General features: G+C 34.2%; 11 protein-coding genes, 1 long non-coding RNA gene and 4 pseudogenes across 16 annotated transcripts; 1 reads left to right on the forward strand and 15 right to left on the reverse strand.

The window, feature by feature from the left end:
* Window positions 1–892: 892 nt before the first annotated feature.
* LOC106399852 lies at window positions 893–2,513 on the reverse strand (annotated as a pseudogene).
* Window positions 2,514–11,126: 8,613 nt separating this feature from the next.
* LOC106399451 (putative F-box protein At2g19630) lies at window positions 11,127–12,419 on the reverse strand (the record flags this gene model as incomplete). The annotated part of the gene is given in 2 exon segments (XM_048756035.1): window positions 11,127–12,014; window positions 12,016–12,419. Coding segments are annotated over 2 exon segments (1,122 nt in total), but the record flags the coding sequence as incomplete, so codon positions are not given.
* Window positions 12,420–23,462: 11,043 nt separating this feature from the next.
* LOC106397945 lies at window positions 23,463–25,819 on the reverse strand (annotated as a pseudogene).
* A 189-nt stretch (window positions 25,820–26,008) lies between these two features.
* Window positions 26,009–27,668, reverse strand: LOC106450103 (uclacyanin 1-like). The gene is made up of 3 exons (XM_013891763.3): window positions 27,251–27,668; window positions 26,777–26,912; window positions 26,009–26,650 (listed from the first exon to the last, which is right to left on the reverse strand). Exons 1-3 carry the CDS (start codon window positions 27,414–27,416, stop codon window positions 26,173–26,175), a joined length of 780 nt encoding a protein of 259 aa, XP_013747217.2. The 5' UTR covers window positions 27,417–27,668; the 3' UTR covers window positions 26,009–26,172.
* A 12,047-nt stretch (window positions 27,669–39,715) lies between these two features.
* Window positions 39,716–42,986, reverse strand: BNAC04G42820D. The gene has a single exon (XM_048756532.1). It carries the CDS (start codon window positions 40,900–40,902, stop codon window positions 40,474–40,476), a length of 429 nt encoding a protein of 142 aa, XP_048612489.1. The 5' UTR covers window positions 40,903–42,986; the 3' UTR covers window positions 39,716–40,473.
* A 7,059-nt stretch (window positions 42,987–50,045) lies between these two features.
* On the forward strand, window positions 50,046–58,617 carry LOC106427665 (homeobox-leucine zipper protein HDG2-like). 2 transcript variants are annotated; one of them, XM_048756535.1, is made up of 12 exons: window positions 50,046–50,975; window positions 51,243–51,301; window positions 53,541–53,846; window positions 53,936–54,053; window positions 54,451–54,639; window positions 54,973–55,392; window positions 55,483–55,584; window positions 55,697–55,897; window positions 57,088–57,271; window positions 57,385–57,653; window positions 57,740–57,832; window positions 57,915–58,617. In XM_048756535.1, the coding sequence occupies exons 3-12, from the start codon at window positions 53,575–53,577 to the stop codon at window positions 58,260–58,262; spliced, it is 2,196 nt and encodes a 731-aa protein (XP_048612492.1). In that variant the 5' UTR covers window positions 50,046–50,975; window positions 51,243–51,301; window positions 53,541–53,574; the 3' UTR covers window positions 58,263–58,617. The 2 variants fall into 2 exon arrangements, with proteins under 2 accessions (XP_048612492.1, XP_022557106.2); XM_022701385.2 differs by lacking the exons at window positions 50,046–50,975; window positions 51,243–51,301 and having other exon boundaries at window positions 52,347–53,846.
* On the reverse strand, window positions 58,231–64,772 carry LOC106427615 (glutamate receptor 3.7-like). 2 transcript variants are annotated; one of them, XM_048756533.1, is made up of 6 exons: window positions 64,223–64,772; window positions 60,732–61,987; window positions 60,390–60,661; window positions 60,269–60,300; window positions 59,285–59,694; window positions 58,231–59,204 (listed from the first exon to the last, which is right to left on the reverse strand). In XM_048756533.1, the coding sequence occupies exons 1-6, from the start codon at window positions 64,482–64,484 to the stop codon at window positions 58,752–58,754; spliced, it is 2,685 nt and encodes an 894-aa protein (XP_048612490.1). In that variant the 5' UTR covers window positions 64,485–64,772; the 3' UTR covers window positions 58,231–58,751. The 2 variants fall into 2 exon arrangements, with proteins under 2 accessions (XP_048612490.1, XP_048612491.1); XM_048756534.1 differs by having other exon boundaries at window positions 60,732–63,570; window positions 64,223–64,458.
* Window positions 64,773–65,452: 680 nt separating this feature from the next.
* LOC106370586 (F-box protein DOR-like) lies at window positions 65,453–67,604 on the reverse strand. Its single transcript, XM_013810589.3, has one exon. The coding sequence runs from the start codon at window positions 66,865–66,867 to the stop codon at window positions 65,689–65,691; it is 1,179 nt and encodes a 392-aa protein (XP_013666043.2). The 5' UTR covers window positions 66,868–67,604; the 3' UTR covers window positions 65,453–65,688.
* A 208-nt stretch (window positions 67,605–67,812) lies between these two features.
* Window positions 67,813–69,459, reverse strand: LOC106447081 (annotated as a pseudogene).
* An 817-nt stretch (window positions 69,460–70,276) lies between these two features.
* Window positions 70,277–71,980, reverse strand: LOC106427616 (F-box protein DOR-like). The gene is made up of 2 exons (XM_013868336.3): window positions 71,857–71,980; window positions 70,277–71,631 (listed from the first exon to the last, which is right to left on the reverse strand). The coding sequence occupies exon 2, from the start codon at window positions 71,602–71,604 to the stop codon at window positions 70,435–70,437; it is 1,170 nt and encodes a 389-aa protein (XP_013723790.1). The 5' UTR covers window positions 71,605–71,631; window positions 71,857–71,980; the 3' UTR covers window positions 70,277–70,434.
* A 2,251-nt stretch (window positions 71,981–74,231) lies between these two features.
* LOC106427618 lies at window positions 74,232–75,885 on the reverse strand (annotated as a pseudogene).
* A 126-nt stretch (window positions 75,886–76,011) lies between these two features.
* On the reverse strand, window positions 76,012–80,663 carry LOC106427666 (F-box protein DOR). The gene has a single exon (XM_048756537.1). The coding sequence runs from the start codon at window positions 78,786–78,788 to the stop codon at window positions 77,616–77,618; it is 1,173 nt and encodes a 390-aa protein (XP_048612494.1). The 5' UTR covers window positions 78,789–80,663; the 3' UTR covers window positions 76,012–77,615.
* LOC106427649 (ATP-dependent DNA helicase pif1-like) lies at window positions 80,171–81,886 on the reverse strand. Its single transcript, XM_013868368.2, has one exon. The coding sequence runs from the start codon at window positions 81,884–81,886 to the stop codon at window positions 80,171–80,173; it is 1,716 nt and encodes a 571-aa protein (XP_013723822.1).
* A 6,914-nt stretch (window positions 81,887–88,800) lies between these two features.
* Window positions 88,801–89,940, reverse strand: LOC125586198. Its single transcript, XM_048756036.1, has 5 exons — window positions 89,879–89,940; window positions 89,668–89,779; window positions 89,426–89,589; window positions 89,238–89,358; window positions 88,801–89,109 (listed from the first exon to the last, which is right to left on the reverse strand). Exons 1-5 carry the CDS (start codon window positions 89,938–89,940, stop codon window positions 88,801–88,803), a joined length of 768 nt encoding a protein of 255 aa, XP_048611993.1.
* Window positions 89,941–90,484: 544 nt separating this feature from the next.
* Window positions 90,485–93,026, reverse strand: LOC125586427. Its single transcript, XR_007322957.1, has 2 exons — window positions 91,083–93,026; window positions 90,485–91,016 (listed from the first exon to the last, which is right to left on the reverse strand). It is a non-coding gene; the product is annotated as an uncharacterized LOC125586427 (long non-coding RNA).
* Window positions 93,027–104,197: 11,171 nt separating this feature from the next.
* On the reverse strand, window positions 104,198–108,804 carry LOC106427619 (CCR4-NOT transcription complex subunit 1-like). 3 transcript variants are annotated; one of them, XM_048756539.1, is made up of 9 exons: window positions 106,606–108,800; window positions 106,381–106,532; window positions 106,127–106,270; window positions 105,742–106,055; window positions 105,550–105,655; window positions 105,302–105,397; window positions 105,049–105,201; window positions 104,704–104,859; window positions 104,198–104,621 (listed from the first exon to the last, which is right to left on the reverse strand). In XM_048756539.1, the coding sequence occupies exons 3-9, from the start codon at window positions 106,205–106,207 to the stop codon at window positions 104,526–104,528; spliced, it is 1,002 nt and encodes a 333-aa protein (XP_048612496.1). In that variant the 5' UTR covers window positions 106,208–106,270; window positions 106,381–106,532; window positions 106,606–108,800; the 3' UTR covers window positions 104,198–104,525. The 3 variants fall into 3 exon arrangements, with proteins under 3 accessions (XP_048612496.1, XP_048612495.1, XP_013723794.2); XM_013868340.3 differs by having other exon boundaries at window positions 104,199–104,621; window positions 105,742–105,827; window positions 105,918–106,055; window positions 106,127–106,532; XM_048756538.1 differs by having other exon boundaries at window positions 106,127–106,532; window positions 106,606–108,804.
* Window positions 108,805–111,040: the final 2,236 nt, after the last annotated feature.

Below are 111,040 nucleotides of genomic sequence, written 5' to 3' on the forward strand. Positions count from 1 at the left end.
TCCGAGCTCTAAAGATACTTGTCTGGTTATGCAGGTTTGCTGGAGGTGATGGCGGTGTAGCAGTCTCGGTGGAGGTGTATGGTAGGTACTTTGCTTGGGTTATGGTCTGTGAGATGGAGGGAAGGTTCAGCTCCGGTTGGATCTTGGTCTTCTTTGCCGATTCAGTGAGTAGAAAGGAGGGTGGGGGATGCTACTTTGGGGAAAAGATTAGGGTATCCGTTGCTGAGATTTGAAAAACCTTTCTAAAACCGGAAGGTTATAGAGTGGTCACTGTCTCAGAAAAGCGTGCCTTCCTCCTAGAGTCAGCTCCTCGAATGTCGTGCCTGGGAGAGTCCGTTTCTCACCATGACCCTCAAATTTCCAAACGATCTATGGAACAAGATTCTAAGATTTATGCTAGATGGTTCAAGGAACAAGACTGTCCTTTTTCTCATTCGCTCAGTTTTTCAGACAACTGTACACTACTTGTGGAGAGAACGCAATGGTAGGCGACATGGAGAATAGAGTGTCCCTTCAGCTCAACTTCAAATGGCCATAGACAAGCGAGATACCTGAACCCTAACATTCTAGGTTTACCGTCTTGGCTAATCCTGTTTGGCCTCGCTTTTAGTATATTTTTGTTATATCCATCTCTAAGTAAATGAATGACGTGATAATTTCGGGAGAGCCCGATTGGTCGATTTTCCTATCCTACGTGGATACACTTCCTATAGTTTATATTTGCTTTTTAGTATTATATATATATATATATATATATATATATGATTTTGTTATATCCATCTCTACTCAAAACCTTATAACCATTTTATTTGACTCTGATTCACTTACTTGAGCTTCAAGAACGTTATCGTTCGTTATGGCCCTAAACTGAGGCGTGACAAAGACAGGAACATAGTTGGTCAAAACATCATAATATTGACCTGTTTCACAAAGTAGCTTTAAAGAGAAGAGAGTACAAAGCACAAAGTAGCTTTCCATCTAAAGAGAAAAGAGTACACAGCAACAAACTTAACTTAGAACATATAGCCAAACAAAGTCTCAAGTAATAAAGTACCTAAACACTTACAGAAGCTTCACATTTTCTACATGGTCTAGAAAGATGTGAACATGATCATACTCAGAACCATTCATTCCTTGGATTGCAACTCTAACGACAGTATTCCTCTCAATATTGAAGTAGATTAGGTAAAAAGGTCTTCCTGGAAGACTCAGTGGCCTCATAACAATCTCATTTGTTCCCGTCATTCCAACAAAGCCTAACATTGCACTCTCAACAATATCCTCCTCCCACAAAGCGGGCAGTACAAACGTACGCTCAGACCATTCCTGCTTGTGGGTATCTTCTAGTACCCAAAGGTTAACACTTGTACTGCTTTCATCAACGTAGTCAGATTCTCCAGACAGAAGAAAACCTAATTTACCATTGTAGTTTACCATAGTTCCGTCAAAGAGAAATTTCTCGACTTCAATAAAGCTGAACTTTTCAGATCTAACGTCAAAACAAACTAACAGATAACTCGCTGTAGAGATATCAACAGAAAGATAGTACAAAACACCATTGATGCATATCCCTTCAAAATGTGGATAATAACGGAGTATGCGGCCGCAGTCGATCATTCTCTGTGACAGCTTCCCCGTTCCCAGTGTCATGATTTGATACTCCTCAGCCACCGGAATGCTACTTCCATAGCTTCCCGACATGGAAAGTACCTTGACCTGTTTATCAATAGGATCATACCCAAACAAACTCATTGACTTAACTCTCCTCGTCTTCACTCTGGGTAATGGTAATAGCTGTCCGGTACTAGGGTTGCATATCACCGGCGCCGAGTACTTCCTTCCCTTTACGATCCACTAACTTGTAAGACCGACCAAGCCTTGATCAAGCCCACTTATTTCAAACGCATCACCAAGGAAGTCAGCCTCAAAGGAGAACTTCATATGATAAGTGGCCACTACTGAAGACGAATTCTCATCCGGGTTTTGCGGCTGAGGTGCTGAGTAGAAGAACAAGTCACCGTCCTTTTGGTAGGCGAGCAACAGCTTGGGGAGTGTGCGTGACCTGCTCAAGAACAGCTCCGTGAAATCTTGACGGCGAAGAACGGAGGCCCAGGTCTTCGAAACGCACCGACATATCGCTATTGACTTCACCGGCAGCCTCGAGAATATCTCCATGATGAGATCGATTGGAAATGGTAATGAGTTTCCTCTTCCATTCTCTGAGGTCTTCGATCGGGTATTACGTCTGGTGGTAGTGGTTAGACGATCCCCGGAGAGGTTACGACGCCGTGTTTTCATGGCGCAGACACTGAGTTTTAAAACCCTAGAGAAACGAAACGCACGAACGTCTGCGGCTTCGGGTGATCACATGGAAGAGTACGGCTTAAACGGGCTCACAACAAACCCATATTTAGGGCCCGTCTCTTAAGACCAGAATTTTAATCTGATTTTCGAAAATAGAGATTTTAATGGAAAGAGTTGCTCAGAAAAGATGAAGATTTTGGTGAAAAAAAGTTATCCTCTTTTAAAAACTAGTGGCTTTCACCCCAGTATGCGTTCACTTCTCTGTCATCCATAATAGTACGTGCTATATTCTATATTCTATGCATTATTATTTTTTTGTCCCAATTTATATCATAATCTCCTTCGGTGTCATTTCCGTTCATCTCTCAAAACATCAAACTAATTACTTATCTGCTGTCAACGTTTTTGGCTTTCGGCTATCTTACATGTGTTTGACATTACGATATTTACCAGTGTCATGGGATTTCAAAATTTATATCCCTCTCATATGGACGCTTCATCATTGTTAATTGTAAATAAGTATTTTACCAAAAACAAAAAAAAAATTGTAAATAAGTAGGGTTATAACATCAAATATCATGAACACTTGATCTATTTTATTTCTATTGTTGTTCAACACTATTCTCCATTTATTTCTTATTTGCCTCCATTCCGTTTCAACTGTACCTCCACGTGTGAAATTTGTATTTTGTATGTTTCTTAGTATTTGCGATTCCTTTTTCTTATATGGCACATATATATTTCTGTCAAATTTGCATAATTTTATGTTCTTGTAGTCTTATCTTTTGATTTTTTTCTCAGAATAACTCACAGATATCGTCACCACTGATTAGGGAGTTCATCAGTGGGCACCAAAGTAGCGATATTCTGTTTTTCTTTTGCGAAATTTGATCTTATACCATATAATATTAAATGTAATTACATTTCATTGAATCACTGATTCTCTATGACCAAAAAAAAAGAATCAATGATTCTATAGAATTGAGTTCCTTCATTTTCAATTACACAATATCAGAAACATGTAATTTCACATTTATGATATATTTTTTTTGACTCTTCTTATGTCTACAATATTTCCTCAAACTTTATTACAATTCATCCTTAGCAAAACAAACTCTTGGTTTCAATTCTCCGTTGATGAATGCATCCATGTTCTGGGTGCTCAATTTAGTTGATAGTTTTAACTGGAAATTAAACATGTTAAGATGCAACATATAGTAATGAAGAGGAGAAGGGCTTGAGCTAGTGAAGCTCTATCAAAAACTTATTGTTACCGGCGTCTCTTTTTCAACAGTTTTGTAGAGCATCATTAACCTGTCATCAACAAATCAATAAGATTGGCTCATGTTTCAGGAATCAACAGTCTTTGCTTTAGATAAGATTAAGTCACCTTTAGTTTAGTATGCACATTTGCCGAAGCACAAAATCTTGCGAAAACATGATTCTCAGAGCCTTTGGAATGCTTATCCGACTTCACGCCTTGTTTTCTCAGTATTGCTATTCACAAACCATGTGTTTATGTACCTGTTTTCAGTTTCCCCCACAAGAGTCTATGAGTTTGTTTTTCTTTCTCAGTTTCGGTTAATACAAATTTTGGTTTAGCAGAGTGGTCCTTTGGAGTACTTACCTCAAGAAGAACATTCTCGGGATAGTTTAATACCAAACTGATCAAAAGTCTTTCCTAACCACAGTAACTAAACTTGTGTTCTCCGGCAGATTTCCTGGATTTGCTTTATCTTAGCTTGTATAACTTCTCAAATATGTCCCAAAAAAAACATCAAAGACTATAGATTTCATACTCAAGAACTGGCACTGACCTAAGTAACGCAAAACGGTTCAATCCGCAAGTCCTGAACAAAAAACCTTATTCTGCATATTCAATACAGATCACATGTGTCAGTTAGTATATTAAATATTTGAAATAAAAAAGGATAAAAATATTGTACTCCTATATAGCTTAGTGATGGATCTGACTTGAAATACTTGGAGGTCAGGTTGTTATCTAATGCAGTAACCTGTTTAAGAAAAAAATAGATTAATCACAATTGCTTGTAGCTTTATTATCATTAGATGAGAAAACGTCAATCACGCATCATGATCAGAGAAATTATAAAATCGAAACATGAAACAAATACGAACTACAACCAAAAAAGTTATAACCTGAAAAAGCTTAAGAGTGCTAGAGTAACCCAAACAATATTGCTTTCGGTCAATTTTTGTAAGCCACATATTTATAGTAGTCAGGCGATGAAAACTGAAACAGCAGAAGAGGGAACCTGTTGAGAAAGTATGCATGTTGAGTAGTAGTTAAGAAGAGTAATAATAACAATTCATGTGGAAGATGTGGAGTGAATATAGACAGTAAGAAAAACAGCATAACAGGTTGCATTCGGATTCTCTTTGTTTAAAGGAAGTGACCTGTGAGAGATTTGAAGCACTGAAGATTGTATAGCTCTCCAGATTCTACTTCATGATTCTACTGAGTATCCGCATAGCATGTTTCCCATGTCTTCTCGATCTGATCTTGCATCAGGGCCTTCATGATCATCTAAAGACGGTAAAAACAAACACATTAAAGTTTATATAATCACAAATGAAAACATCATTAGAAGTTTTACACTTACCTTTAAGTTCGATTGTTTTAGAAAACTCTCAGTGCAATCAGCTCCCCAAAGAAGTCCCTTGTAATTACTTTCGCTCAGACCACCAGCCATCCACGGACACGACCATAAAACATGGTTAAGAGTCATATTCCCATCATCATTCTCACCAACTTGTCTCCTGTCAACTTTGTCAAGTTCCTCTAATGAACCCAACAATAAAGTGCTATCTTCATGGACCCGAGAGGAGCTTTGAAAGAGGCCTCCATGAGTTGTGTAGACACTATCTGATATCACAGATGCCAAATGTAACGTTTTGAAACAATCGATACACTTGGAATGTAGCACTGGACTGTGTTCACCGTATCTGTCACACGAAATACCCTCTCAGGCATCAGAATCTGTAGTTATCAATCAGGTTAGAACAATGCATAACACTTAAAGAATCTAATTAAGTGTAGAGACTATATATAAGTACCTTCCAAGCTAAGAGAACCAAGAAGCTCGACCAATGTAATTACCATTGAACACAAACCATTGGTTCTCGGAAGGCCTTCCTGATTGATCAAATATTTTGAGCAGATCATGTAATTGTCCATGGAGATCTCCAACCACAATCACTCTAGAACTCTCGCCCAGCAATTGATTCCAACGCAATTAGCTTCTTTGTCAAGAATCTGCGCAGCACAATCCACCAGAGAAACAAACACAGAATACGGCAATGTAGAAGGGAACTGGTTTGTCAAACTCTCGACCCACTCAGGAGTTAGTTGAGACTCCAAAGGCCATGAGATCGGCTCCAAAACAATGTTGCTGAAATCCGCATCTCCGTTCCTCAAGTAAATCTCCATCTCCATTGGGTCAGTCATGTCATCTAGATGATCAACAGTTTCTGGTTCGTATTTTTTACTGTACACTTGTGCACATATCGCTTCTCATGTTTATTAACAGCGATGGTGGATGTAACGGAGGCTGGTTGAACTACTTAAGAATTAAATTAGGGTTCATCTTAAGCTTCACACAGAAGACCCTCTGAATTCGTTAATTAGCAGTATTGTGGTGGGCTTGGTCCCATTATTGAAAATGTAAACAGGTGACCACGTCACCTTAAGAGGAGAGAAAACTGTTCTATTATATTATAGACTAGATTTTCAACTCGCGAATTTATTTTAATAATAAGTTTTTCACATTAATTTCAAAATAATATGTATATGGTTTATTTATAAAATCATATACAAAATATGCTTTATATTTTTAAGAAATTGTTTAAACTACCACATTCTTAATACTATTTTTTATATTTACTTTAATCACATTTACCTTTAATTTTAAAGTAGTAAATAGATACTTATATCCCTAAGTTTAACTAATCTAGACGGTTTAGATTTGAGGGGTGGGCTTTTGGAGGGTGGGTGTAAGATTTTCTTTCAAAAATAAATACTTAAAATTTAAAATAAAAAATAAATACTTAAAATTTAAAATAAAATTTTTTAAAACAGTTACCAAAAGAATTTTCGAATTTCAAAATAAATATTCAATAAAATCAGAAAAAAATTGAAATTTTTTTATAAGAAGTTTAGAATTTTAAAATGCATAATTCTAACTATAAAATAACTTTTTAATTAAATATTTATTTATATTTATATACATATTAAAAAAATAATGGTAGACGGGTCTTTCGACTCTTTAATGAAACATCATACTTTATGTATTTGTTAAAATGTCCCTCTAATGAACTAAACATGAACTCTAATGAATGAAACATGAATAGTGGTACCAAAAATGAGGTAAAAGCATAATTTCCCTTTAGATTTTTCCTATTTAATTTTTATTAAATTATAACTTTTAAATAATTAATATTTAGGTATATTTTGTCTTGTATATGTAAATGCATGTGTATTTATAAAAGTGCTTATATTAATCATAGTTTTAAAAATGGATTGTTTAATGCATATTAACTAATACTATATTGTCATAAATAATTTTATTATAATTTTGTATCTATCATTTTTTGAATGACATAAAGGATTAATCCATATGCACAATGTCGAATTTTCTTTGTATTTACCAAATATTACAATGAAAGTATGAAAATTATATACTTATTGTATGCATATATATACATATATATTTGAAATACTTTTATTTAATTGTTTAAATGCATATCTAATATTATAATATTTAGATTTAGGTTTTGATCATAAAAACAATTTTGATGGGATATAATAATATTAAATATATTTTTTGTTAGGTATATGAAAAAAGGAAATAAATATATAGAATTTTAAACTAATGTTAAGTAATGTTTTATTTATTAAAATATATAAAATCAAAAATATTAGATATATCTTCTACTTGATCTAGTTAGAGTATAAATTAATCTAGGAGCTATGATGTTTTATTAGTTCACATGTATTTTTCTAATTTTTAGAAGTTTGTCGCAAATTCATTGTTTCTATTTGATTGATTAATATTTCTTAGATAATATAAGTTCACTGACGAATATATAATGAATATACCTCATATTTATTATTTTTTTTATCGCTGAGACTATACTCTAGTGTCAATATTATTTGTAAATAATATTATAAATTTCAAATAATTTATTTGGTAAACCTCTTTGGACTTTCTTATGTTTTCATATATTTGATTAATTCTTGAAATATGTTTCTTTGATAAACTCGTTTGAAATTATTTTTAGTTGTATATGTTTTGTTAATTACTTTAATAAAGTTTCATATGTATGGATCCTACAAATGTTACTGATGAATTACATTAAATACTTATGAAAAATCACCATGTACTTTGTTTTATTATTAATAACTTTATCCTAATTTTTTTGTAGATTATAACTATCTTTAGGTTTATTTCAAAAATAACTATTTGAATAGATTAATGAAGATTTGTATTCTAATTTTCTTAAAAAAGTTGTTCCAAAAAATAATATAGTAGTGTTATTAAAGTTTTAATAGTTGATGAGTAAATAACTATATTAATTCATTTTATTGATAAATGGCAGTTTAAAAATAAATAGATAAATGGGCTAGTTAATAATATGTTTCTTACATAACTAAAATACTTTTATCATTATTTATCTATAATAAAACTTTGTACTTATTGTAATCAAATAATGAATTGGCTCAGTAAAAAAAGATCAAAATCAACCATTATTTTAAAAAAAACTTGTGCAATTGAATATAAACTTATACTATTTTTAAGCGGATACCTATATAACTAAGAAAATTTTAAATGCTAAATTTCAGTTTGATTAGGTTAACTGTTTTGATTTTAAATATCTATTTTATTTTAATGTACAATTATCATTATTTTTAGAAAATACCCCAGAGTAGCACTAATTTTTTTTTTTGTCATGAATATAGAATATATATAAGGATCAAAATGAGCAAATTGTTCCATTAAAGAGGTAAATATACATTTATATCCTTAGAGTTAACTAATCCAAAACTTAGAGTTTAGATTTAAGGGTTGAGGATTTGGGATTAAGTTTTAAAATTTTATAAAATAAAAAAAAAAAATTTGAAAAATAGTTTCAAAAAGTATTTCGAATTTCAAAAAGAAAATTTGAAAAAAAAAAAATTTGAAAAAAATTAAATTTGAAAATTATAGTCTATAATTTTTTTTAATTTATTTATTTGTGTATATATATCAAGAGTATTAAAAAAAATTTACCTATTAAATGAAATATTTTAGTCGTTTTTCTCCTTATGGTCAATTTTGTGATAAAACTTGAAAATGATTTATTTAGGAGAATTGCCTATATTTTTTATGTTTATTTTTGAAAGACTTAGCATATACATCAAGTTAGTTGTTTTGTTTAATCTTAATTGATATTTTAAGTTTATTTTAATAGATTTTTTATAAGAATTTCACATTCTTAAACATATTAAACTATGATTCTAATTTGGCCTGTTTTTTGATAGCTTTAAATTATATGTATAATATTTTAATAACATATAGTCCTTCTCATAAAAAGACATAATTTAGTTCTTTTCTAATTAAAATATTTTATATTAAATTTTCAATAAGTTAATATAAATATCAATCTAACTTTTAAGATAATTTTTTTATTTCTTTTAGTTTATATTTTTGTAGTTTTGTATTGATTTTAATTTTACATAGATGAATATTTGGATTTGTTTAGTAAAAAATAAATATGTTTTTAAAAATTGTTCTTTTTGGTTAGTTAAAATCTTATATTTAATTTAAAACATTTATTTTGGGGCAATTCTCCCAAATAGCTCTTTTTATTTTTTTTTTGTCATAAAAATAGACTTCAAAAACTAAAATGATCAAAATAGTATTTTTTATTTTGAAATTTTGAAATTTTAAAAAATTTGAAATCCTATCTCCAAAACTCCACTCCTCTACTCTGAACCCCAAACCCTAAATCCTAAACCTTAACCCCTAAACCCTAAACCTCACCCTTTAACTCTAAACCCTAATGTCTAGATTAATTAACCCTAGGGGTATAAGTGTATATTTACTTCTTTTGATAAAACATTTAAGTTTATTTTGGTCATTTTTATTTTTATGGTCTATATTTGTGATAAAAACTTTTTATAGGTCCATCCTAGGAAATTTCTCTTTATTTTATATATCAAGTAAATTATTTTATTTTCATTTTATTTTGAGCGAAATAGTTTTCTGATTTTTTCTATTTAAAAATATCAAATTAAGATGTTGATTTTTTACCTTTCTAAATCAACACTAATTTTAAAAGTAAATAATATAGTTACTATTCAAATATACCAACAAACATTAATAAATGACCCCTAAAAAGAGTAGTAATCCTTCGTATATGATAAGGGTGTATATAACAACAAACCCAAATGTTGTTAAAAAACAACTAACCCAAATCTCTTACCAATATTAACACTTGGAATAGTTTCAAATGGTTTTTTGTCTATTCCGTCTATGTTGTTGTTCCTCCCCCACCACCGTGACTGATCAGCCATCGCCGGTGGTGCTTTACTCAGAAGAGTTCACACAATGGAGACCGTCTTTAGCACCGATATTGGAAGAAGAAGAAACTGAGATTGATCACCATGTCACACATGTGAAATCAAAAAACAAAAAGAGGAGCGCGTACAGACGAATGATGAAGTTGTTCTGGTGATGAAGTGGTAACATACGTTCTGCTAACTTTCCAGCTTTAGTTTTTATTTTATAAATTTGTAACACTTTTTTATTGTTTATTATTAGGTGAAGAATTTATAGTGATGGCATCGCTAAGAAGTTACCTTTTTCCAGATATTGGAGTTTAGTGTATATGGTCATATTATTCAGTAGTTTGTATAAGCATCGTTGTTGTACCTTAATTGTAGTTTGATTGGTGTGTTTGCGAGGGAAAGACAGCTCTCAAAAAGGGCTTTTGATTGCTTACTCGATTCGCACGCGTTCGTTTCAAGAAGGTCTTAAACGTCACGAAGTTTGGTTCGCTGAGAGGTTTATCAGATAACCAGAGATACGTGAACCCTAACATTCTAGGTTTACCGCCTTGGCTAATCCTGTTTGGCCTCGCTTTTAGTATATATTTGTTATATCCATCTCTAAATAAATGAGATGACAACTTCGGGAGAGCCTGATTGGTCGATTTTCCTATCCTACGTGGACACACTCCCTATAGTTTATATTTGCTTTTTAGTATTGTATTTTGTTATATCCATCTCTAAATAAATGAGATGACGTGACAATTTTGGGAGAGCCCGATTGGTCGATTTTCCTATCCTACGTAGACACACTCCCTATAGTTTATATTTGCTTTTTAGTATTGTATATATATATATATGATTTTGTTATATCCATCTCTACTCAAAACCTTAGAGCATGAGCAGCAACGAACTGATGATTCCCGATTTCCAATGTTTTTTTTTTATTATTTTAATTTTTTTTTTCGTTTGACTTAAAAAAAATAAAAAATAAAAAATAATATAAACGAATCTATCGCGGGCCGCACGTGTTATGAGGCCCGCGAAACAGTAACGAGACGGTATCACTCCGGCGAACCTGCACGAACCGGATTCATTAAAATCTGATTATTTTAATATTTTTTCGCCTCGAAAATCGTGTTAACTTTACTCGTGATACTTCAATACGGATGGTCTTATAACCATTTTATTTGACTCTGATTCACTTACTTGAGCTTCAAGAACGTTATCGTTCGTTATGGCCCTAAACTGAGGCGTGACAAAGGCAGGAACATAGTTGGTCAAAACATCATAATATTGACCTGTTTCACAAAGTAGCTTTAAAGAGAAGAGAGTACAAAGCACAAAGTAGCTTTCCATCTAAAGAGAAAAGAGTACACAGCAACAAACTTAACTTAGAACATATAGCCAAACAAAGTCTCAAGTAATAAAGTACCTAAACACTTACAGAAGCTTCACATTTTCTACATGGTCTAGAAAGATGTGAACATGATCATACTCAGAACCATTCATTCCTTGGATTGCAACTCTAACGACAGTATTCCTCTCAATATTGAAGTAGATTAGGTAAAAAGGTCTTCCTGGAAGACTCAGTGGCCTCATAACAATCTCATTTGTTCCCGTCATTCCAACAAAGCCTAACATTGCACTCTCAACAATATCCTCCTCCCACAAAGCGGGCAGTACAAACGTACGCTCAGACCATTCCTGCTTGTGGATATCCTCAAGTACCCACAGATTAACACTGGTACTGCTTTCATCAACGTAGCCAGATTTCACAGACAGAAGAAAACCTAATTTACCATTGTAGTTTATCATAGTTCCCACCATTATGATAAAATTAATAAAGGTGAGCTTTTCAGATCTAACGTCAAAACAAACTAACAGATAACTCCCTCTAGGAAAATCAAGAGATGGATAGTACAAAACACCATTGATGCATATCCCTTTGAAATGTGGATTACAAAGGAGAAAGCGGCCACAGTTGATCATTCTCTGAAACAGCTTCCCCATTCCTAATGTCATGATTTGATACTCCTCAGACACCATGTTGGGCTCTCCTGACAAGGACAATACCTTGACTTGTTTATCAATAGGATCATACCCAAACAATTGTCCTGTGCTAGGGTTGCAGATCACCGGCGCCGAGTACTTACTTACTTCCCTGTAGGAACCACTGATTTGTAAGACCCACCAAGCCTTGATCAACGCCACTTATTTGAAACCCACGATTACGGAAGTAGGCATCAAAGGACAACTTCATATGATAAGTGCCCACTACTGGAGACGAGTTCGCATCCGGATTTTGCGGCTGAGGTGCCGAGAAGAAGAACAACTCACCGCCTTTTTTGTAGGCGAGCAACAGCTTGGGGAGTGTGCGTGACCTACTCAAGAACAGCTCCGTGAAATCTTGACGGCGAAGGACGGAGGACCAGGTCTTCGAAACGCACCGACATATCGCTATTGCCTTCACCGGCAGCCTCGAGAATATCTCCATGATGACATCGATTGGAAATGGTAATGAGTTGTCTCTTCCATCCTCTAAGGTCTTCGATCCCCGGAGAGGTTACGCCGTCGTGTTTTCATGGCGGAGACACTGAGTTTACAAACCTAGAGAAACTTCGCCTTTGCTCCTCCACCAAACCACGCGGAAGAGTAAGGCCTCAAAGTCATATTAAATGGGCTGAGACCAAGCCCATATTAGGGCCCGTCTCTTAAGATCAGAATTTTTATCTGATTTTCGAAAATAGAGATTTTAATGGAAAAAGTTGCTCAAAAAAGATGAAGATTTTATTGGAAACAAAAGTGTGACAAAATTATTAACTACGAGATACTAATCAAAATCTTCTCATATAAAACAACTCTTTCAAATTAAAGTCCTGTAGTTTTTTACTGTAATTTAAAAGCCCAAACAGTTATTTTTTCTTTAACTAGTATTTAGTACATAATAATGAAGGACAAATGTTTGAAGAGGAGGTAGTAAATTTTTCGCCAAAGCATCATCAACTCTGTTTCCTTCTCTTGATATCTATACAAACTTGATTTTATGAAATTGTTGTCTCCACCAGTTTGTCTCGAATCCAATTATAACCATCAAAATGAAGCCCATGGTGATTCAATATGTTGATCATCTTCGGCCAATCATTTTCAAAAACAACTTTCGTATATCCTTTTGCTCCAACAATGCTGCATAGCTATGATTAATGCATGTAATTCACTTTCAAAGGCGTTTTTAACTTGTGTACCCGAAACTTGGCCTGCACCGCTCCATTTCAATCTCGTAATATCCATCCTGCTGTATTCGGAATATTTGAGTTGAGAAAAGAACAATCAGCATTACACTTTATCCAATCGTTTTGTGGTCTACTCCATTTCTCTTGAGTTGTCTCCGTTTGTTGTCGACTTGTAAAAGGTGACATCTGTTGTTGTGCTTTGCTTTGCGTTTTCCATTCAGTAGCATCAGACCTCGCTTCAGTGGCGGATGTACAACCAACAAGGGTGGGGCATCTTCCCCCTATGAATTTTCTCTTTACTATTTATAATAAATTTTGAAGAAATTAGATAAATTTTCCCCCATAAAATCTCAAATTTAGGGTTAAATGTACTTCATCTGTAAAGTTTGTAAATTTCGCCTTCCATAATAAATTTTTTTAGATCCGCCACTGCCTCGCTCGTTGGATTATATTTCTCCAAGCAATGCTTTTTTGTTGAAATATAAGCAAGTTTTGACTCTTCCAAAGCCTCCATAGCATCCAGATTGGTAAATCTTGAAAGTGTGCTAGACTTGGTGATGTTGTTATCTGTAAACATGCATCTATCTTTTCCTCCAGAGTAGCAGTATTGCTATTAAGTATTGTATGACATGAAATATGTTTATAATTAAGAATAAAACGTTAATAAATATGTTTCATATTAACTCAATATGACATGAAATCCAAACGATTATTAGTTTCTAAAGTATATACTCTAAACTGTAATAATATAATATACAAGAACGTTATTCAGACTGATTAATTCACAGAACTAAATCAAGCTGATCATAAAGACCAGGTTCCAGTTCTTTTTAGTGAGAGAATACATAAATGGATTTGATAACCATTTTACTGTGAGTGAGATGCAGGTGTTATACCAGTTATGCATTAGTAACCAATCTCGATCTATTTTAGAGGTTGTCTTTCTCTTTTTCATTTTACCAACCTATGGACGAATAGCATATAACTCACCATTTTTTAAAAAATGGCTATGCTTGTAAAGAGAAGAGAGTATAAAGCAACAAACTTAACATATAGCTAAACAAAGACTCAAGTAATGAAGTACCTAAACACTTACAAAAGCTTCACATTCGCTAAATGGTCTAAAAAGATGTGAACTCTATCATACTCAGACACATCCATTCCTTTGATTGCAACTCTAACGACAGTATTCCTCTCGGTATTGAAGTAGAATAGGTACAAAGGGCTTGGTGGATAGGCTAGCGACCTCATCACAATCTCATTTGTCTGCGTCATTCCAAGAAAGCTTAACGAGGCACTCCCAACAATATCCTCCCACAAAGCAGGCAATACATACACATGCTCAGACCATTCCTGCTTTCCGATATCTTCTAGCACACACAAGTTAACACTTGTACTACTTCTAGAAAGCCATCCTTCAGACCAAAGTAAACCTAATTTACCATTGTAGTGTAAAGAAACCACTCTTGATAGTGCTTAGCACTAGCCCAAGATCGTAATACCCGAGAACCCGAAAGAAACAAGAAAACTTCCAAGTATGAAGAATAATATGGAAGAACTCTCAAAAAGATTTAGAGAACTTTGAGTAGAACACTCTTTCTTTAAGAAAACTTTCTTATACTTTACTTGTTCAACTTCTTGTGTTTTTACAAATGAGAGGATGAAGAGGTATTTATAGCCTCCTAAACTCTATTACAAATATCTAGATGGTTCTATTACAACCTCCTTACTTCCTAGATTTTTCTTTATTCTCTAGATTTTTCTACTACAATATCTAGATATTTTTCTATTTGAGGAGGTGATGATAATTCTAGAAAGATTCTAGAATTTAAGCTTAATTTTGGGTTTAGTCCAATAAGAGTTTATTGGTCCATAATTAAGCATAGCCCAAAATCAAGTTTAACTTCAATACTCCCCCTTAAACTTGATTTTGTCCACCATTCCGAGCTTGGAGCGGAGTATCTCGAACTGACCTTTAGGTAATGACTTGGTGAAGATATCATCAATGTTGTCCTCGCTTCGAACCTCCAATGCTTCAATTGTTCCATCAAGCACCTTCTCTCTTATGAAATGATGTTCCAATTCAATGTGCTTTGTTCTTCCATGAAACACTGGATTATTGGCCAGCTTGATAGCACTTTGGTTATCTCCATAGATGGTAATCGATTTATTGATTGGTTTGAACAAGTCTTCAAGGAGTCTTCGAAGCCATATACATTCTTGGGCTGCGAGTGTTGAAGCTTTATACTCTGCTTCGGTAGTAGACAATGACACCGTTGCTTGCTTCTTACTGCACCATGAAATGCTTGTGTCTCCACATAAGAACACAAAACCCGAAGTTGATTTACGATCATCTAAATCTCCACCAAAGTCAGCATCTGTGAAACCATGAATAGAAACCTTGGCATTATACTTGTACATCAGTCCCATGCCAAGAGTTGTCTTCACATATTTTAATATCTTCTTTGCCGCTTCTAGATGTGGCTTCCTTGGTTCCTGCATGAACCGGCTTACAAGGCCAACCGCAAAGGCAATATCTGGTCTTGTAATGGTTAAGTATAGAAGACTTCCAACAAGAGAGCGATAAGGTCGAGGATTGGCTAACAATGATCCTTTATCGCGTTTGAGCCTTATGTTAGTATCTAGTGAAGTGGAACGTACCTTTCCTTGGTGTACTCCAAACCTGTCAACAATCCTTTTCGCATAACCTTGCTGGCCGATGAATATTCCATCCTTTACCCTCTCGACCTCTAGACCAAGAAAGTGATTCAGCTCACCTAACTTCTTCATCTCAAACCTCACCGACATATCCTCTTGTAGACGAGCAATTTCAGCATCGTCATTTCCAGTAATGATCATATCATCCACGTAGAGGAGAACTACTACATGAACTCTTCCACTTCTCTTGAAGAATAGGCTTGAATCAGCACTTGATGCCATATACCCGCAAAACTGAAGAAATTGAGCAAGCTTTCCATACCAAGCCCGTGGAGCTTGTTTTAACCCATACAAGGCTTTCTTTAGCTTGCATACATGGTTAGGATACTCTTGTGACTCAAAACCAGGTGGTTGCTCCATAAAAATTTCCTTATCAATCTCACCATAGAGAAAAGCATTCTTCACATCTAACTGCCATAGTTTCCATCTAAAGCTTGCAGCTAGTGATAAGAGTGAGCGTACCGTAGTCATCTTTGCTACTGGACTGAAGGTCTCATCATAATCTTCTCCGTACTTCTGAGAGAATCCTCGAGCAACCAACCTTGCTTTGTATCTATCGATGCTCCCATCCGCCTTTCTCTTTAGTCGATACACCCATTTACAAGAAACAGGTTTAGCATCCTTTGGTTACGGAACCAAATCCCATGTTTCATTTTTCATGAGAGCATCAATCTCTTCCTTCATTGCGATCATCCATTCTTCAACTCCTTTTGCTTCTTCATAAGATGATGGTTCATCTTCATCGAAAGGAGCTGCAAAGTAACAAGAGTAAGTGGTGACGAACCTTTCATCTCTGAACCGAGCGGGTTTGACAATGTTCCTATTTGGTCGTTGATTGGCGATAGAACCATGATCATGCTCCTCTTCTTCATCTTGGTCAATGCTCCCCCTTTCACCTTGAGTCTCCTTTTCAAAGCTTTCATTACTACTGTAAGTAAAAAAAAACACGTTTTACGTGTTGGTCGGCATGGACGGTGACGGTATGGACGGTGAGCTGAAATTGTTGACGTTGGTTTTGTCAAAGATTGTGAGCTCACCAAACACCTTCTTTATGCTTATAAAAGGAGAGCTAAGGAGAAGAAGAAATGCATCCCAAAACAAGAAAACAGAGTGAGAACGAGAGAAAAGAAGAGAAGAGAAGAAGAAGAAAAAAAAAAGTTTTTTTTCTCACAAAAAAATTTTCTTTAAGAAATTACGAGTAATTTCTGAGTGTATTTGGGATCGGGGTGTGAGTTGTGAGCTTGTAAAATTTCCCTGGTTGATAATAAAAGATCTGTAGCAGGTCCGGAGACGTAGGCAACATTGGCCGAACTTCGTTAACAATTTTGTGTGTGTGCTTCTTTCCCGCTCCCATAAATTCTGGTTTACCGCAAAATTTGACCGCATATTTCCTAACAACTGGTATCAGAGCTTGAGTTACGGTGATCGGTCAAAATTTTTGCGGAGTTACTATTCACGTGGACAGTAATTCGTGAATAGTGAATTTTTGTCGGTAACATCGGTTTGTCGACGTAGGTGTTCTAATACACGGTGGTTCCAGAAACGATGGGAGGCGAAGACGGTTCGGCGCACAGTATCGGGAAATTTGACGGTACAGATTATGCATTTTGGAGAATGCAAATTGAAGATTATCTGTACGGAAAGAAGTTTCATCAACCGCTGAGCAAGAAGCCTGAGAAGATGGATCAGGATGAGTGGGAGCTCTTTGACAGACAAGTTCTGGGTGTTATAAGGTTAACACTGTCGAAAAACGTTGCTCACAACGTTGCGAAGGAGAAGACCACAGAAGGGCTCATGAAAGTTCTCTCTGATATGTATGAGAAACCTTCGGCAAATAATAAGGTGTTTCTCATGAAGAAACTCTTTCATCTAAAGATGGAAGAAGGTGGCCTGGTTGCCGCACATGTGAACGAGTTCAACACGATTGTCAACCAACTGTCATCAGTTGAAATCGAGTTTGAAGATGAAGTGCGAGCACTGATTTTGTTGGCATCTCTGCCAAATAGTTGGGAGCCAATGAGGGCAGCGGTTAGTAATTCTGTGGGTACTCAAAAGCTCAAATTCAATGATGTTAGAGATCGTATCCTTGCTGAGGAAGTTCGAAGGATAGACTCTGGGGAGGCATCAACGAGCTCTGCTTTCAACGTGGAAAACAGAGGGAGAAACCCAGATAGAAATAACCGGAGTAATGACAGATCGAAGTCAAGGAATGGACGGGGTCAGTCCAAATTCCGACAGCCTGCAGAGTGCTGGAATTGTGGAAAGACAGGTCACATTAAGAAGAATTGCCGAGCACCACCAAATAAGGAAGACAACACTAGAGGCAGAGCCAATGTAGTGACACGTGAAATCGCTGATGCATTGGTAGTGTCTGTTGATTCACCGAGGAAAATTGAAGCTCATGATGCAGCTACAAGTACCACCAAAGCGTCAATATCCTATGTTGATAGCCCAGTCGATTCATGGGTTCTTGACTCAGGAGCGTCATTCCACACCACACCGCACCATAACATTATGGAGAATTATGTTGCGGGAAATTACGGAAAGGTATATCTTGCTGATGGATTACCTTTGGACATAGTTGGTATTGGAGATATCAACCTGAAAATGTCAGACGGACGTGTGTGGAAGATTACGAAGGTCAGACATGTGCCAAAGTTGATGCGAAATCTGATCTCAGTAGGTCAACTTGATGATACGGGGCACGATGTTAATTTTGGTGGTGGAGCCTGGAGAGTCAAGAAAGGTTCCATGGTGGTGGCTAGAGGTCATAAAAGAGGCACTCTTTATATGACGACGAGTTATCAAGACATTGTTGCTGTTGTCGAGAATGCCAAACATACCAAGTTGTGGCATTGTAGGTTGGGGCACATGAGTGAGAAAGGGATGAAACTCATGGTGGAAAATGGTGCTCTTCCGGATCTGAAGACGGTGGATCATCAGATGTGTGAAAGTTGCATCCTTGGGAAACAGAAACGAGTTAGTTTCTCTAAAGGAGGAAGAGAGCCAAAATCTGAGAAGTTAGAGCTGGTGCACACTGACGTGTGGGGACCCGCTCCTGTTGCATCGCTGGGAGGTTCGTACTACTATGTGACCTTTATTGATGACTCCACAAGAAAAGTGTGGGTTTACTTCATGAAGAACAAACATGAAGTGTTTTCGGTTTTCAAAATATGGAAAGCCATGGTTGAGATTGAGACGAATCTCAAGTTGAAGTGTTTAAGGTCTGATAATGGTGGAGAGTACATCAGCGACGAGTTCAAGAGATATTGCGCTGATAATGGGATCAAGATGGAAAAGACTATTCCTGGAACGCCTCAACAGAATGGAATAGCGGAAAGGATGAACCGAACCTTGAATGAGCGTGCAAGGAGCATGAGATTGCACTGTGGATTGCCAAAGACGTTTTGGGCAGATGCAATCAATACCGCAGCCTTCTTAATAAACAGAGGACCGTCTGTACCGTTGGGATTTAAGATCCCTGAAGAATTTTGGAGTGGAAAGAAAGTAAATCTTTCTTATCTAAAGGTGTTCGGATGCTTAGCTTATGTTCATATTGATGATGCTGCAAGAAGTAAACTTGACTCGAAGTCTAAGAAGTGTTACTTCATCGGTTATGGTAACGCGGAGTTTGGTTACCGGTTTTGGGATGATGAAAATCGGAAGATCATCCGCAGCAAGAATGTTGTGTTCAACGAAGAAGCGTTGTACAAGGATAAGCTAAGAGAAGGCTCGGAGAAGAAAGAGCCTGGAGCTGTTGACTTAGAAGATATCCTGACACCGGAGTTGCCACAGGATACCGCAACAGCAGAAGAAGAAATCTCTCAAGACGAGAGTGGTGAGGCTGAAGAAAGTGATGATTCTGAAGTGGTCCCATATACACCAGTCACGGAGTTACGACGGTCAAGCAGAATCATCAGAAAGCCAGTAAGATTCTCTCCATCGCTCAACTACATTCTGCTCACAGACAGAGGCGAGCCTGAATGTTATGAGGAAGCTATGCAAGTTGATGAGTCGATCAAGTGGGAGCTTGCAATGAACGACGAGATGGACTCGTTGTTATCCAATCACACGTGGGAGTTAGCAGATTTGCCTAAGGAGAAAAATGCATTGCATAACAAGTGGGTCTACCGAATAAAAGAAGAACCTAATGGGAGTAAGCGCTATAAAGCGAGGCTTGTTGTGAAGGGATTCCAACAAAAAGAAGGCGTTGACTACACCGAAATCTTCTCTCCTGTAGTCAAGATGGTGACCATTAGAACGGTTCTTGGGCTGGTAGCACAAGAAGATCTGCATCTTCAACAGATGGATGTGAAGACGGCATTTCTTCACGGTGATTTGGATGAGGAAATTTATATGAAGCAACCCGAAGGCTTTGAGATCAAAGGGAAGGAAAGCCTTGTTTGCAAGCTGAAAAGGAGTTTGTACGGCTTAAAACAAGCTCCAAGACAGTGGTATAAATGGTTCGACAACTTTATTAAAGGCGTTGGTTTCTTAAGGTGTGAAGCTGACCACTGTTGTTACTTCAAAACGCTTGAAGAGTCCTACTTGATATTGCTCCTATATGTCGATGACATGCTGATAGTAGGAGCAGACTTGCACGAGATCAATAGCTTGAAGACGAAACTCTCAGAAGAGTTTGCGATGAAAGACATTGGAGAAGCAAGACAGATTCTAGGAATGAGAATCAGTAGGAGCAAGGAAGGTCTTAAGCTATCACAAGAGAAGTATGTGAAGAAAGTCCTCAAGAGGTTTAACATGGATGACGCGAAGCCAGTCAGTACTCCCCTGGCAAGTCACTTTCGGTTATCCAGAGAACAGTCTCCAAAGACGGAAGACAAGATGGCATGTATGGATAAGGTTCCATATGCTTCTGCTATAGGCAGCCTGATGTACGCGATGATATGTACAAGGCCAGACATTGCACATGCAGTGGGAGTCGTCAGCAGATTTATGAGCAATCCAGGAAAGGAACATTGGGAAGCCGTCAAGTGGATTTTCAGATATCTAAAAGAAAATCCAAGTTTGTCGCTATGTTTCACGAAGTCTGAGATGGGATTGCGGGGATATGTTGATGCTGACAATGGATGTGACATTGACAGCACGAAGAGCACAACCGGGTATGTCTACACCTTTGGCGGTACTGCAATTTGTTGGGTTTCAAAGTTGCAGAAAATTGTATCTCTATCAAGCTGTGAAGCTGAGTATGTTGCTGTAATGGAGGCAACAAAAGAGATGATATGGCTACAGTCTTTTCTAGAAGAGCTAGGCCATGACCAAGGGAAAGGTGTGTTGTACTGTGACAGTAAAAGTGCCATCGATTTGGCAAAGAATCCGGTTTACCATGCTCGGATGAAGCACATACATCGTCGGTATCATTTCATCAGATCAGCGTTGGAAGATGAAATGTTGGTGCTTGAGAAGATCCCAGGAAGCAAGAATCCGGCAGACATGTTGACGAAGGTCGTGCCGTATGATAAGCTGAGGTTGTGTGCAACCTCAGTTGGCTTGTTGGAGTAACAAGCTGGGGAGACCTGCTACATCGATCAATGTGTGAAGACAGATTGAAATCAGTCTTCAAGTGGGAGATTGTAAGTAAAAAAAAAACACGTTTTACGTGTTGGTCGGCATGGACGGTGACGGTATGGACGGTGAGCTGAAATTGTTGACGTTGGTTTTGTCAAAGATTGTGAGCTCACCAAACACCTTCTTCATGCTTATAAAAGGAGAGCTAAGGAGAAGAAGAAATGCATCCCAAAACAAGAAAACAGAGAGAGAACGAGAGAAGAGAAGAGAAGAGAAGAGAAGAAGAAGAAAATTTTTCTCACAAAAAAAATCTTCTTTAAGAAATTACGAGTAATTTCTGGGTGTATTTGGGATCGGGGTGTGAGTTGTGAGCTTGTAAAATTTCCCTGGTTGATAATAAAAGATCTGTAGCAGGTCCAGAGACGTAGGCAACATTGGCCGAACTCCGTTAACAATTTTGTGTGTGTACTTCTTTCCCGCTTCCATAAATTCTGGTTTACCGCAAAATTTGACCGCATATTTCCTAACAACTACTTGGAACTTGAATAATTTGTTCATCAGTCTTGGAGGAACATGAACCATCATGCTCATCTAAGACTTGATGTGGTCCATAGTAGGATGAAACTTCGTCAAAGACAACATCACGAGACACTGTGTATTTATGTGTCTCTGGATCCATACACCTCCAGCCCTTTCGTTGTTCATCGTAACCGACAAAGATGCACTTCTTTGCCTTTGCTTCCAACTTTGTTCTTTGGGAGTCGAACACATGAACGTAGCAGACCGATCCAAATATCCTTAGATGCTTCACCGTCGGCTTCTTCCCGTGAATCATCTCGTAAGGCGACTTCATGTTGTTTGGACTGAGTGGCATCCGGTTGATGACATAGGCTGCGCATCTCATGCCTTCTACCCATAAGGCCTTTGGCAAATTCTTATCATGTAGCCAACTTCTGCACGTCTCAGTTAGATGTCTAATTTTTTCTTTCTGCTACTCCATTTTGTTGAGATGTATACGGATATGTATATTCTCTCTTAATACCATTCTTTTGGCAAAAAGAGAGAAACTCCTTTGACATGAATTCTCTTCCATTATCCGTCCTTAGAGTCTTTAGCTTCTGGCCAAACTCTCCTTCCACGGTAACTTTGAATTCTTGAAATCTTTGAAATACTTCTGATTTTTCCTTCACAAAGTATACCCAGGTGTACCGTGAGAAATCATCTACGAACAGAAACATGTAGCGAAACCCGGAATAGGAGGATGTTCTTGTTGGACCCATCAAATCACTATGGACTTTCTCCAATGGACCGTTGCACCTTGAGGTTGAATGATCAAATGGAAGTCTATGTGACTTTCCATATTGACAACCTTCACAAATTTTTCCTCCATCTTGAATCTTCAATTTTGGAAGCCCATGAACCAAATCTTTATTCACCATGACCTTAAGCTTAGTCATATTTATATGGCCAAGTCTAGCATGCCAGATGGAAGCATTGTCATTCGTACTCATCTTCTCCACATAGGCGTGTGAGGCCGATAAAACATATAAATCTTTGACGCGTGCTCCAGTGTGAACAACATCCGCCTTTAATTCTTTAATATTCCTTAAGAACTTAACGTCTCTTGGGCCAAATAGAACATAATTACCTGAGTCGACCGCATTCACCACCGAAAGAAGATTCTTCTTTACTCCAGGGACATGGTACACATTCTTGAGGGTGATCGGTTCTTCATCATCTCCTTTAATGACAACAGTCCCTTCTTTCTCAACTCGATTGATTGAATTATCAGCGGTAATAATGGCTTCTTTCCCGTCATGACGTTGAAGACTAGAAAATAACTTCTCATCTCCGGTAATATGATGGCTACAACCCGAGTCTACAATCCAATCATTTCTCAAGTTTTTAGTTGTGGGTGTACCTGGATGTGTAGCCTCCACCGTGAAACATTTCCCCCATTCTTCATCTTCCGTATGACTTTTTGACTCCACCATATTTGTTTCCTTCAACTTGACTCGACAATCCCTTTTGAAATGCCCAAGCTTTCCACACCGATAGCACTTGAACTTTTTCTTATCCATAGAAGATCCTTCACTTCCATCATTGTGTCTTGAACCTCCATCTTTGTTTTCCGCCTTGAAGCTTTGTTGTCTCCGAGCTACAAAGGCGCTTCCCGAGTCATCATTGATTTTGACTCCTGACATTTGCATGGCTAATGACTCTTGCGAAGCTAGCAAATTTTCAAACTCTTCCAAGGAAGGTTGTGTAGCCCATCCTTGAACCGAAGTCACAAACGGTGTATATCCAGGCCGTAGACCTCGAATGATAGACCGTTTCAAACGTGCTTCAGAAATTGACTCCTCCGGATTTAGAGTATTAATCTCAGAGCATAGGTTCTTTACCTTGATAAAAAACTCCGAGATTGAAGACTCCCCTGCTTCGCATTCGCAAGCTCATTCTCTAATAATTGTAGTTTAGCCTCATTCTTCTTGTTGAACAATTGATCTAAAGCTTGCCAAATGGAACTAGCGGAAGTACACCTTGAGACATGCTCAAATATGCTTGAAGATATGGACCTCTTCAAAGCAAACTCCGCCTTGGCATTCTTCCGTGTCCACTCCTTTGTCGCTTCCGGGGTTGCAGCATTTCCCCTTGGTGGTGTTGTGTTGTTACCACCGACGACATCCCATAAGTCCTCACTCACCAGGTATGACTCCATGCATGACTTCCATAACCGGTAGTTAGATTGGTTTAGGATTTCCATTCCCAATCCAACAACACGACCCGTTGATTCCATACTTAGAATAGACCCGAGCTCTCTTTAAAAACCGATCTTGATGAGCACAAGATTAGCTTGGCTCTGATACCATGTAAAGAAACCACTCTTGATAGTGCTTAGCACTAGCCCAAGATCGTAATACCCGAGAACCCGAAAGAAACAAGAAAACTTCCAAGTATGAAGAATAATATGGAAGAACTCTCAAAGAGATTTAGAGAACTTTGAGTAGAACACTCTTTCTTTAAGAAAACTTTCTTATACTTTACTTGTTCAACTTCTTGTGTTTTTACAAATGAGAGGATGAAGAGGTATTTATAGCCTCCTAAACTCTATTACAAATATCTAGATGGTTCTATTACAACCTCCTTACTTCCTAGATTTTTCTTTATTCTCTAAATTTTTCTACTACAATATCTAGATATTTTTCTATTTGAGTAGGTGATGATAATTCTAGAAAGATTCTAGAATTTAAGCTTAATTTTAGGTTTAGTCTAATAAGAGTTTATTGGTCCATAATTAAGCATAGCCCAAAATCAAGTTTAACTTCAATATGTAGTTTATCATAGTTCCCTCAGTAAAGAACATATCAACTCTAATAAAGCTGAACTTTTCAGATCTAACGTCAAAGCAAACTAACACATGACTCTCTGTAGACATATCCATAGATGGATAGTACAAAACACCATTGATGCATCTCCCTCTGATATGTGGCCAATAACGGAGTTCGAGTTCGCGGCCGCAGTTGATCATTCTCTGTGACAGCTTTCCCGTTCCTAATGTCACAACTTGATACTCCTCAGCCACAGGAAGGACACTTCCCTGACTTACTGACATGGACAATACTTTGACATGTTTATCAATAGGATCATACCCAAACAAACTCCTTGACTTAACTCTCTTCGTCTTCACTCTGGGTAATGGTAATGATTGTCCGGTGCTAGGGTTACATATCACCGGAACATGCACCGAGGGCACCCTTCCCTTTCCGATCCACCTACTTGTAAGACGCACCAAGCCTTGGTCAAGCCCACTTAATTCAAACAAACCAGGGAGGTACGCATGAAAGGAAAACTTCATATGATAAGTAGCCACTACAGGAGACGAATAACAAATCACCGCCTTTTTGGTAGGCGAGCAACAGCTTGGGGAGTGTACGTGACCTGCTCAAGAACAGCTCGGTGAAATCTTGACGGCGAAGGACGGAGGCACAGGTCTTCGAAACGTACCGACATATGGCTATTGACTTCACCGGCAACCTGGAGAATATCTCCAAAACGAGATCAATTGGAAATGGTAATGAGTTGTCTCTTCCATTCTCTGAGGTCATCGATCGCTTATTACTTCCGGTAGTTGAGGAAAGATCTCCGGAGAGGTTACGCCGCCGTGTTTTCATTGCGGAGACAATGAGGTTGAAACCCTAGAGAAACTCACGAATGTTTTGCCTTTGCTCTACCATCTACCAGACTACCACCATCTCGGGAAAATGGCTTTAAGCTCACGAATGTTTTGCCTTTGCTCTAATATTATGGGGGCACGAAAAAGCAATTTTTCATTATCCGTTTTAAAATCCTTACTAAATTTCTTTACTACGGGGATACTAATCAAAACCTTCTCATATAAACTCTTTCAATTAAATTCCTAATATTAGTTTTTATTTTATTTTAAAAATACAAACAGTAATTAAGATTTTTTTTACTAAATACGCTTAATGAGATATTTGGAAGTAACTCTATATTGGAACTTGACATTAGCGAACTAATTTACGTGATCAAATATTACACATAAATTTTTGGTCTAATCTAACTAATACTTTTTTGCAATATAACAATTTTGTTTAGGTACTTCATAATGTATCAATTAAGTAATTACTTTTCTTATATTATAATAGTATAATATAACTAGAAAATAATAATATAATATACAATAAATAGTAGGATATATATGGTCCGATATACAATGGTAAATTCTGAAATACACATACGAAACCACAAAACAAAAGCAACATATACAACAATCAAACAAAAAAAAGTAAAAGAACAAATTTATCTCTACTAGTTAAACACTTAGAACAAATGAAGCATCATAGCAATCATGAATCCGAATCCCAAAACAAGGCTTTTCGTAGAGGAGGAGGAGGAGGAGTCAACCGGAGGAGCTCCTGCTCCGTAAAGATCAGCCGTCGTACCCGTACCACTAGAAGGGAAGCTCCCGACGGTTTTGGTGGTGGTGCTGCTAGAGCTGGCAGGTGAGCCTGGGAACAACGGCAAAGAAGTCCCCACTGCAGCCGTTGGAGAAAGTCCGGGCGACTGTGCCGGAATAAGAGGCAGAGAGGAGGAAGGAAGCGGAGTTGAGGAAGAAGGAGAGAGAGCAAGGACAGGGTTAAGAGGTTGTATTGGTAGAACAGAAGAAGGCGAAGGCGCGTTTATAGATGGAACAGAGTTTGGAACCGGTGCGGTTGGTGCTGCGTTTGCGGTTGGAATAACGTTTACTTCAAGTTTCATCCCTTGTGTGCAATGTCCAGGCATTCCACAAATGAAGTACCTAAACAAAATTTATCAAGAATTATGAATATTGCCAAGTATATATATATATATATATATATATATATATATATATATATATATATATATATAAATCATCATATCATATAGTCTTTGTTGTAGTAACCTTTTTCCAGGAGTGGTGAGAGGAACAATGGAGTTTCCATTAGCGAACGTTATAAGCGGTTTAACCGCTTGACAGCTGTTGAATTCCGTTTTGGTGACTTCAGTGACGTCGTGGAATGCAGAAGGGTAAGCGAAAACTGTGTGTAGCAAAAAAATATGCCTTCATCAAGCAACATTAGAAATAAATAGGAAAAGAATGATTAGGAATAAAATTTTAGAAATGATGAAGAACGAGAGTTAATTATCAAAATTAATAAAAAAACAAATTTACATTATAATTCTCTAAAAAAAAAGAAAATGAAAAGGAATGAAGAGGAAAATATATATATTCCTCATCAATGGTAATCTTTTTAATGAACGTTAAGGAATGTAGTGTTTCTTTTCATTCCTTTGGTTACCATTCAAACCCATAGTGTTCAGATTTTTAGTCTTGTTTATGTTGAAACAAAGATTAGCATGAAGATGTGTTAATTACCAAGATTATCTCCAACAGCAAATGTTTGTCCTGTAGCCCAAGTTCCAAGATTAGTGCCTACGGTCCAACCACTAGGACCACCAATTGTATGGTCTGTAGCTACTGCTAGACCGATGAGTGTACTTGCGAGGACCAATAATATGATCAGCATTTCTCTGGATGCCATTCTCTTCTCTTTTTTATTTTGTGAGGGAAAATCAACAAGAGCTTGAAAGATAGATCAAAGAGATGATGATGTTTGGTGCTTAACGTTTGGTGTCAGATGTGTGTATATATAGTGGTTTTAGGAAGAAGTGATTGAAAAAGAATCTTCGGTGAGCAGAGTTGGTAAATAATTTAACTTGTGTTTGTATTTGTTGAGAGTTAGTATTTATGTTGGATCAAGTAAAGAACTAATAATGGATCAAGAAACCTTTTTATTTTATTTAACCTAATCCATAAATAGCCAGACAACGTTCTTGGTGCTACACTTGTCGAGAGAAAACCAGTTTAGTTGCACCGAAAGCAAGTTCCTTAACTGCTTTTTAAATGTACGAAGACATGTAAATTATATACTCTCTCATCTGTTCTAGAAAGTAAGATTTTCTAGAGCATGCACGCTTATTAAGAAATTTAATTTATTTTTTACTTTATTATACACTTTTCAATAACTTTCCACCAATGAAATTTAATCAATTCAAATATTCTCAATTAATGTTCTTCAAAAACATAAAAAATACCTTAATAATATAGAAAATCTATTTTTATGGAACAAAAAAAAAATCTAAAACATCTTACTTTCGAGAACAGAGGTAATATTATTCATAGGAAAGTGTAGTATATGAAAGTTACACAAGTTTCTGTATATAAGAAACAAATCGAACGAGTTTTTGGTTAAATAAGAAAAAAATGTCTTTGTTTTGGTCAACGGTTTACGTGTTTGATTGACTTTAGCAATTCATCTACGTAAACAAACGCATGCATACTGCTTGAGTGATTAGTAGAGTTCAGTCGTGAAACTTGAAACTCATAGAGCTTTCTTTACTTTGGATATATTTTCTGAAAGCTTATGAATTTGAAAAGCCTAATGTGGAGCCAGCTCTATAACCATGGTGGTCTAGTGGTAGGCGGTTGCTAAACAATTAGTTAAAAATTAAGGTAAAAATATATAATCAAATAAATATTTTCATGATAAAAAATATATTTTCAAAAAGGCCGTATAAAAGGAATTGTGATACTTGATTTGCTAGATCAACGGGGTGAGTGGACAGACACTATAACTTTTAAACGATTTGCTAGATCTCCAAATTAGTTCTCGGGTCGATGTAACTAAAACTTTACAATGAAATGTGGGCGATGCAATGTGTAGTAAAACGTAACACAATTCATTTTGTTGCGGCCTCAACATAATTAGAATTTTTTACTTTCTCAGGCACTTTATCACTTTACAATTTCATCCCAAGACACATTCCACTTGGCAGACACATTATGAATGTTCTTTGTCCATCTTACCCTTCTCTTAACTCAAGCGTTATTTTTTCTATGTAAACATCTTATTCCTCTATCGTTATCTAAATTGAATGAAGGACACATTCCAATTAACATCAAACAAAACAATCCATTGTCAATAGCATCAACCTAAAACATTGTCAATAGCATCAACCTTCTTCTCTCCTCTTCATTTTGTCTTCATCATTCTCACGCTTCTCTCGAAAACATTTTTTTCCATTTTATTTGCATATCACCTAACGATCGAAGAAGGAGACAAAACCCCATAAGAGCTTCTTACTAGAAGAAAGTTTTATGTAATGGAGATTTAAGGAAAAAGAAAAAGATTGAAAAATTGAAAAAATAACAGTCGAGGGTTGGCGAAATCAGTTTCGTGAGGCGACGAATTTGAACCCTCTGTTCTTGACGAGATTGTTTCCCAGTTCTACATGCATAACAAAGCGGAGATCCCGTAGATTGGAAAAATCCTGACATATAAGGTCAGTTTGTGGAGAATCTTTTCTAATTTTCCCAGATCCTCACACATATAATTGTACTACAATGGTGGGATCTCTCTTCTCCACAAGAACCATAGCTCCCCATTGAAAAAGCATCTTAATTTCTCAGACCCTTAAGGGTACAAATCTAAAACGCAATTGAAATAGGATTTGTCGATATTTTTGATGGAGAATCTAGTTTCGCGGTGATTCTGGCGACTCGAGCTGAGTCTTGTTCGAGTCTGACTCAGTATTAGAATTTTTTTAGTCTTTGTGTTGTGATACGACGAGATTGTTTCGGGAGTGAACCCGTAGAGATAACGAGGATGAATTGAGGAGAAACAAGATGGATTTTGGGTTCGAACTTGGCTCTGGTTGTGGTGAGTGAGGAACGAGTCAGGTCGATGGAGAGGATGGGTTGTGTTTGTTGGAGAGGAGAAGCTTAACTCAACGATTGATTCCACCAACTCGAGTCGTTCTTCCTGAGTTAATTCAGAAGTCATGGTGATGACGATCTCAAGCTCTCTCTCTGTTGGAGGAAGACGAAAAATTTGATTACACTTGTTTGTGGATGTGGACACAAAACCTTGTCCACAACTTTTGTTTTCTATCCACGTATTACTGGTTTTCCTTAAAGTTTTTGGCAGTAACAAGCAATTGTATCGAAAACATATTTATTGGCTTCGATTCAGTCCACAACTTGTGTATCAAAATAGAGAATTTAGGTATGGACAAAAAAAAAATTCCTTTTGGTGGGAGTTTTGATAACAGTCTGTGTCCACGTTTTGTGGTATAACTTTAGTAACATGAGTCCATATCCACATATTGTTCTACAGTTTTGTGGAATCAAAACAGAGAGTTTGTCCACGTTATTTACTATAAACACATTAACATCGCATGTCCACACATTATTCATTATTTATCCGCACATCACCGTCCACGTATATACCGTCCACAAATCACTCATCCACGCATCACCCGTCCACACATCACCTTAGTATCCACGATTGTCGTTTTCATTAAGGGCAAAATTGTCCAAAGTCTGTCGCTAGCCCACAACAAAGTGTGTCACATGTAAGAAGTGTCTATAGGTGTAAGGGAAAGTCAAAAAGTGTCCCTTAGTGTAATCAACTTACTTGTATACTAATATATGTACATTGTATGGATGGTATAAACGTAACCTTTCTATCTATAAAAAGTTGTGATCCTTTCAATAGGCATTTGGTTTTCAATTCAGGTTCGATTCGGTTAATTTATCTTCTTTTTTTGGTTTTCAACTTCAGGTAACCAAACATGAACCATCCTAAAGTTTGTTCAATTCGATTATCATTCGGTTTGGTTTTTTTGTATGGATATTATGTTAAGAACCGGTAAATACCCAAAAATTTATCTGATCAAATTTGGTTCTAGTGGTGTTAGGAGTTTTCAAGATTCCTAAGACAAATGATGTAGTATAAAAGATTGTCGAACCAATTCTAAGGGATTTCAAAGCACTGAGAGTGCAAGTACTTGCTTAATCTAAGTGCAACCGATAATTTAAAAGGTTTTCTAAACTAATGATTAACACTAATGCAGTTGCAGAATAATAAAAGCGATAAATGAAACGACTTTCTTAACTAAGGGAAAAGAGAACTCATGGGCATAGGAATTAGACCTCGGGTTATCAAGTTTCGAACTAAGGATGGCAAAACGAACAATCAAACTATCAACCTTAAGCTTAGACACAATTCTAAACAAACTCTATGTCTAGATGAATGTTCATTTACTAACACATTTCAAACATCAAATGTCTTTGGTTGAATAATATGAAAGCAATCATTACTAACAAGTTTAAAGGCTATCTTAGCACTTCTAACAAAAAATGTCTTTGGTAAAATATGCTAAAAGCTTAGAAGAGTTCTCTCAGGCATTTCATCAAACACTTTTTGGGTGGGAAATGCCTAAAGGTCAACTTTTGAGAAGCTAACTCAGAAGAAACATTATGAATACTCTACTAGCAAGGATTAAGAATGATCTACACTATAACATCCTAGATCTAGCCTAATCACCCTTAATCTCCCTAACCCATGAATTCAAAGGTGATTACTCACTAATCTCCATGATTCCTCTTAAACCCATATTGAATTTCAGATTAATCATGTAGAGGAATACAAAAAATCGATATGAAAACAACAGGATTGCAAATAACAGAAAATCAATTGAATCAAAGAGATGAACTTTCCAAGAGGTTTTTGGTGGTTTTTCTTAAGAAAAAGATAATCTGCCTCTAATTGACTTACAAAAGATACTTAAACTTAGGTTTAGAAGTAAAAACGTGCATAATAAAATGACCAAAAGGCCATTGATAAATCATAAGTTCGACAAAATAAACGACGCGCAGCGACCTCGGGGTGTCGCTCCAACACGTCGCTCCGGGCTTCGGGAGCCACCTGAGGTAGTCGCTTTGGCAGGTCGCTCCGGCTCCATTTTTGTATCTCCAGGCGATAAAAGGGCGAGCGACTTCGTGACGTCGCTCCGGTAAGGTCGCTCTGAAAGGTAGGGCATACAGACTTTGTGGTGTCGCTCCGGTAGGTCGCTCCCATGCACTGCTCGTCCAATGATCACCCTTATCACCTCTTTTGAGCTCCAAATGCACCCAAATGTCTCCAAGAACTCCATATGGTACTTCAATACTTGATAAAGACTCATGTATGCAAAATGCAACATAAACATGGCTAAATCCTAGTCTATATGATCAAAATGCACATGGGTGAATGAATAAAACAATGGAAATATGCAAAATATCATCTGGCTACATCTATACCCAAAATTTGGAGAATATTGACTTCCCATTTGACAATCTTAATCAATCTCGGAAGAGTTGGCTTACTCTGCTAGCAATAAATAACTAGGGTAAGATCCGCACTCTACGCGCGATGCATAGTTATGGATAATTTGTGTTAATAATAAAATTTATATACCAATTTTAAACACATTTTTATGGGGTAAAAAATTGGACCAAGAAAATGCTTTCCATTGATGGACCATATAACCATAAACTAATAAGAAATGGACCAAGCTTGTATAACATAATTTACTTCTTCTTGGTATATAGATATTATTATATATTTTTGCCTTATTAATAAGAAATAGACCTATATGTTTGTTTATATACGGGAAAATTTCATAAAAGTACTCCAACTAAAGTTTGTTAAACATTTTAATACCTTAAATTTTCACTACCCAGTTTAATACATTAACTAATCGTTTAGCTTATTTTAATACATAAAAGTTTAAACATGTTTTCATTTTAACACCTAAAATTTGTTTATTTTAATTTTAATCGAAAGTATTAATAAATTTTAACCAAATTATAAAATTCTCCAAAATTTAAGAAAAATCATGAAAGAAAGTAACTAAATCTTGAAGAAATATTTAAATGAAAAGACGGTTAATTTTAAAAGAAAAAATAAATTTATTTTTATTTCAGAACACAAACTAAATTCGATATTTAAAACATAAAACTTTTATTACACAATTTAAAATTATCTAAAATTTAGTTACTTATTTCCAAAACATAAAATAAAATTACAATTTCCAAATATTTTTTTTAAATAATATTTTTTTAATTTTATTTGAAACTTGTTAATATTTCTGACTAAAATATACTCCATCCATTTTTTAAAAAAAGTTTCACTTTAACATTTTTCACGAAGATTAAAAATTGTGCAGTAGACTAATATATTTTTATTTAATGTATGATTAATTAAATGAAAATGATTTAAATAAAAATATATTAGTTATTCAAGAGGGTAAAAAATAAATTCAATGTACAAAGTTACACTGAAATTTTAGAACGACACTTTTTGAAACAATAAACTAGACATAAAGTGACACTTATTATGAAACAAACATAGTATACATTTTGAGTATTAAATGGACACAAATTTACAAAAAAATTGTATTAAAATGAAAAAAAATAATTAGTTAAGATATTAAAATGGGTAGCAAAAAAATGAGGTATTAAAACGTTTAATGAAATTTAATTAAAGTAAATTTTTGAAATTTTCATTTATATATCAATAAGAAATGAACCATGCAAAAATTAATGTGCAAATCGTATAATATATTACAGCCGTCATTAGTTTCTATAGAAATCAAATAATGCAAATTATATGGAAATTTTTGCCTATTAGCATCCCCTAATACACGTAAGATATTCTACTTAACTACTCAGGGTGGGCAAAAAACCCAAACCGAACCGATCTAAACCGAACCAACCGAAGTTAAACCGATCCAAACCAAACCGTACTCTTTACATAACCCAATTGGTTCATGTTTTACTCAACCCGAATGGTTTGGTTTGGTTTGGGTTCAAACCGAACCAAACCAAACCAAACCAATAATACAATATATTTTTATCTATAAATATATATATATGTGTTAACATATTGTAAATTTTAGTTAAAATTTTGTTTTCCATTTTTTCTTAACTTCCATATATTTTTTAAAAATCCAAATATGATTCAAATAATCCTAATACCTAAAGATTGTACTGAAAACAAAACCTAAAAACTATAAGCATCTAAATCGTAGCCATGTCGTTTCGTTCATCTTCTCCAATTTTCATTCTCTAAATTATGTAACAATGTTATTATAGGATCAATAAAAACAAAAAAGTAGATGCAAATAGTTTTTTAGTTAATAGGTTTTAGAATGCTTACAAGTCTTTGTTACGCTAATTAGATTACAAATAGTCTGCTCTTTGCTTATTATGTATTTCTTCATTTGATGTGGTTAAGAGTTTTGTCATCGAGCTTTAAATTGTTTTTTGTTTCATAGATTTTTAAAGTAAACCAAACTAAATCTAAACCAAACCGAACTAAACCGAACCAAACTAAACCCAAGCCGAACCCAAACCAAAGCTACTTTGGTTTTAATTGGGTTGAGTTTTTTAAAAGCCAAATTAACCAAACCAAACCGAACCCAAACCGAACCCGAAACTAAACCGATATGCCTACCCAACTAATATCCTCTCAGGTAATCCCCTATATATTATTTGAGAATCATTACAACTTCTTTTTGTAGCCACATGTCATCACTAGAATGATTCTTAGGCTCCAAATGGTGACCAAGGGAATGAGTAGGAATAGCTAATTCTTTAGCATTCCTTACAATTTTCACCATTTACAAGGAATATTTGTTACCTATGATTCTTTAACATTCCTTAAGATTTAAGGAATAAAAGAATACAATTATTCCTTGACAAATTAGGAGAGGAATGAATTTTCCTTTCCTTTTATTCCCTTTTATTCTTTTCTTCCTATTCCTTCTATTCCTTTTGTGGTTACCAGTTAGAGCCTTAGAATCATTAGAGAAATATGTTGGTCCATATAATTATATAATAAACTTTTTATTAAACTAACAATAAATTCATCATTAATATACTTTATTATTTCCTTAAATAAAATTTACGGAATTGCCTAATGTGGCTAAAGTATATATGACAATTAATGATTTTGAATAATAAAGATTTGATAAAAAATAGTGTATCTTCTATCATATTTGTTTAATTTTAAACTATTAAATAAATTAAACAACCACAATAACCATATAATAAAAATTTAGATTTTTATGTATATGTTATATTTTGAATTTTTTCAAACGGCTATAAATTACTAAAACTGTTAAAAGTCTCACATTCAAATTTTATGATCCATGGTTTAAAATTTTTGTTATGACAAAATACAAATGATTACAAAATTATATAAGTAAAAAGTCTAATTTAATTAATTATTAAGATTAATATATATATTTATATATCGTTTTAAATTAAACTATTAAAATTTACTTTGAACAATTTTTTTGATAAAAGTTTTGAACAATCATTGTCAACTTATTTTTTTTTTTAAACTATAAATTACTAAAACTATTAGTCCCACAATGAAAATTTTGTTATCAGTAATTTAATATTTTTTCTATAAAAGATACAAATGATCAAAAAAACTATATGAGTAGAAATCATCATTTAATAGACATTAATATTAAAAATATACTAAAATATATTATCTATATTAGTATCATTTAAATTTAATAACATATCCTATCAAATATAAAAAAAATTATTTTTGGATTAATAAAATTGATTTATATGTTCGCACCAATTTAATTATATATTTAATAGTTACTGACTTTTAATTATTTAATATATATTTATTATTTTATAATATGTAAAAATATTTAATACATAAAATAATTTTTATATATAATGTTGATCCGCGCAAGGCACGAACCTAGTATCATATATAAGCGCAAACATGATATATGTAAGGTAACTCATGATCTACATCCCTTGTTTTTTTGAAGGATTGATATCAATACGATTAAGTAAATAGACTTGTGTAGGAAAACTTAGGGTAATGTATATGCTATTTAAAACCATATATTATATAACTCTTTAGAGTAATTAAATCGAATACAGATATGTTACAAACAGGTTAACATCGGCTAGATAACTACTCTCAAAACCCGGTCTATCCATTTTTAACATACTACGGTATATATGTTCAAGGGTTAGACCAACTCTACCAAGCTAATTCATATCGATATACTCTTCCAAAAATGTTGGTTAGATAATTTTTTATGCATACAATCCACATTAAAATGATCATTACTTCTTGGAACAACTATTAAAAATCATTTTTGTATGAACACTTGCACATGATATGGCTCAAGCTAAGTCCATTGGATAGATTACTGAACACTATGACCTTTGTATGAACACTTGCACATGATATGGGCCGGCCTTGCGTGTAAGAATGCGTGATATAACCCACATAGAAGTTTTATTTTATGGAATAGCTAAAAAGAATTGACGACAAAAAAAAAAGCTAAAAAGAATGTTGGTAAAGAAACTACAAAAGCGGTTGAGATATTGGAATTTAAAAAAAAATTATGGATAGCTTGTACTCAAATACAGTTTTTAATCATGTACTACTAACAATTATGATTTCAATTGTAACTACAAAAATGGTTTTTTAGATATTGAAACTCATAAAAATTATTAAATAGATTGTTGATAATATAATAATACAAATTGACCAAAATATTTTGTTATTACAAATTAATAAAAAAGTTGACAAAAAACAATAATACTTTTATAAATAATGTATTGATGTTTATAATTTTTCAAATAAGTTTTTGTAATATTTTTATTATTGTGATTACATTAAGGTAAAGGACAACCATTTCCGGGTGCGTTTTAGGCGCCACGTGAGTCCGGACTGGCACTGCTTACACGGATTTAAAACAGACTTATCTTTACTGTGTGATAGCTAAGCTCATATGGTTAATGAGACATTAACATGTCGTACAAACATGATATCAAATGTGTTCTTATCTTTAACTGCAGTAGCTCATATGGTTGAACAATTTATTCTTTTTTTTTGAAAAAAATTGAACAATTTATTCTTATCCCCTGTATATTAATTGAGAAACATTTGAAAAGATGTAACTTCAATTTTGTAATAATTAAAAAAGACTTATTGCTTATGTGTCAATCAATTAGGTAGTTAATTAGTCATACGTGTCAGCCTCACATTGAAATTGAAAAACATGTTGGTCCAATTCGATTTTTATATCTCACTAGAAACATTTAATACCAACTATATGACATCATATGATATTAACTAAAGCAAGGTGGCTATTTATTATATATTATTTCCGTAGATAAAACCTACGAAATTAACTAATGTGATTATGATATATATAGTAATTAATGATTTTAAATAATGAAGATTTCCTAATAATCTGTATGCTTTCTATCATTTTTGTTTAATTCTTTACTATTAAAATAAATTACACAATTACATTGATCATTTATTAAAAATTTAGATTTTTTGTATATGTTGTATTTTGAATTTTTCAAAACGAGTATAAATTACTAAAACTGTTAAAAGTCTCACATAAACTATTGTGATCAATGTTTTATTTTTTTTCTATAATAAGATACAATGATAATAAAAGCATATAAATAATTAATTTTATTTTAATAGGTGTTTATGTTAATATATATATATATATATATATATATATATATATATATATATATATATATATATATATACTTCATATTAATTATATATTATATACGATAGATAAGATTGATTGTTTTGATTTATTTATTCTAAAATGATTGCGAATAAACAAGAGCGGTCATTTGATTTATATGTGCAAGCCAATTTATTACATAATAGTAACTGTTATTTAATATATAATTATTATTTTATTATTTCATAATATGCAGAAAAATATAAAATAAGTATTTATTCTGCACATGGCGCATATCTTAACCTAAGTATGTATCTCTTTAATAATTTTGAATCTTAAACATTTTCTAAATCTCATGCCAAAATAAAATAAAGAAATGAGAATAAACTCAAAAATCAATATTTATATCGAGCAATAACCAAAACGACACAAAAAGGAAAAAAATATCGAAGATAGATAGGATTGACACGTGGACGTAAACTTCTCATAACCATAATTAACTTTTAAATTTCTAAATCATGATATAAAACCGAACTGACATAGTTTCATTGTAACCAAATAGTAGACATGAGATTCTTCTGCCTACACGTTAGGTTTTTATGCGATAAATAATTTTTTGACCCAAAATATTTTTAAAAATGGGATCAGTTCATTAGTAAAAAATTATGTAATTAGCAAAAAGGGTTTAAAAAAATTGTTTAAGAGCCAAATATATTAATTCGATCAGTAATATAATTTTTTTTCATACGATATTTCTTAAATAATTTTCATATAAATTTACCCTGCGCAAGGCGCAAATCTTATCCTAGTAGTGTTGTTATAATGTAAATAAGTGCACAAATGATACGCAAACGGTTAATATTCGAGGAAGCAATAAGCTATGTTAGGTAATTAATAAGAAGGATCAAACCTGATCAAATTGCTAAATTACGTGAGTCAAACCGGTGTGATCGAATTGTATTACTTAATAACAATACATATACATATCGTTGTAGGCTGAGTTCGTAATAAATCGTGAGTGGAAGATCATGTAATCGTTTTTGGTTAAGTGGTACTAAACATATTGTTAGTCGTTATTATATTATACTAGGATAATAAATGCGCATTGCGCATAATAAATTTATATAAAAATTATTTAAAGAATATTATATGGAAAAATAAATTTATATTCTTGATTGAATTAATATGTTGGTATTTAAATAATTTTTTTAACCTTTTGTTAATTATATAATTTGTTTACTGATGAGCTGATCTCATTTTTAATAAAATTTTAGGTCAAAAAATCATTTACCGCATAGGAACCTAACGTTTGGGTCAAAAAATTTCAGGTCTATTTGATTACAATGAAACTATGCCAGCTCGATTTTATACCATGATTTAGTAATTTAAAAAGCTCGGTTTTATACCATGATTTAGTAATTTAAAAATTAATTATGGTTATGAGAAGTTTACGTTCACGTGCCAATCCTATCTATCTTCAATATTTTTTTCTTTTTCATTTTGATTATTTTTCGATATAAATATTGATTTTGAAGTTTATTCTCATTTCGTTTGTTTGTTTTGACCTAAGATTTAGAAAATACTTATGATTTAAAATAATTAAAGAGATACATATTTAGGTTAATATCTGCACGTTTTGCAGAATAAATATTTTATATTTATTATTTATTTTATGTTTTTTTTAGCATATTATGAAATAATAAAATAATAAATATATATATTAAATAACTAAGAAATTAGTTACTATTATGTCATAAATTGGCGTGTGCATATAAATCAAACTATCACTCTTGTTTATTCGCAATCATTTTAGGGTAAATAAATCAAAACAATCGATCTTATCTATCGTATATGATATATAATTAAATTTAAATGACATTAACATATATATAGTACACTTTTAATATGGATATTTATTAAATAAAATTTCTACTCATATGATTTTATGATTATTTACATATTTGTGTAACAAAAGTTTACACCGACGATTTTTTTTTAATGTGGGGTAATTTTAATAATTTATAATCATTTTAAAAATAATGAAGATTTCAGAATTAAAAAATTAACTTTTCAATATATGTTCAATGCAAATATCAAAATATAAGTACACATTTTCATACGATGTATAATTTAATTTAAACGATATGAAATATATATATATGTATATATATATTAACATAAAAACCTATTAAAATTAAATTATTTATTCATATGGTCTTATAATCATTGTATCTTAATATAGAAAACAATTTAAACCTTGATCATAAAATTTTATGTGATTTTAACAGTTTTAGTAATTTATACTCGTTTAAAAAAATTCAAAATACAACATATACAAAAAAAATCTAGATTTTTATTATATGATTAATGTAATTTTGTAATTTATTTTAATAATAAAGAAATAAACAAAAATGATAAAAAAGTATATAGATTATTATCAAATCTTTATTGTTTAAAATCATTAATTTCTATATATATATTTTAATCACATTGAGTAATTTCGTAGGTTTTATTTAAGGAAAACCTGCGAAACAATAAAGATTTGATATATGCGACCCACTATAGCCTGCGAAATATTATTTTGGTAGAAGTATAATTTTTAGACTATAGTTTATCTAATGTGCTCTAGAATTCTTTGAAATAGGATTTAGAAAGCATACACAAGTGTCATATAGGATGCATTTTTTTTTTAATTTTTACAAAATTCAGGTTATACTTTTTAAAAGATCCTCGATTAATATATAGGGGAAGTGGAGATAAAAAAATTTCCTATAAAATAAAAGGTTGGTCCATGTTTCCTCAATTTCATTGCAGTGCTGCCATGTAGGCAATTTAGAGTTATAATTAGCTGGTATCTCATCGAGATTAAATTATAAATAATACAAAATATAAGATTATATATGATTCTCAAATAATATATACGGGATTAACCAAATAGAATTGAGAAGCCACCTCTCTTTCACAAAGAGGCTTTTGCTGATCTATATATATAGGGAAGAAGAAGATTAAACAAAACAAACTAAACTAAACAAATCATTAAGCTGTTTACTTGTCAAACAAGAAACATTATGACAATATAATCACTAGAAAAAAATAATAAAAATAGGAATGGTTAAGGAAATAGAATCAAGAAACTGTATCCATTTCATTTTACCCTTCTTCACCCTCTCTTGCTTTCTCTTTTCCATCTTCTTCATCATCCTTTGTTTCATCTACATTCGACTCTCTTTTTTATCTATCATCTACATTGACATTATATTCTTCACCATTCTTCATCGATGTATCTTCATCTTCACAGTCTGTTTCCGCCTCTGCCTCTTCATCTTCTTCTCCGTTTCTTCTTTTACTCTCTGCTGTCTCCTCCATAGAAGCATCATCTTTTTTTCCTTGAGAACTCTCTTCCTTGTAACCAAAGTCAGGATGCTTAAAGAACAAATACATATGAGAATCTTCTCTTACTCCTAAATTTATCAACATCGTTTCATCTTCATCCTCCATCACCATTCTCCTATCCTCTTCATTTCCGACGACAAGTATCAAACGCCTCACCGATAATTGCACCTCCTTCGCAATCTTCTCCTTTAATTCCTTCACCGTCGCATTCTCACTCACCTCCGTATTTATAAATGTCCCCGTTATTATCTCCACACTTACCCTCATATTGTCTCAAGAATCAAGATCTTGTGTTGTATGAAAATATGAACTAACCAAACACAACGCATGCGATTCTTGTTTTCAACTCATATCTAATGTCGAATATTTTGCTTGATTTTTTTGGTAAATAGTATCTCGCTTCATCAAAGTAATTAATTAGTTGCTTGCGGATATCTTGCAACGAGATTTTATATTTTTATTTTGCCTAAGCAGGGTTCTTCCACAATAAAAACCCTCCCCACAAGTTTAGCGAAGTAATTAACAAAAACTAATCAGGCAACTGCATAATGATTTATGACTTTCATAAATTCCGTTCTACTTCAGATTATGGGCCTAATTGATAATGGCTGTAGTGGGGCTTTTAGCTGCAGCTGCAAATTTTATTGATGTAGAATTATTTCAAAAACTTTCAAAAGAATAGATATTAGGAGCTTGAAAATTGATTTTCAAAACTAACATATCTTCTTTACTAAAGCATGATTGTACATTAATGTGGCTTGTGGAAAGCATTTACCAGTCACCCCTTGTGTTTAAACATTTTACGGAAAGAAATACAAGTGTAATAGCATTATTATCACATATCTAATCTACTAAAACAAAAGTACAAAAAAGAACTTGACCCTGAATCTTCCTCAATAATTACCATCTCATGCCATTGTAAATAATGTTATCATAATTAGTTTAACGAAATCTATTGTGCGATTTTAAATTCCAAATTTATATAGAAACTAATTCATAATTTGTATAAAAACTACTTTCCAAAGTTGTTTCCATATATTTGTCGTACGATCTTAACAATGGAATAATACCTTATTTTTTATGGAAACATTATCATACCTTAAATCTCTATAGAAACTAATTTCGAAAGTTGTTTCCGTATATCTCTCGGGCAAGCTAAATCATGTTTCTTCTTATCTCTAATCTTGCCTCCCAAGATATTCCCTAAAAATTGCCAATCAATTTTAGTTTCCATATTTTGTGCCACTTATTCTAACAATACCTAATATTAATTAGCATATATTTTCAGATATTCGATAATTTTAAAAAATTCAATGACGATGATATTTTCACTGTATAATTCATCGGTTTACTTTGGGTTGTCATTTGTCAAACCCTATGACATAGATCGAGGATACTGATTCTCACTGCAAGAGTCTTGTCAGCAAAAGCCTTGTACGTGTGGCTGATATCAAGTTGCCTCCGTCCTACATGTAAAAAAACCATCTCTCTTGTGATTGTCTCAGATGTTCTCGATTATCTGTTCCAAGTAACTGAACAGTATCATGCCAAACTTGCTAGAGTTGCTTCAGATGGCCTGGTTCTTTTTTGCAGGTAATCTACCTTAAAACTTTGAGAGTAATAAAAAAATTTATTCGAGTTTTTGGTTCCTAACTTTTGGCCTTGGATTGTTTCTAGGTCTCCCTGGTCAACAAAGGGCTAAGGTTTACTACACTCTGTTCTCAGTTATTTTATAAGTAGCATTAGAATAATAGTTTATGTAGCTAGCCGTTTGCACTGAACACATGATTAAATGACTGGTTCTTCGTCCAGACAAGCTTAGAAAAAAAAACGAAGCACCAAACAAGATGTTTGAACAAGCTGTTTCCAAAGGGATCATACAAACCAACCTGCCAAGTCTTCCACCTCAAAACATTACATTAATCATCCACTACTGTTCCACACTAAAGCATATTCACACGTAAGAAAAAAATAGCATAATCGTTTTTTGAAAAGAAAGAAAAAATAGCATAATCATTATTATCCTCTGTATTTTGTAACAAAGTTTTTGTCCTTTGTATCCATCAACACAATTTTTTCATATTGAATTTAAATCATCAGTATCACCAGTAATCACCCCCATAAACACTTGGCATGTTTAAATCAATGGAACTTAAGGTTATCCCTTACAATGACCTCTCTACCCGCAACCGCAGACGTAAACTTGATCGCATTGTGACAATCAACCTAAACGTCATCGCTAGCTTCTCGCTGTGATGTCCACCAGGACCACCGCAAAAAAAAAAAAAAACAGATTTTTTGTGTAAAATATTAATATTCATTTATTCTAATAAAAGTGAAGTACAAAACAATATTAACCTATTTTAAAATGATTTTTTCATCTTTTTCTTTTTTTTAGCTAATTTTAACCACTTTATTTATTGTCTTTTCCAAATAATTTGGCTTTATTTTTACAGAAGTACAAAATAGAATTTTTCTATTTTAAGTTTTTTATTACCTCTTTTACATTATTTTTTCCACTCTTCCTAATTACTTCATTAATTATATTAACCATAATAATTCGAAAACATTTATTTTACGTGTTAACCATAATAATTTCATAAGTTTGAGTGAAATTGACTCAATCATAAGAAGAATTCAACATGTTAATATTTTTTATTATTTGTTTAAATACAATTAGACATAGGCATCCATGTTTCCGTTCGGGTACGGATCGTTTTTATTGGGTATTAGATTTTTGGATATAAAATTAAATTTTGTTGGATATTATAAATTTTTCGGACGAAGTTTAGAAATGTCCAAATAACCAGATCCTTTTGGGTCCGGATAAATCTGTAGGAACCTAGAAATATCCAAAATAAATTATGTATTTAGAAATGTCATCAAACTATTTATAAGAATGTAAAATTAACACCCGCACGGACGTGCGAGTCAAACTCTAGTTTATCTTATTAAAGTAGAAGTACTTTAAGCTTTTGTTTGGCAACACATATAGCAGTTAAAAAAAATAGTGCTGTCTGGAAACATGAATAACAGTAAGTTAGGAAAAAAAGTAATGAATTTATGCTATTAAAAAAATTTGGAAGTTCATTACTTTATATTAAAAACTAATGGGCTTATGTTACGTGATATACATATTCAAATCAAAATAATAATTTAAAATTTATTTATATCAAAAATTCATTCGAAAATATACATATATTAAAATTTTGATTTTTACTATCATATTTTCTAATAACCATTATAAAAATGTTTTCAATATATATAAGAAAAATACAATACAAAGCTCAATTTCAAACACCAACTTAAATTATGATTTTTCTATTTCACACTGAAATTTAAAAATATAATATATGTGATTATTTATATGATTGTGCCTATAAAATATTATTAATTATATGATAACACATATAAGATATATAATAGTGATTAGGGGTGGACGTTCGGGTTTGTTTTCGGGTCTGTTTGGGATTTCGTGTTCGGTTCAGATCTTTGAGGATTCGGTTCGGATTTGGATAACCAATTTAAATTATTTTAAAATTTTAAAATTTATTATATGCTTTAACTTTTTTAAAAAATCTATAAACAATAGAATATATTACATATAAATTTAAATAACATATGTCAGAGTACCTAACTTAATATATAAATTGGTTTGGTTTAAATATTTGGATAGAGAATTAATCATTATTTAAGTATTTTTTGAGTTTTGTATATATTTTCAAGTATTTAAACGAACTTAAAAGTATTATATATATTCTGGATGTTTATATATATATATATATATATTAAATCTAAAAATAATTAATATATATAAGTATATAAATTTGTTTTGGATACCCAAAATACTTCGGTTCGGATCGGATTAAGTTTCAGTTCTTCAAATACCAAAATTTTGAATAATTCAGATATTTAATCAAGTTTGGTTCGGATTTGGTACTACTTATTCGGATTGGGATCGGTTTGGTTCTTCGAATTCGAGTTTTGTTTCCAACCCTAAATAGTGACATAAAAAACAAATAGCGTCATATTTTTTAAAAAATACACCCGCGTGGGCGCGCGAGTCAAAATCTAGTATATATTAAAAAAGAAGCATTACAACATTTTAGCTATGCTTCTTAGTTCTTAACATCTCTAGAAAAATATGTTAGTCCACTAAACATATATTATATATTTGTCATTAAACTAACCATAAATTTATTAACAATCTACAGTTAATATTTTTCTTTCTTTCCTTAAATAAAAACTACGGAGTTACCAAAATTGAATAGAATATATATTTTGACAATTAGTGATTTTAATAATAAAGATTTGATAACAATTTACATATCCTCAATTATTATTTTTTAATTCTATATTATTAAAATAAATTAAACAATAATGTTAACCATATAGATTAGATTTTTTCATATATGTTATATTTTAAATTTCATATATGGTTTAAAAAATTTAAATTCAGAACTTAATATTTTAATTTCGAAATTTGCATTGAACTTTCAAGAAATATTATAAATTATTAAAATATTAAAAGTCCCACACTAATTTTTTTGTTATTAATTTTTTAAATAGTTTGTTAAAAATACAAATGATCATAAAATCATACTATATATATATATATATATATATATATGTGTGTTGATATTATTTAAATTTAATTTCATACAATACAAAATAGAGAAAATAATTGTTTAAATGTATTCACCACAAAATGATTATAAATAAACCATAGTGATTTCTTTAATTTATGTATCTGTGTAAATTATTCAATATATATTTATTAAATTTTTTCATAATATGTAAAAAATGTTACATATAATAATACGTAAAAATAAAGTGTATATAAAGTATTCATTAATCTTTTTAACAAACAGACTCATTCAAAAAAAAAAAAACAGAAAGGTAAACAATCCTTAAAATTTTGTCTTATACCAACCCAATTGCATGTAGGAGTTACTTATCTAGTTCATTACTTTACTGTTGCACGGCACCTTTCACATTAATAAACTTGTTATGATTTTACTAGTTGAACTAAAGCTAACACATAAAATAACACAAAGCAAGACAACACGATAAGCAATGAAAAAGACTAACAAAACAATAAACATTAAGGCTACACAATTAAAGTAACTAAAAAGGTTAATAAGGTGAAAACATTGGATCATTAATTGGCAAATCAACTGATTATGGCAAACTAAAAAAAAAAAAATGATGCAAGTGTAACCAATTAGCCCAATCCTATAACATATAGCCGACAGTTGTGACACTCCAGTATTCACTTCACTAATCATCTAGCTATTCTAAATTTCATTTGCAAGACATTTAGATCACTATCCTCGTGAGGTTTGTACTCGTGATGGAGATCAGCCGGGGGCCCCTCAATTGATAACGGTTCATTTTGCCGAAGAATCTTGAGCCTTCTGCAGTACCACCGGCCCTGGCCTAATAAGCACCAGCTTTAGGCGCCAAATTAGGCTATATATTTATGGGCATAAAAACCCCAAAACATGCATGTATCTTAGTGGTTGTGTGCTTCTTAACTGAGTTGAGGGCTTTCGGTTCTAATTACAGGGGGTGACCAAATCTGTTTTTGCATTAGGCAATAATCTAGATTGGGCGGGGTCTGGTCTTCTGCCTTAACCCAATAATTATCCGCCAATTGTTGTTTGACTTGGTGACTGGACTAATCGGCCTGGAATATAAATGCAGAAAACATATAAATGAGATAAAAGGGCAAAAATGTAAAAGAAAAAAAGCAATAAACTATTATATAAACATGACATATGTCATATTTTCGAATAAAGGAAATATATCATATTTTGTAGAGGAAAAAAGTACAAATTTGGAAAAAAGATCTAACGAAATATATCATATCCATAACTCAAAGAAACAAATCAAATACTAATATACAATATTCATAAAAAATGAAACAAATCACAAATACTAATATTTTTAGGAACGGATATCCGATTTGATCCGTTACATATATATGCATATATTTTAAATTTATTTTATATATAATTTATATAAATATTATCATTTATATAAGTTTTACAATATTTTTAAGTATTAAATTTATTATATATTTATTAGAATTTTAAAAAGTAAATAATTATTTTTATTTTTGTAATAAAATAATATTATTTTATATTATTTTGAAATTAAAATAATTTTATTTGTACAGATCGTGTGGATATCAAATTAAAAATCTTAAAATTTTTGGATATCCGGGACAATGAATATCCGGTTGGCTACTGATCGAATCGAATCGGATAATTGATTGTTCTGACCAAATAAATTGGATCATGAATACCTCTAAAGATCCAGATATTCAATCCTTGCTCACCCCTACTCCTAATGGTTAATAAGCTTTCAGTCACCTTTGGTGAGAGGCATGCCGCAATTATGTTACTTTCTAATATATATTGACTTCAAATGATATAAATTAACATATATCAGGTTAAATATAATTTATTTTATAGATTTATATATAAAATACTTTGAAATTTTCTTTTGTGGATATTATAGAAAGTGGACCTTAATTAAAAGACAGAATGAAGACTATAAGAAACAATTTTTGTGTTATCAACTAAGGGGTGCCTAGTTGAATGCCGTAGGTGCTCCAAAAAAATTATTGTTTCAGGTGTATCAGACAATGGGCTTAGACTCCACTCTATATATAGTTGTTTTGTTGTGTTTCACAAAATGATTTTATGCTCAGCTCTATAATTGTTTAATCTAAATCACAAAATGGGCTTAGACTCGGCTTGATTTAGGGTTTGATTGGTAAAAGCTTGATATAGGGTTTGATTGGTAAGAGCTGTGATTTCATTTTTGGTTGTAGAAATATAGGTGTGATTTTTTTTTTGCTTTGGCTTTAGATTTTTAATTTTTAAAAGTCTTTAAATTTGAGTTATAGGTATTTGTCTCGAGAGAACAATTATAAAGACATGAGTTTAAAGAAATGCTGTAGATTTTTAAAAAAGGGTTGTGAGCTTTAAAAAAATACAAATAAAAATTGGTGTAGATTTAGAACCGTAAATATAATTATGCATGTGGAAAGCATCTACGACAATTGCCAATCACACCTATAGTTATTTCGTGGCTTCGAAACAATTTTAGCTTATAAGTAATATATTGACACCAGAGATAGATTCGAGATTTTGGGGATTTAGAACTTCTTGTAAGGATTTTAGTAAAAAACAGATATTCAATTTGAAGTAACTGAGATTTTTTCCGACCATATATTTAAACAACCCAAATATATTGTAACTGGATGTTGAATTCGGAGTAAACTAACTTACAATATGGTTTATACACAGAGCCTGTCCTAGAATATTTAAGACCGGAAGAAAAAAAACAATGTGGCCAGATCTGTAACCACTGATGGTCGAACCCATGAGTTGAAAAAGGCAAGTTTAGTGAGCATTGCCACTATACTAAAGGGAATATGTTGATTATAGGGTTTTCTGCAAAAAAACCCTCAATGTGATTTTTTTTTGCAAATTAATCCGCGAACTCAAAAACCCACGGGTCAACCCTCCAAGTGCCAGTCAAACCGCAATATAACCCTCGGCTATATTTATGTGTATTTGACTGTGTATAATTTTAACATTTTTTCAATACTAGGTCGTTTTGGCGCTAATTTTTTAATGAAAAAAATTTGTTGAACTCCACCTTCATTGTGCATTTACGCAAGCTCCCATGTCCGAGAAAAACAAGGTCATTTCGTTTTAGAAATCTATATAATTGCGTTTGTTAAGTAAACAAATATATTTGTTGGCCGAGATGGTTATATAGCATGCACATGGTATTTAAGGTTCAAATTTGAAACCACGAGTTCAACAAATTTTTTTCATTAAAAAATTAGCGCCAAAACGCCCTAGTATTGAAAAAATGTTAAAATTATACACAGTCAAATACACATAAATACGGCCGAGGGTTATATTGCGGTTTGACTGGCACTTGGAGGGTTGACCCGTGGGTTTTTGAGTTCGCGGATTAATTTGCAAAAAAAAACCACATTGAGGGTTTTTTTGCAGAAAACCCTTGATTATAAGGTCGAATTTTATTTATAAAATTAATGGGCGAAAGCAACTTGATGCCAGGCCTGGAACTTATTATCCGAGATCCGCTCCGAAAATAGGATATCCGGGGTGCCCGGATCCGAATCCGGATAGTAAAATCTTGGATCCGTGCAAACCGAATCCGGATCCGGATATCTTAATTTTTAGGTCCGGATATCCGGATCCGTATTTTTAAAATACATTAAATTTTTAAATTTTATTAATATTTATATTCGATATATTAATATTTATACATGAATTAATCTTATAATATTATATTTTAGTTTTTACAATATTATAAACATATATAAATATATTTATAAATATTTAATTTATGTATTATATTAAAAAATTAGTATTTTTTGTTAAAAAAATATTTTTAATTATTTTGACGGATCCGGATCCGGATATCCGCGGATAATAGAATATCGAGACGGATATCCGAAACCCGGATATCTGGAAACCACGAATCCGGATCCGGATATTAAATCCACGGATCCGACGGATCCGGATCCGGATCCGGATACCCTAAAATTCCCGGATATCCGGATCCGTCCCAGGGCTAGATGCCAGGGCCGGCTAATTATACAAATATAATTTCTGCAAACAAACTAAACCTTACACACTAGGCAGTCTTAAAATTTGATTGTATATTTAGTTAATCAATAATTTTCATTATTTTTTTAAAACATGATTATTAGTCTGGTCAAATTCATTTGATTTAGTAACTTGGTAATAAAATATTTGACTAAAGACTACTTGTAATGATATTTGACGAGGTTTCCAAAATAAATGTTACATTTTTTTTTCTTTTATTGACTTAAAAAGATATTTGTGATCGATGAAATTAGTAAGAATACCGTTTTAGATTTTCCATCTTGTTTCTTATTCCGATCATTTTATTTTTTGAATAAATGATCAAATTGGTAATCAATCAAATAATTCCCTATTCTTTTATTGATTATAACCTTTTTATAAGATTTTTGTAATCAATCAAATTAGTAAGAATATCGCTTTAAATTTTCCAATTTTTTTCTTATTTCGATCATTTTTATTCTTTAATTAATAAATGATGGTCCAGTCTATACTAATAAACCAAATTTCCACCATTGACCCAAATTTTAATTTGTTATTAACAAGATATATGATAACATACATATGTTACATATATAAATGAACCAATCTTGAATATGTAAGTTAATCTGAGACCAAACAATCGCACAAGTAATTTAAAATTTAAGAATAAATGTTACTTTTCTTTTATTGACTTAAAAAGATATTTGTGATCGATCAAATTAGTACGAATACAGTTTCAGATTTTCCATCTTGTTTCTTATTCCGATCATTTTATTTTTTGAATAAATGATCAAATTGGTAATCAATCAAATAATTTCCTATTCTTTTATTGACTATAACTTTTTTATATGATTTTTGTAATCGATCAAATTAGTAAGAATATCGTTTTATATTTTCCATTTTGTTTCTTATTCCGATCATTTTTATTCATTTAAGTAATAAATGATGGTCCAGTCAATACTAATAAAAAAAATTCCACCATTGACCCAAATTTTAATTTGTTATTAACAAGATATATGATAACATATATATGTAACATATATAAATGAACCAATCTTGAATATGTAAGTTAATCTGAGACCAAACAATCGCAAAAGTAATTTAAAATTTAAGAAAATGTATATATTGTTGAAAGAATCATTTGAGAAAAGTTTATCTCTTGTATTAGTATTATAAATAAGATTGATTGTGTATTTTAGGTAAAACAAATTTAGATTTTGAAACAAATTTAAATAATGTGATTTTTTCTTACAGATATACGCATAGTCCTAGGTCCTACCATTGAATTTTTTATTTCTTAAAATGAAAAGTTTAAATAACAAAAATAGATTACACATTAAAATGTAAAGAAGAATATCTTAATAACATTTTTCTTCTAATGGTAAGAAACTAAATTTAGTTGTCTACTATATTGTGCCAAGGATAGAAACTGTGAAAAAGTCATACTGTCCCTTTCTCTCTCTCTTTTCTTCTGTTTTCTTTTCGTCGAGCGTGTAGGGTAGATATAGACTAAGAGTGCGTCTGCCTCTCACAATATATATATATATATCACCATTAAATTCAATAGCACACTCACTAATCCTCTCTCCAACACTTTCATTAACTCTCTCCTTTGAACGTACGCCTCTAAACCGCTTCGTAAAACCACAAACGGTTTTCCGACCAAACTCATTGCCTATTCTTCATCGACAACGTACATTTGTAATATTCATTAACTTTCTCATTAAGCATGGTTAAATTTATTGAACCATTCATATTCACTAACTTTCTCACTAATCATGGTTAAATTTATTGAACCATTCATTTTATGGTAAAGTACATAATCATCAATCATCAATAACTTATTTAATTATCTATCATGTCCATATACATAAATGATACATCAAATGATGACATGATTCTTATTTATACTGTTATCTGGACCGTATCATATTTGTTTATAGATTTATATTTTTTTCTCGTTTATAGAAAGAGAGTGATTAGACAAAGCTGGAGTGAGAAACGAAGCTAACAAAGGAACCATAAAGGTATCGTTGGATTCTCATAATCTTACTTATCCTTTTCAATTTATGTTTTCATGCATGACGTTTATATACACTATGTATGTGTGTAAAATTATTTATGTATCTTACATAGTTTGATCTCCACCGGGAAAGATCTGACTACATATACATAAACAATTAATGAAAAATATATTCGAAAAATTTTAAAATATTTTTCAATTTCCTTAAATTCTTACATAGTTATAGTCGGATCTTTTTAGGTGGTCGTCCAATTAATCCATAATATATATACATCTTATATATTAAAACAGATGCGACAACTTTGATTCATGTGTGATTTTTAAAAAAATAGACCTTACATATTCCTAGAAAGTCATGTAACATTTAATCTCTAATTTTATCATTTAAATTTTGGGCTTACCATAAATTTTTATTGGGCTATCAATAATTGGATTTAAACAATAGATGATCCATTGGATTTATAGATAGTATAAATTAAATAAATATAATTTAATATTGTAATAATATACCTTCATATGTTAAATATTTAAATATTTATCGATGTTAACTTTTCAAATTATAAAGATTTTTTTTTAAATAAAAAAAACATATTATCTAACAATGATTAATCTTTACTACCTTAAACCAATGAAAACAAATTTTAAGCTATATAGTTTATTTTAAAAACTAAACAAAAACTAAATATTTAATTATTTACTCGATAATATAAATCTATGAAGCGAAAAGTTTAATTTCTTAAACACTTTCTAAATTTGCGAAATATTACAATATCTTTGAATATAACAATAAAATAATATTTTACTAATCTTTACATATATAGTTACGATTTTAATAATGAAATATTAATCCGAAAATATATATATATAAGAAGATACTAATACAACTGAAAGTTTGAAACAATCTATTCAATGAAAAAATATACTGTAAATTTATTATGTTTTAAAAATTGATAGACACATATATATTATAATATATACCAATTTAGAATTAAAAACAAAATATTTATATAAAAATAAATTAAAACAAAAAACTCACGCGGTTGCGCGGATCGAGATCTAGTGATTAATTAAAAAAATACTCAATGTTCAAAATTTTGTATGCTTCTAATCAGATTGGACTGAAGGTTTAGATTTATTTACGAATAATCTATAGTTTCTATTATATTGTAACTGATATAAGATAAATATATGATATTACATACATAATTAAAGGATGTGTTAGTACCGGTCTTAGTAATTAATCATATACATTTATTGATAAAAAATAAATGATATTTTCAAAACAAAAGAACAAAATGTTTTTTTTCAGTATTTCAAATTTTGTGCTATGTTGTTTTCCAGCATTTCAAATTTCACGCGCTATTAATATAATCTTTGAAATTAATTAATAAGTGATTTACTTTTACTAAATGATTTTATTATTGATATAATTGAACTATAAATAATTAATTGTATGATGTCACATCTGTATTAAGATTTTTTTTTATATTTTAAATTTTTTATAAAATAAAATAATAATCAATCTAGATTAATAGAATATTTATATCGATTAGGAAAGGGTCTAAAGACTCTAAACTACACCATTATTAATTTGGCTGCCTACATTAACTGTTTGAGAAAAGAATCCACCACTTATCTTTTTGTATTCTTTTCCCTTTCTCTTTCTCTTTGTTTTATTTAGATTTTCTCCTTTTTCAATTTATATCTCTGTAAACTGAGGAACCTTCAAAATAAATTTACTGTAAAAACAAAACATGTTCAGTATTCTTTTGATCGGCTTGATACTACGATTTTTAATCAGTCTCTAAGAAGATTTATCCTTTTTATAATCTTAATTTTTTTTCAATATATATTTGGTTTCATTTGTTTCTGTCTATGAAAGTCAATTTATGTTGATTCTTTGTTAATATGCTGGTTGCGGTGTTATGCGTTTTTGTGTCCTTAATTTCAATTGGTAGGTCCTTTCATTACAAATACCGTCATCCTGAATTTCTTATATTACTCTTTTATTTATAAGATCTTTAAGAAGAAGAAAAAGGAGAGAAAGAAAAGTAGTTGACTTGGAGAAGCTAACTTTTTCTTGTAACGAATTCAGTGTATGTGGGCAAGAGTTTGTCTAGATACTAAGGGAAACGAAATAAACTTTTCTAGTAAACCCTAATTTCTGGATATTATGAGTTAAAATTATCATTTATCTTATTTGAGTTTAATCTCTAGTACTGATAGTTTTTGAAACTCTAAAGATCTTCCAGATTATCCAAAGAAAAAATAGCAAAAATGTCTCAGCCCAACATGGTACCAGTGGAGATGAACAACAATATTGGAGACGGTGATAACAACAACAACAACAACAACAACAACAACGGAAACAACACCACCACCACCAACAATGACATTAATGGTGGTATTGTTTTGGGGGATGAGGAAATAGACAGTGCTAATACAAGTGAGAATCAAGAAGATGGAAGCGATCATCAAGATCCAGCACGTCCTAGTAAGAGAAAACGTTATCATCGTCACACCAAACATCAAATCCAGGAAATGGAAAAGTAATTATTCCTTAACTTTCATTTTTGTCTTATTGTATATAACTACAAAACTTTAACTTTCATTTTTGTCTTGTTTCTTTGTTGAATAGTTTCTTCAAAGAGTGTCCTCATCCAGATGACACGCAAAGGAAAGAGCTTAGCCGTCAGCTGGGATTAGACCATCATCAGATCAAATTCTGGTTCCAGAACAAACGCACCCAAATAAAGGTATATGTATGTCAAAAAATGTATCATCAGTTATCACATATTTAATATTTTGACAAAAATTATAGTTGGTTCTGATTCATGGTAGATAAATATATATTGATGGTTATCTATACATATGTAGTGTTGACATAATGCGAGAGAATATAAATGCAACACATGTATTATGCATAAGGTTTTTCAAATTAAATGTCTAATTGCGCGCGCAACACAAATGTGACATAAATCGCGCTTATACGGTGGTGTGAGGGTTGCACGAACGCAATCAAGATTCATGATTACTTCTTTTACTAAATTAATTCTTAACTCACTTAAAAACCAAAAACTTCGTTGTCTTTGTTACTCATCCATTCTAAATATATATATAACCACTCGGCTTGGTCTTTTTTTTTTTTGGCAGAATCATCAAGAACGCCATGAGAACTCACAACTTCGGGCAGAGAACGATAGGCTTAGAGCCGAAAACCACCAATGTCGAGCATCTATTGCTAAGGCCATATGTCATAGGTGTGGAGGTAAAACCGCAATTGGTGAAATGTCTTTCGAGGAACATCATCTTCTCCTCGAAAATACTAAGTTAGCTGAAGAGGTACGTACGTACTATGTGTACTAGAAGATGAATAAGTGAGCCATGCACCTTTATAATGTATTTTTAACTTAAAATGCTAGGCATACACCGGAGACTAACATATATGATTAATTAGTCTCATAACCATTTCACAACGTAGCACTGAAATCAACATGGTGAAACTCATAGATTCTTATACAATTTTTTTGGTTGCCAATATATAGATTTGGAAGTTCATACATATAAAAATCAATTCATACAGCATATCAGTAGGCTATGTAATTAGTTCATACATATAAAAATCAATTCAAATCTAATTTTCAACTTCTTTTTTTTTGTCTTTTGGGGTGCTAGATCCGTCAATTATCTTTGGTGATGCCCAAGTGTACAGGCAAGCCTGTAATGAACTATACCCTTACTCCTCCTGTTCCAGCTCGACCTTCGGAAGAGATAGCATCTAATAGAAGAGAAGTCTATGGAAGTATCGGAAACCTCCCGGGGTCAGCACTTAGAGTGAAAGATGTCGATAAGCCGTTGATCATAGAGTTAGCAGAGTTAGCCATGAAGGAGCTAATGGCGATGGCTCGACTGGATGAACCGCTGTGGGACATAGGAGCTAATGGCACGAGCTTAGCTTTAAACTTGAATGAACACACAAGAATATTTCGGAACGGACTCGGGCCTATACTGAATGGGCTTAGAACCGAGGCATCCAAGGCAACCTCAATCGCGTTCATGAACCATCTAGACATTGTTCAAAGTTTAATGGATGTGGTAAGTTAATTAAATGTTCCCTTGTCAACAACATACATACGTTAATAGTGTCTACAAGGTGTTGTTATTAACTAACGTGTATTTTCACAGAATCTTTGGTCGAACATGTTTGCTAGAATGGTTGCTAGAGCCATGAGTCATGACGCTATCTTGACTGGAGTCCAAGGAAACTTTGACGGAGCGTTCCATCTGGTAGATCTTTCAATTTTATTCCAATATAATATATGTACAAGTTCAAGAAGAGTTCTAAAATAAGAACAATACTATCAACATAACTAATACTATTGTTGTTATCACTACACAGATGACTGCTGAATACCAAGTTCTTTCGCCAGTAGTCTCAACCCGAGAATGCTACTTCGTCCGCTACTGTAAGCAGCAAGGTGACGGTATATGGGCGGTGGTCGATGTTTCTATCGACCATCTCTTTCCAAACCTTGAACTTAAATGTCGGAGACGGCCCTCTGGATGTTTGATTCAGCAAATTGAAAATGGATTCTGCAAGGTACTACTAGACTTTGTGGTTAATTGTCTTGTTATGTGTTTTGTGTAGCTAGGGATGGGCGTTCGGGTACCCGTTCGGGTTCGGTTCGGATCTAATCGGGTTTCGGGTTTTTGGGTTTAAAGATTTCAGCCCCATTCGGGTATTTCTAAATTTCGGTTCGGGTTCGGTTCGGATCTTTGTGGGTTCGGTTCGGGTTCGGATAACCCATTTAAATTATTTTTAAAACTTTAATATTCATTATATGCTTAAAATTTCTCAAAATCTATAAATCAAAATAATATATTACATATAAATTTGTATAATAAATGTCAAAATACCTAAAATTAACATATAAATTGGTTTGATTTAAATATTTAGATAGAAAATAAATAGATATTTCAAGCATTTTGGTGTTTTGAATATATTTTAGCTATTTTAGACATTTACTTTTAACTATTTATGTATATTTTCAAGTATTTTAGATAACTTTAAAGTATCTTATATATTTTGGATGTTTTTAATATATATTAAATCTAAAAATAAGTAATATATTTAGGTATATAAATCTATTTCGGTTACATTCGGGTACCCGAGATACTTCAGTTCGGGTCGGGTTCGGTTTCGGTTCTTTAGATACCAAAATTTTGAACCCGTTCAGATATTTAATCAATTTCGGTTCGGGTTTTGTACTACTTTTTCGGATCAGGTTCGGTTCGGTTCTTCGGATCCGGGTTTTTTGTCCAGCCCCTATGTGTAGCCATGCGGTTTATGCGTTTTTTGTTTCTTTGGTTTATTTGGGTCAGATATTTTCGCCACAATCTCACCAAATTAAACCGAAATTTTTGTTTGGTTTTGGTAAATTTCAGTTTTCAAAATTTTAGTATTTTACCGAAAATAACCAAAATTTTTGTTTCGGTTAAATTTCAATTTATATTTTTCTAAAATGGACAATATTGGTTAATTCGGTTATATATTTTTTCGGGTAGTTTAATTAGGTTATTTTGGTCAATTTTGGATAATTCATTTTTAAGAAAAAATCAAACTAACTTAAAACTGAATCTGAAGTATTTTCAAAATATTTAAATTAAATCAATCTCGAAACCATAACCAAACTGAAAACCGAATTTTTTTGTTCAGCTCAGTTGAAATTCCGCAGAGTTAGTTTTGTGTGTAAACAAATTTAAATGGTTATCATTTTGGTTTTGAAAAAGGTTACTTGGGTTGAGCATGTGGAGGTAGATGACAGAGAAGTACACCCCTTGTATAAGTCCTTAATCAGCTCTGGTCAAGCTTTAAGTGCTGAACGTTGGGTTGAAACATTGGAGCGCCAGTGCGAGCGTTTAGCCTACATCATGTCTCCAAATGTTCCATCCATAGAACCGGATGGTCTAATAAGTATTTGCTACTCCCTATGATCTTACGCAATCACAAACATTGCTTCTAAGTGATAAACTCTTTCTCTCCTTTTTCCTTAACCATTTTGTGAGTTTTTTTGTGGAATGGTGCAGTGATAACGAACAATGCAAAGCAGAGCCTTCTGAAGATAGCTGAGAGGATGACAAGAAGCTTCCTCTCTGGAGTGGCTACTTCAAATGGAGATATATGGTTTAGATTGTCTGGTAATGGAGGAAATACTGTCAGAGCGATGACTCGAAAGAGCTTGAATGATCCAGGAAGGCCTGTAGGGGTCATTCTCTATGCATCTACTTCGTTTTGGCTACTGGTTCCTCCTAAGACTGTCTTTGACTTCCTTAGAGATGCCAAGAATCGAACCAATGTTAGTACCTTTTTTGGAACAATAACTTCTCTTTGTTTTGATTTCTTTCTTGATATATATAACATGTTTTAAAATGTTATCTGCAGTGGGATGTTATCACAACTGGAGGGGAAGATTTGCAGTTGATGTCACAGATTGGAAATGGGAGAGACAGTAGGAACTGTGTATCTTTACTCCGGGTATAAAAGTTACTCTCTGTTTAGTTTATTTTTGATTCTGTTTGGTCTTTGATATGTGACTAATGTGTTTCTGGTTATACAGACCCCAAACACTAGCCAGAAAAAGATGATGATGATCCAAGAGACCTCTACTGACCCAACCGCTTCATTTGTGATCTATGCACCTCTTGATGTAACATTGACAGAGAATGTTCTCATGGGAGGTGACCCTGGCAATGTGTCACTACTTCCAATGGGTTTTGCTATTCTTCCTGATGGTACGGCTCAGCCTGGAAGAGAAGGAGGGTCACTCGTGAGTGCTGCCTTTCAGGTTCTGGCTGAAAAAGATCCGTCGGCTAGGCTGTCTTTTAGCTCTCTTGCAACCACTGAAAATCTGATTTTAAAAACCGCGCATAAGATCAGAGCTTACTTTAGTCAGCAGACAGTTTGAAAGGTACATCACTGAACTCATTTCAGTAAAGAAACTTAAAACCATTGATGCCTGCAACGTGACTTTTTTATTTCTTTAAAGGGGATGCAGAGGAGTCAATCAGTGGGAAGAGTCAAGAAGAACCTGAGAAGAAGCCATGCTGGGTTTTTCTGTTGAATTTTACTTCCTTGTGAACTTTTGCTAAGACCATTGTTATTTGTGTTTTTGTTTCATTGTTATTGTTGGAACCTTATCAACTCATTTTCTCTATTTGTGTTTCAAATATGTTTTTTTGAACTTTCTCTGATGGCTTTTGATCTTTTTTTTTGTGGTCTTGATGATTTTGTTTATGTGTTTTTGTTTCGCTGATGTTTTTTGTGTGTTTTATTTCAGTGTTTATGTGTGTTTTATTTCATTGATCTTTTTTTTTTGTGATCTTGCTTACATGTTAGCTCATATGTAATTACAATACAACTTGCCTTTCTACAAAGTGGAGTCTACTCATCAACTTTATCGTACCTCAGAATCACCTTGAAGTTCCACAACTTGAGATGGGTTGTTGTTAGAGTCATCATCACTCCTAGTGGCTTCTTCTTTCTCATCCACAAACTCCACGAAACCCAACATAAATCCCCATAAACGCGTCGTCGTAGGAGAAGACGACAAAGAAGCTCGTGGCGTCAAGCTTATCCTCTCACTCCTTCTGTACCGCACGAACTGGCGTATCATCCTGAGAACAAACACCAAGAACGCAGAGACAGTGATCGCAACGCAGAAAAGGTACAACCCTTCGAAGCTCTTGAGATGAAACTGGTTTGGCTCTGGTTGGTTCCAATCTGACTTCTCTCCGCAGCTCTTCTTGCATAGCCATTTCTTCAGAATCCTTTTCTGCTTTCTCGTCTCAGTGAGATTCAAGATCGCTGTTGACATGTCTATAGCCAGTGGAGAATCTCTCTTAAACGCCTTTTAAAAACAAGAAACAAGAAACAAAACCTCAAACTCTTCTCATTATAACAAGACAAAACACGCAAAATTGTACTCACAAATCCCCAACCGCGGTTCATAAACGGCTCTCCGACAATTTTGAAACCAGTCCGTTCCGCTAAGAACAGTTCAATGTAAGGGAGCTCGTCAACAATAGCAGCTACGCCTCCCAAAGCGTTTGGCCCTAGCTTTAGAGCCCTTTCATACTCCTCAATCGAGTCAAGTGGGACCAGTCTAGACCGAGCCATGCCAAGACTGTAGGTTAAGTACTCGAAAGTGAACGTCCCAGACTGGTAACCGATAGGCAACTCACTTGCTCGCAAGCTGTCGATGCCGGTAATGGCAGAGGGAAGCTGTTGAACTGTGAGGATTGAGCTGACTTCCGCTTTGTAGCTCGCGATTAGAACCATCAATAGGAAGAGCCAAAAAATCATCACTAGTCTCGCTAGATTGCTTATCGTATCTTCATCTGTTGACAGAACGCAAAAAACTAGAGTCAAGTATAGCCCTAGCAAAAAAATAAAGGAACTGTTACCAGGACACCAAGAACAAAAAGGATACTCAAATATATAAAAATATTAATTATTTATACATATAACTTAACTGAATAAAAAAAAAAATATCCGAAAGTGCTTTAAAAAAATAATTATTAAAAATATCCGAACTATCCGAAATTATCCAAAATATTAAGATATTTATATCTAAAAAATCCAAAATAATCTGAATTGTCTATCGTAACCATCCTAATTACTCAATATTTTATCTAAAATAGCTAACTAATTTACGTGAATTATCGGAAATAACCGAACCGGAACTAAATGGGAACTGATTTTTTTTATATTTTCCGGATATTAGAATCAATATCCGAACCAAACCAAAGATAGCTAACACACTAATTGGATCTTCTAGATCCCTGTCCCCCAAACTACGTCCAAAATACCCGAAAATATTCAAAATACCCAGGGGTAGTCAAGTATGTATCAGACAGATCCGAAAATGTAACACTATCAACTTTTGTGTATGATGAGACTGCGGCTACTTACGATTTCTCTTAAAGAGAGTGGAAAAGCTGAAACTGCAAGAAAAAAAAAACAGAGCAGAAATGTCAGAGAAAACTCCAAGAATGAACTATCTAATTCAGTGAATGCTACGAGCTGAACTTACAAGATCATCGTGATGATTTGTCTTCGTGGTGGCCCTCTGAAATCTTCATTGACGCGATGTTCGAGGATCCAAATGACAACGCCAATACAGAGAAATGAAGCTAGAACAACGCACCATAGCTGAGTGGTGAAGGGTCTCAGAAAGATCCAAGTCCCATCGTAGACGTTTGGAATCACCACCACAAGGCCTGTGGAAGCATATGGCTGCGAGAAATCTACTAGTTTGGACCGGGTTGGGACTATTGTAATATCTCCAACTGCTGCATCGTATACCTGAAAGTTACTCTAAGAAATGTTCAATGATCTCTGAAGCTTTTGTACAATTTTTTAAGTGGATACTTACGCCATCCGATACCATTTGAATAATCTTGCTGTAATTAGGACTTGAATGGCCATCCCCAAATGACTCAAACTTGTAAGGAACATTGTAAGGGAGTAACTTCAATGCTTCAATGAAGATGTCAATACATAAGCCTTTGATATGATGGGTACTAGTGTTCCTGTCTTCAGTCACAAACTCGACAAAACTAACTCTTTTAGGGACAACAATCTTCAGTGGATTTTCGGAATCAATGACCCATCCACGTGGCTTTTCACTGCCACCACCAGGCCATGTTATGTTACCAACTGAAAAACCACCATTTTTCGACCAGAAACCCACAGTGTGAACGCCTGTTCTGTCCACATTGATGATTTCGTAGTCACAGCCAGTGACATTTCGACCAGAAGAACCAAACCGAACTTGACCGGCCAAACCGGTGAAGTTAACCTTCAGAAGCTTCTCAAGTAGTACCTCCCCTCTGTTGAATATTTTGACTTTCTCCAGGTGAAGTTTATGTCCTTGTGCGTGAGTTAACTTCTTGGAGTGAGAGAATGTTATCTTGACTCCCTCATTCAACATTTTCTCGATGCCGTATGCAATCATCCACACCGTATCATATGCATGGAACGCGTAGGCATTCATTGACCTGTTCCTCTTTAGTTGGCGCATCTTTATGGATTCTGGTATGTATTGACGAAGCCCCACTACTCCTTCAAGACGTTTAAAAGTATCTTCCCCACTCAAAGAGGAATCTAAGGTAACTGAGAGCCAGTCTGTGGCGAGCCACACGTATTCACGTGTCATCATCTTCAGCTTCTGCGCTATGGTAAAGATTCTGAGCAAAGGGTCAGGACCAAAATGAAGGATGTAGACTCTAGGACCAAGGGACTTGGATCTGTTCAAAGCATCAGTGACGGAGTTTTCATCAGCGTGTAATGAGAGCGGCACTTTATAGGAGATTCTGAATCTTTTCTTGTCAAGCTCATCATCAAGAGCAGAAACTCCGTTTCTTCCGAGCTCGTCATCTGAGTAAACAGATATCACCTCTTTCCATCCGTGGAAATCGATGAGTTCCACAAGGGCGGACATTTGGTGGGCGTCATCAGGTGTGGTCCGGAGAAAGAAGGGGAACTGGAGGGCGGAGAGTGTTGGATCAGTTGCTGCGAATGAGACGAGGGGGAACTTGAGCCCTTTTGCAATGTCTGATAATGTATGAGCGATGGAGGATGAGATAGGACCGATGATAGCCACCACTTCTTTCCCAAGCACTTCAAACGCTGCAAAATAACAAATTAACAACCACTTGAACTTTTTTTGTAACACAAATTCATTAAATCAAATCTAAAATGTTTCAGCGATTACAACCGGAGGTATGCTCGACGGTAAAGTAAAAAACAAAGACAACAAAGCCGTAAAACAAGGGATAGAAGTGTTGCAAGGAGAGGCTAGCTCGAAGTAGAGAGATCCGCGGATAATCTTCACTTGAATCCTTGAAACCACAGTTCGGAAGAACTTCAAATAGTCTGTAAAGACGTTGAAATACCCTAGTGAAAGGGGTTGGAAGAGGGGTGGGAAGCCAATAGAGACTAAGTTACCCGTCAAACGAAAGAGGACAGCTCTAATACCGTCTACGATGTCCCGGGAGACTAGGTGAATCTCAAGTGTTCCGAGAAGCAAACAGTTCGGTAAGCAAAATGATAAGTCGGTTGAAACTCTTTTCATCTCCGATTCCATTGATGAATTCAACACTGAGTCGAGCATAATTGCTTCCAAAGTCGGAGGGAGTTGTCGGATGGAGCCGTGAAATTGAGGCTTTTGATGCCTACAATTGGAGCCACCGAGAAAGCTTTCCGAAAAGACTATGTGAATCTCTAAGAGAACCAAAAGCAAATAAGACCTGAGAAGTCTGAATTTAGAGATGAAGATCACGTAAAATCTTAGGGGCCCAGAACCTCTCAAAATATATATGTGGCCCAACTGATGTAACAAAGCCCAAGCCCATGAGTTACCCAAGAGAGTGCAGATTAGGGTTTTGTGTTTGAGAGATTCGCCGATGCCGTTCTCTGAAAACGTCTCAGCCTCTCTACGTCCGGTGGGGCTCAAAAATCCGGTTGACAGATGTCTCTTGTAAACTTCTGGGTAAGGACGTTGGGGGAGTCGTGATGGGAAGAGCATTTGTTTTGCCGGAGATTTCAATAGATTTTTTTTGGAAAGGTTGTCTCCGTTGAGTCTTTGGTGAGCCGGCGCTGTTACGAAGACAGGATACACGACGGGACCAAGACCAGCAAGGCAATAGACGAGGGTTGGTGAGAGACAGCGGTTGGAGATGGGGATGGTGGACGAATTTGGACTCCAAATTGAAAGAGTTTTAATGCAGTATGGTGGAGTCTCATTGAAGGTGAAGGTGGCGAGGAATGGTGAAAGCGCTTTAGATCTACACAAACCTCAAGATCCGGCGAGCCCAAGCCCTGGATGAGTAGATCCGGTGGTTGTGTTTCCACATGGAGGAGCGGCGCCGAGGATTGAAGAAGGAAGGACGATGGCGGCAGTGAGCAGAGGAGGATTCGTCTGAGACCCAAGCGTTGACTCTACTCGTACAAGGAGGCGAACAGATCTGGTGTGAGGAGCTTCGAGAAACATAGGACGCGAGCCGTAGGAGACGGCGAGAAGACGGAATCCGTAACCAAAAGCGACGAAAAGATATAGGACCAGAGCAGGAAGAAACAAGAGACGGGGAGAAGGACCCGACGCCGGCAAAGAGGTTTATTATGTTGTGTGTAGTATTCCCATTTCGAACTAGGTTTGGCTCAGGGGGAAGACAAACAATGCATCCACCCACGGCCCACCTGCATTCTTATCACTGAAACAAAAAAATTTAGGCCCATTTGTTCATACAAATTTTTTATTTTTAATGAGTATCCTAAACAAAATATGAAATGGATCTTGTGCAAATGCACCTTCAGCACAAGGCCAGAGTCGGGCTTGATTCTTATACTTCGTACGTTTCATAATACATAATGTTTTAGAAGGTTTTTAATGTTTCAAATTTTTTTGATGTTTTGACATTTTAATGCTCATTTTAATTTTATTGAAAATTGTTCCAATGGTATTTTAGTGTTCTTTTTATGATTGGTTATAGTTTATATTTTTAATGATAACTTTAAAGAAAAAGTAAATTTCTTAATTTATGTGTTTTAGTCATAACATTAAATATTATGAAACAAAATGAGTATTTACGGTGTTGAATTTAGGCAAAATATTATCTAAGATTTAAAAAATTTAAAACACTAATAAACAAAACTAATAACTTTAATTATCTGTTAAAAATTATATATTTTTTTAGTAATAATTTAGCAATATTATTAAAATTTATTAACTATTGGATCTAAAAAAAATTGTCCCAGGGCCCTCATCTTGTTGAGCTGGCCCTGTTTGAACCCATAACGGCACTGATGTGCCATAACATAACTGATGAGCACAAGTGTTCTGAAGAAGAAGAACAATCATGGTACCTGCGAAGGATCCATGAAAGACATTGCAAGAAGAGTCCTCCACAAAAAGACGTAGCTCTGTTTCTTGGAGAAGGCTTGTGTCAGCGTTCACATCAGAGACAGCTGCCTCGAGAGCTACTTTTGCAGCTCTTCCGATAACGGAATCAAAAGTGAAAACAGCACCGAGGTTTATCACTTTAGGCCTTTGGCATCTCACTTGAACCATCAGAGTGGCTACAATCAGTACCGTTATAGCAACGGATTTGTCAATGCGTAGTCCCATGGAGACAAGGCAATCAAACTAACAGTTCAGATTGTTTGTGTCTGAACTATAGGACCATCTCTCTTTTCTTTCTTTTTTTTTTAAATCTAGTGTCTCTTCAGCATTGAGGATGAGAATAACAGTGACTGATCATCTTACCTAGTCAAGAACCAGAGAGAAAAATGAATCAAGGTAAGGTTTACAGTTTTGACGTGTAGAACAAGAAAAACTCTTTCATCAAAGATAACAAGGAAGCCAAACAGAGCCGGTAGGTAAAAGAGTAAGAACAAAAAGACAAAGCTTTACCCACGACAAGAATCAGTTCAACAGTGTGATAATGTTTCTCTCTATTTCAGCAACCTTCAGGTTCTCTGAGGAATATAAGCTACAAACGGAAAATTTCCTACAAAGAAACGAATTGTTTAAGAGGAAAAGTCAAGGCACGGAACAAAAAAGGCTGTTATAAGACAGGATTCCTAAAGAGATAAAGATAAAACTTGGAGACCTCACCAGCCAGAAAGTCATCATCTTCTTCTTCTTCTCGAATAGAAGAAAAACGTGCGACTCAAGTTTCTTCTTTTGGTTTGAGCTACTGTCAAAAGCAGCCGTGGGGACCATTATCATGGGCATACATCTAACGGCCCTTGTTTTTCAAAAGTCTTCTAATCTTCTTAAGCTTCTTAAACGTGCAACCATAATCATATTCTGTTCCTTTTACGTTGCTTTCAGCAAAATGGTTACAAGTAAATTCATTATGCTTTCCATAACTCCATCATAGTGATTTGAACGTTTACTTGGAAGAGTTATATAACAAGAATAAACATATAAGTTTGGATCAAGCTTCTTAATAGTTGAATCATCATCATTATCTATAGGTCTTCCTTCAACTTCTTAATTTTGTACCTTTTCTCTTGCAAATTTTTGGCTTGTGATAAACACTCGAAGAATGTAACTCAGATTCTGCTTGATACAATCCAAAACGGCACAAAAAGTCAAATGTACAACTTGTGATTTATCATATCTTCTACAAGGGTCCGGGCAAACTAGTAACATTCTGCTCATTTACTCTTACTCTCTCTATCACAGCACTGAAAGATCACATTCTAAACTTCTCTATTTTGGATTAGTATATACATTTTTAAAGAGTTTGTAACAAGAAGATTATCTATCAACCACTTGTTGAAACTTCCACAAGAGGTGGATTTTCGAACTACTCATCTCTTACTTAAAGAAGCTTCACATTCTCAACATGGTTGAGATAGGTGTAGAACATCTTACCCATAAACGCTTCTGGTCCTTGGATTCCAACTTTTGTGATCGTCTTTCTCTCCACGTTGAAGTAGATGACATAAGAAGGCACTCTTTGGAACCAGGGGGCCAAGACGATTTCATTTACACCAACCATTCCAGCAATGCGCATGTTTCTGGAAACTACATCCTCCCACGAAGGTGGTAATACGTAGACATGATTGCTCCACTCGTGTTTTCCAGCGTCAAGCAGAACCCACAGCTCAAAACTTGTAGTTGCTCGAGTAACAGCATGAGAATCTCCAGACATAAGCAAACCTAGTTTCCCATCGTAGTTTACTAGAGTTGTTGAACCAGGCATTGCTTTACTAGAGGTTTCCATGAACTTCACAAAGCTGAACTTCTCAGTCCTCAAATCAAAACAAACGACCATAGACTTCACGGACGAACTGTTTGCTGCCGCTGTGTAGTAAAGAACACCTCTGATGCATATCCACTTACGAGAAGAAGAATGTGGCACGCAACACTCGACCAACCTCCATGTCAGTTTCTTGGTTCCTAATGTCAGAACTTGGTGCCTCACAGAGTGACCACTTACATACGAGCTTTCCATTGACAACGCCTTGAACTCTTTCGCAATGGGCTCATATCCAAGATAGCTTTCGATTCCAAACCTCATCCTCGACTTCAATGTTGGTAAGATCAAAGACTGTCCCGTGCTAGGGTTACATATCACCGGGACATACGCTGGATTTATCCTCCCCTCCAAGATCGGCTTAGCTCCATAACACAAGAAGCCATTCGTACAACCAAATAACTCATAGGAACGTGGGAAACACGCAAGATTATTGGAGGCGACAACATACGAGTTCTCTTCCGGATTTTCAGGCTGAGGCGACGAGATGAAGATATACTTACTGACGCTGCGATCTTCGCAGGCGAAAAGGAGCTGAGGGCGAGCACAAGATTTGGTCAAGAAAAGCTCTGTGAAATCTTGACGGCGAAGCATGGAGGACCAGAGCTTGCATGCGCAACGACATCTCGCCATCGCCTTCGACGGCAGCCTCGAGAATATCTCCATAGCGAGCTCGTCAGGAACCGGCAATGAGTTCCCATGAAGTGACGCCATCGATCGTGTAGCGCGCCGTGATGTCATGGCTGAGTTCGTATCGTTCGTTTTAGAAAGACGGAAGAGTTACGAAGAAATAGAGAAAGGGGCTTTCGGTATAAAGTTTCTCGCTGTTCTTATACCTAAAAAAAGAGTGTCCATGATGAAAGTAAAGGTTATTTTTATTCTTAAATTTATCTTCATGTTTTCTCAGTTCTAACGGTTATTTTTCTTTGTAACAAAAACTAGAAAACTTGTTTGCAGTGTCTTTCATACAAACGGTTCAAACTTATTTCTAAGTAATAAAATTTAATTAAATAATTAATCACAGTTAATATATTAGTATTGTTGAGTATTTAAACTCAAATCATTTTTAATGTTTAAACTTTTCAATTAAGTTTGATTTGGGTAAAATTCTCATGTACTATAATTAACTTGAAAACTTTTAGCTGAGTTTATTTAACTGATTAGATTAAACGTCTACGTTATCCGTAAAACAAATCGATGTTACCTGTAAATTTTTAGTTTAAAGATTTTTACATAAACCAAACTTAGTCAAAGATTTTAGCATTAAAATTCCTTAAATTCAATAAAATGTGATGTAAACATTACATTTAAAATTTCCAAAATTAGCACTTCAAACAAATAATGCAAATAAATAATTTGTATTTTCTTTAAAATTAACCCTACATAAAATACATTTTATTTTATTTTTTCCTAAATTACATGCTTATTATAAATTTGTGATTCCCCATACTGTTGCATTTCAAGCTGGTCTGTCTTAACAAGAATAAACATCTCAGTTTGGATCAAGCTTCTTAATAGTTGAATCATCATCATCATCATCATCATCATCATCTATAGCTCTTCCTTCAACTTCTTAATTTTGTACCTTCTCTCGATGATCTCTTACAAAGTTTTGACGTATGGATAAGACACTCAAAGAATGTAACTCAAGATTCTACTCCACACAAACCAAAACAGCACAAGAAATAGATATACAACTTGTGATTTATCATATCATCTACAAGGGTCTGGACAAACATCATTCTCTGGCAAGCTTAAGCAAACTTGTGCTCTCTCTATTACATCATTTTGTAACAAGAAGATTGTCTATCATACCCTTGTTGAATCTTCTACAAGAGTTAGATTTTTTAACTAAGAAACACACTCCAAATGAATACTACACTTTGTCTCTCACTTATAAAAATGCTTAAAGAAGCTCCACATTCTCAACATAGTTGAGATAGGTGTTTATCATCTCACCCTGAAACGCTTCCATTCCTTGGATTCCAACTTTTCTGATCGTCTTGCTCTTGACATTGAAGTAGATGACATAGGAAGGCACTATTTGGTAGAGCGGGGAGAAGACGATTTCTTTGGTACCAACCATTCCAGCGATGTACATGGGCCCCGTAACCAAATCCTTCCACGAAGGTGGTAATACGTATACACGCTTGGACCACTCATGTTTTGCAGCACCTCGAAGAACCCACAGCTTAAAACGTTTACATGTTTGAAAAACATAACAAGTAAGCAAACCTAATCTGCCATTGTAGTTTATCATAGTTGCTGAAAGAGGCAGTGCTTTATTGAAACCTCCCAAGAGTTTCACAGAGCTGAACTTCTCAGACCTCAAATCAAAACAAACTACCATAGATTCCCGTGAAGAAGACCTAGGTTCTGCAGCTATATAGTACAAAACGCCACTGATGCATATCCACTTACTTGAAGAACAGTGTGGGATGCAACATTCGACCAACCTCCATGATTGTTTCTTGGTTCCTAATGTCAGAACATGGTGCTCCTTACCATCATCACATACAGACAATACCTTGAACTCTTTGACAATGGGGTCATATCCAAGATAGCTTTCCACCCTATACTTCTCTTTCGAGTTCAATCTTGGTAATATCAAGGACTGTCCTGTGCTGGGGTTACATATCACCGTGACAATCACTGATTTGTTCTTGCCTTGCTTAGCTCCATAACAGAAGAAGCCGTTGGTACAACCAAATAGTTTATAGTAACCTGGGGAACGTGCAATATGATTGGTGGCTACAACATACGAGTTGTGTTTCGGATGATTAAGCTGAGATGACAATAGGAAGTGAATCTCGTTGTGATCATGGCAGGCGAAAAGAAGCCGAGGGCGAGCGCAAGATTTGGTCAAGAATGAGTCTGTGAAATCTTGACTGCGAAGCAAGGAGGACCAGAGCTTGCATACGCAACGACATGTCGCTATAGACTTCAACGGCAGCCTCAAGAATATCTCTGTAACAACCTCAACAGGAAGCGTCAGTGAGTTTCGATCAAGTCTGGTCGTCGATCGCGTAACGCGCTGAGAAATAGTTAGACCCCCCTTCTGCCTCTTCATAGCGAGATACTTTTAGAACTTTTCTTACTACCCTGAAACAAAATACAGTTGAGAACTTAGCCCCAGATTCTACCAGATAAACGATCAATGTCGATTTTACAAATTGCAGAAGAACGAACATGAGGCACATTAATGTTTTCATCATTTCTTACCTCGAATTCACTGTCACTAGGTTGAATTTTTGGACTGGATTTGCAGTAGATCAATCGTAAATCGCAGTTAGCGTTTAGAACTATCCCCAAAATCATTTGTCGGGAATGATAAAAGAGTGAAGTAATTTTATATGGGCCTTTTGTGGGCTTACACAATATTAAAAATTATGGGTTTACGATGGGTCTGACTTGAATTTTATTAAAAACTACAATGCTCTGGACAAACTAGTAACATTTGGTGGGCGAATAGACCGAACTTGTACCAAACATGATCTCAACTCCTAATATGTATCCAAAATACAATAAGATGTTATTGAACATCTAAAATAATATCTATTACATGAACATTGATGGTTGAAAGTGGCGGTTAAAACTTGAAAGTTTTAGATTTTAGTTTTGTTTTCGATGAATGATGTTTCTCGTGTCATATGTCATGAGAACTTTGTTTTAGTTTTATGCTTTCATTTTTAGTTTTCTTTCTATCAATAACTATGTTTACTTTTCGTTTGATTCTGAATAATCATGTTTGATGTTCCTTTCTTATTTTTGAATCGATTTTACTTATATTTTAGTTACAAAATAGGTATAAATCAAGTATTTTAAAACCAAAGAATCGATTTTACTTATGTTTCGGTTACAAAATAAATATAAACCAAGTATTTTAAAACCAAAGAACCGATTGGGATTCAAACCCGAAAATACATCGAATTGTATCTGTTCTTTGAAGATTTACTAACCCCAACCCAAACCCATTAGAACCGAACCGAGCTTCCATATAACCCGAATGAAGCTGATTTTGATAAACCCGAAAAATCGAGACCCGATTAGACAAAACCGAAACCCGACTGGGATCCCAAATGTCCATGCCTAATTTTTCTCATTTCATGGATCTAGAAAATCATACTCTCTCTATCACAGCACTGAAAGATAGACATTCAAAAGCTTCTCAGTTTTGGATTAATATTTAACTATTTACAGCATTTGTAACAAGAAGATTGTCTCTCATCCCCTGGTTGAATCTTCTACAAGAGGTTGATTTTCAAACTAAGACGCTAGAAAATAAAATGAAAACTACGCTTGAAATGCTTAAAGAAACTTCACATTCTCAAGATAGTTGAGGTAGGTGTTTAGCCTCTTACCCTGAAACGCCTCCATTCCTTGGATTCCAACTTCTCTGATCGTCTTGCTCTTGACATTGTAGTAGATGACACAGGAAGACACTCTTTGGAAACAGGGGGTCAAAACAATTTCATTTACACCAACCATTCCAGCAATATCCAATCTATCCTCAACTACACCCTTCCAAACTGGTGGTAATACGTAAACATGCCTGGACCACTCATGTTTTGCAACGTCTCGAAGAACCCACAGCTCAAATCTTTTACATGATCGAGTAACATAATAATCTTCCGACGACATAAGAAAACCTAATCTGCCATTGTAGTTTGTCAGAGTTGTTGAATGAGATCTATTGAAACGCTGCAAGAGGTTCACAAAGCTGAACTTCTCAGTCCTCAAATCAAAACAAACTACCATAGATTCCACCGAATATCTGATTTTTTTAGCTATATAGTACAAAACGCCACTGATGCATATCCACTTACCAGAAGAATAATGTCGTATGCAACATTCGACCACCCTCCACGACAGTTTCTTGGTTCCTAATGTCAGAACATGGAACTCCTTACCATCATCACATACAGACAACACCTTGAACTGTTTCGCAATGGGGTCATATCCAAGATAGCTTTCCACTCCAGAGCTCCACTTTGAGTTCAATCTTGGTAAGGTCAAGGACTGTCCTGTGCTGGGGTTACATATCACCATGTCAAGCAATCGTTTATGCCACCCCTTCAAGATCCGTTCAGCTCCATAACAGAAGAAGCCATTGGTACAACCAAACAGTTTATAGTAACGTGGGGAACGTGCAATATGATTGGTGGCAACGACATACGAGTTGTCTTCCGGATTTTCAGGCTGAGGCGACGAGAAGAAGTGTATCTCGCTGCGACCTTCGCATGCGAAAAGAAGCTGAGGGCTACGAGCACTAGATTTGGTCAAGAACAGCTCTGTGAAATCTTGACTGCGAATCACGGAGGACCAGAGCTTGCATACGCAACGACATCTCGCTATAGACTTTGACGGCAACCTTGAGAGTATCTCTGTAACAACCTCAACAGGAAGCGTCAATGAGTTTCGATCAAGTGTGGTCGTCGATCGCTTAACGCGCCTAGAAATGGTTACACCACCCTTCATGAAGGAGTATGTTCCCTTACGGACGCTCTGTGAGAAAGACATTAAAATTAAACACAAACATTCTAGAACCAACCAAAACTCCAAACAAAAGTTCGATTGCATCCAGAAACTAAATACAGTTCTAGAACTTAGCCAGAGATAATGTCACATTCACCAGATGAACGATCGAGATGAAACAACAATCTACCAGAACTTCATCAATGTCGATTTTACAAATTGCAGAACAACTATTATGTTTTCATCATTTCTTACCTCGAATTCACTGTCACTAGGTTGAATTTTTGGACTGGATTTTGCAGAAGAACAATCGTAAATTGCAGTTTGGGTTTAGAAGTAGAGAAAAAGACAAAAATAGCGCTAAATCAAGTTTTTGTTTCCAAACTAGCACTCAAGGTCAAAAGTCACAAAAATAGCACTTAATGTTTTATCAAAAGTCAGAAACTTAGGGTTTAGAGTTAAATGGTGGGGTTTAGGATTTAGGGTTTAGGGTTTAGAGTTTAGGGTTTAGGGTTTAGAGTTTAGGGTTTAGGGTTTAGGGTTTAGAGTTTAGGGTTTAGGGTTTAGAGTTGAGAAATGAGGTTTTGGGAATAAGATTTCAAATTTTGAAAAATAAAAAATAAAATTTTCAAAGGATAAACTTAGAAAGGTGCTATTTTGGTCATTTTAGTTTTTGAGTGCTATTTTTGTGATATAAAGTTAGAAAGGTGCTATTTTAGAGATTTGCCCTTAGAAGTATCCCCAAATCATTTGTCGGGGAAGATAAAAGAGAGTGATGTAATAATATATCTTTAGTGGGTTTATACTAGGTCTGGGACGGATCGGGTATCCGGACAATTTTAAGGTATTCGGATTCGGATTCTTATCCGGCGGATCTATAATTTTACTATCCTTATCCGGATCCGGGATTCTCGGATATCCGGATGTCGGATATCCTTCTAAAAATTGTAATATCTGGCGGATATCCGGATCCGAATTTGAATCATTAAAATAAATAAAAAATAATACTAATATATATAAAATATTAAAAATAATTTAAAAACAAAAAAATATGTAATATTTTTAGTTATTTCTATGTATAATATTACAAAATTTATATACAATTTATATATACTATTATAAAAATGAAAATATATTAAATAAAATTAATTTTTATATATAGATATTACTATTTTTGAAATAGTTATTAGTAAAACTTACGGATCCAGATATCCGAACTAAAAAATAAAGATATCCAGATCCGGATCCGATTTTGACGGATCCAACATTTTACTATCCGGATCCGGATTCGGCCATTCCGGATATCCGGATTTTCGGATCGGATCCGGATCAAATTTTGGATCAAATCCGAATCTCGGATCGAATCCGAATATCGGATAAAAGTTCCAGTCCTAGTTTATACAATGAGTTTGACCTGAACTTTATTTAAAAAAAAAAAGTAGAATTGCTATTCTACTCATTTTATCGACAAGGACAAGATCAAAAAAAGGAGCGACGTGTCTTAGTGAAACACGCAAGATGAAAGGATTTGTGACACGAATCGGTGCTGGACCACAGTGGGCGAAGCCAGGTTACCCACTATGGGGGCCTGTGCATCCTGCATCCATAATATTTATTTATAATGTTGTATTCATATAGAATAACATAAAAATTCAGTTAAAGCAGGTGGAAAAGTGGTGTTGTGCACCCATATCAGACCCGAATTCGAAACCACCTTGTGATTTTTTCCATTTTGTAATCAGTAGTGCACCCACTTAATTAATAACCTGGATTCGCCCCTGAGACTACCACCGCCGAGCATCACCACATAGCATTCAAAGATAACATTCTAAGCTTCTCTGTTTTTGATGAGTATTTACATTCGTAAAGAGTTTGTAACAATAAGCTTATCTAACAGACTAACATCCACAACATGTGGGCTTTTTCAAACCAAGGTACTAGAAAAAATAGGAAACACATAAAATGAAATATGTGTTGAAAATTTTAAACTGATTTTCTTCAATGGATTAGACTATACTTCTATATGTATAACAAATGAATGTTACTTGTAAATCTTTAGTTTATGGATTTCTACTTAAACTAAACTTACTTGGGAGATTTTAGCATTAAAATTCTTAAAATTCAATCAAATATGATCTAAAAATTATAATTTAAATTTTCAAAATAAGCATTTCAAACAAATTACCCAAATAAACCCAAATAAATAAACTATATTTGCTTCAAAATCTACACTAGTAGTACTTAAAATACATTTTAGTTTTCTTTCTTCTAAATTGCATGCTTATTATAAATTTATATATGATTCACATAATGTTGCATTCAAGCTGGTCTGTCTTGGACTTCACGGTTCAAACCTCCGAGTTGTATGCTCTAATGTCTAATCATCAACATCTTCATTTCTTAATAATAATCGTCCATTCTGCGAGTTCTTTGAGCCGGCCTCTTTAGCTTTTGATTAAGTTTGCACATTTTCCCCATTGTCAAGTACGAACGATTAAACAATTGGGATCATCTTGCTTCTTAATAGTTAAATCATCATCATCATCTATAGCTTTTCCCTCGACTTGTTAATTTTGTACCTTTTCTCGATGATCTCTTACAAAGAATTGTCTTATGATAAGACACTCAAAGATTGTAACTCAAGATTATACTCCACACAAACCAAAACAGCACAAGAAATAGATGTACAACTTGACATCTACAAGGGTCTGGACAAACATCATTCTCTGGCAAGCTTAAGCAAACTTGTGCTCTCTCTTTTTTTTTTTTTTTTTTGGAACAACATTTGTGCTCTCTCTATTATAGCATTTTGTAACAAGAAGATTGTCTATCATACCCAAATGAATACTACACTTGATCTCACTTGAAATGCTTAAAGAAGCTTCACATTCTCAACATAGTTGAGATAGGTGTTTAATCTCCTACCCTGAAGCGCCTCCATTCCTTGGATTCCAACTTTTCTGATCGTCTTGCTCTTGACATTGTAGTAGATAACATAGGAAGGCACGTACTGGAACCAGGGGGCCAAAACGATTTCATTTACACCAGCAATTCCAGCAATACACATTCTATCCACAACTACATCCTTCCACAGTGGTGGTAATATGAAAACATGCTTGGACCACTCATGTTTTGCAGCATCTCGAAGAACCCACAGCTTAAAACGTTTACACGATCGAAAAACATAACAAGTATCTTCCGACGACATAAGCAAACCTAATCTGTCATTGTAGTTCACCAGGGTTGTTGACTGAGGCAGTGCTCGTTTCAATCGCAAGAGATTCACAAAGCTGAACTTCTCAGTCCCCAAATCAAAACAAACTACCATAGATTCCCCTGAAGAAGACCTAGGTTCTGCAGCTATATAGTACAAAACTCCACTGATGCATATCCACTTACGAGAAGAGTAATGTGGTATGCAACATTCGACCACCCTCCACGACAGTTTCTTGGTTCCTAATGTCAGAACATGGAACTCCTTACCGTCACACACAGACAATACCTTGAACTCTTTCGCAACGGGGTCGTATCCAAGATAGCTTTCCACTCTATACCTCTCTTTTGAGTTCAATCTTGGTAAGGTCAAGGACTGTCCTGTGCTGGGGTTGCATATCACCGTGACAAGAACTGGTTTGTTCTTGCCCTGGTTAGCTCCATAACAGAAGAAGCCATTGGTACAACCAAAAAAGCAATAGGAAGTTGGGAAACGCGCGAGGTGATTGGCGGCTACAACATGCGAGTTGTCTTCCGGATTTTCAGGCTGAGGCGACGAGAGGAAGTGAATCTCGCGGCGGTAATCAGAGCAGGCGAAAAGAAGCTGAGGGCGAGCGCAAGATTTGGTCAAGAAGGAGTCTGTGAAACCTTGGCTGCGGAGCACGGAGGACCAGAGCTTGCATACGCAACGACATCTCGCTAGAGAATTCAACTGCAACCTCAAGAATATCTCTATAACAACCTCAACAGGAAGCGTCAATGAGTTTCTATCAAGTCTTGTCGTGGATCGCGTAACGCGCCGACCACCCTTCATGGCGGAGTGAAGTTTCGGTCTGTGAAGAACAAAGAGAAAGACATGAAACTAAACTTCAAATACAGTTCTAGAACAAAAGTTCGATTGCATCCAGAAACTAATCTTCACCAGATGAACGATCGAGATGAAAAGAATAAAACAACGAACATGAGGCAAATCTTACCTCGAATTCACTGTCACTAGGTAAGAACAATCGTAAATCGTAAATCGCAGTTAGGGTTTAGAACTATCCCCAAAATCATCTGTCGGGGAAGATAAAAGAGAGTGCTGTATTAATATATGGGCCTTTTCTGGGTTTAGACTTTACTTAAAATGATGGGTTTAACGATAGGGTCTGACCTGAGTTTTATTAAAAACGTTAATTTGCTTTCTTTTTTTTTTTTTTTTTACCAAAAACGTTGATTTGCTATTTGCTATTTATTCTGGAAGGAGTTATGACACGATTCAGTGGTGGATGACTTACAACATTCCACCTTACCACCGCCGATCATCACTCACACAAGTAGGGCTGGGAATTTGAGGAAGTTTACCTTATGATATAGACATTCGAAGAATGTAACTCAAGATTCTATCGATGTAATCAAAGCCGCTCAAAAAATTAGATGTACAACTTGTGATTTATCATATCATCTACAAGGGTGTGGACAAACATCATTCTCTGGCAAGCTTAAGAAAACTTGTGCTCTCTCTATTACAATTTACAGCATTTTGTAACAAGAAGATTGTCTGTCGTACCCTTGTTGAATCTTCTACATTTTTTACTAAGAAACACACTCCAAATGAATACTACACTTAATCTCACTTGAAATGCTTAAAGAAGCTCCACATTCTCAACATAGTTGAGATAGGTGTTTATCCTCTCACCCTCAAACGCTTCCAGTCCTTGGATTCCAACTTTTCTGATCGTCATGCTCTTGACATTGTAGTAGATGACATAGTAAGGCACTCTTTGGTAGCTCGGGGAGAAGACGCGCGATTTCATTTGTACCAACGATTTCACTTAAATATTTCAAATGAAAAATATTCGGTGATTCGATTTTTAGGATAATTTGGTTTATACATAGTATTTAAAAATATTAATTTATTTTAAAATAAAATATATTTAATGTTTATAAATATATAAACTATATTATAGAAATTCGAGTTCTCATTTAGTTCTCGGTTTGATTCCGGTTCGGTATCGATTTTTCAATTCTAGAGATGTAAGCTCTTCTAAGAGTTGATAGGATCTGAATCTAACCGAACCTTATTTTTTAGTTCAGTTTGGTTCTTCGGTTCTAGATAAACGTGTTCAAACTTTCCCCTAAGCCTACCTCCGTTTTCCGGATAAGTCTGAACCTAATATTCCATCATGCCTCTGTTTTTTTTAATGCAGCTAGTTTACTTTTAAAATTTGTTTTGACTTCTGTTAAAAAAATAGCATTAAATTATAGCCTTAATATATGTAAATGTATTCCTTTGGTCAAAAAATAATATGTGTGCATGTACATGAAACCATAATCATATTCTGTTCAGGTGCTTTCAGCAAAATGGTTAAAAGTGAATTCATTATACTTTCAATCATAGTTATTTGAATGTTTACTTGGAAGAGTTAGATAACAAGAATGAACATCTAAGTTTGGATCAAGCTTCTTAAGAGTTGAATCATCATCATCATCTATAGCTCTTCCTTCAACTTCTTAATTTGTACCTTTTCTCGATGATCTCTTACAGAGTTTTGACTTGTGATAAACACTCGAAGAATGTAACTCAGATTCTGCTTGATACAATCAAAAACGGCACAAAACGTCAAATGTACAACTTGTGATTTATCATATCATCTACAAGAGTCCGGACAAACTAGCAACATTCTGCTCATTTACTCTTACTCTCTCTATCACAACACTGAAAATCACATTATAAACGTCTCTATTTTAAAACTAAGATGCTAGAAGAAAACGAAGCACACAAAATGAAAACTACACTTGTCTCTCACTTATAAAATTGCTTAAAGAAGCTTCACATTCTCAATATAGTTAAGATAGGTTTTGAAACTCGTACCCTGAAACGCTTCCAGTCCTTGGATTCCAGCTTTGGTGATCGTCTTTCTCTCCACGTTGAAGTAGATGACATAGTAAGGCACTCTTTGGTAGCTCGGGGAGAAGACGATTTCATTTGTACCAACCATTCCAGCAATGTACATGGTCTCTGAAACCACATCCTCCCACGAAGGTGGTAATACGTAGACATGATTGGACCACTCGTGTTGTGCAGCGTCAAGCAGAACCCACAGCTCAAAACTTGTACTTGATCGAGTAACAGCATAAGAATCTCCAGACATAAGCAAACCTAACTTGCCGTTGTAGTTTACCAGAGTTGTTGAACCAGGCATTGCTTTACCGAACTTGACAGAGCTGAACTTCTCAGACCTCAAATCAAAACAAACGACCATAGATTCCACTAAAGATCCGACTGCTCTAGCTGCGTAGTAGAGAACACCGCTGAAACATATCCACTTACAAGAAGGCAAATGTGGTATGCAACATTCAACCAACCTCCATGACAGTTTCTTGGTTCCTAATGTCAGAACTTGGTGCTCCACTGAGATCCAACCTTCACTAACACGCGACTTATTCATCGACAACACCTTGAACTCTTTCGCAATGGGATCATATCCAAGATAGCTTTCCACTCCATACTTCTTTTTCGAATTCAACCTAGGCATGGTCAAGGACTGTCCCGTGCTAGGGTTACATATCACCGGAACACGCACTGGCTTTTTCAGCCCCTTAAAGAACCGGTCAGCTCCATAACAGAAGAAGCCGTTGGTACAACCGTAGAATCCATTGGAACGTGGGAAACGCGCAAGATGATTGGCGGCTACAACGTACGAGTTCTCTTCGGGATTTTCAGGCTGAGGCGACGTGATGAAGACAAACTCTCTGACGCTGTAATCTTCCCTGACGAAAAGGAGCCGAGGGCGAGCGCAAGATTTGGTCAAGAAAAGCTCTGTGAAATCTTGACGGCGAAGCATGGAGGACCAGAGCTTGCATGCGCAACGACATCTCGCTATCGCCTTCGACGGCAGCCTCGTGAATATCTCCATAGCCAAGTCGTCAGGTACCGGCAATGAGTTTCGATGAAGTGACGTCATCGATCGTGTATTGCGCCGTGATGTCATGGCTGAGTTCGTATCGTTCGGTTTAGAAAGACGGAAGAGTAGTAACGAAAAGAGAAAAGAAAGGTGGCTTCTGTATAAACTTTCTATCTGTTCTTATACTAGAAAAAACCGAGTCTGCATGATTAAAGTAAACGTTATTTTTATTCTTAAATTTACCTTCATGTTTTCTTAGTTCTAACGGTTATTTTTCTTTGTAACAAACACTAGAAAACTTATTTAGCAATGTATTCCATACAAACGGTTCAAACTTATATCCAAATAATAAAATAAAATTTAATTAAATAATTAATCACAGTTAATATATTAATATTTTGAGTATTTAAACTCAAATCAATTTTAATGCTAAAAATTTTTAATTAAGTTTAATTTGGGTAAAATCCATATACTATATATATTAATGTGAATTTTTTTAACTGATTTTATTTAATCTATTTGATTATACGTCTGTGTTGTCTATGTTGCTTGTAAACTTTTAGTTTAGAGATTTTTACGTAAACCAAACTTAGTTCAAATATTTTAGCATTCAATAAATTGTGATGTAAAAATTACAATTCAAAAACAAATAACGCAAATAAATAAATTTTATTTTCTTTAAAATTCACCCTACATACAAAATTTGTGATTCACCACATACTGTTGCATTTCACGCTGGTCAGTCTTGGACTTCACGGTTCAAACCTCCGAGTTGTATGCTCTAATCATCAACATCTCTATTTCTTGGTAATAATCATCTATTCTGCAAGTTCTTTGAGTTAGCCTCTTTAGTTTTTGATAGTGGTCGGGCAGAACATTTTCCTCATGATCAGGTACAAACATGTCAAGTTTGGAAGAAACTTAAGTAGTGCAATAGTTTATCTAATCTTATTAACTTAGCCAATGGATTTATTTATACAAACTGTCAACGCCCACTTAGCTTTCATATCTTTTATTATTGTTACTAGATGGTATGTCCGCGCTACGCGCGGAAAATGTTTTAGTTTGAATGCGTTGAATTGAGAGCTTCTTTGTAAATCATGTCTAGAAGCCGAAGTTATTATTATTGTTATCAAAAGCAGATACTAGGGTCTTAAGAAGAAAATTATAAATCATAGACAATGTGGTGGACTTTTGAAGAAGCGGCCTTGTAGATGTGATGGTCTTCTTGAATGGGGGCCTGGAAATTTTGTAAAGTAAATAAGGAATCCAAACCTACTAAAATGAGTCTTTATATTATTTATAGTATAATAAGACTTACCTTGAAATAGTTATATAACAATCACCAGGTGAAGGTCTACCTCTCATTTATCACTGTTGACCGCTATAACGCTGAATAGCAGATAAAAATGAACTTTTAGATAAGTAGTCACTGAAAATATTTGGAATTAGGTTTTAAAGTTGGAATTTTACTTACTTTCATGGGAACGAAGACGGTTAAAGATCTCTTTGTAAACTATGTTCTTCACTTTTTGTGGATGCTGATCTCTCGCTTTAATGATTTTTAGTCCTGATTTGCTTGTTACACGTGAGAGAGCCACATAAAGTTGCCCATGTGCGAACACTGGTTTAGGCAGATATAAGAGAACCTCCTTTAAACTTTGTCCTTCACTTTTGTTGATTGTCATTGCGTAACACAATCTGATAGGAAATTGCCTACGACGTAAGGTGAACGTTAACTTTGTTTCCTCATGTAGGAGAGCAATCTTTGGGATCAAAACTTCGTGTTCAACGTGTGAGCCAGTGACTATGTCTGCCTTAAGCACTCGTTCGCCTACATAGGTTAGGATCATACGGGTACCGTTGCATAATCCTTTTTTCTGATTTATGTTTCGCAGAAGCATAACTGGGGCCCCAACTTTTAGAGTGAGTTTATGAGAAAGCAATCCTGAGTATTCCAGAGAATTGAGATACTCAATCGCATATAAGGCATCATTTTGATCAGATTGAGTATCTGAAATCTCAAAACTATCACAGCTGAAGTAATCTCTTGATTCTCCGTCTGTGTTAGAGATTGTGTATGCATTGATTTCATCAACTGTTTCATTGCGGGGAGTGAGGATAGCTCTATCGGTGTAAGAGCTTTGAGAGATCTTTATTTTGTTGATGTCTCCATATGCGGCCTCAACAACTTGTTTTAAAGGGTCATCTATCGTCTGTTGAACCAATGAGTCGTCGACAGTTATCATTTGCTCATGGTAACCATCATCTTCATCATCTGCTGATGATTGTGGTTGACCTTCCCTGACTTTAAGCAGCCACTCTAAGAACTCCTTCTCGTCCTGATTGACTCGCATATTTATTTTTAAAGAGAACTTGTGGCAGCTATCCCATAGATAGGAATGACCTATTGAAGCTAAGACAGTATCAGCCCTACTTCCTTGTAGAATTACTGGTAAAATCTGTCTAAAATCACCACCCAACAAAACTGTTTTTCCACCAAAAGTCATATCCTTTGCACGAGGATTTTTCTTGGACATTATATCCTTCAACGTCTTGTCTAATGCTTCAAAAGCATGCTTATGAGTCATAAGTGCCTCATCCCAAATTATGAGATCCGTTTTCTCGATTAGCTCAGCTAGCATTGTACTTGGTTTGATGTTGCATAGCTTGTCTTCAGAAAGCTTCAAAGGAATATTAAAGCGGGAATGAGCTGTTCTTCCGTTAGGTAGGAGCAATGCGGCTATCCCTGAAGACGCAACCGGTAGAACGATTTGTTTTCTAGAGCGAAGTCTGGATATAATGGTTCGGTATAGGAATGTTTTTCCTGTGCCCCATGCGCCATAAACGAAGAATAGTTTTCCGTCCTTTTTCTCAACGGAGTCTAAGACTGATTTGTAAATCGCACGCTGATCAGCATTAAGAAGGGTGTACTGTGTGTCATGTCTCAAAGTTTCCTCTGCAACATCATAATCCATTTCTTGGGTCCACAAACTGTTCCCCAATTCTTTTAGCAAAACAGGTTGGATCTTAGGCATACCTTTAATATCACTTATCGAGCGGTTATGCATCCGCATCAACTTTTCCACTTCGATTAAAGTGTATTGCTCAAGGGTCTCATCGTCCAGTTCTAGATTTAAGTGACCTAAAAATCTTTGTCTCTTGCGGAGTATGTAATCACTCATTGATTTCCATGATTGTTCCCATAATATTTTAGGGCTCGCAACAAAGCAATGGTTCAGGAATGTGACAAACATATCACGGATTTGGAATGGGGTAGCCGTTCTAGAAGCCTCTATCATACTCTCGATCCATTCGACATCGTTGTCCAAATAGCCTCGTGCGTAGCAAACCGATTTGAAATCAGGGTATTTAACATCGTTAAACGTTCTGAGCTCATCATAACTTTGAGGACCCTTGATCTTATTTATGAGAATCCTTTAGTAGTAACGATCACCTGCCGATGGGTGAACAGCTATGATTCTCCCAATGGCTTTTCCTTTCTCACGTTCAGACCAGACTTTGGTATTGTTGTTCCATACAAAATATTCCGGAATTTGCACGTAAGTTAATGTCCGTGCAAAAGCTGACCTTCTGCATAAGACCATCCACTCAGTGAACATTTTCTTCTCAATACCTGGCTTGCGGACTACGCGCCCGAGGTTATCAGTATCCTTAATAGTGATGTTATGTTCACCTTCTAAGTGAATGATAAGCTTCTCAACTGATGGCTTTCTTTTATGTATATGGAATGAAAACGTCCGCCACATACCCTCACAAGCTGATAAGTACCGCGCATCAATGAACTCTTGGATCTCATTCCGTTGCTTGATTACTCTCTTCTTTGGCTCGCTAGAGGATGCTAAGCTAGATGTAGATCCCGTATTCCCATGCTCAATTACTGCGGAAGCTCTGTCAACACCCTTGGTTATGTACTTGAATAAGTACTTCACAACACTTATTCGATTACACCATTCAACATTAATATGAGCTTCGTACTTCTTCAAGAGGTTCAAGTTATGAGGTACAACAAAATTGTTGTTTAAGATTTTTTCCATCCTTCAGTACAGACGCATTCTCGTTTTGCCGCCGACGATACAATACATACCCTGATTTATCAATTGAAGTATTGTCATTATACGGCCGAGGAAACTTTTTTGTGCACACATTATTATCCATACATGGTGACTTCGGATTAATGACACCACATGGACCATGAATCATGTGTTTTGTTACTAAATTGTAACCTTCAGGGTCTTCTTCCTTGTTTGGAAGCTCAGCTGAAATAATCTCATCTACTTCCTCTGCACTTGGTGTTCTAGAAGAGTTTCCAAACCACAATAGTATATGTGCATGAGGGAGTCCTCTTTTCTGAAACTCTATCCTGTGGAGGACAGCCGTGTATGGCTTGAAGTAAGTTCCTTTTTTGAAATCCTTGGGGAGCTGGTCTAACTTCATCTTAAAGACTCGACACTCAATGTCTGGTTTATCATTGGGAGAGTCTCCACCATACTTCATAAGATGCTCTTTAATCTCTCTCCAGTTGGGATTGGCCGTCATTGTGATAAACAAATCTGGATTCCCATATTCTCTGCAAATAGCCATCGCATCATGATATTTTTCAACTAAGTATCAGGGCCCACAGGTGAAACTTGGGGGCAGTATGAACCTCTGTCCAATAATTTTAGCATTAGTATCACCCTCGCTGACAGCGTCGAGTACATTATTGTAGAGCTCAGCTCTCAGTATATCTTGATTATTCCTTGCCCACCTTAGTCGATCTTCTTCAATCACTGTATAGATGTCAATAATATATTGATGGAGTAGACGGCCGCCTATAATCAAGGTCAGTCATTGGTTAAGACGGGTCTGGATCTGAGCGGCATAGAACTGGCGGATAGTCAGGAATTGCCTTGTTCTTGAAGTGCCTGTCTCAAGATGTAATGGGATCTCTGGATGAAAACCGCACTCTCCATAGGGAAACAAAAGAGGATATTGTAGGGTCATGTACAAAGGGTGATCATCACGTATCTGCTGCAAAGTGTCAGATTGAAATTGGACCACTATATCTCGTTCTCCAATTGTTGATGACATATCGCCTACAATAAGACCTGCGACCTCATCTGTACTCGGAAGATCGTACTCTTTCCCTTTCCCTTTATCTGGGAGCAATCTGATTTTAAACTCCTTCCCAACACTTTCGTAATAGTCTCGTGCCCGTCGGAAAATCTTGGCTAAGCAATTATTCTTGTCAATCATCCTGATGAGGCGCTCTAGGGTTGCTTCATCAAGATTACCATCTGTTGAGGATTGCCCCATTGCATTTAGTCTGTTTCTGACTTCATTTCCCGTATCAAAAATATAGAGTTGGAGATATTCTGGGAGACGACCTTGTTGGGGTATAAGGGAACCAATCTTGTGGTGAGTTTGACCCTGTATCCGTATGGTGTAAGGACCAGGTGTACGAACCACTTTATAATCCATTTTCATTCCAACCGATGTAAAAGCCAGTACGGAATTATAGACTCTGATAGTATCTCGAAACCACCTAAGCTGGAGAAGTTCTTCTAATAGAGCTGGGGGTTGCTTGATAGGCGGAAGTCTGATTTGGCCATGGTTACAGCAAATAGTGAACGTCGGTTCTCCTGTTTTGGAGTCTGTACCAGTGCTCTCCGAAGTCCACATAAGAGCATTGCATTTCGAGCATGCTACGATTGGGTTTTCTTCGGTTTGAGATGTCGAACCTTTATCTGAGTAAATTTTTGTTAAGAATTGTTAAATCCTAAGTTTTTTATTATTATAAAAATTTGCCAGAGTTGTAAAATTGATAACCTATATTGGGGGTGATTGGTTGGGTTGTAGGAAGTGATTTTAGCTTTAATTTTCATCTACAACACTAAATACTACCAATCATGTTTTATCTTAGTTTTTAAAGTTACAGCCAAAAAACTAAAGGTACAACAAAAACATACAAAAATGGTTGCAAAAATCTTATTTTCTAAAGCTCCATCTTCCTTAAAGCTAAATCAAAAAAATCTACAGACTAAATTTTAAAGTAATTTTTTTTACAGTTACAGCCCGACCAATCATCCCATTGTTATTAGAAATTTTAGAATTACAGAGTTTAAAATATGCACCTTTCTTTTTTGCTTGAGTGTGACATATTACACGGGTTTGTTGTGGAGAATCTGCATTTATGCATAACACTGCGTATTAGAATAAATGTATTAAATCTTTGGGGGATTTTTTTAGTTACAATGCTTACCTTGCGATCGTATTGAGTATCGTTTTGACATCAAGATAGCCTTTCTCATATCGCGTGCATTTTTTTGCTTGACTATTAAGAGAAAAAATATTAGTTATAAGGGAAATAAAGTAGGAGATACACATTATAGGCTGCTATCTTACTGTAAGAGTCGCAGTCATCGCATCCACCTAATTGATTAAATGCGTAAAGTCAGTTTGTTTGATGAATAGTATTGTATAAATATAATATCAGAATTCATACAAACTTACAGTCATAATATCTTGGTTTGAATGTTGGTCGATCATTAATCATATGAACTGAAAATATACATAATTTTAGTATTATGATGAGAAAATGATGATTTTATTCTTACAATTATTTTTGAGAATATCGACATAGGTTTTGTACGTGATCCACGGGGACGACCTCGTTTCCTTTTTTGCGGATGTCCACCTGAATTATTTGCATAGTAAAACCAATTAGCTGTTTATCCTAAATTAGCAAAAAGTCTAATAATTAACTTACACTGATACTTTAATCTTATTTGTGATCTGATGTATAGTATTAATTGTATTTGATATTTATATAGTCATTTTAAACATGTATTTATATACATATGTAAATATATGTATTTATATACATATGTAAATAAATGTATTTTTGTATAGATTTTTATGAATGTAAATAATGCATGATTTTTTAATATATAGTACCAATTAATATATAGTAACAATTAGTTGGAATATAGTTATGATTATTCATGTGCTTACTAAAATATGTCTGATTTAAATATGAGGTTTTATCTGGTTTCAACCATGCTATTTATTTAAAAATAGTTCATAGCAAACTATTGATTGTAAAAGGAGACGTATTCCGTGTAATAATTGCTTGCCTGCTACGTTTTCGATCAATGTTTTGGGTAACGCAAATACTTGTTACTAATAATCTATACTATTATTTATGAAGTGATTTAGTTTATTTGTCATGATTCCCATAATTTTAGTTAACTTTGCATATTTATCCTGTTTTGATTAGGTTTAAGTTGGGTCATTAATTTATTAATAGTTTTTAGTTGAATCCATAATTTATTAATTTAAATAATATGACGATAAAATATGTAATTAGATTTATAATTATTTTGTTTCTGCTTATTTGTCATGTTTTCCATGATTTTAGTCAATTTTGCTTATTTGTCATGTTTTTATTAGTTTTTTTGCTTAGTCATTGATTTATTAATAATTTTATGCTGAATCACTAATTTATTAATCTAAAAAATATCCTTAATTAATTTTATATATAATTAAAAACGAATTTTGATTAAATAATATTTAAATGTATATGTTATATTAAAATTCGTATTTTCTTATTTGTCATATTTTATTAGGTTTTAAGATTTTATATAGGTCATTAACTTATTATTAGTTTTTAGCTGGGTATTTATTAATTTTCAAAAAACCCGTAATAAATTTTATATATAATAAAACACGTATTTTATTTTAATAATATTAAATTTATATGTTATATTAAATAACTAATTATAAACTAATATAATAAAATTGTGAAAATATATTTAAAAATTAAGAGAATTATTATATATATTGTGTTCCTATCTCTAAACAATATTTTTTATTATAAGGTTAGAAAACTAAGATATAAAACAGTTTATAATTAAATATTAGTCATACAAAAATATTTATATAAAGATATTTCTAAACTATTTCTAATATATGAGTGTTTTAAAACTTTTAACACAAAAATAAGTACATAGTTTGATGAACGTTTCTGATCAGGGGATAGAAGCAAGAGATTACGTATTTACCTGTGTTTTCTTGCGGTTGATCAGAGGGCGGTGCATCCATTCCGGCAGTACGCTGAAGGTTAGACACAATCTATTATCACTTTGGTAAACACATTAGCTTTTGTAAACGTCGAGATACGAATGCGTTAGACTTCCACAGTTTGGGCGGCTAGTATTTGCAAAGATGGCATATAATGTTTCTTCAGCTTATGTAAGATAAGGATGAGTTTTGGTGAGAGTTGATTTTTTTTTTACCCCTTTGAAAGCATATACTCGTAGATTGATAGGGCTGATTTTCAGAATTATTTTACTTTCCTTTTATGATGTAGGATCTTCGTAGATATGGTAATTCATAAAGGTAACGTATAAGATTTGTTTCCTTTTATGATGTAGGATTTTTGTAGATATGGTAATTCATAAAGGTAACGTATAAAATTTGTAATCAAGTATCATAAGTGGATTTGGAGATAAGTTTTTTTTTGGTATTAGCAGTAGCTTCTGCATGCCGACTAATATGTAACATGTTGACCATAGAATTTTCAAAAGATAGAATGATGATAGAAAAATTGGAAATTCCAATTCTGTTCAATTAAAGAATAAGGAAAAAAAACAATGCAAAGTGAAACAAAGTATATGCACACATAGCAAGAATTAGTAATATACGTTCATAATAGAATTTTCAAAAAGTTTGTTCCAAAAAAATATATACACAGAAAGCAAGACTTAGCAAAATTCATTCTTAATTTAATTTATATAATTTATAGTATTCAGTTATGTTAAAAAGTATTTTATTACTTAATTGTGTTACTCTTTTTGTTAGTTATAATAGAAACATATTTGACAATAATATTATTTTCATCCTATAATGATGAAAATTGTAAACTAGAACTATCCAAAAATACCAATGGCTTATATTTGAAATAATAAAAATATTCACTTCAAACTGGTAACACAGAAAAAATATTTTAAATTTCAAATATTAGTTAAATAAAATTATAAATGTGAAAATTTTCATATAAATAGAAAATAATTAATATACAAAACTAAATATGTTATCGGCGATTAACATAAAATTGAACCCAAAACTTTCTCAATTGTCGTATGTTGATTATATGTAATATGTTTGCCATAAAGCTTCCAAAGTGTGTCTCTAATCTAGTGGTAGAGCAACCCTCGTATATTATCTTGGACCCTCGTATATTAAATGTCCCACAATCATATTTTTAATATCATCCATTGTCGCAATAAGAGATTCGTTTTTATAATAGTGAAGTTAATATTTTATCAATTATAAAAATGACCCGACCCATTTTTCCTGTGCCAAGTTATAGCTGAGAGAGTTGCCGGGTCGGGACCTTGCAGAAAAAAATGTTTTATTGATTTGAATTTGTTAAAAGTACTGGGAATTATTTGACTGTATTTTGATAGTGTTAACATTTAAAATATATTTATTTATTATATGTCTGTATGATATCATGTATTTTTGGTTGTTAGGTGAAACAATTTTTTCATAGAAACTATATATATGAAGAATTTGAATGTTAATTTGAATGTTCTAACATTCTTGCTATAAACCAAAAACGTAATTGTGGTAAACGCACATTAAAAAATATATGTATATATATGTGAATGCATACGTAGATTTATTGTCCAGTAGTGGAAATCAAATGTTAAAAAATGGTCCAAAGCTCGTATAACCTCATGCAAGAAGGTTACGTGAAGAAAGAATCGGAGATACATATTAACGTAGGAAAAGCTGGTACCATTAAGTAACTAATCGGAAGATAATTCAGCACTTATATAATCATAGTATAAAGTAAACTAAGATAATCTTCACACTGAACAAATAAAAAGATCATAACAGGATAAGTAAATTGCTTAAAGGGATAAGTAAAACCCATATAACGAAAATTGTATTCAACAAAAACTTAAACATGAAAGGATAAAACTCTGAAAATGCAAATGTCAAGAACGCAAAATTATTAGGGAAAATAAAAGCACACATAAACCGCAGCAAACACGTTTACTGCGTAGAAGGAAGAGTTCAAGCTATATTAGCCACTCTTCGAACGCTTGGCCTCATCCGACTCAAGATACTCAGCTGCTTTTCTAGCCCTATCACCTGCATCACCTCCAACCCCTCCGGAAGGTCCAGAGTCATCACCCCCAGTCTTTGAGATACCATCAGACACTGATGGAAGAGGAGCACCTGCTGGGATAATCTTTGTGATAGTTATGGTCTGAGTCTTGCCTGTCAAATTATGATCCGAGACCTTCACGATGAACTTGCGTGTCTGCCCGATTGTCTCAAGCAAAGCATCCGGAACAGGCACGCAATGATCAACCCCAACTCCAGCATTAGACTGACATAAAAACACAACCTACGTGAGTTCATCTGATGCTGCCTTCTCAGAATTCTCAAATCAATGATGTCCTAACTAATTCGATATTACAAAAAGTTATTATATATGTATAAACAGGTGTAGAGTACCTCAAAGTAATTTGCAACTAATTCTGCTGCATGCTTGCCAGTCAACTCCTTTCCAGCATCACCAAGAATGACAAAAACTGCTTGCTCACTCTTATCATAAACAGAAATCTTCGTCAGGTACCTACAATGAGAAAATATTAGTTATGAGAGATGAAAAACAAATATGAATCTAAGAGTACAAAACTCACTGAGGACCGCCTGTGACTTCTCTTTTATCACACTTCTTATTGTTGCAAACCAGAGAAGTAGGCCCTTTCACTGCCTTACTATTGCAGCCACCACAGGAAATGTAGTACCAAGCAGAACCCTGGATAACATCATCTATAGTTGCAGTGCATTCGAACCAAGCAACCTTCATCGTGGAAAACAAATAGAATTCATAAACACCCAAGTACATAGAAATAATATATGAACAGGACAATTATTGCACCTTAGAAGTTTCATGCTTGATGTAAGAGAATAGTTCCTCAAGAGTCACTGCCTCAGGCTTAGTGACAACCTCAGCTGCAACTCTATTAGCAATTTCTGAGTTTGAGACCAACCTGAACCAAATACAAAAGCCCAGATATTTTAGGAATAATACAGCGTTAAAATATAAACAAAAGTTGTAGGAAAACGTATTTGAATGCATAAATACATACCATTTGAGATAATCCTTGCTTGGCTGAACATCGGCATCCATAAACACTCGGGATGATGACATCGAAGTGAGAGCAAGGGTCCCTGTTAATAACAAATAGAAGGATGTGATTATCAGGTACATGATTTATCAATGCCTTATCACGGTTTCTTAACAATATACTATGACCTATGCAGTTCAATAAACAAAAGTTGCAGGATATAAACAAAAGTCACAGTTCAATAAACAACTAAAATATTTTAGGACAGTGATAAATAATTGAAAGGACAATCAAATTGTCCTTGTAGCAATGTTAACACAAATATTCACTACAAGAAAAATGCATTTTTATAGCGGACGAATAACGCTATGTAACGATACGATAGCGGTTTTTGAAGCGCTGTATCATCGCCCGTCATAATAGGTAAATGACATTACATAGCGGTTTTTAGCGTTGCTATTTTTTCTTCCGCTACAATAGCGCTTTTCAATATGCAATTAATTTTTTTTAACAGCATGTCTTTAATGCTATTATTTATTTTATTAACAGCGTTTTTGATTTGTTATTGTTAAAACTACTATAGCAATTTGTTTCTGCTATATATTGTAAATTATATTTAGTTAATTATTTATTTTAGAATTATTTTTCAGTTAATAATTTAAAAATAAAAGCATAATTAAAATTTAAAATTAATTCAGATATTTAAAATTTCTTTATTAATATTGATTTGTAACAAAATTGGATTACAAAAAAAAAAAAAAAATCTAATTAAATAATAAACCAAAAACTTTAACCTAATTACTAACTAAACCAAGCTTTAACCTAATTAGTACTAACTAAGCGCCACCCCAACACCACCACCTTCGTCGTTTCTTCATCTTCCAACCCTCACCCGTCGCACCACCACCTTCGTTGTCGTGTTCTTCCATGATCTTCATCGTCTTATCAAGCCATGAACTTTGTTGCTTTCTTCATCTTCCAGTCCTCACCCGCCGCACCACCATCTCTGCTCGCGACCATCTCTGTCTACCCCAACGCCGCCCCTGCTCTGTCTTCCCCGACGCCGCTGCTCGGTCTTCTCCGACGCCGTTGCTCTGTCTTCTCCCACCTTGCTCTGATTCTCCAAGCTTACGCTATTGCTCTAGTCTTTCTCTGAAACCTTCTTACAAACCAAAAAAATTTAATCAAGTAAACAACAAAGAGGATAAAAGAGAAGAATGAATACCAGAACAGAGAGGAGGCGTCACTTCGTCACAGGACAGAGAGGAGGCATCACGGTTCAGAGAGAGAGAGAATAGAGTAGATGGGATGCTCCTCCTCTGTTGTTGTCTCACGACCTCTATTATCTGTAAGGAGAAGGATACTGAGCGACAGAGAGGATGGTGACAATGAGTCTGTGACTTAGAGAAACTGAAGATGCAGAGAGAAAGAAGATGAGTTTTGTGAGTCTAGACAGTTACAAAATTTTTGGATCTGAAAACAAAAGCGACAGAGAGAGAGAGAGAGAGAGAGAGAGGAGAAGAAGTAGGAGTAATCTGGACCCTTCAAAAAGTTTAATCAATGGTTGTGATTACATAAAGCATGATCTCCGTCCTTGTATGTGATTGGCCAGTTTGTGTTGACCAATCAGATTTTTGTATTTGATTCCTATTTTTCTTAATAACATTGTTTTCTATTATATTTTGTGTGTTTAGTATAAAAATATTTATGATATATTTTTGAAAATAAAAATTATTTTAAGAAAAGGTTTAAAGTTTATGATTTTGTGATTTATATTTGGATATATGAAATATAGTTTAAAGTTTATGAACTAGAGGATTTAAGTTTGAAATTTAAAATTAAGGTTTAGAATTTGGATATATGAAATATAGTTTAAAGTTTATGAACTAGAGGATTTAAGTTTGGCATTTGAATTTTGTGGTTATATGATTAAAAATTGATTTGATAAAAAAAATTATATGATTTGATAATTTCAAAAATATTCAATTTTTTAGTTTTATATCTAAGATCTGAAGTTTAAGTTTTCATGTATTATAAAGTTTATAGTATTAGAGTTTAAAGTTTGTGTTTAAAGTTTAGGGTTTAGAGATTCAAAAGTCAAATAATGATTGTTGCCACTAGATCAAATTCAATCAATGGTCCTAAAAAAATAAAATTGTTCTTCTCATTTCACTTCAAAAATTGCATAAATTTAAAGAATTAAACATGATAATTAAAATTTAAAATATAATAGAATTTGAGGATCAAAAATTTGGGGTATTGAGATTTGAGATTAATTTTTAAACTGTAATCTTAAATTAGTTTAAAGATTTTAAATAAAAGAATTATACTAAATGAAATTAGTTTAAGGGTTTAAAGGTTTGAGTATAGGGTTTGAGCCCAGGGTTTGAGAGTTAAAAGTTTGGGGTATTGAGATTGAGATTAAATTTATGAAACAGAAATAGTTTTTGACTATATACTTAATATCTGAGTTTAAAATATATGTTTAAAGTTTAGGGTTTAAAAATTCGTTTACGGTTTAGGGATTTAAAAAGACAAAGATAGCATTTTTAATTATGTGCTATTAAATATATGTCTATTAAACATATGCTATTATAGCACTTTTCACCTTAAGTGTTATGTAAAATATAGTAAGAGGAAAAGTGAAACAAGTACGAGAGGGAAAATCAATTATTTTTCCGCTTTAGATATGCATAGCGTTTCAAAACTAAAAGTGCTATGTATACTATGTCCGAAAAGTGTTTTGGAGAAATTAAAATCGGACCAACCTAACATAGAGTTTGTATTTTCGCAAACGCTATCTAAAAGTAAGAGATATGTCAACAATAGCACAATCGAAAAAAACGCTATCCCGATCTGCTATTAAAACCCATTTTTCTTGTAGTGATTCATTGACAACTAAAATAACAGTCTTCACGGTAAATCAAAGGCATAACTTTTCTCTAAAAGGACATAGCTAATCATCTAATGTTACAGAAAAAAAAAAAGAACAAACCCAATATGAGCCCTTACGCAAGATCCCATCTCAAAACCTAACCGTTGACTCAAAAGAGCCCTTACGCGTTAAAATATAAACAAAAGAACGCTTGGAATGATGCGAATGATGTGAATGAATATGTCACAGCTAAGTTCTGAATATGTGAATGATGTTTTTTATAGTTTTGATGCTGACCTCCAATATGTTTAGGGTTCACTGTAGTGACCAAAAGAACGCTTGGAATGCCTCCGTACGATTTGAATTTCTGGCAAAAGTCGGAAGCAGCCTTGTCCCATAGATACATCTTCATCACTGGTCCACTACACAGGGCACAAATCATGTGTTAAAAACAACACACAAACAATGAAAGCGAGTAACAAAAAGAAAAACTTACTCATGTGTCTGTATATGAACACACAGATGCCGCTTCTCTGCTATGTCAGCTTCGTCGAGAACAATATGGTCAGTGAAAGTCTGCCCATTCACCAGCTTCATATGACCAACATAATCTGTGACAAAACCAGTACGATCCGCAGACATCAAAAAAATATATCAAACATGTCTATAAGATGTTCAGTTGTTGTTCACACACAGTATGTACTCTAAAAAGCTAAACTTCACTTACCATAGAGATCAGATCTGGAGTCACAATTGGCCTTAAACTCCTCATAGGTGTGGAACCTGAACCTATCTTCTGGTATTTGAACCGGAGGATTCTCAAGAACAGACAAAGAGGAATTCCAGCTGAATGAGACGGTGGCACTATGATCAGCAACGCGAAACTGATCTTTGCTTCTGGATCCGAAAAATTGATCAGCTTATAGACAGAACCTGCTATCAGCTCATATCTCTCAACTCGACTGGCTGGAATAAAACCTTGAATAACAGTTCCCTGTATATATCATTTAAAAACATAGATTAATAGAAATATCATCCCAATCGAGCAATACCAAATCAGAGAGTAAAAGTAGACAAACCTCTTCGTCGATTAGGAGCATCTCTCGTCCAATGAGGGTCTTCATGTTTGGGTTGCGAGCATCCCAGAAATGAATCATACGGAACATCAACTCGGCTTCGCGTGGGCCGAGAGAAACCTCTCTGAAGAACATCACTTGCTCGCTAGGCAGGGAGGAGAGATCGGTAGCAGCGTTTGGTTCCATCGGATTGGCAGATGAAGCAACAGCCTTTCCGTTACGTTTCACCATGATCGCAGACGAAGCAGTGGACTTTCCGGTTGATTTCGCAGTCACAGAGGAGGCGACAGTCTTCTTGCTGGTGTTGTGGTCGCTGGAAGCTGGGGATTTGCCGCTGAGTTCCATCGGAGTGAGATTTGAGAGAATATTCTTAGTTGTGATGGAAGAATTTGGTAAGAGGAGAAGAGGGTTATAAATAAAAAATGGAGAGGTAAGCGAAAGGAATTCATCGGATCAGTTCAAGCGAAGACTTGATTACAGCAGTTATTGTGAGGATATAAGTGATGAAGTTAATCGTCGAAACCGATTTGCTGAGAAGAATAATGGAAGATGGGGAAGTCGAAAGAGAAGAGAAGAGAAAAATTAGGGTTACGTCAACGACTGGTCGTCTCTCAACAATCACGTGAAAGTAAAGAGCAGATGGGTCCAACCAATATTCGCACAGAACAAACGGGCCAAAACGTCGAAAGCCCAAACCAATATGAAAGTAACCTGACGTGGACAAATGATGCTCCATGAGTGGCTAATTTTCCAGTCCGACGTGGACCACCTAAGGATGCTTAGTATTTGCCTTTTAGTATAGTTTTGATTTTCCTATGTTTTTTTTTTCATTTTGAACTTTGGTAGCGTCTTGCATTTTCTACAAACTTCCTCTCGAGATGAGTAACTTTATTTATAAATAATAATGGCAGCGTTGACGAATCCTTCCATATTAAGAATAATAACTAGATCTCAACCGTGCTGGTTTTTGTTTTCATTTATTTTTATATAAATATTTTGTTTTTTAATTCTAAATTTGTATATATTATAATATATACTAGATTTTGACTCGCGCTTTCAAAGCGCGAGTTTATTATTATTTTTTTTTTCAATTGACAAATATTAGTAAATGTCATATTTCATATATTTGTGTTTTATTTTATAAAAGACTTAAACTTTTTATCTTTTTCTATCGTGTTTTATTTTAAATGACTATTTATGTTTAAAAATTAAACTTTATTTTTTTTAATGAATTAAGTTGGTATAACTATGATAATTAATTTTATTATGTGGTTAATACTTTTAATAAAAAAATTATATAATTTTAATAAAGATTTATACTTTTCAATGAAAAATTTCAATTTTTTTATAAATGCTTAAATTATACTCCCTCTGTTTCTAAACAGATGATGTTTTGGGGAGTTTTTGATGTTTCAAAATAGATGATGTTTTCATATATTAATGCATTTTTTAACTTTATCGAAAACCGTGTAACCAATGATATTTTGTAGTTTGTTTTGTGATTGATTTAATAATTTTAAATTTGTATTTTAATAATAATTTTAATATAAAAAATAAGTTTCTTAATAGTTGAGCATAATACTAAAACTTCATGTATTTTGAAACAGAGGGAGTATTAAGAAAAGAAAAGAAAAATAATTAAGAACGGTTGAAAAAATATATTTGAACTTGGACACAATGGCCCAAAGAAGAAAAAAAATGTGAGAATTGGATCTGATTTCTTAATCGGCCCAAATGGCCCAAGAGAGATCTGATGTGGACAGTGGGCTGGATCCGAAAAAAATGATCCAATATAGATGTGTTATTAATATTACTTGATTGCCCTTAATAAAATATCCAATGTTAGTAAATAAATGGCAGGTTAAGGTAAAAATGACAATAAGATCCTGCTTTAATAGTATAGATGTGTTATTAATAATACTTGATTGCCCTTAATGAAACATGCAATGTTAGTAAAGAAATGACAGGTTAAGGTAAAAAAGACAATAGGACCATGCTTTAATAGTATAAATGTGTCTATCAATTTTTAAAACATAATAAATTTACGGTATATTTTTTCCATTGAATAAATTGTTTCAAACTTTCACATGTATTTGTATCTTCTTCTATATATATATTTTCAGATTATTATTTCATTATTAAAAACGTAACTATATATATAAAGATTAGTAAAATATTGTTTTATTGTCATATTCAAAGATATTGTAACATTTCACAAATTTAGAAAGTCTTTAAAAAATTAAACTTTTCGCTTCATAGATTTATATTATTGAGTAAATAATTAAACATTTAGTTTTTGTTTAATTTTTAAAATAACTATATAGTTTAAAATTTGTTTTCATTGGTTTAAGGTAGTAAAGATTAATCATTGTTAGATAATATGATTTTTTTTATTTAAAAAAAATCTTTATAATTTTAAAAGTTTACATCGATAAATTTTTAAATATTTAACATATGGAGGTATATTATTATAACATTAAATTATATCTATTTAATTTATACTATCTATAAATCTAATGGATCATCTACTTTTTAAATCCAACTATTGATAGCCCAATAAAAATTTCTGGTGGACCCAAAATTTACATGATAATATTAGAGACTAAATGTAACATGACTTTTTAGGATTATGTTCATTGAGTCCATTTTAAAAAAAAAATCACACATGAATCAAGGTTGTGACTTCTGTTATAATATATAGGGAAGTTTACTCAAATATATACTCCCTCCGTTTTTAATTGTAAATAGTTTTTCTTAAAAGCACGAATATTTAGAAATTGTTATTTAAGAGAATATATTATTTAACCAATTAATTCAACCAATTATTAAAAACCTAACATTATTTCATTGGTCACACAATATCCAATAAATGAAAAAGATGCATTGAAATATGTAAACTACTTATATTGTGAAACAAACTCTTTTTGCTAGAACGTCTTTCGTCATTCACATGGATCAATATCTCCCGGTGTGGTTTACAGAGTCAATATGAGTCTGTAATGTTGTCGACAAAAAAAAAAAACTCTTTTTGCTAAAACTACTTACATTTAGAAACGGAGGGAGTAATATTTTAGGACAATTGACTAGAACCATACATATCTTTTTTTTATTACTGGCATTTTTTAAATCCAAGCGTGCCTTTTTTTATGTTATGAGAAAAAACGTATTTACAAGAATGCCATTACTTTTTAATGCCACGTAATGAAAAACTCGGCGCCACGTAGGAATTCAGTTCTGTGTTTTCATTAAGTCGGCCGTAAAGAGCTATATACGTCGTTACGGCTGAGTTATTGCTACGTTGCGGCTGAATTAAACAACACGGCTGAGTTAAGAGAAAATGGCTTACTTAAAAACATAAATCACCTATTAGTTACGGCTGATTTACATAAATCTGACTGATTTATGGGATAACGGCTGACTTACGTACACAAGTTACTGCTGACTTATACATCGGCGGTTTGATTTTTGTAAAATTTGGTTGAGTTGTAGTTAAGACACGGCTGAGTTATGTTTCCACGGCTGAGTTAATGAACATCGAATGGCTGAGTTATTGAATTTACGGCCGACTTATGAGATGTTGTTACAGCTGAGTTATATTTAATCAGCCGTCATTGGATGGATTAATAGTAAACTCAACTTATTTACGGCTGACTTATTAGAGAAAGATTAATTACTAGAATATCATTTGTTTGACGGCTGATTTATTTGACGATATGGCTGACTTAAGATTTTTCATCCTAATTACAGCTGATTTATTAGCGAAAGGTTAATTACTAAAATAGTACCCACGTTTCGGCTGACTTACATTGTACATGAGAGCTGATTTATTTAGACTGAGTTATATATTCGTTTTGCGGTTGACTAACCGAGTTTCCATGTCATCCGTCATGTCATCAATTCGGATTTGTCATGTAATCACTAATGTTACAACAATAAAATAAGGGTCTATGTTATTCTTCATTCTTCATCTTCTTTATCTATCTTCTTCAACTTATTATTTATCTTTCTCTGAGATCTTATGGTTCTGGTAATTATTGTTTCCGCAACTGGGTCTGAAAACATAGATTTTTTAAAATTTAACATCTGAGACAGGTCTACTACAGTCGTCGTCGTTTTCGATGATGATCGGTTAAAGAAGAAGCTTCCTCTCCTCCAGTTTCATGTATGGCGGTCCTATATCATGATGCTCTCTCTCACATTGGATTTGTCGTCTTGCATAAGAAAAAGACTCAAAGAGAGAGATGAAAAAGCTAAGTCCCGTAAATTGTAAGAAAAGAAGAGAGTTGAACAAAAAAAATAAGAAAATGAGAGAAGACGAAGAAGATGATGAATTTGAAAGCTGAGTTTATATGTTTGATGACGCAGATGATGCGTCATATGAATATGATAACTATAGTTCATACATTAAGTCTCCAACACATACGTTATGGCTGAATTATCCTTACGTTATGGCTGAGTTATGCATATGTTACGGCTGAGTTTAATTTTTATAACTTTATAGTTTTAGGGTTTGAAGTTCAAATTTAAGAAAAGATTAAAGTGTTAATATTGTTTTCAAATGATTAACTTTATAATTTTTATAAATTTATAGTTCTATAGTTTAAGGTTTGAGGTTCAAATTTAAGAAATTATTAAAGTTTTAATATTGTGTTCAGAGTTGAAGGAATGAGTTTGTTCCTGCCCAAAATATTTTTTTCCCGCCCAAAATATGAAACGTCACGAAACAAATTACACTTGACGGTTGAGTTATAGGACGGCTGGCTTATACCATTCAAATACGTTATGGCTGAGTTATGCATACTTTACAACTGAGTTATGCATACGTTACGGGTAAGTTATAATCAAATTACGGCTGAGTTATGCATACGTTACGACTGAGTTTATAATTTTTATAACTTTATAGTTTTATAGTTTTGGGTTTGAGGTTCAAATTTAAGAAAAGATTAAAGTTTTAATATTGTGTTCAAAAGATAAACTTTATAATTTTTATAACTTTATAGTTCTATAATTTAGGGTTTGAGGTTTAAATTTAAGAAAATATTAAAGTTTTAATATTGTGTTCAGAGTTGAAGGAATGATTTTTTTCCCGTCCAGAATATTTTTTTCCCGCCCAAAATACGAAACGTCGCAAAACATATTACACTTAATGGCTGAGTTATAGGAACATTACAACTGGCTTATACCATTCAGATACGTTACGGCTGAATTATGCACACTTACAGCTGAGTTATGCATACGTTACGGCTGAGTTTAATTATAAACCAACCCTAATCTATAACCTAGAAACAAAAAAGCTTGCAGCCATGTCGACAAAATCTAAACCTAACTAAACCACCGCATGTTTCTTCCATATCACGAGTGCTGGGAGGTCATTATTGTCTTCTTCCTTCGCCACCGCAGTCTCGTTACCACGAGAGCTCCGACGTCTTCAAGCCACACAACGGTTTTGTTATCTCCTCCACCATCAAGCTCATCTGCCTTATCCACCTTCTAGTAACAAGAACAAATTCAAAACACAGAAAAAGAGTGAGAGAGATTGAAAGAGAGAGAGGTGACCAGTGTGGTGACAAGCGGTGGTAGTGGCGACTACGGTGAAGATGGAGACCGACAAAAATGGATCTGAGAAACAGAAACAAGGACGACATCGGCAAGTATATATGGCGATGAGCTCAATATCCGTGACGACGGCGAAAACCAGTCTTTTTCGACACTTTTTCTTTTTCTCCGACAATCTTTTTTTCTTCTTTGATGTTTCTTCTTCTTTCACTTCTTAGATTTACAAACCAAATATATTAAGGCATAAGAAATGAATGATAATGTATGAATCTCTCTTGTTTACAAGACAGAAAGTGAGAGAGATGAAGAAGATCTGGAACTGTAAAGAACTCCTGAAGGAAAGAGAAGAGGAGAAGGAGACGTCAAATAGAAGAGAGAAAGTGAAGAAAAAAATACATTTTAAAACCATTAGATCAAAACTAATCAATGGTCAAGAATTGTAATCCTTGTAATAAAAAATTTAACCAATGAGAAAGAAGTTAGAAGATAACCACTAGATGGATTTGTAGCCCTTAGATTAAAACAATTAATGGTTAATGTTTTAATTTTGATGGTTAAAATTATTTTTTATATTAAAGTGTATTTTTGATACAGCTTTAAATTTTAAAAGAGAAAATGACTAGGAGAGCACTAAAAAGGTTTTTGTCACAAATATAGCCTCTAAGAATAAAAATGACCAAAATAGCACTTAATGTTTTATCAAAAGAGATAAATATACACTTATACTCTAACGGTAAATTAATGTAGACATTAGGGTTTAAAGTTAAGGAGTGGGGTTTAGGATTTAGGGTTTAGAGTTTAGGGTTTAGAGTTTATGGTTTAGAGTTTAGAGTTTAGGGGTGGAGTTTAGGCTTTAGGGTTTAGAGTTAAAGGGTGGGGTTTAGGATTTAGGGTTTAGGATTTAGGATTTAGGGTTTAGAGTTTAGGGTTTAGGGTTTAGAGTTAGGAGTGGGGTTTTGGGATAAGATTTCAAATTTTAAAAAATAAAAAAAAATTAAATTTTTCAAAAGATAAAATGCTATTTTGGTCATTTTAGTTTTTGAGGGCTATTTTTGTGACATAAACTTAGAAAAGTGCTATTTTGGAGATTTGTACATTTTAAAACTTGGATTTTATGATTATATGTTGATTTTTTGTTGTATGGTTTAAATATGAAGTTTAAAGTTTAGGGTATATAACTGAGTGAGTTTAGGGTTTAGTATATAGTGTTTTGGGTTTCGATTTAAGATTTAAGATTATATTTTTAAATAACAAAAATATTATAGTTTTAACATTTGTAGTTAGAATTTATGGTAGATGATTAATTAATTATTTTTAAAAGTTTGAAGTTTAATGTTTTATGGTATAGGTCAAAGTATGTGATTAAGAGTTTAGGGTTAAAGGTTCGAAATAGATATGGTTTGAAATAATGTTTTGAAAATATATAACTTTATAATTTTATATTTAATAATCGTAGTTTAAATTTTAAAACATTATAAAATATTATAATTTTATATTGAAAATATTGAACCCTTAGACTAAAATCAATCAATGGTCATAAAAAAAATATATAATTTGTAATTTTAGTTCTTTTCAAATTTTTTTAAAAAATTGTTTAAATTTTAAAAATGTAGTTACGGGTTTAAATAAAAATTTAAAATTGAACTTGAAATTAAATATTATTTTTAAATGATTAAAATTTGAGTTTAACTCTAAACTATAAACGTAAACTTTAAAGCTAAACTTTAAACTTTAAATAATAATAAAAATATTGGATTTAATGTTCAATGATAAACTTTAAATTTTTATAACTTTATAATTCTATAGTTTATGATTTGAGGTTTATATTTAAGAAAAGATTAAAGTTAGAGTCTTGTAAGTCAGAATTGTATAAGTGATTGTAAGAGATAGGGGTGGGCATTTGGGTATCCGTTCGGGTTCGGGTCGGGTATTTCAGATTTTCGGGTATTTCAGATTTTCGGGTATTTTGGTATAGAGGTGTAGATCCTTTATGTTATTGCTATGGGAGCGTGTACAATTACGGGGGGATGTTCAGTACCGATTCTTATAGTACTGTTCGAGGGGTTGATAAGCTAATTCCTGTAGATGTCTATTTGCCGGATAGTACTGTTCGAGGGGTTGATAAGCTAATTCCTGTAGATGTCTATTTGCCGGGTTGTCCACCTAAACCAGAGGCTGTTATAGACGCTATAACAAAGCTTCGTAAGAAAATAGCTAGAGAAATAAATGACATTCATTTAATATCCCTTTCAGATAGTAACTAGCACAGAAAAACAAGATGGAATCAAATACAGTGTTAATGAATTTACTGAAGTGAACCAAGGAACGTAGTAACTCGACTGGTTGGAGAGGAACTTTGTTCGGATTTTGGTTTGGGTTTTTCGGATCGGGTTCGAGTGCCACTTCAGATATCGGGTAAAGTGCCCACCCTTAGTAAGAGAACATATTTCTCAAGATCAAGTTAAAGTCTCAACTTGAAGTTTAAGAAACTATACACATTCAGTTGATTTATATTCACTTGATATTGATAAGATGATCTTCAATATAACTTCTTAAAGTACTTGAATTCCGTTTTCCGATTTTAGGGTATGTTTGAGGTATTGTTGATTTATATAAACGATACAGATGAGTTATCTAAACTTTTTTATTTTATTTTAGGGTATGTTTGAGGTATGGCTGAGTTATGTAAATGACACGGCTGAGATATATAAACGTCACTGCTGAGATATATAAACGACACTGCTGAGTAGTGTAAACATAGCATAAATCAAACACACAATACATGGGTGAGTTATGTTTTTTACATAGTAACCCAAAAATACAGGTTTTGTGCACCATTCCGATATTCATCCATGTATTCAAGCTTCAATGAACTCCTCTGTGTCGTCTATGCTGAATCCGTCACTTCTTTTCATCTCCTTCATTTTTTTTTTTGGTTCAATTTTCTCTTTCACTCAGATCTGAAAAAAAATTAGATTATCCAAATATGGGTATGAAATCACAAACAAACTTAGTTAAATATATCCCACAATTGTCGATCTGGGTATTTTTTGGAATGTATTTGTCTTTTCTCCTCGGAATGCACACTTCTTATAGCTAGGTTTTCGAAGATTGGCAGAAAGTAACTCAGCCACAACTGCATATATAAACCAAACTGCATATATAAACCAGCCGTGAAAGAAAAATAACTCAGCCACAACATAAATTAAAACTCAGCCACAAACTCGAAAAACGTAGCAGAGAAGATGATTTTGGGCGATTACAGCGAAAAACATTTCGTAAAAACGATTGGAGACGACGATTTCAGATAAGACGATATCGGAGAAGACAAAAGAGAGAGTTAGTTCGAGGAAGATAGAGTAAACACAATGTCGATGACGATTTTAGGGAAGAGACGGTTAGGGTTCCTTTAGTTCTTCGATGAAGTTGTGATGTGTTGTTGTGTTTTTTTTTCAACGTTAAGTAATTAAAGAGATGGTTGATTGTTCTCTATCACTGATGTGGATACTTAATTAGTGATGTGGATTTAATGTTTAAAAATAATTTCAATTAAAAAAAACTAACCAAATGCCCTTATTGTCATTTACTAGGGGTATCCAAACACTCTAATAATTTTTAAAAGATGTATAACATTCTAGTAATAAACCAACTTTTCTTATACATTCTAGTAATTTTCTCTAATATATAAGATATGGGCCCAATTTCATTCTTACTAGTACAATATAATACTCTGCAATGAACTTCAAATATTACATTTTCCAGCAAAACTTTAAACGAACTGTATCCAATTAAAAACTCAACCCTTAACTAAAGACTATTAACATAGAAAACAAAACAAAATCCATCGTTGGGACTTGGGATTATGCAAATTTATCCCAAATAAATACCACCAAAAAAACTATCCATTTCAACTGCTCTTCCCCAAACCAAACATCCACAACAATAAGACAATGAACCTCGCAGTTCAAAACACGCATAAAACATCCTTTTTACCAAATCTCGGCAAAACAACTTCACAATAACTTCACAAACATCGGTTTCTCTTACAGAGTTAGAGACAATGCAACAAAAACGTACACAACCGCGCTTGCGCTGGGACTTGCCTTTAATTATGATAACAATATAAATGAAGCCTACATGAAACGAACAAAACTTTATGAACGAGCCCAATGACACGAGTATGAATGTTTTAGCTATATGCAATATGAACATGTTATTTACATATGCATATATAGGTATTCCGGGACCGGGATCAGCTCATGATGCAAAAATTTTAGCACTAGTAATGGAGGGGCCTCATCAATTTCCAACTGCACTTTTTGGAAAGTATTATTTAGGAGATTCTGGTTATCCTCTTCGACCTGGATTTTTTACTCTGTATAGAGGTCCTAGCCAATACGATAGAGCTAGCCCGCCCAGTAGTTATGAAGAAATGTTTAACAAAACTACATTCTTCGCTACGATATGTTATTGAAAGGACTTTTGGTCTGTGGAAATGAAGGAAATGAAGGAAAATGGAAAGTTTTAAGGAAAGGACTTTTTGGTGTGTGGACTTTTGGTGTGTGGAAAAGAAAGTTGTTTGCAGTTTCAATCTACATAATTTTATCAGGCTATCAAATTTATGAGATGTTAATATTGATTTGAACTATTCAACTGATAATGTACCAACTGAAGACTCTGATTCAAATGAAAACAAAGAACATAATAACACTCATGTGCACTATATGGAAGACATTCGAGATCAAATTTCTGCATTTTTATGGGATTCAAGATAATTTTTATTTTACATTTTAATTTTTTGTTTTAAAATAATTTTTAATAAGTTTATGTATGCTTGATGATAGTTTTTTTTTAATAATAAATATTTTACTATTCATAATATTTTAAATTTTATTATTTTTAAAAGCAAAAATCAGAAACTAAAAACAAAAATGTAAAACCACCAATAAATTTTTCAAAAAACCAAAATCTAATGCAAAATCAAAAACCAAAAAACAATACCAAAAAATAAAATCTAAAATCTAACAAAACAATCATCACCTAAAGCACCTTAAAAGTGAAACTGGAATTCAAAACCCTCCACAGAAAGATCTGATGCCGGGGAGACCATATCAATCGGAGCAATTTCAGCACCAGACAAAGAGTCCGAAGCACTTTTTCCTCATACTGGACCATAACCACTACCAAGCCCAACCTCACCAGATAAACCGTGAGAAGTGTGGGTTGACTGCTTTTGCCAAGGAAGATGAAAAAATTCCTGAAAAATGCACACGTATCGTCGCTTAGTTATACGAACACAAAAAAATACAAATGGTTATTATCTGTCAGAAAAACAGCACCTCATAAACTCGCTGTTGAGACAGGGACAGCTGTCCCGGTTTGCGGCGGAGGGACTCTGGTATAAAACTGACAGAATTCTGCGATAGGGAGGATCCAGCCCCATCTCTCCGTAACAACAATTGCTGGGCAATGTCAGCGTCGATAGTTTGTAGTGCCTGCAGGGACATGGATATATTTATATCACTGAACATTATACGTGAGGCTCAATTATACAAAAGGGCAACAAGGGTGGTCTCGTCAAGCAAAGTGCTTGCAATCCACTCTAAATCTATTCTGGTTATTTCTAAATTTATTAACTTAAAAGCTGGAACATAAATTTTGATATAATTTTTTTTAGCACAAACCTTCCCTGTAGCCGCCTGCTCAATGGCGGCACAACCCATATCAAGGTTGTCATTAGTCACAACTTGCACAATTTGTTCAAGAGCTTCATTTTTAATATTCAGACCCTGGAGCGAATTCCGCAGATGACCTGATATTGACGTGCGCAGGGGTTCCTGCATATAAATGCATAAAAAAAGCAAGAAAGGATGAATACAATAGCAAGAATGTAAACAAAAAATATTAAGAAGCCAAGCCTTCGAGCAGGAAAAAAACCTTGCACGTCACATGAGCAAAATTCCCAGCTAAACTCGCTACCATCATGTGAGCTGCACTATATATACGTGCCTCATCTGGTTCCAAGGCATAATCCTGGAGTCAAAGACGAAACATGTATGTACGATAGACATACAAGATCAAAACTTGTAGATTCTCTCTACTTAAAGAAAAAAAGAGATGCAACAAAATATACAAAGAAAAAGAGATGCAAAAAAAAAAGGGTAGACAAGTTCAGATTGGCCAACCTTCAGCACAAGCTCTTTTGTTGTTTGGCAAGCAATGCAAACACTTCTCTGAACAATACCAGACACAATCTCTTTGATCGCTCTATCCATGGCAAGTGATGCCACTCTGACAATGGATTAAAGTTTAGAATGTCGAAGAAAATACCTTAAATGCGCTAGAAACATAAAGATTTGCACCAGTTGGTTACAAACCTCTGAAATGGAAAGTGCGTAGCAAATCCGCTTAATTTCTGATTAATAACCACATGATCTCCAATGTTGGGAAGCGCTGCTGACAGCTGCTGACCATCATCATAACAGTGAAACTGTATGAACCAGACATATATATATAATAACTTTGATCGATATTCATATAATGATAACTGTACCTGGCTAATAGAAAAGAACGGGGACAGAGTTGACTGGAACAGTCCTTGAGGTGACGGGAGCTGATCAGGCAAGCCTAAAGTTGCCACTTTTTCGTCTTCCATCAAAATATTAGCATACACACGTTGAGGGGCTACATTCTGAAGAAAAAGCAAGGAGGGGGGGGCTAAAATACTGTTGATAGCTATATATCAATAACAAAAAATATAACCTGTGATAATAACTTTGAGGGAGTGTCTGTATTTGCAACATCAATAGGAGGAGGAGAAATTGTTTTAGGCTCCTGGATCATCGTTGGTTGAGAACTTGAGATATATGCGTTACTCCAAGATCTTTGTTACTCTCTCTTCCGATCCTTTAGAACAATCGTAAATTGCAGTTAGGGTTTCGAACTATCCCCAAGGGAAGATATAAAGAGTGCAGTAATAATATATGGGCCTTTTGTGGGTTTAGACAATATTTAACTGATCTTCGAATCCAAAACCCTGACACAACAACTTCAAACCTCCTCCCGCCAAGTCAACCTACTACCAGTGGGTATCACCTCCAACATCCTCCCCTGGATCTGTTGGGGTCTCTGGCTGAGCAGGAATCAACTGATCTTCGAATCCAAAACCCTGACACAACAACAAATTGTCAATAGAGCAATAGTATCTTGTAAGGAATGGGAAAGTGCTCAAGCGATCATACCTAAACCATCAACACTAAACCCATCCCTCCCAGCTCCGACGACCGATACTATCGTGTGCCATACCGCGTGGAACAAATAGCATGAAGTTGCAGGTCTCGCCTGGATCTACTCCACCTCTGACTCAATTGAGTTGTCTCGAGGCTCCTCCCTTCAAAGCGCGGTTGCTTCTCCTCTCGTGGCGGAGGCACTGGCGATTAAAAAAGCGCTTCGGCATGCATCGGCTCAATCCTACAAACGCATCTGGCTTCGCTCAGATTCTCAAGGGCTTATCAAAGCCATCAATTCGAATCTCCGACCGATAGAGCTCTACGGTATTTTATCCGATGTCAGTTTCGTTCGTCTCTTCCGATTTCCTTTCTTTCTCGTTTTCTTTTGTTTTAAAAGAAGCCACAATGGGTCTGCAGACTCTTCGGCCAAGGCCTGTTAATGTATGAACCTATCCGGATTGGGTCTCTAAAGCTCTCTCCTGTTTTTATTTAGTGAATCAATTTTTTTTTTCCATCAAGTTTATATTATTAAAAGCAATTGGGCCACGCCCAGATACAACAGAAACACCAAAGGCCCATACATAAATGGGCTACAACAAACGGCCGAAGCCCCAAACAACTTAGACGGCCCCTCGGCCCAACCTTACAAAACCGGACGATCAAGGCCCATGAGAGAATCAAGGAAGCAGAGGAAGAGACACGTGGGATGATCTACACCATTCAGACCGGCATGCGTTTCTCCGCCTCAACTTGCCCTTCATCGACTCCGGAAGAAACCGGATGAGATCGCCGGACCGCTCGTTTCGCTGGAGCTCAGATACCCGCAGAGCCTCCGCCGAAACCACCTATTTTCCTTGCTTTTACATCATGTCGGAGGTCTTTCTCAAACCATCGAGATCTCCCCTGACACAACCAAACTTCCAACCACTAGAGAAATCATCGTTCTACCCGCACTGTCAACACGCGGAAGAGATCAATCGAAACACGAGATCACCTCCGCCTTTGAACCGCTTAAAACCCTAGACACGCGCATCGAGAACCACCTAATTGTTGACTTGACCGACTTCACCTCGGCGGAGAGCTTCATCATCAAAACGAAAACTCCTCCGCCCTGACCCAGAACCACCTAGACAGTAACCACTTCTAGCTTCGCACTAAACGAACAAAAGTAACCTTGACCCAGAAGCTTCGGGTTTCTCATCGGCAGCGCGGATCTATGAAAGCATCCGCACTCCGTCACCAAACCGGCGAAGGTAAATCTATGGAAGACTCCCTTCCCGGGAACTTGAACCGGCGTCGGCGGAGCTGAAGGAGCCTCCACCCCCCGGAGAAAAGCCGGCGACGACGGATCTGTGGTAGCCTCCATCTCCCGGAACCACAACTCGAACATGCAATCCGATCTTCTCACGCCACGGCCTCCACGCGAGCGCGTCGTCCCTCCAAGCGAGGAAACCACCTTGGATGATGGCTCCAATCCAGAGCTCCGACAAGGCACTCGACAAGGCACTCACACTCTTTCACTCTTCTTCACCAGAGATAACATCTCTTCCCCTGCCGCCGAAGTCCATCGTCTCTATCGAACAAAGTAATAAACTCCATCGCTTCACCTGCCGCCAAAGAAACCGACGACGATGACTCAGACCCGCCGCCGCGACCTGATCCAAACCCCTAAGCTACCGGAGACGGTCGAAACCGGTAAAGTGATGATCTTCCAAGCCATCCCCGGAGGTCTGACCGCTCTCGGGTCGTTAACGATTGCGCCACGAGAAGGGTCGTCTTCTTCGAAATCAGTATCGTGATCGCCGTCACCGCGGGAAGACGAAGGGGCATCTTCGTGAGGGTCAGATGGTGATGTGAAGGAGGAAATGGCGAGTTCGAGGTCCCAGTGAATCAATTTATGTTGCTAAAAAAAAAAGAAACAATATTTAAAATGATGGGTCTGGCCTGAATTTTATTAAAAACGTTAATTGTTTTTTATTCTACCCAATTTATTGATAAAGACAAGATAAAAAAAAAAAAAAAAAAAGAGCTACGGTACCACCGCCGAGCACGGATTCAGTGCTGGATCACTTACGGACAAAAATCTCTTATAGATCAAATAGTCAAAAAAAAATCTAGAGCATCCAAAAAAAATCTACATGGACCAGTTAAAGGGAAATGACGATTTTGCCACTAATGAAAGAGTAATATGAGTCATTGGATTGTCACATCTATGTTTTAATCTTGGCCATACAACTTCATACATGTCTAATTCTCCCTCTTTCTCTTTCTTTAATCTCAGCCACTCACATCCAGACAATCTTCCTTATCTCATTCTCTCATTCGAGTTGGTAAAACTAGTATAACTCGTAAAACTAAACATTTTAAAAAATTATATAATTAGTATAGAAATATTATAATTTACACATGAAATAAAAAAATAAATATTCTAATTGGTATATGATGACAAAAATGTCATCTAATTCATTTAAGATTTTTCAATTTTTTGTTAAATTATTGCATTACACATTTAATTTTATATTATGTATTGTATACTTTTAAGGTTATTAACTATATTAGCCATATTTTTATGATAATCAAACATCGAACATATTTTATAAAGCTATGATGTGAAAATATTGGTACAACCCTTATAACTAGACATATAAACAATATATATATATATATATATATAACTTTTATTATATATTAGACGAATATTACTAGTATAACTAGTACAACTTCAACGTTTCAGAAATTAACAAAACCAATTTGGTATTTCATATGAGAAAAACAATCATATATCCCAGTTGGTATGTACTCATAAAGTTTCTCTCAATTTAATTTGGAGTTTTAAAAAAAATATAAAAACTATTACACAATTCCATAAGTTTACATGATCTACCTTATACTTTTAATGTTTGTTAACTTGTTTGTCCACATAATTTTTGGAAAACATACATGAAATGTAGTTTTACAAAATTGATGATTTCATTGTAACCGGGCAAAGACTTGTAAACATAAATAAGTGGTACAACTGAGGTAAATGTATTTATTATGTGGTACAACTAATATTTTATGATTTCACTGCCAAAGTACAATTATGCACAAACTGGTACAACTCAAAAACTAGTACAACTATGTACAGTCGGTACAACTAGAAAACTGGTACAACTACTTGTTATTTTATTTAGTATTATTTTAAATATGCATCATGTTGTAACTTAAATATATCATCCCATTTAAATATGTAAAAATATAAATTATTTGCATCATTTCATTTTACACAAAATTAGTATCAATTTTAAGAAGTTATTTAAAAATATGAATCATTTACAACTGCTGATTTATATCATTTACTAATTAAATGTAATTTAAAAAAAAATATTTGATTAAAATGATTTATTTTGGTAAGTAATTCTTAATTAATATTTTTACCGATTATTTGTATTATTTGTTGCAATTTTGTTTCTTTCTAATAGCTATTATTATCTTGATAAACAAACTAAAATTGTACAATTGTTTTCGACAATTGTATTAATACAATTGTTATCGACAATTGTATTAATACATCACGATTAAAACAATTATTTGCAAAAAAAAAAAAAATCATACATCAAACCCAATCTTTTTCTTCTTTCCGGTGATTCGCGTCTTTAGAGAAATGGTTGAAGAATTTTCTGGCTCCGCATCTAGCTTTTTCGCCTCGAAACTAAAAAAATAAAGATGATTTTTTCCGAAAATCGTACAACTAGTATAACTTATAAACGTATCAATTCCAAATCAAATATTATTAAAAATATACTATTCATATATTTGACACATGCAAGCAGAAGAGATTAGACCAATATGTCTTATTGGTTCTACATCATTCTCTTTTCTAGCATTTTCATATGCTAGAAACAATCAATAAAGGAAATTATACATTTCATAATTAAGTGATGCCATTTTCTTGATGGAGGTATATTACTATTGATAACATTAAAATATTCTCCAAATATGTGTAATGTCTATAGAAAATCATAGTTGATAAATTATTTTAATAAAACTAAAACTATAGTTGAAAGAAAGCAAAATAATAATCTTCTATAGAAATTTTAATAATTAAATAAGTTTTACGATTTTTAAAATAAATAATAAAATAAATTGATAAATTATTTTAGTAAAAAACATGAAAATTAATTTAATTGAAGTTGAGAATAAGTTAAACATTTTAAATACATTTATATTATATGTTCATTTGTTTATTACGGGCGGGTCTACATGCATAAGCACCACTTGCACTTGCCCAAAGACGGGCCTGAACCTACTATAACTTTTTCTGGCTTTGCTAGGGTTGGGCAAAAAATCCGAGAACCCGAAGAACCGAACCAAATACGATCCAAAAAGTAGTACCGTATCCGAACCGAAATTAGTTAAATATCCGAACGGGTTCAAAATTTTGGTATCTAAAGAACCATAACCGAAC

This window comes from Brassica napus, chromosome C4 (genome assembly GCF_020379485.1).
Source record: "Brassica napus cultivar Da-Ae chromosome C4, Da-Ae, whole genome shotgun sequence".
Taxonomy (NCBI): Eukaryota; Viridiplantae; Streptophyta; class Magnoliopsida; order Brassicales; family Brassicaceae; genus Brassica; species Brassica napus.

What these genes read in the sequence shown, in the direction of transcription:
- LOC106427615 (XM_048756533.1), bottom strand. Translation starts at nt 64,484, where the DNA reads ATGGGACTACGCATTGACAAATCCGTTGCTATAACGGTACTGATTGTA. An exon ending in CAAATCATCACGATGATCTT is followed by an intron (nt 60,301 to 60,389) that starts GTAAGTTCAGCT and finishes TTTTTCTTGCAG; the next exon opens with TTTCAGCTTTTCCACTCTCT. An exon ending in TGAACCGCGGTTGGGGATTT is followed by an intron (nt 59,205 to 59,284) that starts GTGAGTACAATT and finishes TGTTTTTAAAAG; the next exon opens with GCGTTTAAGAGAGATTCTCC.
- BNAC04G42820D (XM_048756532.1), bottom strand. Translation starts at nt 40,902, where the DNA reads ATGAGGGTAAGTGTGGAGATAATAACGGGGACATTTATAAATACGGAG.
- LOC106427616 (XM_013868336.3), bottom strand. Translation starts at nt 71,604, where the DNA reads ATGAAGGGTGGTGTAACCATTTCTAGGCGCGTTAAGCGATCGACGACC.
- LOC106370586 (XM_013810589.3), bottom strand. Translation starts at nt 66,867, where the DNA reads ATGACATCACGGCGCGCTACACGATCGATGGCGTCACTTCATGGGAAC.
- LOC106427665 (XM_048756535.1), top strand. Translation starts at nt 53,575, where the DNA reads ATGTCTCAGCCCAACATGGTACCAGTGGAGATGAACAACAATATTGGA. An exon ending in TTGAAAATGGATTCTGCAAG is followed by an intron (nt 55,898 to 57,087) that starts GTACTACTAGAC and finishes GTTTTGAAAAAG; the next exon opens with GTTACTTGGGTTGAGCATGT. An exon ending in AGAACCGGATGGTCTAATAA is followed by an intron (nt 57,272 to 57,384) that starts GTATTTGCTACT and finishes GGAATGGTGCAG; the next exon opens with TGATAACGAACAATGCAAAG.
- LOC125586198 (XM_048756036.1), bottom strand. Translation starts at nt 89,940, where the DNA reads ATGTCATCATCCCGAGTGTTTATGGATGCCGATGTTCAGCCAAGCAAG. An exon ending in TCAAGCATGAAACTTCTAAG is followed by an intron (nt 89,590 to 89,667) that starts GTGCAATAATTG and finishes TCCACGATGAAG; the next exon opens with GTTGCTTGGTTCGAATGCAC. An exon ending in TAGTTGCAAATTACTTTGAG is followed by an intron (nt 89,110 to 89,237) that starts GTACTCTACACC and finishes TTTTTATGTCAG; the next exon opens with TCTAATGCTGGAGTTGGGGT.
- LOC106427619 (XM_048756538.1), bottom strand. Translation starts at nt 106,207, where the DNA reads ATGATCCAGGAGCCTAAAACAATTTCTCCTCCTCCTATTGATGTTGCA. An exon ending in CCTCAAAGTTATTATCACAG is followed by an intron (nt 106,056 to 106,126) that starts GTTATATTTTTT and finishes CTTTTTCTTCAG; the next exon opens with AATGTAGCCCCTCAACGTGT. An exon ending in AGCAGGCGGCTACAGGGAAG is followed by an intron (nt 104,860 to 105,048) that starts GTTTGTGCTAAA and finishes ATGTCCCTGCAG; the next exon opens with GCACTACAAACTATCGACGC.
- LOC106427649 (XM_013868368.2), bottom strand. Translation starts at nt 81,886, where the DNA reads ATGAGTGATTACATACTCCGCAAGAGACAAAGATTTTTAGGTCACTTA.
- LOC106450103 (XM_013891763.3), bottom strand. Translation starts at nt 27,416, where the DNA reads ATGGCATCCAGAGAAATGCTGATCATATTATTGGTCCTCGCAAGTACA. An exon ending in TGCTGTTGGAGATAATCTTG is followed by an intron (nt 26,913 to 27,250) that starts GTAATTAACACA and finishes TGCTACACACAG; the next exon opens with TTTTCGCTTACCCTTCTGCA. An exon ending in CTCACCACTCCTGGAAAAAG is followed by an intron (nt 26,651 to 26,776) that starts GTTACTACAACA and finishes AATTTTGTTTAG; the next exon opens with GTACTTCATTTGTGGAATGC.
- LOC106427666 (XM_048756537.1), bottom strand. Translation starts at nt 78,788, where the DNA reads ATGACATCACGGCGCAATACACGATCGATGACGTCACTTCATCGAAAC.